Source organism: Oryctolagus cuniculus, chromosome X (genome assembly GCF_964237555.1).
Source record: "Oryctolagus cuniculus chromosome X, mOryCun1.1, whole genome shotgun sequence".
NCBI classification, from domain to species: domain Eukaryota; kingdom Metazoa; phylum Chordata; class Mammalia; order Lagomorpha; family Leporidae; genus Oryctolagus; species Oryctolagus cuniculus.
The window spans coordinates 76,915,734-77,059,912 of NC_091453.1; the positions used below are offsets into that span (position 1 = coordinate 76,915,734).

At 39.0% G+C, this 144,179-nt stretch overlaps 1 long non-coding RNA gene across 1 annotated transcript; it reads right to left on the minus strand.

Moving 5' to 3' along the window:
- Window positions 1-11,717: 11,717 nt before the first annotated feature.
- LOC138847514 (uncharacterized) lies at window positions 11,718-88,976 on the minus strand. The gene is made up of 3 exons (XR_011385361.1): window positions 88,582-88,976; window positions 27,879-28,066; window positions 11,718-11,862 (listed from the first exon to the last, which is right to left on the minus strand). It is a non-coding gene; the product is annotated as an uncharacterized lncRNA (long non-coding RNA).
- Between the last annotated feature and the right edge of the window lie 55,203 nt (window positions 88,977-144,179).

Below are 144,179 nucleotides of genomic sequence, written 5' to 3' on the forward strand. Positions count from 1 at the left end.
AAGAAAAAATACTATGCACAGATTTTAAATTCTTTTTGCACCAGAATAAACTTACATTTAGTTCCATTTTTCCACTAACTTTTGGAAGTACCCTTGTACAAGTGATAATGATATTTTTGTTAGAATTTAGCTATCAAATTTTTAATCAGCTACATATGTGTATTTTAATTTGCTTGGGAAAGGGGTTAGAAGTGTTCCTTGGATTTGCCAAATTATGTTTTTACTAATTGTAGACTAATTTGCTCGTTTGGGTCACTGTTTTCATTTTGTTTTTCCTTCCAGCTGAGTGTTTGGCCACATTTCTGGTCCATATTGCATCAATAATGTGTTTCATTCTGAAGTTATTAAGCAAAGAACATATTTCCATTACAAGCAAGTAATAGTATAAATTTCCATTCTATGTTCTGAAACGCGTCAAAAAGGGTCTTATTCTACTTTAATTAAACATGGAAATAGATCTTTAGTGGGGACAGGCCTCTTCCCAGTAATGAAATCTTCTTGGCCAGCATTTGAACTCTCTTTGGTGAGAAGAGAAGGAAGAAACAGGACAATTAGGCAAGGTCCATCCTGACTACATTTCTGTTTTTAATTACACCTCTAATGGACTATACAAGAGGAAAAGCATACAATGAGTACAGTAGTTTTTAAACCTTACAGCATTGACACTGAAGACTCAGGACCTGAATCCAATTCTACCATGGAATGACTCTGGGAAACTTATGTAACCTCTCTGAGCCTGTTTCCCTAAGATGGGGATAATAAAAGCACCTGTTTAAAAAAAGTTTATTTATTTATTTGAAAGGCAGAGCTTACAGAGAGATGGGAAGACATAGATAGATATTCCATCTCCTGGTTCACTTCCCAAATGGCCACAACGAATGGGGCTGGGCCAGGCCAAAGCCAGGAGCCAGGAGAATCCTCTGGGTCTCCCATGTGGGTGTTGGGGCTCAAGGAACTTGGGGCATCTTCCATTGCTTTCCCAGGAGTATTAGCAGGGAGCTGGATCAGACGTGGAGCAGCCGGGACACTCTCTCTCTCTCTCTCTCTCTCTCTCTCTCTCTCTATCACTCTGCCTTTCAAGTAGATAAAAATAAAAATTTTGTAATTAATAATTAACAGTGTTTAATTATTTGACTTTCAGACATGTATCCAGTTATGGAACTTGAGTAACTTAAAATTTGTCTGTCTATACATGACTACTATATAGCCACTGACCCATTTATGTCAGTATGATGTTTGGGTATATTACTTCTAAGAGGACAAGAATTTTTCTGTTGCTTTTGATTTATCCAGCCAATCAAAGGCAGGTATCAAGTAATGCTGGCAACGCTTCCCAGCGCAGTCAGGACGGCTGGTTATAAATAAGATTGTTCCTTTCTCACAGTGGGGGTCAGAGGCTACAGTTTAAAAGATAGCTGTAGCATTCTAGTGCTTGTAAGATGTTTGGGGTAAGATTTTCTTATCCCCAAGCCAGCAGCACACAGATTTGCCAAGTTCATTAAGATGTTTTTCACCACCTTAGCTGGTTACATGGGTCAGAACAAGACCGAAGCAAATTGACCCCAAGCTGCAACACACAGACTCCTGCAGACACCAAGAGACAAGAGGAAACCTAATAGGCTTGGTCTATCTTTTAGAGGTAAGATAACTAGATCTCAGTCACCGAAAAGGTCTTCATACACACGAAACACTTTTCTATAAATTAGATCGCTCTATGGCATAAAGGGATTTCTTGCTTGAATAATCACCACCTGTCAGGGCAACTCAAACACACTGGCATAACATCTTCACATTTAAAGGACTGACAGCACGTGCAAGTGCATACCAATGTGAACATTTTCAAGTTGAATTCATCCCATTACTAGCAATAGTTAAAACGCAGACTCCCATTGTGAGGTGGCCCATTTTGCCACATTCTACACTGGCTTGTGTTAAACTCTGTGCTATTAACAGCATGTTACCTCCTACTTGCTTTCAATTCCTCTGTTGGTCTTAGTGCCCCCATTCTAAACTCAGCTTGGAATACATCAGTGAGTATTCTGAGCCTCCAGCTAGCGAAGCTAACTCATAGGGTCTCCATTTTGCAACAGTGATTGAGAAGGCCCAAGTGTGACTTCAATGTGAGGAGACAGATTTTTTTCATGTGGCTTATGGGAGCATTCCCTTTGATTTTTATGGACCCAGCATGCCAATTTCCTTTCTTTCCTAAGTATTTTTGGACTCACACCAAAGAGACTTACCTGTTGCTCATGTAGCTCTAATGGAATGTGGGCCTTTAAAAACAAACCCCTCCTCAAAATTTATGGTTTATTTAGAGTCCATCTTGAATGCAACTTGATTTCTAGTCAAATTTGCCCTTGTTAATGATGAAGATGAAGATTTTTTCCTTTTATCATTTGAAAGCCTTTCACCCAAAAAAGTATTTGCAAGCAATCATCACCTTCAATAGTTGTTAGGGAGAACTCTGTATGAGTACCTAACATGTGCCACTAATGTCCCTCACCACCCATATACTACCCCAGTAGAGAACAAAAACTAGTCTCTATGACTCACTGTCCTCCTCAAGCTACAAATGCTAACTCAATTTCACAAACCTATAATGTAGACACACATATTGTCTATACCTGATGCTTATTAAGTAAAAACACAAGTGGTTAGTGCTTGGTGCATTGAAAAAGCTTCCCTTATTCTTATTCTCTCTGTGTTCCTCCCTCATTCCATGTTGAATTATAATGAACATCGTTATATATAAAAGTGGATAAATTCCACAAATCTGTGTAATTAGAACATTTAACATCATTGGCACTGTTAAATTATAAATAATATATGTACATCAGCATACAAATTTTATAAAGAATTTCATATTTCCAGTAATTCACATGCAAAATCTCCTCATTTGATTCCTTGGTATAAACTCAGAATTGTCTCTGAGGTAATCATGATTGGATAAATATAATTGTGGCTGAAAAATAGAAGAGTTATTGCAAAGTGGAGAGGAAAAAAGGGATGATATAATTTTTATCCATGGTCATGAATTTAGAAGGTCTGGTGGCAATTTTATTTGTGACAGCAGGCACTGACATTGCAAGTGACTCCAGACAGTTGAGTTGATACAGAATACAGACAAGTATTAATGTCATCATGAAAAAAATGGGTCTGCTATGCTGTGCTGATACTTCCGAGAGAAAAAAAAGAAGGCAAGAAAGAAGGGAAGGAGGAAATTGCATATCACGCATTCAGCATTTATTTGCCATTGACTAGCTTTAGTAAATTAACTTTCTCTTTTTTACCTGGAGAACTCTATTCCTTTCTTATTATAATACATTTACATGTATACACTGTATTTACAAAGTATATAGCATGTTTTTGTTTGAAGCACTAATATTAATGCTACATTTTATTTTTTTATGATGAAAACTTTATTGTCTTAAATATCAAATGTTTTACACACCACTTTTTCTTCAGAAAGTTCCTATTAAAAAAAGAAAAATAAAATAAAGTGTTTTGATTATTTAGGCTGACTTACATTTCAGTATGTGACAAAAATTCAAACCCAAATACAACTAGCTCACTCAGCTGCAGACAGGTCCTATATCCAGCCCCTCAACCAATGGCACAACGCAACCAACTATGGGATTCCTGAGTTTGGTTCCCTTAAGTTCTCAGAGTTTTCCCAACTCTTAGAACCAAAGCAAATGGTAGTGACTGCGCCACTGGCAAGCCTACTATGCCTATCAGCTTTGTTCTTCTCCCAAGATGCAGTAGTATCAAAGCTTAAAGAAAAGCCAGAAAATCTTGCAATACATGAGCCACTGCAAGAACGAGGAGGGAAGGGAAGAAAGGAGGAGCTTCTATTTGCTAAGATCTGCCAGATATATGGCTATCAAACTGGTAAACAAACCTTCCTTGAGTGCAAAGGTCATTAGCCCAACTTGCCATGAAAATGAGACTTGGAATAGAAATGAACAAATCAATGTCATTTTAAGTGCACAGTGGAGAAAAGCAAATTCAATCAGTATGTTGAATTGCTCTCGGTATTTTACCAAAATGATTTCAAAACAATGATCACGGGAGTAGAGAATGGAAATCTACCCGACCAGAAGGTAAGGTTTCACACGGGTGGCAGAAAACCAGAGAGCCAAGGGGCCTCCGCGGCAGGGAAGAGCAGGCCCTAGCATCATCTCATCCAAGCAGGACGACTCTGGGAACACACGCATCTGCCTCTGGTAATGCTACATTTTATATCATTCTGTACCTTGCTTTTCTCACCAAAATTAATGACAAAAATCTAGTCCCTTTTTAAAACATTGATTGATTGATTGATTGATTGATTTGAAAGGCAGAGCACCAGGGAAGAGGAGAGAGGGATGGAGGGAGGGAGAGAGGGGGAGTCAAGGGGAGAGAGAGAGAGAGAGAGAGAGAGAGAGAGAGAGAGACATCTTCTATCCACTGGTTCACAGCCCAAATAACCAAGTGGCCAGGGCTGGGCCAGGCCAAAGTCAATAGCCTGGAAATCTGTCCAGGTCTCCCACATGACCGGCAGTGGCGCAAGCACTTAGGTCATCTTCCATGGCCCTCCAAGAGCCTTAACAGGGAACTGGATCAGAAGCAGAACATCTGGGACACAAATTAGTGCTCCAATATGAGATGCTTGCATTACAGGATGTGGCTTAATCCACCGCACCATAATGTCAGCCCTAAAAATCTAGTTCTATGATGTCTTAGCTTTTTTGTGATACTATATTATTTGAAGAAACATTTCTTTCATACTGATGATCATTTAGGTAATTTCAATGTGCCAGCATTACAAAAAGTGCTTCACTCTATTTGAATGTAAATTCCATATGAATTAGGATTTTTGACTGCATTGTTCAATGATGTAATCTCAGGATCTAGAACAATGTCAAGCATATAGCAGGCATTTAATAAATATGTTTGAATTATTATACATTCTAACATTACTATACATGCCATTTAGAGCTCATGAGTGAGTAATTCTTTCAGAAGTATACTTAGATATTCATATAATACAATAAATACTTATGCTTGCTCAGGGTAGATTATATGTGATTTGAATGTCATTGGTTGCTACTTACCTAATTACTCTCCAAAGTGCCTAGACCAACTTACATTCCCAACCATATTTCCTGTACCAGCTTTTGGCATTATCAGATAATTGCTTTAAATTTTTACAATTCTGATGAAGTACAAATAACATCTTATTGAAGTTTTAATTTTCATTAATTTGATAAGCACTTGGTAGAGCATATTTTCACATATTTACTGGGTACTTGAATTTTGTACTCTGTTTTTTTTTTCTTTTTTTTTATTATTTTTTTTTGACAGGCAGAGTGGACAGTGAGAGAGAGAGACAGAGAGAAAGGTCTTCCTTTGCCATTGGTTCACCCTCCAATGGCCACCGCGGCCGGCGCGCTGCGGCCGGCGCACTGCGCTGATCAGATGGCAGGAGCCAGGTGCTTCTCCTGGTCTCCCATGCAGGTGCAGGGCCCAAGCACTTGGGCCATCCTCCACTGCACTCCCTGGCCACAGCAGAGAGCTGGCCTGGAAGAGGGGCAACCAGGACAGAATCCGGCGCCCCAACCAGGACTAGAACCCGGTGTGCCGGCGCCGCTAGGCGGAGGATTAGCCTAGTGAGCCGCGGCGCCGGCCTTTGTACTCTGTTTTCATGACTACCAATTACTAAGGTCCTAAGCAGTAGACACCCACTTTTCATGCACTACAGCATTTTTTCTTTTTTTGAAGATTTATTTTATTTATTTGTAAGACAGAGTTACAAAGAGACTAAGAGACAGAGAGAGAGGTCTTCCATCTGCTGGTTCACTCCCCAAACAACCACAATGGCCAGAGCTGAGCTGATCGAAGCCAGAAGCCAGGAACCTCTTCCAGGTCTCCCACACGGGTGCAGGGGCCCAAGGACTTGGGCCATCTTCCACTGCTTTCTCAGGCCATAGCAGAGAACTGGATGAGAAGTGGAGCAGCTGGGACTTGAACTGGCGCCCATATGGGATGCCGGTGCTACAGGCCAGGGTTTTAACCCACAGCACGGGCCACTTTATAGCATCTTTCAAGCCTATTTGTTGTTAAGTAAGGTGACACAGCATCTCCTTTTTTAAACTTTTATTTAATAAATATAAATTTCCAAAGTACAGCTTTTGGATTACAGTGGTTTCCCCCACCCCATAACCTCCCTCCCACCTGCAACCCTCCCATCTCCCACTCCCTCTCCCAGCATCCCCCTCTTTACACTACTTATCTATTTGGAATAACTAGATCTCTCTTTATTTTCATGATAAAGTCAGCATCTAGGATCAACTTGTAAATAAAGTAGGAGTCCAAGCTTTCAACTAAGGGAATTATTGCAAGAATTCTGAATATAGTCATCACAATGAAATTGTAAAATTCTCTTACAAGCTCTGAATGAAGTAGATCCAAAATAGTTTAGAAGAAAACAATAAAAGTTAGATGCAAATGGCTGGAGTTCTCCTATACTGTGATCAACCTGGGAGGTGAAGGTAATACCAAGGCCAATAAGCCTAAAATTGTGCTCATCAGGCTTGAAGAGCTACCACAGACCTTAGATTATCTCAACTGGGCCAGCCTTTAGAAAAATTGTGATGCAGGCAACCCTGTCTTTTAGTGATATACATCTATTTTTAGGGCCCTTTTCCCCTTCAGCATTTCATGTCCTTATGTTTTTCCAAATATGTCCTAATGGAGAAAGAAGTGTTGTGATTAACTCATACTGATACAGATACACTGATCCATTCATTCTTTGGATAGAACAACTTTGGCGGCACAGAAAGAATTTACATTTGTGATCCTTTGCAACCCACAATATCAGTGGCATCAGTAACAACAGAATAGAATTTCAGTACTAGTAGTGTGAAGTTAATGTAAACAGGGAGAAAAGGGTGACTTGAGGTCACTGGACATATTAAAACTAGATCTGGGGAACACTTTTGTAACTGAAACAAGGTGATTTTACAATGAATACAGTGAAGTAGTTATTTACCTAATAGGAGGTCTGCATATAGAACTTACTATTGCAAAAAAGATTAACAAAGAGAAAACAGAGATTTGTGAGTGACAGGTTCAGGAGAGAGAGCTAGTTTCTGAAGAAAACATAAAGGAGACAATGATTGTATTTTCCATCAAAATCCATGGCGTGATGAAGTAGATACAGAGCTGGAAGAATGGGCTATAAACAAACCTGGACAAAAATGAGAGGTAAGAGGGTCAGGAAGCAGATGAGGAGTAAAGACTATTGCCAACCAAGATCAGAGATCAAGAAATTGTCAGTTAATGAATTAGTGCCAAAAGGAGCAAGAGGAAACAGTGAACTTTTTTTTCTATAAGTTCTTCTAATCAGAAGCAGAATAGTAAGTTAGAGCACGTGGGTGGACTTACAGTGGTAATTGCCATGACCGAACACTCTAAATCAGTGGGTGCCACACTCACTTCTAGAGTACACAACAGATAAGCAATATTATCTCACATGCAATACCCAGTTCTCTAACTGTAACTGCACCCCTTTCTCATCTATTCAAGAAACTTTTTCAAAATGCAAGTGAGTAAGTTACATCAAAGGAAGCAATCAATAGAGTGAAAATGTAATCTAACACCAACATCCCATCAGAGCGGCAGTTTGAGTCCTGGCCACTCTGCTTCCAATTCAGCTTCCTGCTAATGCACCTGGAAAGGCAGCAGAAGGTGGTCCAAGTGCTTGGGGCCCTGCCACCCTCATGGGAGACCCAGATGGAGTTCTTTGTTACTGGCTTCCACTTGCCATGGCCCTGGCCATTGCAGCCATTTGGGGAGTGAACCAGTGGGTGGAAGATATCTCTACTTCCTCCCTCTCCCTCCCACCTCCCCCTCCTCCTCCTCCTCCTCCTCCCCCTCCCCCTCTCCCTCTCCCTCTCCCTCTCCACTTCCCTTTCTCTCTCTCTCTCTCTCTCTCTCTCTCTCTCTCTCTTTCTCTGTGTGTGTGTGTGTGTGTGTCTCAACTGGCTTTCAGATAAAAATTAATAAATCTTCTTTTAAAGTGTGATGCTACCTGTGGTGTTTTTGTACCCTGCCTTTACCAGATTAAGTAATTTCTCTTCTAACTCATATTTTGTTGAATGTGCCATGAAAGAATTTGGATTTTGTCATTTGAGTCTATTGAGATGATTATGTGTTTTTTCCTTTTATTCAATTAATACAGGGTATTAATGAGCAATTGTATGTCAGGACCATAATAGAATGTAATAATGTATATCATCCCATTTGATTCTTACAACAATATATGGGGTAAGTAATACTATTGTCAGCATTTGAGAGGGAAGAAAAAAAGGATCAGAGTAATTGAGTTGCCTAAGGTTAACCAGTTATAAGTGAAGAGTTAGGATTTGAGTCTTGGTTTTTCTGACTTCAAAACCCATACCATTTGATATTATGTATAGTTAGTTTTCCTTTGATTCACAGATTACAAACACTCTCCAAGATGAGCTGTTTTTCTTGCAAAACATGTATCAGCAGCCATATCAGGACCTGAAGGTGGGTGGCCTAGAGTAAATCCATCACCACTCAAGGGGAAAAACACAACAATTAAGGCTAAATCCTGATGATGGGCTTTCTTGAAAGGCACATGTCTTTCTGGCTGCAAAAATTTCACAATATAATGCCAATGCCAAATTTCTATTTAGATCTGCTTACTTGGTAGTTTGGAATAGCTACCAACCAGCATTTATCAAAAACTCAGTGAAGAAAAAGATATTTATGGAAATTGAATTTTTTGGTAAAGACTTGTTTTATTTGGTTTTTCTTTTTAACATTACAAAATGCCCTTTTTAAGAGGAGGTTAACCAGCTATTTTTCCCTTCTCTTACTATTAGCAACAGTGATATTTCTCCAGGGAACATTAGATTCTGTTCAATTATTTTGTTTTATTGCAAGTGAATGGTGCTGGAGCACTGTGAATCAGTTCCTCAGTGGCTTTGTGACACTGACTACACAGCAGCATTACATGAGGGAGATTTTTAAAAATACTAATACTGAGCCCAATCCCTAAAGTCTTTGATACATTCTGCCTAATCTGGGCATGGAAAATCAACACTGTAGGTCTCACCATGTGATTCTAATGCACAGACAGAATTGAGAACCACTGATGCAGCTGATCAAGTTTTCTTTATTTGAGAAAATACTTAGAAAGCTTAGAGTCTAAATTGTGGTCCATCCATCGCCAGTGTTTTAGGACTCTGAATTACTATTCTTATTAACCTCATTCCTAGGGGCTGGCATTGTGGTGTAGAAAGTAAACTCTGTGATGCTAGCATCCCGTATGGGTGCCAGTTCAAGTCCTGGCTATTGCACTTCCAATCCAGCTCCCTACTAATCGCCTGGGAAAGCAAAAATAGCCCAAATGCCATCCACATGGAAGACCCAGATGGAATTCTAGGCTCTCGACTTCAGCCTGGTCTAGCCCTGGTCTTTGTGGTCATCTGGGTAGTAACCAGTGGATGGAAGATCTCTCTGTCTCTCCCTCTTTTTGGTAAATCTGACTTTCAAATAAATAAATCTTTAACCTCATTCCTAGTTCAATTTTATGTGCCTGACTCTTATTTTTTCCTTTTTAGTTTATCAATTACTCTAGAATTTGTTTTGTGTCTATATTTTATGTTTCAATATAAACTACAATATTGGAACATGTTAATGCATACCATCCATTTATTTTACTGAAAAAAATTACAATGTTAAGAAGTTATAAAGCATAGTTTAAGGAAGCTACTTCACTCATGTGTACAGTCAGTTTTTGCAACATTTTAAAGATGTAAAGTTTTACTGTTCTCCTTTGCATGATTTTTGTCCCAGGTAACGAAAATCTAAATAAATCTGAGTATCACTGGCTCAGTTCACTATTGATTCATTTTTGTTTGTTTTCCAGTAGCACAAAGAGAGCAATGTAGATTGTTCAAATACATCATGGTGTATTAGACTAAACATTGGATTCAAGACATGAAATTTTGGCTCTCTGCTAACTGAACTGCCTCAGCCAACTATGTAGTCCTGTGATCTTTGGCAAGTCAATTAGCGTCTCTGGTTCTCAAGCTTTTTCATCTTAAAAAAAAAAAAAAACTAGAAAACTAGAAAACAGAAACAATAGGATTAAATTGTTTTCTCTTGACTACCTCTGGAATCAATGGGTATCGGCTCTGATTTTACCATTTTGGATTTTTAACCTTTCTATTTCCTTTTTTAAATATGTATTTATTGATTTATTTATTTGAAAGGAGAGTTACAAAGAGAGAAAGAGAGAGAGAGTCAGTCTTCCATGTGCTGGTTCACTCCCAAATGGCCATGGAGGCCAGGGCTGAGCCAGGCTGAAGCCAGCAGCCTGGAACTCCATCCAGGTCTCTCCCATGGGTCAGGGGCCCAAGCACTTCGGCCATCCTCTGCTGCTTTCCCAGGAACATTAGCAGGAAGCTGTATCAGAAGTAGAACAGCCAGGACTCCAACTGGTGCCAATCTGGATTGCCAGCACTGGAGGTGGCAGCTTAACCCTCTACATCATAGAGCCGGCACCTAGACTTTTCTATTAAATTATTAGTGGGATCAGAGCATCTATAATAAGTTTACAGCTACTAGTCTTATAACACAACATGCATGGTTACCTTTTTAAGCATGTTAACTGTCAGAATGAATGCTTATTGTATAGAATCCACAAAGCAGAATCCATTCACAAGAGAATTTAGTAAACAAAGATGTATCAGAGATGCAACAAATCCATCTCACTCTCCTCCTCCATTGCTACCATGAAAATCCAAGTCATAATCATTTTTAAATGGAACTAAAAGAATAGCTTCCTATTTAACATCACTTTTGCCCACAATAAAATCATTCTCTCTCCATGATTCATAACCATGTATTTCTAAAGTGAAGAACGAGATCATGCTACTTTGCTGCCTGAGACTCTTGAATGTCTTCTCCCTGCACTTGGAAAGCAAAATTTAAACTGTTTCCTATGGCCTGGAAGGGCCTGCGTGACCCTGCTTGTGCCTCTCCCATGTAAGGTAACAGCATGTTCTTTCTTGATCACTGCATTCCAACCATACTGACCTTTTCTTCAGTTCCCCAGATCTGCAGGGATTCATTCTGTTACAGGGGCTTTGTGCATGCTGTCCTGCTTTATGGAATGATTCCCTTTCTTTCTTTTATCTAATTAGCACTAAGCTTTAAGATCTTAAATGCAAGGTAAGTTCCTTGGGGAAGCGTCTCAGATAACCTAAGGACCCCCTCTTACATTCTCTGAGGACACCAAAGCACTTGTTACTCATGATATGTGCCACTGTCTTCAAGAGGACACTTGTTGGACTAAATCTGTCTCTTCATTAGACTGGAACATCCTTGAGGGCTGAACCTTTATCCATCTTGTTCACAATTACACATCCGGCAGAAAGCACAGAGCAGGCAACACACACCTATTTGTAAATGAGTAAGTTAAGGTATGGCTTTAAGGAAAAGGGCTGGCTGAGTTTTATCATTCCCCAGTGCCTAGCACAGTGTCTGGACACTTCATAGGCACTCAATAAATGTTAGAACATTAATGGGCCTTGAAACAACAGGTGACTAGAAGATTTTCCTAGTTATCCAACTGACACCATAAATGTGTTGTCTTGAAGCCTCTTCATTGGTTTTATTAGAGTAAATGCTCACCAAAGCAAGTCTTCCATGCAGGTCTTGAAGTCCAGGAATTGAGCAGGAAATTCTAGTTTCTAAAATCCCACTCCATCATTCAGCTTCCCCAAGCCATAATCAGATTTGTCTGTGTGTCTGTATCCAATGGCGCAAATGAAAATAGCTATACTACAAAGCAAAAAGAAAATAAAATGTGATGATGTATTATTACAGTAAGAATCATGAAGATTATTTGCTGCTTTCCTATTACTTCTTATATAATTTATCATTTCTCTTTTCATATAAAAGTCAAAAGGTTGATTTATGAGTTTTCATCTGTTTGCTAGTGATACCACACCATTGAATACTCATACATTTGTCAGTATTCCCTCTGTCCAAGATCCCTTGCAATACTTTGTGCAGACGATTGTGTAATACCAGGGTTGGTGATCTGCAGAGATATCTTTATATGTATACACAGTTACCTTTGGATACTAAAGGTGATCACAATAAAATTAATTCACACTAGTGATAATACTCACCTTTAATTGAATGCTTACTCTATCCTGGGAAGTGAGTTAAATGTTTTGCATTTGTCACCTCTCACCCTTGTAATAGTCTTTTGGGGGTAGGTATGTCTATTTAGCTTTATTTTTACACATAAGAAGACTGAAACTTAGAGATGCTAAGGCACTTTCTGAGAGTCATAATTTGAACTGGTTCTCAAGTTGCAAACACATATAGTGTTACTGCTAGCTGGTTTACTGGGCATGTGTTGATGTCCTTTTTTAGGAATGTGACTCCTGTCCTACCATTCTTCCCTCAATTATCCCCATACATAAGACAATACTTATTTTTGCCTCTTTCCTTGTTATTGTTTTGGGAAACAACTTCTGAGATCAATAAGTACATCAAAGAATTATTCTGAACCACTCAGAGACATGATGTCATCTTGAATGGGTTTTAATTTCATGTTTTCACCCTAGGAAAGGAGAGGATTACATGTAATATTCGTGTCTCCTTCCCAGTAAACATTTTAGAAAAGATAGAATAATGTGGCTAAAAGGGAAAAGAGCATGTCTGGGATACTAGTTCCTAGTTGTCCACAAACTATCTCTGTTATCATAAGAAACCACTTAACCTCTCAGCTCCTCAATTTCAGACTTAAACAAGTTGAATCACTTCTAACTCTAAATAGTTCTGGCCATGTGATTTTTGCTGTAACTGAAGCCCACATTTAAAATTCAAAGAAATATATATGAAATAAAATCATTGTCATCATATTCTGTGAGCTTAGTAAAAAAAAAAAAAAAGGAAAAACTAGCGATCCTTTTTCCATGGCCATCTACACAGCTTATCAACGGATGAGAATTCATAATAACCTCTTTTTTTCAGATGCCCCTTTAACTATAATTCTCTCATTTTTGCTCAATTTTATTTCTTAAATATTCATTTATTATTAATTTGAAAGGATGAGTTAGAGGGAGACATAAACACACACAGAGAGAGTGTGTGTGTGTATGTGTGTGTGTGTGTTAGAGAGAGAGAGAGAGAGAGAGAGAGATCTTCCACCTACTGGTTCACTCCCCAAATGGCTGCAGCAGCTGGAGCTGGGCCAGTCTGAAGCCAGGAGTCAGGAGCTTCTTCTGGGTCTCTCAGGTGGGTGCAGGGGCCCAAGCACTTTGAACCATCTGCTGCCTTCCCAAGTGCATTAGCAAGGAGATGGATCAGATGTGGAACATTGCAAGTGGCAGCTTAACCCACTTTTCCACAGTGCCAGGCCCTTAATTTCTGAAAGTTCTAATTCAGTAAGTAACAAATTCAAATTCAGTAAGTAACATTATGGCTACAAATATGGTGATGCAGTGATGCAGGTATCTCTTTGATACACTGATACCACATTTTCTTTATCCAGTCATCAGTTGATGGATATCTAGGCTGATTCCACAGCTTAGCTATTGTGAATTCAGCTGCTATAAACAGGCAACACTTTCATAGGTTGATTTCATTTCCGTTGGTTATATTCCCAGGAATGGGATGACTGGGTCATGTGGTAGATCTATTTTTAGTTTTCTGAGGAATTTCCACACTGTCTTTAGTTTTTGTTCATCTATCTAAAAGGCAGGAAAATAGAGAGAGAGATGCTACATTCATTGGTTCACTCACCAAATGCCTGTAACAGGAAGAGATTTTGAGTCAGGACCCGATTTGGGTCTCCCCTATGGGTGGCAACTACCTGAGCCATCACCTCTTGCCTTACTGGTTATGCATTAGGAAGAAGCTGAAATCGAGAGTGGTGCCAGAAATGAAACCCAAGCATTCCAATATGGGATGTGGGCATCCCTAGCAGAATCTTCACTAAACACTGCAGTCTGAAGTGATATTTTCAAAACTAAAAATATTATGGAATGAATGGCATTATTTCACATATTTGCAACCTGATTTGGCATTCAATCAACTGTTTGGCTTAAGTATGTGAAAAAACCCAACCTCATATGGATATATAGGTGGACAAGGAAGGATATTACAGATCCTCTGAAAGGTTTCAATAAACACCCCTCAGGCCTTCAGAGACTTTGAGAACTGTTGTTTTAATCCTGTGATGTGGCAAATGGAAGAAAAAGCCAATAAGTGATGCTGAGTATAATTGTATCTTGACTACAATAATGATTCTTAACAAGGAGTCTATCATTTCCCATGTAGATCCTTACTTCTTACTCCATTGTTCAGTACAACACTAATAATGGCATGCCTCATTTGTTAGCATTATTTCAAGGGTTTTTACCCTTGGTACAATTGGCCCTCTGAGATATCTGATAGAAAGCCAGAGAGGATAAATCCCCAAAACAGCACTCCAGCCATGTAGTCAGTTGTCAGGGTTTTTGATCCAACACATGAGAAGGAAAAAAAAAAAAAGAACTATATAGTTAGCAAGAAGTCAGAAAATTCTAGGGGCAAGGGGAGGGGAAGTAAAGAACAAATCAAGATTTATTATAAGCTCTCTGTGACCTCCTCCATAAGTGTGAGTTTATAAGAACCACAAGAGAGGGGTATGTTATCCTAACTTTTCAGAGTAAGGAATGGATACTCACAGTGGCTACATGCCTTGCCCAAAGTTACACAGTGTTTAATGCCAGAGCATGTTTTCTTTCCTTTATATCACACTGGCTCGGTATTCAGTAAATGTTTGAAGAACAGAAAAGCCATGTCTTAGAAGTTAGGAAGTTTAGTAACATTTAGATTTTCATATGGTTTGAGAGGAGTGGTCTTCTAACTGCTGGGTAACTGACATCAAAGGACATGGCTTAATTAGGTCAAGATAGAAGCATTCACAACATGAATCCTAACCTGTACAATGCGGACACTGGATCAGATGATTACTCAGGCTCTTCAGCATTTCTAATATGGTAGGTCATAAACCTGATGCATACATAAAGTGTCTGACCAAGGAATTCTTACATAGGATCCACTAACATAGGAGCCAATCTTCAGACCTGAGTCCACATCTATAAATTGTTACATGAATATAGCTGCTTAGAGCATTATAGAAAACTATGAGTTAATAAACAATACTATAGAGGGCTGCATTGTGGTTCAATGGGTTAAACTGTCACCTGTGATGCCAGCATCCCATGAGCACTGGTTGGAGTCCCAGCTGTTCATCTGCAGGGGCAGATGGCCAAAGTACTTTGGCTCCTGCCACTCACATGGGAGAACCAGATTGAATTCACGGCTCCTAGCTTCTGCCTGACCCAGCCCCAGAAGTTGTGGCCATATGGTGAGTGACCTAGTAGAGGGAAGAGCTTGCTCGCTCTATCTCACTCTCACTCTGTGTGTGTGTGTGTCTGTGTCTGCCTCTCCCACTCTCTCTGTGACTCTGCCTTCAAAATAAATAAATAAATCTTTTAAAAATAAAACAAACAACACTATAAGTGACTATCAATTTACTTGAGTAGATGACAGGTGCTTACTTAACTCACAATAAAGCTATATTAGTATTTTATGGAATTATGCATTACAAGAAGTAGAGGACCATGCAGATTTTATTAAGAAATACTGACAAAGGGGGAAATAATGGTCTATTCCCAGCCTATTAAGACGCTGCCCAATCTCTTTATAGAAATCCTGCATCTTGTTTTCCTAAAGTTCACCCTCCAGCACTGGGCAAAAATTAACCACTTTTATTTATTCTAATAAAACAGAGCAGATGATCTTAATCAGTGTGCTGGTTTTAAAAAAGAGTGAATAATTTTCCAAGAGATAGATTCATTTTTAAAATATATGTTATCAATCCCTAATTCAGGCAGTAGTGAAAATAGCAAGGCCGTAGGAAGAAGGAGTCAAATTGAAGGTAGGGGACCAATTGCAGGTAGACTGGGCATCCTGGGAATCTGGCCAAGAGTCTGCTCTCCTATGCTATGCCTGAAATGCATGGCTCTTTCTTACCCAATTTAACCGGAATAATTTTTTAAATATTTTATTTGAAAGGCAGAATTACAAAAAGAGGGGGGGGGGGGGACTGGAGCTGGGCCAGCCTGAAGCCAGGAGTCAGGAGCTTGTTTTGGGTCTCTTACATGGGTGTAGGACCCAAGAACTTGGACCATCTGCTGCCTTCCCATGCCCAGCCAGGAAGCAGCAGGGAGCTGGATCAGATGTGGAGACTGCAAGTGGCAGATTATTATTTTTGTTTATGTGATCCCTTTGGTTCTTAGTCCTATCATTATGATCAATTGTGAACAGAAATTGATCACTGGGACTAGTGAGATGGCATTGGTATATGCCACCTTGATGGGATTGAATTGGAATCTCCTGGTATGTTTCTAACTCTACCATTTGAGGTAAGTCAGTTTGAGCATGTCCCGAATTGCACATCTCTTCCCTCTCTTATCCCACTCTTATATTTAACAGCGATCACTTTTCAGTTAAGTTTCAGCACTTAGGAATAATTGTGTATTGATTACAGTATTCAACCAAAAGTATTAACTAGAACAAACAAACAAAAATACTAAGAGGGATAACATATTAAGTTGTTCTAAAAGTTCTAAGATCCTTTACAATGGTTCAAAATCAGTAAATAACATCAAGCTCCAGCAAAGGAGTAGAAGGTTAAGACTTGGAATCCTCTTTTATTAGTTATTTGAAAGCTTGGGTTCACCAGAATATGTGCAAAGAGATACTGCATTCATGTTAAGGATTCTCCTTTATTTTTCTATTTCATTGAACATCTTTGGCTCCATAAACGTTCTGATTTTTTACTTCCCAGATTTCTGTGGACCATGGTAATGAACAAAGGGAAAATGTTACTAAAGCTAAAACAAACAATAAACATCAACATTGTATGCAATGCAGGCAAACTAGCTCAACAAATTCCCTTCTTATCTGGGTTGCAATGAGAATAGAAAAAAATGGAATGATGATGTTTTGCTAAAAGTAGCATTTCACTTTTTGGAAAGGGCACCAGGGGTTCAAGGAAGGCTAAAGCCACACTTCCTTTCTGTCAGGCAACTTGTGACTATATTTCTGATATCCTAGCCTTTTTACTCTTGCTGTTTCTCGTGAACATGTGGGCCCCACTCAGTGACCGCTATGGAAAAGATGGAGAGATCAGGACACTGAAGACAACACACCATTAATCAAAAGCCATTTTGGCTGAAAAAGGAGGAGGCTGCCAAATCTCTGAGAAGCACATACTAATATAAGTTCAATAACTCACTTATTTTTAAAAATCACTTTGTATTTCTCTAAAATATCATTTATCTTGTTCTGTATATCTTCAAGATCCCCTGTATTACTAAACATGTAACTTCATTTGTATTCCAATTTAGCTGGGTCCTAATCAATGAAACTCTTTTCTTCACTTGTTTCCTGCAATAATAAAATAAAACCTGGGGAGACAGGGGGATCTCTACCTTGGGGAGCCATTTTTTTAAAAAGAAAACTTGCTCAAGAAGGGGTACTAATATTATTTCTAGTAGAAAATAATAACATAGTAAAAGAAAATCCTACTGCCCAAGATTAATAAACTCAGGTTGACAGAAAGTTTCCAATAATCTCTGACAAACCCAAATTCAGCATATTAGGACCTTCAAGTATTGTAGCTACATTTCAAAATATAAAATAGGGGTGAGTGTTTGGCACAGCTCTTAAGATGCTGCTTGGTATGCCTCTATCTCAAACTGGAGTACCTGGCTTCGAGTCCTTGCTCCCCTTCTGAACCCAGTTTCGACCTAATGAACAACCTTGGAGGTAGCATGTGATTGCTCAAGTACTAGAGTCTGCTTAACCTGGGGGAGTCCCAGTTTGAGTTCCATGCTCCTGGCTTCATCCTGGCCTAGCCCTGGCAGTGCCATATAGCAATGCCATAACAGAACAGGTTTTTCTTGAAAAGTGTTGTATTGTATTAGGGGAGTGAAGACTCATTCATTCATTATCTCCCCATTCTAGCCTTCCAAATAAGTACAAATTTCAAAAATACATAAAATAATTATTTGTCAAAATTTATCAAATTGATAAAACCCTGTAGTAATAACCCAGAATATCTCTATGAAAGATTCTCTCTGTCTCTCTGTCTCTCTGCCCCTCTCTCTCTCTCTCTCCCTCTTCTTTCTCTCTCTCTCCCCTTCTCTCCCTATACATACAAATACATGCTCACAGAGTGTGATTTTAAACATCCATGTTCAGGGGCTAGTGTTGTGGCATAGTGAGTTAAGCTGCCATCTGTGATGCCAGCATCACAAATGGGCACTACTTCAAGCCCTAGGTGCTACACTTCCCATTAGCTCCATGCTAATGGCTTAGAAAGCAGCAGAAGATGGCCCAACTACTTGGGCTCCTGCATCCTCATGGGAGCCCTGGAAAAAGCTTCTGACTCCTGTTTTCAGCCTGGCCCAGCAACAGCTGTTGTGGCCATCTGGAGAGTGAACCAGCAGATGGAACTCCCTCTCTCTCTCTCTCTCTCTTTATTTTCAAATAAATAAATCTTAAAAAAAAAATTCATGTCCAAAGTGACATGTTATTTCCTCCTGACTTTAGAAAATTTCACATCAAGTTGCTTACAACAAAAGTAGATTCAGACCACAGTACATTTGGGGCATTCTCTGCTATTTATGAAGTTAAACATGGATATCTAACTTTTCCAATTATATTCCTCAAGTATTATTCCTTTTTGTCCATAAACTTTCTTGAGTACAAGTAGCATATTTCATTGGAGCATTTCTTTTTTCTCCCCAAAACCATCTTTTGGCTAATTCTAAAACTGAATTGCTATATATAGGAGTCAGATAAACAGACATCTTGATGTAAGAGTTATTTCCAGACAGCAGGGCAAAAATGGATTTAACCACTGCATCAATTATCTCAGAGATGTAAAAGCTGACATGGAATTCAGCTGAGAAAACTCCTAGTTGACTATGAATTATTTCAAAATCTGCTGTGTCATATAGCAATACCATAACCAGACAGGTTTTTCTTGAAAACAGTGTTGTATTGTTTGTCATCAGTTTCAATGCCCAAGAACAAGAAACACTGACCTGATATACTCATCATAATGAGAAAAAGTCATTCACAATAAAGCAAACATTTTTTCTTTATGATAAGCTATACTGTCATTCAGAGATAAATCCTGTTTGTTTTAGCTGTGGATCGGATTTAATAGTAGGCAGCAATCTCATCATAATAGACCTTAATAATAGACCTTACTAATGGTTGAAGCAGGATGGTTGATTTGCCTGCTGGATCATCAAGACAAAACTCAGAGCTACTAGAGCTCTGGGTCCCCAAGACCATAATATTTATTTTATCTTCTTTGCCTTTGGAGCTGTATTTCTCAAAGTGATGCTGAGTGCTATTATGATCAAGGGATATTCCTGATAACAGTGTATTCTCTTGTCCCTTGTGATTCCCATTTTCTACATGAAGTATTTCAAAAACATGGAAAAAAATGAATTAAATGTAAGTTTATTTTGATGCAAAAATTTTGAAATCTATGCATCACTTTTCATTAAAAAGTTCATAGAAATGAATGTTATGAAAAACTATGCATGGATTTAAAACTTTTCTTGCACCAAAATAGATTTATGTTTTAATTCCAGCTTTGCATAAATTTTGAAAGCACCCTGATATTCTATGCAACCAAAGAAATGTACCATGCAAAGAGGCATATTTCAATTTCTGAAAATTATTCTAGTAAAGAAACCTGTTTGGCACAGAACTTGCCAAACGTATTAACCACAAAATTCATTTTTTGAAACATCAACTACCATTTCATAGAATAGTTATTTCAAGATAGATAGTCATCTGTGGAAGTTGTGATGTACTGCCCACGCTTCCCTTAAGGATTGATGTGTTCATTCCCTCAGCTTCTGGAATACTTCTGGCTCATGGGACTCAGCAGCCAGCTCTCTCCAAAAATTACCATGAGCTGGAGCAAACTGCTCATCCCAAATTCAAAACGCCTCCCCAGGAACATTCGCATGCAAGGACTGGCTAAGATGAGAGTTTAAAGCCTGACCACTCAAAACAAGGTAGGACATTTCTGAAGAGATATCCCAGGTTCAGAGCTCACCATTGGGTTGGCTAAGCCTGCCTCAAGGCTATTCCACAGCTTAACTTCTCTGCCTGTTCCTGTCTTCTTCCCTTCTTTTTTATTTTCTTGCCTTCTCTTTTATTTCCTTGAATAGTTGCTGATCTTGAGTACTGCCAAATAAATTTCCTGAATACTTGTCTCTATCTCAGATTGTACTTTTGAAACAACCCGACCTACAAAACATTTTAGGACACTAAGGGGTTATAAAGACTACCAAAGAAAGGGGATGCACACAAAATCATGAAAGAAAACATGTGAGATTTTGGAAGAAGCTTAATAGAAAACATGGAGTGAATAGTGAACCTCTATTTATTTTCTTTTAATAAGCAGAGTTGGAGTCCCAGCTGAGGAGTAATAGGCTATATGAGGAAGCTATAAAGATATCTTGGTCTGCAGGAGCAAAAAAAAAATCTAACCAGGTTCAACAGATAAAAGCTAGAAGTGCCTATGAGAAATTACAAGTCTCCATTATTATCATCTGAATTACAGGAGTCTTAACTGGATTTCTTTCCTCCATTCCTGCATTCTTTCAGTAAATTCTCCCCCTCTCAGCCAGACTGATGTTTTCAAAATGTAAATTATGAACATGCTACATTCCTGATTGAAATCCTTCAATTGCATTCATTACTCTCAACTTTCTTAACTTGCCTTATAAGACCTTTTATGATTTAACCTCTCCAGGAACACAGGACTAATTCCCAGTACTCCAATTTAACTTTTTATTATATATTCTGTTGTAGATATTATTTATCTATCCATTTACCTATTATCTATCTGTTTCAAATACAAGTTATTAAACATGATGCATGTATCAATTATAATTACAGCCTTTAGAAGCCATGTAATTTTGCTGAGAAAATTAGAGAATATAGAGTATTAAGTTTGTTGGTTTAAATGAACAGTTTCTGAAATGTGTGTTGTGTTCAGCTGTGACCTGTGTCACAAATAATTTAGTATGAATAAAAGAATATCAACATCTGAAAATTATATTCATAAATAAGTACATTGTAAGGTAATTGCTTTAATATAGATCACTCTGCAACCTACTATGGTTTCTTGAGTGGAAGAAAAAGAGGAAGTTCTTGCTGGGTCATTGGGAATTGTTCATAACGCTGGGTAAGTTCATGGAAATTTGCCTTATAAGTGAGTTCATCAATCACTGTGATACATGGAGAATATCTCTGTTTTATATTGTTGATGCAGTAAACTTTCAAAGGCCAAGGAGACCACTTTTGACATATAGGAAGGCTGCAGATGATAGTTGTACCACTGAGAATCCAGCAAGCCAGAAGATTGACCACAGCAATACATTTAACATGTATAGCTTACACAAGTCTAGACATGTAGCAATGATTTGCTAACATTTTAGCACAGATTTGTTCTATAGGTAACAAGATATTTACTGAGACTTTTCATATTACCATGGAATTGGCAATGTAGCTTCAAAGGTAGAGAAAAGAATCTCTAAACATTTATACATATGTATTACTAGGAGAGTCAACAACAATTAAGTCCAGAACCTTTTATAAAGGCTTCTAAAAAGTGGAAGAACTAGGGAGGGGATTTTGCCTAGCAGTTAAGACACCAGTTAACATGCCTGTGGGCCACATGACAGTGTCTATGTTTACTGTCTGTCTCTGGCTCCTGATTCTAGCTTCCTGCTAATGCAGTGATGATGGCTCAAGTAAGTGATTAACTGCCACTCACATGGGAGACCTAGATTGAGTTCCTGTCTCTCAGCTTCAGCACAAACCAGTCCCAGCCATTGCAGCATTGCAGGCATTTGGTTGGAAGAGAACCAGGAAATGGGGGCTGTCAGTCTCTCTCCTGCTCTCCCTCTCCCCTTCATTGCCTCCCTCCATTCTTCTCTGTTTCTCTCTGGTGTGGGTGTCTCTCTGAATCTCAAATAAAATAAACATTTTCATTTAAAAAAAAAAGTGAGAGGGCCAGTGCTGTGGCACAGTGGGTAAAGTTGCCACCTGCAGTGCCAGCATCTCATACTGGCACCGGTTCAAGACTCGGCTGCTCTACATCTGATCCAGCTCTCTGCTATGGCCTGAGAAAGCAGGAGAAGATGGCCCAAGTCCTTGGGCCTCTGCACTCACAGTGGGGACCTAGAAGACGTTCCTAACTTCTGGCTTCGGATTGGTGCAGCTCCAGCCATTGCCACCATTTGGTGAGTGAACCAGTGGATGGAAAACCCCTCCTTCCCTTCCTCTCTCTTTCTCCCTCTCCCTCTCCCCTTCCCTGTCTGTCTCTCTCTCTTTCTCTCTGCCTCTGCCTCTGCCTCTCTGTAACTCTGACTTTCAACTAAGTACATAAATCTTTAAAAAAATAAAAAGTGAGAGAGAACTGACCAAAAAAGCACAAGCAACTGTCCCAAGTCAATACCCATGGTGAGTTAGGGTAGAAGATAGGGGAGGGGGAGAGATGGGGAAATTATTACAATTTTCAAAACACTCAATTTATGATTAAAACGTTTTTCTCTTTTGTCCCTATGTGGGAAAAGCTGAGAGTGACTCCCTTTCAAAGTCAAGAGGACTGAAGAGCCAAGAGAATAGGGGTTCCCTTCAAGAAAGTAAAGCCATTTTCTCATTTCTTAACTCTTGCAATTTGCAAAGCTATGAACTACAGGCCCATCTCTGTGTATTCATAAAATTGAGGTGGTCCTTGGGGAGGGAATTCTTGAGAAAGCTTTTTGTGTTTCTCTATGAATTAAAATATACTTAAACATTTAAGTGTTGTCTACTAATAATTTGGTAATTTCTCAAGGTGACAGGTTTTCATGAGAAGTTGGTAGCAAATAAACAACTAAATATCATAGTACAGGCTGACAAGGAGGAGGCTGGCCCCCTTAATCCTTGGGGACATTGAAGAAGACTTCAGCAGCTCTCATGGCCCATCATGAAAATAAAACAGATCATTAAAGACAACAGAGAGCTAAGAGATGTGATAACCATGGCCAGAGAAGAGGTTAAGAGTGTGCACCATAATCAAGACTTTTTCCAAGTGGCTCCTCATCAATGAAGGAAGCTAAGTCAGAACACTATCCCCAAGAAAATGACACTGACCACCTATGTGAATTATTATATCAGTGAATACCACTGATGGAATGGAACCATAGTAAACCAGAGCATATCCAGGGAGGCCTCCTTACTAACAAAAGATCACCAGTTGTGTAAGAAGACACAAAAAATGCAAAAATGCATGTTCCTGGGTTGGAAGAACTAATATCATCAAAATGTCCACACTACTGAAAGCGATTTACAAATTTAAAGTGATCACAATCAAAATACCAACAACATTCTTCTCAGATTGAGAAAAATGATGCTAAAATTCAGATGGAAACAAGAGACCCCCAAATAGCCAAAGCAATCTTATACAACAAAAACAAAGCAAGAGGCATCACAATATCAGATTTCAAGACATACTACAAGGCAGTTATCATCAAAACAGCCTGATATTGGCACAATAATAGACATGTAGACCAATAGAACAGAATAGAAACTCCAGAAATCAGTCCACGTATCTACAACCAACTAATCTTGGACAAAGGAGCTAAAAATCAATACCTGGAGAAAGAACAGTGTTTTCAACAACTGGTATGGGAAAAATAGGATCTCTGTATGTAGAATATGAAACAAGACCACTACTTTACACCTTATACAAAACTCAACTAAAAAATGGATCAAGGATCTAAATCTACACACTGATCCTATCAAATTACTAGAGGAGAAAATTGGGGAAACTCTGCAAGACATTGGCATAGGCAAAGACTTCTTGGAGAAGACCCCAGAAGCACAGGCAATCAATCCAAAAATAGACAAATGGGATTACATCAAGCAAAGAAACGTCTGCACTGTATAGGAAGCACTCAATAAAGGGAAGAGGAAATTGAGAGAATGGGAGAAAATATTTGCAAACTATGCAACTGATAAAGGATTAATATCCAGAAACTATATAAAAAGCTAAAGAAACTCAACAACAACAAACAAGCAATCCAGATAAGAAATGGGCAAAGGACTCGAACAGACATTTTTCAAAAGAGGAAATTCAAATGGCCAACAAACACATGAAAAAATGCTCAGGATCACTAGCTATCAGGAACATGAAAATAAAAAGTACAATTAAGTTTCACCTTACCCCATTTAGAGTTGCTTTCATACAAGAGTTACCAAATAAATTCTGGCAAGGATATGGGTAGAAAAGATATCCTAATCCACTGTTGGTGGGAATGTAAACTAGTACAGCCATTGTGGAAGACAATATGGAGACTCCTCAAAGATCTAAAAATAGATCTACCATATGACCCAGCCATGTCACTCCTGGGAATTTACCAAATGAAATGAAATCAGCATATAAAAGAGATATCTGTACTCCCTGTGTTTATTGCAGATCAATTCACAATAGCTAAGATATGGAATCAACCCAGTTGTCCATCAACTGATGACTGGATAAACAAAATGTGGTATATATACTCTATGGAATACTAGTCAGCCATAAAAAGGAATAAAATCTTGTCTATTGCAACAAAATGGATGCAAATGAAAATCATTACACTTAGTGAAATAAGTCCCAAAAGGACAAAAATCATATTTCCCCTGATCTGTGGTAACTAATAAGGACAAAAATATAATGTAAACGTGCAAAATTGGCATTTTGAGATTGGATTATAGTTTACAGCCCTTGTCTCTATTGTTGAGGAACAGGTTTTTTTTTATTTTTACTATTTGTTTAATTCTTTACTTAATGAAAGGTTAAGTGTATGATTATAAAATATGTTGAAAGTATGTCATTGTATAAATTAAAAAGAAAGGATAAGGAAAGAAGAAAGAGGGAGGGTAGGAGTGTGGGATAGAGGGTAGGATGGAAAGTATCACTATGCTTATAAGTCTGTATATGTGAAATACATGAACTTTGTTCAGTTTACATAAATAAAAAATTATTTTAAAAATTACCTGGAAAAAATGAAGAAACTCATAACCTCTCCTGTTTCCCCTCCTACATCCAGTACAAGAATAATTTTTGCCTTGAAAAGTAAAGAAATCCCAACCCAACTCTACCTGTCCTTCCACCTACATCATGTTACCTTTCCCTCTCTAAGTCTCCCAAGCATCAGACTAATCAGAAATGAAAGGAGAATGGTATTATGCCAGACATGAGATAGGAGGGTTAAACTGAATTGGGCTGGGTTGTTAATAAACAAAAGTGCCTATACATTTATATAAAATACCTAAAAATTTTTTAAAAGAAAGGAAACTTCCACAAAAGCCCATGTAATCACTGACATGAAAGCAACGAAATGTTCCACAGTTCTACTACATTATATGGAGACTGCTAAAACAACTTACATTTATCTTTCATGGTGATTAGCATAGTACAAGACATGTAACAAATGTTCAACACATATGAGTGCATTGATAAAGAAGAGGATGCTTAGCTGGCAGCAGGGCCCAGGACAGAATGTAGTAGGAAGAAGCTATAATCCCTTAGAAGATACTGTGTTTCAGTAGAAAAAAAAAGGAGGAAGGTGGAATGGGAAGTAGGTAAGGGAAAAAGAAAATGAAAAGAAGGAAACAATTAAACTACAATGTAAATTGTGAAAACACAATAGCACGTGTTAAGGAAGATGCTAAAAAGGGGAAGCATTAATGAGGAGAATGAAAAGCAGAAGAAAGTTAAACAAAAGAGAACAGACAAAAAGAGTGCATACCTGCAGGATGTGTATGATTGATATTTTACACTCCAATAAAAGTATATATGAGCATGCTATGAGTTGGATGTTGAATGGCCCCCCAAAGGCCCGTTTACAAAGCCTTGGTAGTGCTATTGGAAAGTGATGAAATCTTTAGAAGATGGCCTAATGGGAGGTCACCAGGGGCATAAGGCATTTCTCATGTAACTCCTTGGTAGCCCTCAAAGTGAACTTTTGCGTTCTTGCAAGAAGGTTGTTATGAAAGCCTGACTTTGGGCCCACCCACTCTCTCTGCTTCCTAGCGCAGAATGTGATTGCTCATGCACCGCACATGTGATCTGCCATTCACCACGGGGCCTTCACTAAAGCTTGCACCGTGCTATTTGCACTTTCAGCCTCCACAACTGAGAGCTAAATCAGCCTCTCTTTCCTTCGTAAGTGCCTCATCTCTGGTATTCCATCATAGTAACAAAAGCTGAGTGATACAGAGTATATGTAAAATGAAAGTAAATCAAATGCTTGAATAGATAACTTTTAAAAAGTATAAGAAAATGAAGAAAAATCTTTATGCAAGCTCCACAGAACACTATTCATGAGAATTTTGGGGTTTACACATTTAGAAATAAAATATGTCTGCTTACCTTGGCAAGAAAAAATAATTTTCCTATAAGTTACATATACAATATGGTCCAGAAATTTCACTTTGTACTGAATCAATCCTACAGATGGACTCACTTACAGACTGAAAGTTATAGGATATAGCATACAATATGAAGAAAGAACATGAGAGTGTTATCTAGCATATGATTTTGTACAGAAAAAAAAAAACACAGACCATAGGCCAATGATAATGGATGAAAGCAGGGGAGATATCATATGGAAACCTGATTTTAGTAATATAGCTTATAATTTTGAGTTCCATTCCCCTTACTTTTGGGTTCTATGCTGCAGAGTTTTACACATAGACAAAAGTGTGAATGCAAGATTCTATTTATGAGTCTATTATCCTGACTTAATCATTATTCTAAACAATTAGCTAACCATGAATTTCAGAGAAAACAGATTGTTGTCACTTTATCATCTTTTCACTCTCCTATGTAGTAAAATTTCTTTTAGAATAGATGTTTGAGCAAGTGAACTGCAATCTCACAGAAGATTCTTACTAAAGTCCTCAATCATATAAACATATCCTGGGCCTCTGGCTGTGTCTACGACTGCCAAATCTCAATAGTTGAAAACACCCAAACATTCAACTATTTTCCAATCCTTCTTCAAATGGCACAGAACACATACTTGTACTGAGTACCTCCAGATCCACATATTGCATTACACCAGGAATACAAACAAAAGAGAAAATGTGATACTTAAGAAACCAAAAAGGTACCTCAGTGAACTGGAGTCAATGCTGGGCTTCCTGTCCCTATAGAACTTCCCTCTCTGTAAGCAGCAACATCTCACATCTGCACTTCTTTGACATGAGATAATGCCTGTAAACATAGCCTAGAACATGTCAAGTGGCCATTAGCCTAGCTTATCTTTCTAACCTTAAACACATTACTTGACCACCAAGGTCTACATGGAGTGTAAACCTCAGGTTATTTAGCGCTAGCTCTCTGCTATCTAACGTGTGGTTTGTGAAGCATGTAGCAAAGGCATTGCTGATGTGGTTTCAAGCAATGCAAAACCTTAGACTCTACCCTAACCCTACTGAATGAGAATCTGCATTTTGTTATCATTTTATTATTTAAAATTTAACACATAATACCTGTACATTTTTATGGGATGCAGTACGTTATTTTAATGCATATTCACAGCATAAACTGATCAAGACAGGCAACAAGCTTTTCTGTGTCCTTGTCTTATATCTGTGCTTGGAGAGCCTGCATTTTAACAAGATTTGAAGTGATTCACACACACACAACTGACCTTGTCAAACCTCACAACGTTAAAATCACCTTGGATGTTCAGTCTTGCTTGGTCGGGGGAGCCCAGACCTTTTTTTCCACAAAATATTTGCAAAAACTTTTCAGATGATTCTAGGTTGCATCAAAGCTTGAGAATCATGGCAGGTTCCTGCTCAGGCCACTCTATGTTCTGCATTTTGGATGACAACTCTATATTTTAAGAAAGAAAACATTCTTTACTCAGAAAGAAATCGAATGTGCCTTTACTACCTCATTCATTCACTTAAAAAATATTAAGTGATCATTCTCTTCAAGGCACCATGACAGCTACTGAGAATACCACTGTAAACATGAAGACAATTGCATTCGTAGAGTTTGCATTCTAGTGGGAAAGAATGGAAAAATACATAGGCAATTAAATATAGATTAAGGATGAGTCTTTTAGTAGAAAAACTACAGGATGATTGGAAAGCAGACACAGAGGGTGCTTAACAATAATAAGGCCAATATTTTCCAACAAATATGTGAAACAAAAACATCCAGATTAGCACATACTATATTGTACCTGATTCTCACGACTGAAATTAAGATTGTTGTCCTCCAAGCTCAGGCTGACTTGCCCCAAATGGTACAGTTAGAAACATACCAGGGGACTCCAATTCAATCCCATCAAGGTGGCATGTACCAATGCCATCTCACTAGTCCAAGTGATCAATTTCAGTTCACAATTGATCATAATGAAAGGACTAAGAGTCAAAGGGAGCACATAAACAAGTCTGGTACCTGCTAATACTAACCGATAGAATAAATAAAGGGGAGAGTGATCCAACATGGGAAGCGAGATACTCAGCAGACTCATAGAATGGCAGATGTCCTAAACAGCACTCTGGCCTCAGAATCAGCCCTAAAGGCATTCGGATCTGGCTGAAAAGCCCATGAGAGTATTTCAGGCATGGAAAGCCAAGACACTCTGGCAAAAAAAAAAAAAAACCCTAAATGAAAGATCTCTGTGAGTGAGATCCCAGTGGAAAGAACAGGTCTTCAAAGAAGGAGGTACCTTTCTCTGAAGGGAGGCGAGAACCTCCACTTTGACTATGACCTTGTCTAAACAAGATAAGAGTCGGAGAACTCAAGGTGCTTCCATAGCCTTGGAAACTCATGACTGGAGCATGGGGAGATTACTGAGGCCATAAACAAGAGTGTCAATTTGTAAAGTCAACAACAGGAGTCACTGTGCACTTACTCTTCATGTAGGATCTCTGTCCTTAGCGTGCTGTACATTGAGACTTAATGCTATAACGAGTACTCAAACAGTATATTTCACTTTGTGTTTCTATGGAGGTGCAAACTGTTGAAAGCTTTACTTAATGTATACTAAACTGATCTTCTGTAAAAAAAAAAAAAAGAAGAAGAAGAAGAAGAAGAAATTATCAATTCCCAACTTGACTCTCACTGGGATTAAACATGACAATAGGTCTGATCTGATTTCATCATCATTTAAAAAATCATCTATTATTTTTCACTTTATGTTTCTGTGTGGGAGCAAACTGTTGAAATCTTTACTTAATGTATGCTAAACTGATCTTCTGTAGATAAAGAGAATCGAAAAAGAATCTTGATGTGAATGGAAGGGGAGAGGGAGTGGGAGAGGGGAGGGTTGCGGGTGGGAGGGATGTTATGGGGGAGAAGCCATTGTAATCCATAAGCTGTACTTTGGAAATTTATATTCATTAAATAAAAGTTAAAAAAAAAAGATTGTTGACCTCAAATAGAAAGGTTCTGTAGTCTTGGAATTATCTGTATTGGTACCCCAAGTACAATTCATTTTCCAACCCAAATGGTGTGAAAAGTATGTTATGCAAGAAAGAAACAACAATTTGGCCTCATAAAAGGCCAGTCAGGGCAGTATTCTTGCCACTCAAAAGTTATTGAAAAATTACAGTAAAACATCTGTGAAGTCTGCAGAATGTTTTTATCATATAAATTACCAGATTGGCCACTGCAGTTGAACCCTATGTCCCAGCATGTAGCCTATCACTTGAATTAACAGTGGATTTATTTGACTTCATGTCATATAAAGGAGTATGGATAAAAATAGTAAAATGCCATTTATAAATACCTTTTATGCCACGCACAATACAACTAAACAATGAAGTAGTCATTAAAATTTTTACAGGGAAGAAAATGTAAAGATAGGTGTCAATCAGGGCTTTGCAGATGAACAGCTCTGAGGTCCTGAGCTCCTTGTGCTTTAGTTTCTCTCTCTAAGTAGGAAGTACTTAGAGGTACTAAGAGGCTTAAAAGACATAATTTATGTAAAATTGATAGCCCTACCTACAACAAAGGAACATTCAGTATTAACCATGATAGTAGTCATCACAAGTTCTCTGAATATATGAGTTCTAGCCATTATTTAGAGTCACAAGTTGAAGATGGTAGTGTCATATTTTTCCTATTAGAGTCTCATTATTTTACTAAAAATATTTCTGTCTATAATGCGACATGTGAAACATTTCACCAGCATCATTAGACAAACCACTGGGAGAAAAGCTATGTTTGAAACAAAGATTTATAAGAGATTGATATACTGCTGACCCAGCACAAATCAGCTTAAATTATTTTTTATATGGCTCAGTGATCAATGGTCATGTCACAAAAGAGTCCTGCTGAGAAGGAAAAGTTCCTGGGTCTCAGGAGGTTATTAGTACCACATTTGTAGTCTTTATTTAAGTCATTATTCATTTCCCATGATGTATAGACTTCAATTTAAGTGCATTTGGATACCAAAGCTCTCTAATTAAATTAGTGAAGGATTGATTTAAAATACTAATAAAAGTAAATGGTATCTTAATAAGTATCACAGGAATTGTATAACAGCCTAAGTCCTATATCCATGAGACTCAGGACAAGCTGATTGTGATCACAAGTGAACAGATATTAGTCATAGGTCAGACTTCCTTTCCTTTTGTTTTGTTTTTTTGGTCCTTTGACCAGAATAGTTTCATATAAACAAAATAATTCTTCTTCCTTATCTTCCTGTTCCTTTTGCCATATTAATTTAGACTTAACATACCCTCATATATACTGTTTGTGGCAAAATGAGATGAGTGAACTGAATCAGATCAAATAGCTGACTTTTCACCCAAAATCCATGCCAAAGGCAAACTGAACTTTTAAGAGTTTGGAGATGTAAGTTTATTTTCACATTATTCTTTTTTTTCGATTGGAAGTGTCTTTGTATATTTTAGTTTTATGCATTTTTGTAGTGGTTAGAAATTTAAGAGATTTGGAAAATTTATTTAAGTTACTACAGTAAAAAGTTGATGCAGCCTATCCTGTTTCTTTCTTTTTTTTTTTTTTAATTTTTTTTTTTTGACAGGCAGAGTGGACAGTGAGAGAGAGAGACAGAGAGAAAGGTCTTCCTTTGCCATTGGTTCACCCTCCAATGGCCACCGCGGCCAGCGCACTGAGGCCAGCGCATCGTGCTGATCCGATGGCAGGAGCCAGGTGCAGGGCCCTGGAGCAGGTGCATGGGGTGCAGGGCCCAAGCACTTGGGCCATCCTCCACTGCACTCCCGGGCCACAGCAGAGAGCTGTCCTGGAAGAGGGGCAACCGGGACAGAATCCGGCGCCCCGACCGGGACTAGAACCCTGTGTGCCGGCGCCGCAAGGCAGATGATTAGCCTAGTGAGCTGCGGTGCCGGCCGCAGCCTATCCTGTTTCTAAACATAACACAAGGGAATATCCATGTAAACGTGATAAAATCTAAAAATATTTTACAGCCTTGATGATTTTTAAAACACTTTGCAAATAAATATATAAAATTATAATTTGTCAGTTTACAAATTTTAAAAACTGCAATGTTGACTGTAGCTCACTACAAAATTTTCAAGTACAGATAAAGAAAAAGATCAAAAACAGGAACAAAAATAGGACTATAGGCCATTAAAGCTAATCCTAACTATAAATTAAATGATTTAGAAAAAATGGGAGCCAATTTTTGGTCCTAACTCACCATTGTTTTCCCACAGATAAGTAAACATTTCAAAATAGATAAGTGGCTGGAATTACATAATGTTAAGAGTTTTGTTTCCTGTGTTATTTATGTATACTTGAGTGTCTAGACGCAAATATCTTAAAACTTAATGCAGGTAGGGAGATTACTGATGCCATAGACAGGAGTGTCAATTGGTAAAGTCAACAACAGGAGTCACTGTGCACTTACTCCTCATGTAGGATCTCTGTCCTTAATGTGCTGTACATTGAGATTTAATGCTATAACGAGTACTCAAACAGTATATTTCACTTTGTGTTTCTATGGGGGTGCAAACTGTTGAAATCTTTACTTAATGCATACTAAACTGATCTTCTGTAAAAAAAAAAAAAAAAAAAAAAAGAAATTATCAATTCCCAACTTGACTCTCACTGGGATTAAACATGACAATAGGTCTGATCTGATTTCATCATCATTTAAAAAAAATCATCTATTATTTTTCACTTTATGTTTCTGTGTGGGAGCAAACTGTTGAAATCCTTACTTAATGTATACTAAGCTGATCTTCTGTATATTAAGATAATTGAAAATGAATCTTGATGTGAATGGAAGGGGAGAGGGAGTGGGAAAGGGGAGGGTTGTGGGTGGGAGGGACGTTATGGGGGCGAAGGCATTGTAATCCATAAGTCATACTTTGGAAATTTATATTCATTAAATAAAAGTTAAAAAAAAAAACTTAATGCAGGGGCTGACACTGTGTCACACCGGGTTAATCCACTGACTGTGACGTCAACATCCCATATGAGCACCAGTTCAAGTCTCAGCTGCTCCACTTCCAATCAAGCTCCCTTCTAAAGATGCCTGGGAATTAAGTGCAAGATGGCGAAGGTACTTGGGTTCCTGCCCCTCTTGTGGGAAACCCAAATGTAGTTCCTCTCTCCTGACTTCCATTTGGCCAAGTCCCGACCTTTGCAGCCATTTAGTGTGTGAACCAGCAGATGGAAAATCTCTCTCTCTCCCTCTCTCCCTCTTATTCCCTCCTTCCCTCCCTCCCTCTTTCTCTCCCACTCTGCCACTCTCCCACTCTGCCACTCTCCCAATCTCCCACACTCCCACTCTGTAACTCTACCTTTCAGATAAACAACTCTTAAAAACAAAAACAGTGCAAATAATCCATGAACTCCGTCTTCAACAGAGTTATCATCAAAGGTTAGCTCAGATAGTTAAAAGAATTACCATAGCTTGTGAAATAATGCCAAGCCAGCTTGTTCTCTTGTTCTTTATTTTGGAGTAGAGAATTAAAATATGCTGTATGGTTAACCTTGGCCAGAGAAAAATCGTATAATTTGTGTGAGTCTCCTACAAACTACAACACAAATAAGTCTTCATCATTAAAAATGTTATGATCTTTGTTATTTTCACAGAATTTCAACATTATTCACATTTCAAAAGAACTTTTGTGCCTTAATAACAAATTATCTCTTGTTTGCTTCATAGTGGTATTCATAAAACAGTACTCCTCAATGTTGCTGAATTTTTTATTCCCAAATCCAACGAGTTCTACATCCTTGTAATATGACATTAAATATAAATTATTGCCATGGAAAACACCGTGTTAAAACTAAACTAACAAGCAAATAACTAATTGGCTATTAAAGGAGATAGTCTTTCATCTGGGATCTTGTATTTTTAATGTAACCGCATAAGGCTTTCCTTAAGGGACATTTTGACTCAATAATGCATGTCATAATAATTTTGTTGTGAAATAAATGAAGAAATTGACGCTTGAGACATAAGTCTGCTTAGCAAGAATGAAACAGTATCTCACATGAATATATGAGAAATTAGGCAACAAAGAGTGACAAAGGCAATATTGTGTATAACAAAGCGCATGGCACACAGAACAAACTCTTTGTTTACCTTGTTTCCAACTCTTCAATATTTATTGCACTTGTCAATCTGTTTATACTGGTAATCTACCAGATTAGAGTTACTGTATCTTTGTTTCCAAGAAATCATGTGGGAAATTTAATTTACCTAAGTTTGTTTTCAAAATTTGCAATGCTGTTGAGGGAAATAACATGAGAAAGAAAGACTGTATGGACATACAAAATATGAAATCTAATTTGTTTTGCAGAACCTTATCTGCAGAGCTGAGATCCTGTAAATTTGTCAAACTGTATAGTCCCAAATCATAGCTCAAACAGAACTTTGCACCTCTAGCAATGGATAGAAACAATTAGAAACTTTGTTCTCTGACCATCTCTGCATGTTGGACTTTGAATTCTACCCAGCTACTATTACTGAACCTGGTATTATTCAGCCTTTTATTCCATATCCTATCATCCATGTGCTCATCTGAGCTCCTGAGCTCCTTCCTACTTCATGGATTAACATAAACTTTTGGTTTTATTCCTGGGTTCAAGTTCTTGACTATTGTATCTTTTCTCGTCTTTTGTTTTCATTTCAGCATGGACCATGGACACCATTTGACAATGCTAGTTTTCTCAGCTTGAAGATCAGCAGTGTTCAACCATGGCTTCACATTATAATAATTTAGAAAAATTTAAATACATTACAGTGCCAGGATCCCACCCCTAAGTACTGTGATTTAAGTGGTATAAGATGGGGCTAGTCTTTGGTAGTTTTCAGGGCTCCCCAGGTGACTATAATCTGCCGCCAGGATTAACAAGTATCATTCCAGCTACTTCTTTGTATCCTAAATAACTATGGGTTTTATGTGGGGAACTGTTCTATTTCCCTCTCCAGTTAACATTGCCATCAGTTGTCCCATGGACTGCAGTAAAGTCAAGTGCCAACAAAACTCAATTATATCAAAGATAGTAATCTATTTACTCAATAAACATGTAATAAGTATTTACTCTTTTCTATATAGTCAAAGAATATAGACCATTTCCTCCAGAGCATACATGGTAGTGGAGGAGGCAGTGAGAAAACAAATAATTACAGCAATTTGGTAAGTGCTTTAATAGAGGTATGACGGAAATACTATAGGAACACAAAAGAGGAAGCATTTATTTGTCTTTAAAGCTCTTGGAAGCCTTCCAGAAGCACGTCTGAATATTAAATAATAAACAGAAGTTCATTTAGAAGGACAGAGAGGATAACGAGATTCCAAGCAGAAGGGGCACCTAAGCAAACATAAAGAAAAGAAATTCCATAGAAAGAGACAAAGATGTCTTAAATTTTTCATTTATAAACAGCATGGATTTTAATAAAATTCTAACACTTTGAGAATATTTTAAATGTTTTTTAAAGAAAATATGAAAACAATTTAAATAAATCTCCAAGGTCACAGAACATGTTTTTATAAAAAGATTTATTTATTTGAAAGGCAGGGTTATGGAAAGAGATGGCGAGACAGAGATCTTCCATCTCCTGGCTCACTCCCCAGATGACCACAACAGCCAATGCTGGGCCCTGCCAAAGCCAAGAGCTCCTTCTGGGTCTCCCATATGGGTGCAAGGGGCCCAAGCACTTGGGCCATCCTCTGCTACTTTTCAAGGTACATCCACAGGGAGCTGGATCAGAAGTTTAGCATCCGGGACTCCCAACCAGTGCCCATATTGGATGCCACTGTTTCAGGCAGTGGCTTAATCTGCTGCATCATAATGCTGGCCCTCACAGTACACTTTAAATTCTGTCAAACAATTCTGATCTAGAATTTGTAATACAATTGGGTGACATCCCATAACTCTTCATATGATCATCAACCTGTTTTCCTTATCAAAAACAAGATGGTAGAATTAAGAATTACAGTTTTGGTTGGGCATTGTGATACCTTGTGTCCTGCTTTAGACACCCGCATTCCATTTCAGACTGCCTGAGATCATATCTCATGTCCACTTTCAATTCCAGCTTCCAGCTAATGTGTATTCTGGGAGGCAGCAGGTGATGGCTTAAGTACTTAGGTTCCTGCCACCCGAGTAAGACACCCAGATGGAGTTCCTGGTTCCTGGCTTCAGTTTGATCCAGTCCCATTTGTTGCCAGCATCTGTTGATCTGTTGAGTGGATCAGCAGGTACAAGGTGTCTCTCTCTCTCTCTCTCTCTCTCCCTCTTGCTCTCTCCATCCCCTCCTTCCATTGCTCAGCATTAGAAATAATTTAAAAAAAAAAAGAATTGTAGTTTTCTCTTCCTAACATTTAATGATTTGTTTTAAAAAATAAGGGAATATAAAATTACAATCTCGCCAGGCCCAGATTTATTTACATTGACTTTATTAAAACTACCAAAGACTTTCAACACTGCGGAAGGTGTAGACAAGTACATTTCCTATTACCAATAAAATAACCATGAAAGAAGTTGCTTTACATGACTTTTTATAACTTTCATAAAGTTATAGTAAATATTTTATCTTCTTACCAACATGTGACAAGCTTGTAAGTTAGACAAGGACAGTATGTTTGCCCATTTTATAGAAGTAACTGAAATCCAGCACCATTCAATGTCTTCCTAGTCCTGAGATTCTATTGTTGTTTGGTCTTTTAAAACCATAAGTCCAGAGGAAATCTTGGAGAATATTTAATTCAATAATCTACATACAGTTTTTGGTATATTGCTTGATATATAGTATGTATGTGATAAAAAGCTGTTATTGATTACATATACCACATATACCATTTAATACTAAATTGACAAACTTGTAACTAGTATTCAAAATCTGGGGCTTCAGAACAAGTTTCAGAAAAGTAAAAAAGCTTAATTAAGGAGCTTACAAACAACAGCCAACACCTTGGTGGAAAAGTGAATGATTTAATCAAGTGTGCTCAAACCCCATAAGAACATACAGCAAAATTTTATGTTCCAATCATGTCATGGAGGCAGATTTTCTTCAATGGTGGCTATGTGTTTATGACTCTAACTCATGAGGAAATAATGTCATATCTACAAGAAAATTTTTTTACACATAATACTCAGTAAAATTTTCATCGGACTTGCCCAAATGGCGGAGTTAGAATTATGCCAGGGGATCCCAATACAATCCCATCAAGATTGCATGTACCAATGCCATCTCACTAGTCCAAGTGATCAATTTCAGTTCACAATTGATCACACTGATTTGTTTAAGAGTCAAAGGGATCACACAAACAAGTCTAGTGTCTGCTAATACTAGCTGATAGAATCAAAAGGAGAGAACAATCCATCATGGGAAGCGGGATACACAGTAAACTCACAGAATGGCAGATGTCCAAACTAGCACTCTGGCCTCAGAATCAGCCCTTAAAGCATTCGGATATGGCTGAAGAGCCCATGAGAGTATTTTAGGTATGGAAAGCCAAGACACTCTGGAAAAAAAAAAAAAAAAGAAGAAGACCTAAATGAAAGATCTCTGCAAGTGAGATCCCAGTGGAAAGAACAGGGCCATCAAAGAAGCAGGTACCTTTCTCTGAAGGGAGGAGAGAACTTCCACTTTGACTATGACCCTGTCGGAATAAGATCGAAGTCGGCGAACTCAAAAGGCTTCCATAGCCTTGGCAACTCATGACGAGAGCCTAGGGAGATTACTGACGCCATAAACAAGAGTGTCAAATTGTTAAGTCAACAACAGGAGTCACTGTGTACTTACTTCTCATGTAGGATCTGTCTTTAGTGTGTTGTCCAATGTGAAGTAATGCTATAACTAGTACTGAAACAGTATTTTACACTTTGTGTTTCTGTGTGGGTGCAAACTGATGAAATCTTTACTTAATATATACTGAATTGATCTTCTGTATATAAAGATAATTGAAAATGAATCTTGATGTGAATGGAATGGGAGAGGGAGCGGGAGATGGGAGGGGTGTGAGTAGGAGGGAAATTATGGGGGGGGGGAAGCCATTGTAATCCATAAGCTGTACTTTGAAAATTTATATTTACTAAATAAAAAATTAAAAATTTTTCATGAAAGTGAACTATTCAGAAAAAGCTAAATACATAAAACAAATAGAGAAATAGGCCATTGTTCGGTCATGAGAAATGTCATTAAAAAGGAATATACAACATGGTTAAATTGTCACTGCATTATAATCTTCAAAAAACTATATAAAATTATACTCCCAGAATAATCACATTTTGGCATAAGATATATAAAAAAGGACATATGCCAAAATGGTAATTGAAGCTTTTACTGAGGTTCACAATATGAGAAACTTTCACTATTTATGATTTTACATTTTATAATTTTCCCCAAAGTACAGAACAAAAGTAAATGTTATTTCTTAAATAAGTGAATAATGCTAATGGTCATGTTTCCTGTTACAAATGTGACTTGGCATGCTCTGTCTCCATGATACCGACACCGACATCAGTGATTCTCCTAGTTCTGCAATGCTGGCACTATATTTGCTAGTGTGTGTTGACTTAACAAGCTCTGTTGGATTCACTGAGGAACAAAGTCGCCACCTGCGACACTGGCATCTCATATGGGCACCAGTTCATATTCCAGCTGCTCTACTTATGATCCAGCTCCCTGCTAATGTGTCTGGGAAAAGCAGCAGCAGATGGCCCAAGTCCCTGGATATGGGCTCCTTCCTGGCCATTGTGGCCACGTGGGAAGTGAATCAGTGGATGTAAGATTGTCTCTTTCTGGCTCTCCCTCTCATTGCAACTCTTTCAAATAAATAAACAAGGCTCCAACATGAGGACTGCAAGGGGTGATACACGGAGTATTCAAAGACTTAACTAAGATTGTCTAAGTGTTTTAAACAGTTCAGGTCTGCATTCACCATCTGAATGTGGGGGCTGTTGTGCTAAGCACACAGATGTTCTCTCAGTTGTCTGCCTTTCTGATTACTGCAAATCAAAATCTGCTTCCACTAAGCCAAAAGCAAAGCTGGTTAAATTTGTTTACCCCATCAGGATAAGAGGAAGAAGCTGTGAAGCTCTCCTATGCACACTAGTCCTCTTCAAGTTAGTGCTATCTGACTCCAGAGGAACTAAATTGAATGGAACCAAACAGAGCCATTGAAGGAAATTGCCTTTGGCTGATATTTTATAGTGCTCTGTCTTGACTTCAAGGTCTGTGAATAAGGTTAATTCAAATCTTAAGGCCAAGTTTAGAAAGGTGCCAGCTCATTGAAAGGCTGCTAAAGAAACCTAGGCAGACACAAACTAGCACAGTTCAATCTGTCTTACTATCTAGCTGCACAAAGCACCTCTTCCGTATTGGGCTCTTTAATGCAGGAGAAAGAAATCTCCCCTTTCCTGTATCCTGCTGAATGTTCTGCAGAAAAATAAGTATCAGCTCTGAAGAATCAATTTAAAGAATATAGCTGCACTTGTTAATGTGTAGAAGTAGTGAGGCAGAAAGAAAATTGGGTGCTTAGATTAAGCAGGTACAGTTCAACAAAAGATGAAAAGAAATTCTTGAAACCCAAACTAAAGGAAGAATGGATAATGAGTAAAGAGAAATGGAACAGAAAATAGGGCAAAAATAGTACGCTAGAGTGGCTTAGCAATAGTTAGCAGTGCAGCTTGAAGAGTCATGTACCTGAAATATGCTGCTGCTAAGGGCCTGAGGATTCTCAGCCATTCTAATTTACTCAGTCCAGTGCTGCTGAAAGTGGAAGAGTCCTGGTTCAAGCTGCAGATGGAGGGCAGATAAAAAGGTAAGGCAAGGGTAGAAAATCAAGCTTACTACTCATGAAGCAGAGAAGAACAATGGCTGCAAATAAATTGGAATTAGGTAATTCCCATTACATGAAAAATTTTTCTGAGGACAGGTAAGGGTTAACTGCAGTTAGTTGCTTATTTCATCTGCCACCATAAAACTGACACCTCAAGGGGCCTTACTTTTCTTATAGCAAAATAGTTTTTGTTGGACTCAGCCCAACTGGCCAGAAAATGATATTGTTCATGACAAAGTACTGAGGAAAGAAGTCAGTCCTTGAGAAAATCTCCTGGTGGCTACAAGTATGAGTGAATAAGACACAGGCTGGAAGCAGGGACCCTTGGCCTTGTCAGGGGCTAGGAGATACAGAACTTTGCATCTCATTCTGTGCTAAATATTCACCATGTCTTTTCATCTGAAATAGCTCCTTTCTTTCAGTGAGCACACCTAATTTTAGAAGCCATCAGTATTTTCTGCTATTCCTCCCCACCAAAGTGTGACGCCATAGTGTGGAACTCCTATGCTAACTGCATTCTCACCATACTGAGGAGAGTAAAGTCTGAACAAGTATTCACAGAAATTAGATACAGGAAATCTAAGCCTAGGTTTCTACTTTTTCCAGAATTAGGGTCATCTATTTTGGGAAACATCTTCTACTTCAATTTTAATGAGCAAAATTATCTTGGATGCAAAACCTTCACTTTCTAAGTCCCCCATCTATAAAATGAGCAGACATGAATAACGTGATGTCATTGTATAATTATATCACTGGGTATATAAATGTGAAATAGGAAAAATGCATTTTGATTCTTCTCTTATGAAGATAAGTAAGAAAACTAAATAAAACAGTTTTCGGTCCATCTGGCACTTTCTTTCATGTATATAACCTGTAGAAGGACATTGTCATCAATGATCTTGTCCTTGACTGCATCTCCAGCTCAATCTCAGGCCACTTCCAAATATGGACTCTGTGTTCAGCCATATACATTTAACTATAGCACATTGGATTCAGTGTATTCATAAACCCTAAAACTTAAGACCTGAGGAACACCTGAGATCCCTATGGCTCACTACAAAGAAAAAAAAGAATTCCACATATGCCCAGTTTGTCCTGAACAGATTGGGGTCAAATTGAATCCTGGCCTTGGATCTTCTGTTGAAAGTCAAGGGATATGGGTTTTCAGAAACATAACTCCTACTGATCCACCTATCTCAACTTTTTGGTAAATATATGATCTTTTCTAGGTCTGATTGCTCTATTATTTTAAATTACAAATCCTTATGTGAAAAGAATTTTGCCAAGCCAGAAAGTAGGGAGAAAGGAAAAGAACATTTATATCATTAAGGCTTTTTTTCTTTGTCCCAGGGCCTGTGCTAAGCAGGGAGGCTACATTCCAATAGACTTGCCCTGGAGACAATTATTTGCATTAGCAACTTGGAGATAATGAAGGGAGTCTTATGACTACAAAACAGTTCAGATCTGAGTCAATTTTGAGTCCAGGCTTGAAACACTTTTTCTAGTTCATTGAGTGACTGTTTAATCAGCACCTTTCTGGAGAATGCATCTAGAATGCTGGTGACCCTGATTAGGCCTAGTCCCAAAAGGGACCTTAGGGATTATCTAATTCAACATTTTCAGTTGTCATAAAAGGTGTCTATCTTGTTAATCATTGTTTCTCTAGCACCACGAATAATGTTTGTCACATGCTAAATGCTTGATTTGTGTTGAGTTTGCAAGGAAGGAAACTGAATCTTGTCATGACTGCTTTCTAGTTAAGCAATTAAATTAAATATAAAACTCATCCTCAGCTTAAGATAAAGGAATATTGGAATTTTTAAACTGTCTTATCTGTTTTGTTTTTATCTGAATGATGGAGGGAGGGAGGAGAGAGAGAGAGAGAGAATGAGAATGAGTATCAATCTTCCATTCACTTGTTCACTCCTCAGATGGCTTAGCCAGGCCAAAGCCAGGAGCCTGGACCTGCATCCAGCTCTCCCATATGGGTGACAGGGATTCAAGTACTTGAGCCATCATCTGCTGCCTCCCAGGATGTGCATTCAAAGTAGAGTGGACTGGAAGAAGCATAATAGCCAGGACTCAAACCAGTCAGATGTGGGATGTGGATGACTATATCGCATGTCTTTCTCATTACTGAAACTCAAAAGGGGAAGGAAATTGAAAACTTCTTTTTTGGGTTTGATGTTCGATGCCAGAAATTTGTCTGGATGTTCATTTTGTATCAGACAATGATGTCCAAAACTGAGAGACACGGAAGTAGTTTTGGTAGGTGCTCAATACCAAAGTCAGGTGGATGAAAATTTAGCTTTCCTTTTTCTAGCTAGGATATAGGAAAAAAGGAGAAAAATTCTACAAGTTGAAGACATAATAACAGGTTTTAGAGTACATAAAACAATACGAGAAAAACTGATATTAAAATGAAGAGGGGCTAGCATCTGTTTACCCATCTGACTCTAATATCCAAATAGCTGGAAGCTAAGAGGAAGAAATCTCCAGTTAAGACAATCTCATCTTTTTTAAGACATATATTTATTTTAAAGGCAGAGTTATAGAGAGGCAGAGGCAGAGGCAGAGGCAGAGAGAGAGGTCTGGTTCACTCCCTAAATGGCTACAATGGCCAGAGCTGGGCCAATCTGAAGCCAGGAGCCAGGAGCTTCCTCCAGGTCTCCCACACAGGCAAAGAAGCACAAGGACTTGGGCCATCTCCTACTGCTTTCCCAGGTGCATTAGCAGGGAGCTGGATTGGAGGTGGAGCAGCTGGGACTCGAACTGTCACCCATATGGGATGCTGGCACCACAGGCTGTGGCTTCACCTGCTTTATCACAGCACTGGCCCCAACCTCATCTTTTTAATGACAGTGGCCACAGATCATTTTACTAGATTCTTAGAAACACTTTTAAATAATTTTAATAATAATAATAATAACTGTAGGTATTACAATTGAAACATAGGAAATAGGGTGGCTTCATTCCACTTAAGAAATCCCATAAGTACATGCAAATTTCAATGCCTAAATCCATTACCATGTCACCACTGTGTTGAGAAGGAATTACTTCCTGGAGGAGTTATGATTCACTTCTTACATTCTTGTAATTAGGACAAAGTTTCCTGCTGAGGCCCAGGCATTCTTCTCCGAACCAGAAATAGAAACATGTTAGAGTATCCGGACTAGGGAATGACTACACTTTAATGATATCATCATTGCCTTTTCAAAGATAAGGAGCAATTATGCCTGTGAGATGCTGTACCCTTTTCCTAGGCAGCTGTCCTAGGCTCTATTTTCCAAAAAGACTTAATCTAAGCAGTCCCAGAGGCATCTGAGTCTACTAGTAAGAATATCAAACAAACAGAGAGGCACACGGTTGAAGTCCTGATTCTTTTAGTAACTAGATATTTGACCTTAAGCAGATTTTTTTTATCATTCTGCCTCACTATCCTCAACATGGAAGAGTTGTTATGGGTAATTAAAGGTCTCCTCTTGTTTATATAAAGTCTGATTCCTACTAAACCATTTGTAGCTACATTTATGGATATTTGAACTTTTAAAAAGGATATTAAGATAATGAAATTTTCAGATTCCCTTGTTAGATTGTGGGGGAAGGTATTTGGCTGTCAAATCTCTATATCTAGAAAGCAAATAGTGAGGCAACACAGTGTACTGGAAAACACATGGGATTTAGAATTAGAGGGTCTGGGCTTGGATCTTGACTCATTCATTTGTCATCTCTTACTTTGTAAAATGATCAATAATGATAATACTTGAAAAACAAATTTACTAAAGCATAAGAAAACAGGAAGACTTCTACTTTGGGTCATGATGGAGGAACTAGTAACAAACATGTTCACCCACTATTTTACAAACTATAACACTAGATGGCAGCGCTGTGGGCTAAGCCTCCACCCGTGGCACCAGCACCCCATTTGGGCACCCGTTCAAGTCCTGGCTGCTCTTTTTCTGATCCAGCTCTCTGCTATGGCCTGGAAAAGTGGTAGAAGATGGACCAAGTACTTGGGCCCCTGCAGCCACATGGGAGACCAGGAAAAAGCTCCTGGCTCTTGGCTTTGGATCAACCCAGCTCCGGCAATTGCAGCCATTTGGGGAGTAAACCAGCAAATGGAAGACCTTTCTCTCTGTCTCTCCCTCTCTCTTTAAAAAATAAATAAATAAAATCTTTTTAAAAAAACTATAAAACTAGAAATAATAAAAAAGCAGCTGTTTTTAAATATTAGACAATAGCAGTGCATGACTTTGATCACTAAGAATAAAGAAAACATACAAAGTGAGTCCCATATTCATGTCAGTTGTCTGCTTTGGGAGAATTTCCATAGTGAGATTTAGGGAAGCAAAACCCAAGATTACCATGATAGTGCTGCTGATCTGAGCAGCTAGATATTGAAGTTCAGGGATGGATAGCAGAAAGAAAGGAACTGTACAGCAGGATTCACAAATACATCTGTTGGAGTTTTCCATAGTTCATTGGCCAAGCGTTGGGATATACATGTGCATGGTATGATTGTATGAGCACTAGCAGCAAGAGGCTATTGTGAGATTGATAATAGAACAGAGATTCTAAAGGTTGCACAGTACTTCAAAAATATTGGACTAAGAGAGACCTCAATAAAATTCCCAGCATTGAACTTAGGCAACAGAATAGCCAGGCATTAGGAAAAGGACCATGCTATATTGCTACAGCAGCACTAAATTCACCCCAACACTATGCCCAAGCCTCTACATAAGCAAGAACTGCCAATAAAGGACCTGACTGCCAAAATGAAATGCAACATTATTAAAGAAAGACGATATATGAATTGATTTTAATACAGTATTCAAAATATCAACATTCAAAAATTGATAACATACAAAGCACAAAATATGACCCTAAGTCCAAGAAAACCAATCAATATGAAAATTCTCCTAGATACTCAGATTTTAGAATTAACAAAGATGTATAATCCTTATTAAAATATTTTAAAATTTCAATTAAGGTAAACAAGCTTCATGCATTTAATATAAACATATTTAGGAGCATAGTGATACTTCCCACCCTACCCTCCCTCCCGCCCATACTCCAACTCTTCTTCCTCCTCATACTCTTAATTTTTACAAAGAGCTATTTTCAGTTTACTTAATGATCATATAGTTAACCCTACACTAAGTAAAGGGTTCAACAAATATTATGAAGAAAAAAAAACACTATTCCTCAACAGAAGAGACAAGGGCTGTAAACAATCATCAAATCTCAAAATGTCCATAAAATTAATATACTTTTAATAAGATGACAGGTAAACTCAGCAGAAAAATGAAAATAATATCTAAAAAAGAAACTGAAAAAAAATATCTAAATTTAAAGAAGGATGTCTGAAATGAAAAGATTCATTGGATGAACTTAACTGCAAACTCGGGCTGGCATTGTGGTGTAGTATGTTAAGCCACCACCTGTGATGCCACCATTCCATATTCGCACCTATTCATTTCCCAACTGCTCCACTTCTGATCCAGCTCCCTGCTAATGTGCCTGGGAAAGCAGTTGAAGATGGCCCAAGTGCTTGAGACCCTGCCACTCATGTGAGAGACTTGGAAGAAGCTCCTGGCTTTGGCCTGGCCCAGCACTGGCTTTTGTGGCCATCTGGGGTGTGAGCCAGTGGATGAAAGATCTCTCACTGTCTCTCCTCATCTCTCTGTAACTTTGACTTTCAAGGAAATCAATAAATGTTTTTAAAAAACACACAGCAAACTGATGTTAGTGGAGAAAAAGATCAGTGACTTTGAAGATATATTCATAGAAATTACCCAATCTGAAAACCAGAGAAAAAATATTGAAAAACAATTAAGCTTCAGTGACCTAGCAGGCAATGCAAAGCTCTGAAGCACACATGTAGCTGCACTCCTAGAGGCAAGAGGAGACAGAGAATGAAACGGAAATGGGTTTTTTGAAAAAATAATATTCAAATTTATTTAGTTTGGCACAAACAAGGATCTATATACCCAGGAGCTCAATAGCTTCAGCAAGCTAATTATAACCACATTCAGGCACAGTATATTTCAATTGCTAAAATCCAAACATAGAAATTCTTTCAAAAGAAAGGCAGGTGAGGAATAACATTAGATTGTACACCATGATGTAAGATCAATTAGTGCAAGAAGTAATTATGTTTCTATATTTAAAAAGATTTTTAAACAAAAGAAAATAATAAATGGGAAATTACTTTGTATAATTCCATTTAAAGTGCATAAAATACTTAGGAATAAATTATCTAAAATATGTTCTATAGCTGTATACTGGAAATAATGAAATATTCCTGAAAAAAAATACAGAAGACCTAAATAAATGAAGAGATATGCCATACTCAAGACTGGAAGATATAATTTTGTAAAGATGTCAGTTCTACCCAAAAAAATCTATAAATTAAAAGAAATGTCACTCAAAACTTCAGCAGAATTATTTCTACCAATTGACAAGGAGATTTTAACACTGATATGAAAATTAACCTAAAAAAAGGCAAAGTAACCTTACAAAGGAAAAGCAAAGTTGGAAGACTTATATTACTTCATATTATGATTACTATTAGGCTACAGTAACCAAGACAGTATAAGACTGGTGAGAAGATTTTGAAGAAAATCAACAGAATAGAATACAGGGATATATATAAATTCATGTATGTTCAACTGAGTCTTAATGAAAGTATGAAAGGAATTCAATGTGTATCTGATATTGCTTTCAATGAATAGGACTGGATATCCAAATGGGAAGCAAATGAACCCTTATCTCATAACATATATATGAATTAAATTAAAATGGATTATATACCTAAATATAAAGTTAAAGTTACAAAACATCTGGAAATACATAAAATAAGGAAGGCATTTGTACAGTGGTTAAGACCCTACTTAGGATGTAAGCATCCCATATTGGAGTGCCTCTGTTCAAATCTCTCAGCTCCACTTCTGATTCCAGCTTACTGCTAATACACATAGTGAGTGATGCCTCAAGTACTTGTATCCTTGCCACCCATGTGGAAGACTTGGATTGAGCTGTGGGTTTGGCCTGGCCCAACTCCAGCTATTGCAGTCATCTGGGCAGTGAACAAATAAATAAATAAATTGAAAGTAAATAAATGATTAAAAGAAAACATGTAGGATCTTAATTTCTTAGAACAGGAAACACTCATCATAATAAAAAAAGATGGTGAGTTATACTTTATGAAAATAAAAATTCAGATCTTCAAAATATACAAAGAAAATAAAAATACAAGTCTTAGGGTCGAAGAAAATATTCAAAATGCATATATCTGACCATGTACTGACATCCAGGAAATACAAAGCACTTTCACAACTCAATATTAAAACAAGCAATCTAATAAGGTAAGAGTGTAAAAGACTTTTGAACACTGTGAAAGAAGATATATGGATGGTTACTGAGCACACGCAATATCTGCAATCTTCAAATTAAAAACCAAATAAGATAAAAACGTATGCTCACAAGAATGGCTGAAATTAAAGAGAATGAGACTCTGAAATGCTGGTGAGGATAAGAAGCAATTGGACTCCGCATAGCTTACAGATAGAACTGTTCAATGGTACAATCTCTTTGGGAATCGTTTTTCAAGATTCTCATCACATTAAATATACATCCACCCCATTCCCCCAGCAATTCTATAAATAGGTATTTTGTGAATGACGACGGCTTTGGTTTAATGTTTTCTCTCCTGGCAAAATTCACTTTGAAATTTGACTACTACTGTGGTAGAATAGGGAGGTGGAACTTTTAAGAGGTGATTAGGTCTTGAGGAACAATGGTTTTTCTACATACTACTTGTGGAATTCTTCATTTAGTGGAGGACTAAGCTTGTGATTGTAAAGTAAATTGAAAATATGTCATTGTAAAAATTAAAAGAAAAATAAGAAAAGAAGGAAAGGGTGGGAGTGAGGGAGGACAGGGAAGGAATTATCATTATGCTCTTAAAACTGTATAAATGAAATATATGAAATTTGTTCCTTTTTATAAATTTATTTACAATTTTTTATTATTTAGTAAATATAAATTTTCAAAGTACAGTTTATGGATTACAATGGATTTCCCGCCCCATAATTTCCCTCCCACTCGCACCCCTCCCATCTCCTGCTCCCTCTCCCATTCCATTCACATCAAGATTCATTTTCAATTATCTTTATATACAGAAGATCAATTCACTATATATTAAGTAAAGATTTCATCAGTTTGCACCCACACAGAAACACAAAGTGTAAAATACTGTTTCAGTACTAGTTATAGCATTACTTCACATTGGACAACACACTAAGGACAGATCCCAGTAAGTACACAGTGACTCCTGTTGTTGACTTAACAATTTGACACTCTTGTTTATGGCGTCAGAAAACTCTCTAGGCTCTAGTCATGAGTTGCCAAGGCTATGGAAGCCTTTTGAGTTCGCCGACTTCGATCTTATTCTGACAGGGTCATAGTCAAAGTGGAAGTTCTCTCCTCCCTTCAGAGAAAGGTACCTCCTTCTTTGATGGCCAGTTCTTTCCAATGGGATCTCACTTGCAGAGATCTTTCATTTAGGTCTTCTTTTTTTTTTTTTTTTCCAGAGTGTCTTGGCTTTCCATGCCTAAAATACTCTCATGGGCCCTTCAGCCATATCCGAATGCCTTAAGGGCTGATTCTGAGGCCAGAGTGCTAGTTTGGACATCTGCCATTCTATGAGTCTGCTGTGTATCCCGCTTCCCATGTTGGATCATTCTCTCCCTTTTTGATTCTATCAACTAGTATTAGCAGACACTAGACTTGTTTGTGTGATCCCTTTGACTCTTAAACAAATCAGTGTGATCAATTGTGAACTGAAATTGATCACTTGGACTAGTGAGATGGCATTGGTACATGCAATCTTGATGGGATTGTATTGGAATCCCCTGGCACATTTCTAACTCCACCATTTGGGGCAAGTCCAATTGAGCATGTCCCAAGTTGTACATCTCCTCCCTCTCTTATTCCCACTCTTATATTTAACAGGGATCACTTTTCAGTTAAATTTCAACACCTAAGAATAATTGTGTGTTAATTACAGAGTTCAACCAATAGTATTAACTAGAACAAAAAAAAATACTAGAAGGGATAAAGTATTACATTGTACATCAATAGTCAGGACAAGCGCTGTTCAAGTCACTGTTTCTCATAGTGTCCATTTCACTTCAAAAGGTTTCCCCTTTGGTGCTCAGTTAGTTGTTGCCGACCAGGGAGAACATATGATATTTGTCCCTTTGGGACTGGCTTAATTCACTCAGTATTATGTTTTCCAGATTCCTCCATCTTCTTGCAAATGACCGGGTTTCATTTTTTTGACTGCTGTATAGTATTCTATAGAGTACATGTCCCATAATTTCTTTATCCAGTCTGCTGTTGATGGGCATTTGGGTTGATTCCAGGTCTTGGCTATTGTGAATTTTACTGCAATAAACATTAAGGTGCAGACAGCTTTTTTGTTTGCCAATTTAATTTCCTTTGGGTAAATTCCAAGGAGTGGGATGGCTGGGTTGTATGGCAGGGTTATATTCAGGTTTCCGAGGAATCTCCAGACTGACTTCCATAGTGGCTTAACCAGTTTGCATTCCCACCAACAGTGGGTTAGTGTCCCTTTTCCCCCACATCCTCTCCAGCATCTGTTGTTGGTAGATTTCTGAATGTGAGCCATTCTAACTGGGGTGAGGTGGAACCTCATTGTGGTTTTGATTTGCATTTCCCTGATTGCTAGTGATCTTGAACATTTTCTCATGTGTCTGTTGGCCATTTGGATTTCCTCTTTTGAAAACTGTCTATTGAGGTCCTTGGCCCGGTTTAAAAAAAGGAGTCTGAATGAATTTGTAGTGGGAGTGGATTAGCTATAACAAGCACAAGTTGTTATAAACTGAGGATACCTCTCACTTGCCTCTTGTGCACATGTTCAGTTTCCTTACACTTTTTCTGCCATGTCATGTTGAAGCATAAAAGCCCTAACCAAAAGCTGCTGCCATGTTCTTATACTTGTGTCAAATCAACGTTTCTCCTTTATAAGTCAACCTGTCTCAGCTATTCTGTTACAGGAACCGAAAGCACACAAAGGCAACAACAAAAAGACTTTTATTCATAGCAAATTTATTCATAACAATTAAAATCTAAAAAAGAACCCAAATGTCCATCAACATAGGATAAATTGTGATATATTCTATAAAGAAATAGATAAGAAGGCTATAAAATAATTGAAAATGAACAAAACTTAAAGATAAACACAATTGATATGTACAATAGCATGGATGAATCTCCAGACCCTGGATTAAACAAAATAAATATTGTATGACTGCATAAAGGAAGTTATAGAATAGGACAACCTATTTTGTAATGAAACAGGTTAGTGGCTGCTAAAGATAGGGGTTACAAGCAGGGTTTGACCTGAAAGAAGTAGGAGGGTATATTTTGGGGAAGGTATTCTGCTTTAGATCTTGATTAGCAGCAAGTTACTCCAGTGTATATATTTGTCAAGACTAATTGATCTGTACACTTTAAAGGGATGTACTTTTCCTTTATGTAAATTCTACCTCAATAAAGTTGATTTACAAAAGAAAGCAGAGCACCATAGGTTTGAGAAACGTGTACTCTCCTCGCTCCTCCTTGGAGCAGCATGAGTTCATTTTCAGGCTAAAAAAGTGATGACATTATTTGTAAACAAATGGCAGCTTTTACCTTGATGCCAAAAAGGAAGCAGTATGCCATAAAGTTACTTGATGGGCAAGAAAAACATGTGTCACTCAGCAAAGGGGCAAAGAATATTAAGGAAGGAAGCGGGTGGGGAATAATAAGAAAACAACAGTGTGGAGGGCAACAATTTGGAGAGGGAATGCATGCATTCCGGGCAAGATTACACAGCTAGAAAGGGGAGTGTCTGTGTGACCCATTAAGACCATAATCTGAGGATGTGGATAGACAACAAAAGATGAGAAGGAAGAATTTTGCTCTAAATGGGAGACTCTGCTATAAAGTGCCTTGGATATTTGGCTGGATTCATCTTACCAAGTGTGTGCCCAATAATTGGCACCTGGGGTGGGCACTGTGGCACAATGGATCAAGCCACTGCTTGGGATGCCTGAATCCCATATTGGAAGGCCTGAGATTGAGTTCTACCTGCACTTCTGACACACCTTCCTGTTAATGTGCATCTTGGGAGGCAGCAGATTATGGCTCAAGCACTTGAGTCCTTGCTATCCACATTGTATACCAGGATAGAGTTCCCAGTTTCTGGCTTCAGCATGACCCAGCCCAGGCTGTTGCGGCCATCTGGGGTTTGATGCACTGTGTGTGTGTGTGTGTGTGTGTATGCACATGCATGTGTGTGTGTTGTTCTGCCTTTCAAATAAATAATATTTTAAAAATAGCTGACCCTGAGGTGGGTTGAATTTACATAAACCTTTTAAATAGGTTCTTGAGATACAAGAAACCCTTGTCAATTCTTGTGTATCTTTTCACGAGGAAAATGATGACACACGTACTAACTTGGAGATCGAGTTTGAAACTGAACTCCTATAATGTGAAAGCAGAACCCAGTCTCCTGTCTGTCCCATTTAGTCCAAGGAGTCCTTGCCTGTCCTTTATCAAAAGGAGTTCACTGACATGAGAGAATGATCCAACTGACTTTATAAGGTTCAGATCACTGAACTTGAGGAATCATTTGCTTTTCTGATAGATAAATTTGATGGCCACTATTGTCTGGAAAGATTCATCTAGGAGAATTCCAGGTCCAGGCAGAATGTAACTGCCAACTTCATGTAATCGACAGACCAACTGGAGCCCACCTAGCCACCATAAATTCCCTAAAGAGCATGGCATCACTGACCAACCAAAGGAAAGTCACGAACTTCACAGACCAACCAGGAACTTGGACGCGAGCAGATCAAGCACTCTCACTCCCAATTCCAATCTATAAGAACCTTCACCCCTAGCTCTTCATGGAGCCTGGCAATTACTCAATAGCTGCATGGCTCCTTGCTCTGCACCTTGCAATAAACACCTATGTTCTTTCACCACCCTGATGGCAATGACTGGCTTTCTGTGTGTCAGGTGAGCAGACCCAGTTCGGGGGTTCTACAATAATGCTTCCAACAACTTTGGGTGTTTCTTGGCAACAATGTGAATCCCGCTATCCTGGTGAAAAGATAAGGTTGATGTCTGACTGTAACATTGCAAAACACAAAATGCGGAAACCTTTCCCCACTTCACCATTGGCTTCTAAACCATCTGATTGGAGCATCCCCCAACTAAATAAAGAAGCAGTCACCTTCTAATTATTTCAGCTGATTTATGCTATCTTGTAAATGGCCTTCTTCCTACCCAGATCCCTGTGTTGCTGGCTGGCTAGTTTCTTGTTCCCAATACCTGCATGAAATGAAAAGACACACCTCAAAATCCTATTGACCACTCATTAGCTCTTTCTTTATAGTGTCTCCAGGAATCTGGGGAGAGATATTTAATGTGATGGGGAGAGAAACAGAAACATTTGGTTCAAGTGAGATTTTGGGGTTTTCTGGCTTTCTACTACACTCAGAGTCCCTGGCCATATTTCTATGTACAATTAGCAATTTCACTAAATGAGTTCTTTTATTTCTTCTGCAACCATTAGGAATGGTGTTTTACAGTATAGCAATGTACTGAGGAAGTGTAAGCCACAGGAAGAAACATCAGCTGGAGCCAGGTTGACTAGTGTTCAAATTCCAACTCTGCCACTCTACTATCTATACCAGCTGTTTGATGCAAAATAAGTCACTATCTCTGAACCTTAGTTTTGCCATTGATAATATGGAGATAATAATATTTGCTCAAAGCATTGTTATGCCTATTAAATAAGGTAACACTTGATAGTTATGTGAGACAGTGCCTGAATCAAGGTAAGCACTTGGCATTGTAAGATGTTATTTATTATAAGTTCTCACCCTTCTTGACTTCTTGGAAGCATTTCATTCTATAATAGTATTTTGTCCTATCATATTCAGTCTCTTCCTGAAACTAATGACTCTCCTCCCTTATCTAAATCATTTATCATAGTATTTTGCAATAATGTCTTCAACAAATTATTGTTATGGTTATTAAACTGAATTTCTGAACGTATACAAAATAGACATTAGGATTCCAGGGCTCCAAAACACCTACCTTGACCCTTTTTTTAAAAAGTGTAATTATTTTAAGGATTTATTTAATTATCTGAAAGGCAGAGAGAAAAAAAGGAGAGAGAGAGAAAAGGAGAGAGAGAATCTTTCATCCACTGGTTCACTCTCCAAATGGCAACAGTGGCCTGGGCCAGGCCTAAGCCAGGAGCTTCATCTGGGTCTCCCATGTGGTTGCAGTGGCGCAAGCATTTGAGCCATCTTCTGCTGCTCTCTCAGGAGCATTAGCATAGAGTGGGATCAGAAGTGGAGCAACTGGGACACAAACTGCTGCTCATATGGGATACCAGCATCACAGGCAGTGGCTTAACCTGCTGCACCACAACACCAGCCCCAAATACGTTTTTTTAATGAGAATTTGAAAATCTCACATATTTCTTTGAAGACAGAAACACCCAGAGTCTTAACCCAGAATCTAGGACTGACTGTAGACTTTCTCTGGGCTTAGACTGCATAATTCTGAGCTCTGGTGAATTGGAGGCAAGAGAAGGGGTCTGTCCTTGCTTTTTATTACAGAGAAAACCTGCACGCTAGTCTTTGTTTATCTCTCTTGTTGTGACTCATATTATCTCTGCTGACATAGGACTCTTTACCTACCCATTCGTGTCTGGACCTGCTCTTTCACTCTCAAGGGTACCTTTCCACGCCTCATTCCTGGCATCTGTCTAATTCCTCAGCAATAGAAACAACTCAGTCTACATCAAACCATGTTGTTCATCCCTTCTAAATTGATTTCAACATATTTCTTGTCCAAATACTGCCATGGCCTATGCAAGTTTCCTGTAATTTCTGAATCACGCTGGATGCGGGAGAAATTGTGGAGCATGAAATGTCTAAGAGTGTCTACAAAAAACTTACTATTTTTTAGGAAAGTGGGACAAACATGAAAAATGGATTTCATAGATAAGAAAATTATTCAGCATCTTCTGTACACAGGACACTTTCCTGGGCCTCGGGAGATACAGAGTGCTGTAGGAGCTCCAGTTGCCTGCTATCCTCGTGGAGAGACAGAATGGTCATAGGAACAAAATCAAAGCTACATCACTTATAATGTGTCAACTACAAAGAAATATTAAAACGGATCAAACTGCGAGAGCAATCACTGAAGGTGACTGATCAGGAAATATTTCTTGGAGGAAGAGGAACCTATTCTGAACTTGAAGTAAACTCTGGTTTAGGGAAATGGCAAGGAGGAAGAGGGTGTGTAGGACATTCCAGAATGGGGAGCAGTGTGATCAAAGGTGTGGTGTCAGGAATGTTTGTAGGCTGTTTGGAAACAATGAGTACACTGTTAAGCAGCAACTGAGAGGTAAGATTCCACAAGGCCTTGAATGCAAATCTAAGAAACTTGTATTTGATCCTGTGACTGTGTTTCACAGAGCCCTAAATCTCCTTGGTACCCGTAAGGACTGGAGAGGGTAAGAATGGGGAAGTTGAGCAGGCAGGGATCTGGGCCTTTCATTTCCATTTCAGTCAAACTGATCCCACCTTTTCTGTTTCATATGTTGAATGATCATGTGAGATTTTAATTTTAAGAAGTTTTCTGCCCCTTAAAAACACTGAAACTCACCCATAAAGATAATAAAAGTCATTAATGACATTTAAGCATGGAATATTAGAATTAGCACCCTGGAAAGCTGTTCTTATCCAGTATGTCACCAAAGCAGGAAACCTATTTAAACATCTCTAACCCTGTTTCTTTAAAAACTATTCCCGGCCGGCGCCGCGGCTCACTAGGCTAATCCTCCGCCTAGCGGCACCGGCACACCGAGTTCTAGTCCCGGTCGGGGCGCCAGATTCTGTCCCGGTTGCCCCTCTTCCAGGCCAGCCCTCTGCTGTGGCCAGGGAGTGCAGTGGAGGATGGCCCAAGTGCTTGGGCCCTGCACCCCATGGGAGACCAGGAAAAGCACCTGGCTCCTGGCTCCTGCCATCGGATCAGCGCGGTGCACCGGCCACGGCGGCCATTGGAGGGTGAACCAACGGCAAAGGAAGACCTTTCTCTCTGTCTCTCTCTCTCACTGTCCACTCTGCCTGTCAAAAAAAAAAATAATTAAAAAAAAACTATTCCCATTATAGAAAAACCACTGCTTTATACGATAATATGTTCCATTATTCGATGCCTCTAACGGATCTGAACGTGGAATCCCTATGGATCCCTTAGAGGTACCATGAACTTTAATGAGTAAAGTACTTTATCTTTATTTTTCCTACCATAACTGAAATTTATCATTTCTTATATTGTGAATTTAGGTAATAAACCTTGTTTTTACTACCAATACCCAAAAACTATAGATATTTCATACCACTTTAAAATGGTTGAAGGTATCTTTAACTTTTTAGATTTTAATAATTACATTTCAATAAAACTCATTTCCTGTGTGATCTTAATGCATTTCATTTTATGCATTTAAAAACAGTATTCTCAGGTTAGTGCTGTGGAATATCAGTAAAGCTGCCACCTGCAACACTTGCATCTTATGTGTGCATGGGTTCATGTCCCAGCTGCTCCACTTCTGACCCAGTTCTCTGTTAATGGTCTGGGAAAAGCAGCAGCAGATGGTCCAAGTGCTACTGTCCCTGCCACCCATGTGGGAGACCCAGATGAAGATCCTGGCTTTGGCCTGGTCACTGCGGTTATGGCCACCTGGGGAGTGAATCAGCAGTAGGAAGATCTCTGTGTGTTGTGTGTGTGTGTCTTTGTGTCTTTGTGTGTCCCTCTAACTCTGACTTTCAAAGTAGATAAATAAATCTTTAACAGCAAACAAAGAGAGGCTGGTACGCAGTGGCGCAGTGGGTTGCACCTCTGCCTGCAGCAATGGCATTCCATATGGTCACTGGTTCAAGTCCCAGCTGCTCCATTTCCAATTCAGCTCCCTGCTGATGGCCTAGGAAAGCAGTAGAAGATGGTCCAAGTGCTTGGGCCCTTGCACCCACATGGGAGACCTGGAAGAAGCTCCTGGCTCCTGGCCTCAAATCAGTTAAACTCTGACCATTATGGCCATTCAGGGAATGAACCAGCAAATGGAAGACCTCTCTCTCTCTGTATCTCCCTTCTCTGTCTATAACTCTACCTCTAAAATAAATAAATAAATCTTTTCTAAAAACAGTATTCCAAGAAGATTCATAGGCCTTGTCACATATCCAAAATGATCCAGGGCACAAAACAATGTTATGAAACTCTGTGTTCTATTTATGAAGTTGCTTTCTAATGATACAAATTTATTTTCTTCTACAATTACACAGAAGAAGTCTAATGCTACTTAAATATGACAGTCTATCATCTACTTGAAGAGAGCTATCATTTGTCTATCACTTTTCTTCTCAGACTAATCATCCCACATTTCTTCACCTGTCCCTCAAAGGAGATGCCTCATCATTCTGAACAGCTTATACAACACGTTATACTTGATCATATTCTTCACATGTTCCCATTAAAGCATGGTGGCTGTACCTGAGCAAATATCTAAAAAGGGGAGTTTTAAAGCCAGGAATCGGAGTCTTCTCGACAGTCAGCAATTCCTGTTCCACAGAGTATAATCATTTGTGTCCATGGACTGAGATATAACCAATGTGGTCATTTACTATTCCTACTTATGAACAACCTGGAACTCAGAAGAGCTGAGTCTAAGGCAGTATACTAAAGCAGTTAAATGGGGCTAAATTAGTTTGAGTTTCTATCCTATTTTGGGTGTATAGTAACTTGATAACATTGAGAAGATCACTTGGTCTCAGTTTTCTCTTGTATAAAATGGATATAATAATGGTACCCAGTTTTTAAATTTTGCATTGATAAAATGAGGTGGCACATATAAAGTGCTTATCACAGTGTCTGATATATGCTTGCTAATATAAACTGAAATAAGAATCTCCCTTCTCATTATAGTATTTGAGTGCTAGATATCTCTTCCTAATCATTCCATTATGGTTTCGCTTCCTCTTTCTGCATCCAACATTTGAGTGTATTTCCACCAAATTTCACTATTCTGATTGCATGGTTTGGCAAAGACCAACTTTCTCCACAGAGGCTAAGTCTCCTTTAAATCCCTGAAGGAAATTTAAAGAAACACACGACTAAAATGGAAAATTATTTCTAAGGTTTCTGTTCCCAGTGATTACCAGTCTTAAGAAGTTGGACTATATCCCAAATAATTAAGTCCCTCTTATTTTGTCAGTATAAAGTTTCACTTTCAAATCAACTTATAAATTTCTTCCCCTCCCCTACATAAAGAGGTACTAAGCAAGATACCAGAAGGTGAATAGAGAAAGGAGTAGAAGGGAAAAGGCTCTTAGAAATATAAAACAGAGCAGGAAAGATAAGTTTTATACGGATATTTTCAGCCTGTGTAACTTCAAGGTAACAAGAGTTTCCCATGTTCAAATTCCACCATTCAAAGTTAACAGATCCTTTTATTTGCTTTAAAGCTTCCTTCAAACATAATCAGATGTTTCCATATGATAGTGTCCCAAGATTGGTGTGGAAATGCTGCATTCCTTGGGTGTGATCTCTGATTGTCATACAGGACTTGAGTTATTTCAACATACAAATTTTTCCAAACAGAACAGTCACAATCATTTAATTCTCTCCTCATCTAGCATATCTCCCAGTATTAAGAGCATCCTCATGGTTAATAAAACTTATAATAGCCCATATAATCAATCAGCCAAGAATTGAATGTCACTTTTGGGTTAAGGCTTGCTTAGGCATTCAGGTGAGGGTGGGGTGGAAATGGCATGATCAGAAAATGGTAAATCTAGGAAAGTCCCTAACTTCCAAGATGCTTAGTTTCATGACAGAAAGAAGGCAAACATTAAAAATAAATATTACATATATTATAAGAAATCATCTATACAATTTCGGTTATCTTTCTGTGTATCTTCTTTTGTTCTAAATACAAATAAAATTATAATTAAAATAAGTATCCATCTATCCCTTTCAACTCAGACACCTAAATCTATCATCCACAGGTTTTCCTGTCTCTGCTTCTTCTCTTAACCTCAACCTTTAACTCACCCAAACATGAAGTTACTGTGATACATCTTTAAATGAAAAGCTATGATGCATATATTCCCAAATTGTTCTCGCCTTTATAATCCCTATTAAAATACACATCCTCCTTCATGTATAAATTTTAGTGACCTAGTAGAAAGGAAGAATATTTTGGAACTTAAAATTTAACTATCATGTATTTTAGGAGTAATTTTTACTTTTTAAAAACATTTTTAAATGTTTGATTAACATGTAATATTTGCATATTTTTACGGGGTATGGTGCAATATTTCAACACAAATCTGCAGATTAAGTAAACCAAACTAGGTAACTAGCCTTTTTGTTTCCTTATCTTTTCTTTGTTTTTAGAGTCTAGCAGCTCTTATTTTCTCATTCTTTATAGAATATATAATAAATTATCATGAACTAAAGTCACCCCACTGTGCTGTAGAACACTAGAACTTGCTACTTCTATCTGAGAGTGTTTGGTACCCATTATCTGACCTCCATAGCTTTATCACTCAAACAAATGAAACTTATACCATTGGAGGAGACTTCCTGGAGCCTTTGAAATCCAATCATCAAGGAACTTCATCCTGTTATAAAATATTCCAATTTCCGCTTCTTGGTTATGTCTTAAGGATCATTAGCCAGAGCTACCTTTAGTCTACCAAATAGGGTTGAATCATCAGGCACACTGTAAGAGAATACCAACCTAGACATTTTTTCCATAAAACTTTGGACCCATTAGATAACAAATAAAGGGTTGTTGAAAGTAGAATAACGACGTGAGCTATTATGTACAAACACAATGAGCCTTTGCAAGCACAAATAACAGCACACATAAGCAGAAGGCTGAATGAAGAAGCGTCTTAAAAGTTATTATGTTACCTAGTTAGGCTCAGGAGGCCTTTGGAATGTCTTTTTTAGGCACCCAGGGAGGGCTTCCTGAAGAAGCTAGGCCTATGAGGGGATGTACACTTAAAGACAGAAAAGTCCTGGGAACATTACAAGCATGTGGTATGGCTTGTAAGGGAGACTCAGGGGTGAAAGCAACATATTTGATTTTGAAAAAAAAAAGAATCATTTTGCCAAACATGTTTTTCCCCTCAGTGTTCAAAGTAAAAAAGGAAATGTAATCCATATGGTTTGGATTCATTTATGTTCAATTATGAAGAGCTTCAAGACATTTTCTAACCTCTCAAGTTTTTAAGCCCTTTTTCTCCCTGAAGAACAGGAAGTCTTAATTTTCCTAGCTTAAGGCAACTTGAAAACTAAATGATTTATGTTGGATTTAAACATGAGAGTTCATGAGTTTAAAGTCAGACAGACTTGGTATAATCCAATGTCCAAACTGTTGCCAGTAATGTGTTTCTCTACCCTCAGTGTGATATCTTTCAGAGAAACTCTGATGTGAGTTTTGTCTTTAAATGAAGGAGAACATATTTCGAAATAGGAAAATACAGGAGGTTCAGAATTTATAGCTGGGTTACCGATGGCTCAAGCCCAGTCATACATCTGAACAAATGACCTCCATATGCTAGCATAGCCCTGTTTGTCTTTCATTTCTTTCTGCTGCAGGGGAAAAACATCTCCAAGTACATTAGTAAACAAGTACGCATTTTGATTTTAAACCCTTATATAATCACTTTGATCCAAAAGAACTCTTCCACTCTTTTCACCGACTTCCCTCTAACATGACTCAACTTTATAATTTTTATTTTATTAACCACTAAGAATTACTATGTACATCAAAATACACAACTATTTCTGCTGAATGTTGTATTAAGTGTACTATGTTAAGAAAGTAATTAATAGGGAAAGGTTAATCAATGTGGAGACTTAAACGGTAAGAGTTTGAGACACTTTAATTTGTTTTGTTGTAGATGCATAGACCAACGGAACAGAACAGAAACACCAGAAATCAACCCAAACATCTACAACCAACTTATATTTGATCAAGGATCTAAAACCAATTCCTGGAGCAAGGACAGTCTAGTCAACAAATTCTGCTGGGAAAATTGGATCTCCATATGCAGAAGCATGAAGCAGGACCCCTACCTTACACCTTACACAAAAATCCACTCAACATGGATTAAAGATCTAACTCTATGACCCGACACCATCAAAGTATTACAGAACATGAGAGAAACCCTGCAAGATATAGACGCAGGCAAAGACTTCTTGGAAAAGACCATGGAGGCACAGGCAGTCAAAGACAAAATTAACAATTGGGATTGCATCAAATTGAGAAGTTTCTGTACAGCAAAAGAAACAGTCAGGAAAGTGAAGATGCAACCGACAGAATGGGAAAAAATATTTGCAAACTATGTAATAGATAAAGGATTAAGAGCTAGAATCTACAAAGAGATCAAGAAACTCCACAACAACAAAACAAACAACCCACTTAAGAGATGGGCCAAGGACCTCAATAGACATTTTTCAAAAGATGAAATCCAAATGGCCAACAGACACATGAAAAAACATTCAGGATCACTAGCAATCAGGGAAATGCAAATCAAAACCACAATGAGGTTTCACCTCACCCTGGTTAGAATGGCTCACATTCAGAAATCTACCAACAATAGATTCTGGCAAGGATGTAGGGAAAAAGGGACACTAATCCACTGTTGGTGGGAATACAAATTGTTAAAGCCACTATAGAAGTCAGTCTGGAGATTCCTCAGAAACCTGAATATAACCCTACCATACAACACAGCCATCCCACTCCTTTGTCCTTAATGTGTTGTACTATGTGAATTAATGGTATAACTAGTACTCAAACAGTACTTTATACTTTGTGTTTCTGTGTTTGTGCAAACTGTTGAAATCTTTTCTTAGTATATACTAAATTGATCTTCTGTATATAAAGAATAATTGAAAATAAATCTTGATGTGAATGGGATGGGAGAGGGAGTGGGAGATGGGATGGTTGTGGGTAGGAGGGAGGTTATGGGGGAAAAAAGCTGCTATAATCCAAAAGTTGTACTTTGGAAATTTATATTTATTAAATAAAAGTTAAAAAAATGTTTGTTTTGCCACAACAGTTAAATGTAGATGTTCCACAAATCCACTGTTACTAGGAATGCAAACTGATAAACCACTATGGCAGACAGTTTGGAGATTCCTCAGAAACCTGAATATAGATAGCCCTACCACACCACCCAGCCATCCCACTCTCAGAATTTACCCAAGGGAAATTAAGTTGGCAAATAAAAGAGCTATCTGAACCTCAATGTTTATTGCAGCTCAATTCAGAATAGCTAAGACTTGCAATCAACCTAAATGCCCATCAACAGAAGACTAGATAAAGAAATTATGGGATATGTACTCTAGAGAATACTACACAGCGGTAAAAATGGTACTTCCTTCTTTGATGGCCCGTTCTTTTCACTGGGAACTCACTCACAGAGATTTTTCATTTAGGTCATTTTTTTGCACAGTGTCTTGGCTTTTCATGCCTGAGAAACTCTCATGGGCTTTTTAGCCAGATCCGAATGCCTTAAGGGCTCATTCTGAGGCCAGAGTGCTATTTATGTCATTTGTCATTCTACGAGTCTGCTGTGTATCCTGCTTCCCATGTTGGATGGTTCTCTCCTTTTTAATTCTATCAATTATTATTAGCAGTCACTGCTCTTATTTATGTGATCCCTTTGAAACTTAATCCTATCTTTTTTATCAATTATGAACTTAAACTGATCACTTTAACTAATAAGATGGCATTGGTACATGCTTACTTAATGGGATTTGGAGTCCCATGGCATGTTTCTAGCTCTACCATTAAGGGTAAGTCTCAGTGAGCATGTGCTGAACTGTATATCTCCTCCCTCTCTTATTCCCACTCTTATTTTTAACAGGGATCAATTTTCAGTTAAATTTAAATACCTAATTTAAATACCTAAATTAAATACCTAATAATTGTGTGTTAATTAAGGAGTTCAAGCAATGGTATTAAGTAGAACAAGAAAATACTAAAAAGAATAAAATAGTAAGCTGTTCCTCGACACTCAGTACAAGGGCTGATTGAATCATTGTTTCTCATAGTGTCAATTTCACTTCTACAGGTTTCCATTTAGATGCTCAGTTAGTTGTCACAGATCAGGGAGAACATACAATATTTGTCCCTTTGGGACTGGCCTGGCTTATTTCACTCAGCATGATGTTTTCCAGATTCCTCCATTTTGTTGCAAATGACGAAATTTCATTTTTTACCACTGTGTAGTATTCCATAGAGTACATAGTCCTCATGCTGTATGCTAGATCTCTAGAGTCACCCCTTTGTGCTGCAAAACTCCACAGACTTTTTGAAGTACCATCATACCTGTACTGGGTCATCCCATTATACCCCATAGATTTGTACAATTCTTACATCAACTAAAACTAGTGTTTTAAATTTTTAATTAAAAATATATTCAACATTCTAATTTATGTCTGTATTTCTTCAATTTCTATTACACTATGATTCTTCCCACTGTGGAATCTACAATCAGCAACAGGCTAACCAACCTTGGGCAATGGTGACCATGGGAAATATGGTGATCTATTCCTTTCATGTGAAAAACACCATTGTCAAAACTATATTCTCACATTCTTCGCAGGCTTCGCAGTCATTCTCATATTCAAATAAGAAACTCAAGTTTCAAGCCCCTGTGTGGTCCTATTGTCCCAAAACAGACAATCTTTTTTCTCCCTGTCTCACTGGAGCAGCTGGGTCCAATTGCTCTGTCTGGTATCATTCCACCTGTCTAGAAGACAACAGTTAGGGATGCTCAGATTTAGGTCTCTTGGCACCCAGATATTCTCTATCATAATTAGGACTACTGCGATAGTTCGTTGTTGGCTGCTTACATTGGCTGAAGGAACTGTTTTCCTAAAACAGTCATAGTGCTATTATTTCACAGAGGCTGGCAGCAGGGCAGGGCGGGTGGGAGTCCAGTTGTGATCAGAAGGAAAACGACCAAGATTAGAAGAAGGGCAACTAGATTTGTGGTTTTGTACTAGACCAAAGTGATCTGTAATGCTATTTGATGTGAGCAGAAGGCATGGTTAAAACAAGATTTAAGTCATATACTCCTACAGACAACTCTTTGAAGTACCTCTCATTTTATCTCCAATTTAATAGCAAGATAATGGAAGCTGAGTGGTTCCTGCTCTGAGGTTGCATCCTTAGTAAGGAATGGATATGAGAATGGAGCACATGCTTTTGACTCCAAGCCCAGTGTTCTTTGTTTTATTCTACAACATGCCTGTGATGTCAATTTGCTACCAGAAATTTGAGGGATGACAGTGAATAAACACGGTTTCATTCCCTTTTCAACTGTTTTTCTTCAGGACATGGTTCTCTTTGTGCAAGGTGTAATGTTTTTCATTCTTTAGTAAAATAGTTCAAATTTTTAGGCCTTTCACATTTTTGAAACAAATGCTTTCCAAGAGTTGTATATTTGTCTCTCTCCCCACTCAGCTATGAAGAGAATTTAACCTTAAAAAATTATGTTACCTAAAAGGAAAGTAAATAAGTAGCTGCATGTTCTGAATATCACTATTGACTATGTCACTTTACAAGTCATTATAGGCTATCCAAAAGAAAGATCATTGTAGAAATAGAAATGCACAAGAGAACATTGGTAACCTCAAATGTTTTTTGCTTCAGATCCCAGATCTGCAAAACAACACACTCGAATTAGGTTCCAATAGAGAACTTGAGGAAAGGAGAAGGAAGGAAAGACCTTTAGACAAGAATCTCAGGGACTTCAACAATTTTTTAAATAGATGAAAGAGTACAGTGCAATGCTAAAAGATAGGCTCCATTTGTCTATCATACCTGAATAAAGCTAGGAAAAACTATTTTTTAAAAGCAAATTGATTGATTGATTGATTTGAAAGGCAGAGTTACAGAAAGAGAAAGAGAGACAGAAAGAGAGAGATCTTCCATCTGCTGACTCACTCCCCAGATGGCTGCAACAGCCAGGGCTGGGCCAGGCTGAAGCCAGGAGTTTCTTCTAGGATTCCCACATGGGTGCAGAAGCCCAAGATTAGCAGGGAGCTGGATCAAAAGTGAAGTAGCCAGGACTCAAACCAGTGCTCATATATGTGATGCCAGCCAGTGTCACAGGCAATGGCCTAACCTGCTGCACCACAATGCTGGCTCTGGGACTGGCGTTGTGGTGTAGCTAGTTAAGCCACTGCCTGCAATGCTAGCATCTCATATGGGTGCTGGTTGGAGTCCTGGCTGCTTCACTTCTGATCCAGCTCCCCACTAATGCACCTGAGAAAGTAGTGGAAGGTGGCCCAAACACTTGGACTCCTGGCACCCACGTGGGAGACCCAGATGAAGATTCTGGCTTCTACATGGCCCAGGCCTAGCCCTTGTGGTCAAAGCAAATGGATCATCTCTCTCTCTCTGTCTGTCTGTCTCTCTCTCTCTCTCTTTCTCCCTCCCTCCCTGCTTCCCTGCCTCCCTGCCTCCCTGCCTCCCTACCTCCCTCTTTCCCTCCCTCCCTCCTTCCACCCAACTCTGCCTTTCAAATAAATAAATCTTTTCTTTAAAAAAAAAAGGAGGCTCTGGATTTTAAACTGAAAAAACACTTCCCAAATATATAGTCTTCAACAAGTTACCTAATCTCTACATGCTATGATTTTTCTCATCTATTAAATAAGAATAACAATAGTAACTATTTCATGAGGTATTTGTAAGTACTAAAAATATATGTGTGTCTATACATTATTATATGTGATAAAGAAAAGTGGTCCCTATTGAGCTTACATACACATGGGGGTCAAAAACCTCAGGACTATCCTGCTATATGTTATTAGTATGGAAGAAGCCTAGAGGATATATTTAGGGAAAAAATAGGGAAGCATACAGCAAAGCAAAGGACCTTTCTGTGTTTCTGCATTGTTATGGGTATTATTTCAATCTTCTGCTTGTTTAAAAAACCTTGCATTAAGAAAGAAATCTGGCACAACATTTAAATTTAAATTTATCCATTCTCGAGAAAGGATCACACACCTCTTAGACCTAGTGCTTTTATTTATTTATTTATTTATTTGAAAGGCAGAGTTACAGAGAGAGGAGGAGAGACAGACAGAGAGATCTTCCATTTGCTGGTTCAATCCCTAAAGGGCCACAATGGCCAGGGCTGGGCCAGGCTGAAGCCAGAAGCCTGGAGCTTCTTCCAGGTGTCCCAAGTGGATACAGGGTACCAAGCACTTGAGCCATCTTCCGCTACTTTCCCAGGCACATTAGCAGGGAGATGGATGGGAAGTGGAGCAGTTGGGACATGAACTGGCACCCATGTGGGATGCCAGCTCTGCAAGCGGAGGCTTAACCTGCTATGCCGCCATGCCGGCCCCAGACCTAATGTTCATCAAGATTCAGGGATACAGAATTTTAAAAAAAAAATGTCAATACTACTCATGTACATCAACAACAACCTGTAAGAGAATAATTTTTAAAGATTTATTTTATTTGAAAGGAGAGTGACAGAAAGAGAGGGAACGAAATAGAAAGATCTTCCATCCGCTGGTTCACTCCCAAAATGGCCACAACAGTGGGGCTGGGCCAGGCCAAAGCCAGGAGCCAGGAATTCCATCTTGGTCTCCCATGTGGGTAGAAGAAACCTAAGTACAACAGCCATCTTCTGCAGTCTTCTTGGGTATATTAGCAGGGAACTAATCCTGAGTAGAGCAGCCAGGACTCAAACTTGCACTGCAGGCAGAAGCTTAACCTCCTGCATCACAATGCTAGACCCTGAGAATATATTTTTTTAAGATTGCTTTCATAATTGCAACAAAAGCAATGAAGAACCTTGGAATAAACCTAGTAAAAATGTGCAAAACCTTTATGAAGAAAATTGTAAAATTTTATTAAAGGACATAAAAGAAGATATAAAAGAAGATGTTACAAATGTTTACGGATAAAAGACTCAGTATCATAAAGATACCAATTCTCCTATTACTCTGAATACTCAGTAGAGTGCCATTGACATTACATTATTACCCAGTTCATAAAGAAGAGCAGGAAAAAAAATCAGTCTAGATCATAAAGGAGAAAAAAGTGAAAAAGCTGCCTTATGGAAACACTCACATTAAATCAATAACAGCAAAACTGTGTCGTACTAGCCTGAGGGTGGCTCTAATTATTTGGTGAAGCATTAATCCCTTTACTGTAACATAAATTAAAAATATATTATCTCAAAAACAAAAAGAAAGGAGAGAAGAGGAGAGCAGCAGAGAGAGAGAGAGAGAGAGGGAGAGGGAAGGAGGGAGACAGGGAAAAGGAGGGAGAGAGGAAGAGAATATCATTATATTCTTAGAGTTGTATCTAGGAAGTATATTGAATCTGTTAAAAACTAAAAGAAAGAAAAAAAATCCCAGAAAGATGCCTACAAATAATATATATTATATAGTAAATATTATATTATATATATCCTTGTGTGTGACTGACATAAACACTGAGAAAAGGGTGACACAGTAAGAGGTTCTGAGAAACCCCCCAAAAAAGCAGGAGGGAGCAGGTGTAAGGAGGAGAAAGAGAAAGAAGAGAAGGAAGAAGAGGATAGAGAAGGACAAGGAGTGGAGAAGGAGGAGGGGAAGGCTGATGAAATGGTGGAGGAAGAAGAGAAAAGAAGAAAGAGGGAGAAGAGGAAGAAGGGAAGGAAAGGACTGTACCTAACCTAGGCTATAAGCCTGAGCATAATTGAACAATGGAATATTTAGCTGCAACTCCAAGGTCAGTGTAGTTCAGATGAGCATTTTAAAAATATATTTTTTTAAAGAATTATTTTATTTATTTGAAAGGCAGAGTGACAGAAGGGATGGGCAGAGAAAGAGAGAGAGATCTTCCATCTGCTGGTTCACTCCCCTAATGGCTGCAACGGCCAGGCCTAGGCCAGCCAGAAGACAGGAGTGGCAAGGGGCATCATCTGCTACTTTCCCAGGCATATTACCAGGAAGCTGCATAGGAAGTGGAGCAGCTGGGACTCCAACTGGCACTCCAACATGGGATGCCAGTATCACAGGCAGCGGCTTAACCTGTTGAACCACAAGGCCAGCCCTTGTAATAATTGTATTGAAACAGTATTTCTGATCATCTACTTTGTATGCAGTGTTGAAGAATAAAGTAGACGTAGGAGTAATCATAATTCCAGTGTTCAAGATAGCCACATACATGTTGGAGAGATAGCTACATAAACAGATGCTTATAATGTAATGTGGAAAGTGCTACAATGCAGTACATGCAAAGAAAGGAACCAAATAGCAGTGGAAGAATTCACTGAAAAGGTAAGGTTTGAGTTCAGTCTTACAGGATGGAGAACGTTTCTCCAGCTGTGGGTTGGGCCAAAAGAAGGTAGGCAGAACAAACATGTATAAAGGCACAGTGAAGTGAGCAAAAATAACGTAGAGCATACTTGTGGATCTTCAAGTCTTTTGGGTGCTAGGAAATGAAGTCAAAGATCTAAGCAGGAGGCTAATCATGACGGTTTTAAGGCATATAAAGTGGTAAGATATTATCCTAAGTTCTTAGCAAGCCATTGAAGAGTTTTAAACAGGGGTGTGGCATAACCAGTTTTGCATTTTAGATCAATTGCTGTGGTTGTCCTGTAGAGAATGGATTGCAAACAATAAAATACTGAGACAGGGAAACCAGTCTGGAGAATGTTGCAATAATGTATGGTAAGATAGTGGTGATTTAAACTGAGTGGACGTGTGCACAAGCATAAAGCATGGCCAGGGTGCAAAGGCTTCTCATCTTATCAGAAAGACAGTGCTTAGGGAAGTAGTTTTCAGGAAGGGCACAGGAAAAATCTCAAGGCCCTGATGGTAAATGTGAATATAAATCACATCTCTTTTCTAGACTTCCCTGACTATATAGAACAGGAAGGTTACTGAGGCCCCAGACTTTCTGGTTTATTGGACACAAGTAGATAGTGCACTGCTTCCCTAAAGTACACACTCCAGGTTATGGAACTGAAAAATAAAAAAAGGACAGGTTTAAAGGGGCATTGGTGCGTACGATGCAAGGCACTGTGTTCAGCTCCTCACCTTCTAAAATGACTTAAATGGCAGAGTTAACAGAGAAGAGACTTTTACATTTTTCCCTTGGGAAGCTCCCTTCATTCATGTGCTATTGATGATGTCAAGAACGAAGGATGCAAGATGAATCAAACCACAAGTATTTCCTGAATGCCTTTTAGGTGCCCAGCCCTGCATTAGTGCTGGCAGAAGTTAAGAGGTTGATGAGGGTGTAAGGGGAGGTTATAGAAGCATAAGATGAACTCCATACCTCCAGGAAACTCACCCACTTACTTGGGAAGATATACTCAGTTAGCAACCAGTATCTCCACAACAAGACAGCGGTAAGCTATGACATAAACTCGAAGTGTCCTAGTTGCCTAGGGAAGCTTGAGCTCTGTGTGGGCTGACAAATGCAGACTTCCTGGAGGAAACAAGACATACAGGCATTTGAGGGGTGGATGAGATTAGAACTGGCAGAGAAGAGAGAGAGTTTCTACCAGACAAGAGTGGTGATGGGAGTGGCTATGGGGACATGCATCTGTGGGGGGTAGTGCAAACAGTGACAGAATAACAAAGAGAGTTGATTTCTTTTCTTGCTTAGGGCAAGAAAAGGTCACCTGTCATCTGTTTTGTAGCTTTAAGACAGACAGAACAAGCTTGGGAGGGAAGAAGTGGAAAGAATGCCACGTGAAATTTTTCCCAAGTGGATTCTGTGGCACCTCTCTTCTGGCATGGGTACAAAACAGGGATCAATTTGAATGGAATAAGAAGTAAACAGTGAGAGAATATGAATAAGCATTTACGGACCATCTCTGTATTCCATGTCTTATTTCACTTAGTTCCCTCACCTACACTTAGAGATACAGAATCTTGTCCCACCCAGAATAAAGATGAACACAAGGTATGGACATGGCAAGAAACTTCCTTAAGATCACATAGCTAGTTGGTGGCACAACTGGAATGTGAAACTAAGGCTGGGTGCCCCTGTTGGACATAGATGCTTCTGCTGCACTGTTTTCTTTTCCCTTATGCAAACTTTTGACAGTTTTTAATAATGCATTTATTAATGTGATTATTTGAATGTCAGTTTCTCCCACCAGACTGAAATCACATGAGAAAAGGAGTCAAGCCTCCCCTTGGGTTTTTTTTTTTTTTTTTTGCTCTTTTTTATTTCCACCATGTGATACACAGTATCTAGCAAATACAGTCATCTACCTGGAACGCAGGGTATTGATTCCAGATAGCTCCCTCCCCCCAGAGTTCATGGATACTCAAGTCCTTTACATAAAATGGCATAGTATTTGCATATAACCTATACACATCCACCTGTGTGCTTTAAATCATCTCCAGATTAATCATAATACCTTATCCAATGTAAATCCCTGTGATACTAAATTGTTCAAGGAATAAGGACAATTTTAGAAGTGTGTACACAGTCACCAGACACATTTTTTTCTGGTATTTCCAATGCACAGTCGGTTGAATCTATAGAGAGCCAACTATAGTAATAATTTAATAAATACATGTTGAATCATCTTACATATATACCAAGAAATGTCTATGTGTTGACAAAGTAGGAAATTCTAAAGGAATTTCAATGTACCAAAGAAGATAAACCACATATCAAAATGATTATAGAGCAGGGATAGCACTTGGCTCAAACATCAGTTCTTCCATCAAGTGGGACATTTATCCTACCTAGTGTAAAACACTCCTTACCCTTGATTTTCATTGAATACTTTTCATACTGATATTCTAGCACTATCTTCGGTTTACAATGTATTAGTTTAGTTCTCCAATCTTCCTGTCCATTCTGTATATTTCTCCTCTATTTAAATTAAGCCAGTATTAGTTTATGTTGCTTACAACTGAGAATTCAAATACATGCTATAATTTCCCCACACATTGAGCCCTTTGGCTCAGAATCATTTCAAAATTTTTCTCTGTAATAGTCTGACATCAAATCAATAAGAAGAAAATATTGACATAAAGTTTGTAATGTGATCAAATGGATTTTTTTGCTTTTACCTATTCATTGAAGTCATTTCAAAGGATACATGCACACCCATGTCTGTTGCAGCACTATCCACAACAGCTAGAATATAAGATCAACCAAGATATCCATCCAATAGATGAGTGGATTAAAAAATGTGACAGTGGCCAGAGCTGTGGCATAGTGGGTAAAGCTGCCACATGCCGTGGTACCAGTTCAAGTCCCAGCTGCTTCTCTTCCAATCCAGCTCTCTGCTATGGCCTAGGAAAGCAGTAGAAATTGGCCCAGGTCCTTGGACCCCTGCACCAGTAGGAAGCTCTTGGCTGCTCTTGGCTTTAGATCAGCGCAGCTCTGGCCATTGTGGCTAACTGGGGAGAACCAGCAGATGGAAGACCTCTGTCTCTCTGTCCCTGCTTCTCTCTGTGTGTAACTCTGACATTCAAATAAATAAATAAATATTTTTTAAATGTGACAAATACACACACAATGGAATATTGTTGAGCTTTAAAAATAATGAAACCCTGTCATCTGTGGCAACATGGATGGAACTGGTGGATAGTATGATTAATTAAATAAGCCAGGCACAGAAAGACAAATACCACATGTTCTCATTCATTTCTAAGAGCTTAAAAACAGTTCATGATTGGGTGGGCAAAGTGGTTAAGCAGCTACTTGGGATGTCCACATCACATACTGGAGTGATAGTTCTACCCTACTTCTGATTTTAAAAAGTCCATGCTAATGTGCTGGGAAAGGGTAGATGATGGCTCAAGTGCTAGAGTTCCTGTACCCATATGGAAGATCCAGATGAAATTCCTGACTCCTGGCTAAAGCCTGGCCCAGTCTGGCTGTTGCAGCCATTTAGGAAGTAAATCAATGGATGAAAGCGCACGCTCTCTCTCTCTCCCCCTCTGCCTCTCCCTCTCTGTCATATATATATATATATATATACACACATATACATATATATATATCTCCCTTCCTCCCTCCTCCTCTCCCCCTCCCACTCTCCTTCTCTCCCTCCTCCCTCCCTCCCTCTCTCTCTCCCTCTCTCCTCTTCAAATACTTTTTTTAAAAAATTATCATATGGGGCCAGCGTTGTAGCACAGCAGGTGAAGCTGCTGCCCAGGACCCTGATCCCATTATCAGAGCACCAGTTTGAGTACTCACTGCTGTCCTTGTGATCTAGCTCCCTCCTAATGCACCTAGAAAGCAGTGGAGGATGTTCCAAGTACTTGAGGGACCATGCCACCTACTTGTGAGACCTGGATGGACTTCCAGCCTCCTGGCTCAGTCTGGCCCAGCCCTGCCTACTGCAGCCATTTGGGGAGTGAACTAGTGGATAGATCTCTGTATCTCTCTGTCACTCAGCTTTGCAAATAAATAGAAAAAATTTTTATTTGATCACATAGAAGTAGGGAGTAGAATAAGGACCACTCAAGGCTAGAAAGAGGTGGGGGATAGTGAGACAGTAGACAATAAGTACCAAAGCACAGTTGAAGTGGGAATAGTTCTAATGTGATAACACAATAGTCTACAACTGTTAATTATATAGTTCAAAATATTTAGAGTGTAAATGTTCTGAATGCCTAGATATGCTAATTTCTGAGATGGAAACAGTAATTATCCTGATTTGATCATTATACATTGCATACATGTATCAAATTAAAACAGAGTACTCCATAAATAACTACAAAAATTATATCATTACAGAAAATAATAAAGATAAAACTAAAAAAAGAAATAGAACACTAGGCCCAAAAGCATAAGAGCAGCTATGCTTTTATGTTCAAGTGACTCATGACTTCCCTTAAGGTCACAAATTTTAGCATTCTTTGAGGGAACTGGGTACGCAATGAAGAAGCTGCTAGCAAATTTGAAAAGGTTTATCAAAACTCTTGGCATCAAGGAAAGGTATATCCATGCTTCAAAGGAATATTTTAGGATGTATTTGGAAGCATTGAGCTGAAAATTGAAGTTTGAAACATTAGGCTGGGAGATCTGATTATGACATGGCATTTAGCTCCTCCTGTCTTTGTGGAATCAAGACAGGATTTTCATTGCCAACCATTTGCACAAAGTTTTGGAGTACAATTTTCTGAGTTTCACAATGGAATTTAGTCTGATATGATCTAGCGCAGGGCACAGAACACTCTATCAGTTGCATCCGTATTTTCACCAGCATTGCCAGAAAATATTACATAACGTATAACAAGCTAGAAATATAGCTGATAAAGCTAAGACTTTCAAATTCCATCTAAACTATATAAAAATGGTTTCCCCTTCCACATTTATTTTCTTAACCTGATAAAGAGCAAGAACTTTCAAGTCAGACCCACATGGATTCAAATTCTAGTTCCACCATTTAGTAGTGACCTTCAGGCAAGCCATTTGCTCTCTTTAATTCTTAGCTTCTTTTTTAAGATTTATTTTTATTTGAAAGACAGAGTTACGGAGATAGAGGGAAAGACAGAGAAAGAGATCTTTTTTCCACTGGTTCATTCCCTAAATAGCCTCAACAGTAGGGGCTGGGCCAGGCCAAAGCTAGGAGCGTTAAACTCCAACCAGGTCTCCCACGTGGATGGCAAGGATGCAAGTACATGGGCCATCTTTCATTGCATTCCCAGTCACATTAGCAGAGAGCTGAATCAGAAACAGAGCATCTGGGACTAGAACCGGCAATCTGATATTGGATCCAGCCTTGCAGGCAGCGATTTAACCCATTGTGCCACAATGCTAGACCATTTCTCGGCTTCTTTATGAACCAAATGGTCATCATGACACCTCCTTCACACAACTTATGTGAGGATTAAGTAAACAACTTATGGGAAAAAAAAAAAACAGGAATACAATGTCTAGTTCACATAAAACACTCTTTGATTATTTTTTTAAAGACTTATTTATTTATTTGAAAAGCAGAGTTACAGAGAGACAGAGACACAGAGAGAAGTCTTCCATCTGCTGGTTCACTCCCCAGTTGGCCGCAACAGCTGGAGCTGCGTCAATCCAACACCAGGAGCCAGGAGCTTCTTTGGGGTCTCCCATGCAGGTGCAGGGGCCCAAGGACTTTGGCCATCTTCTACTGATTTCCCAGGCTAGAGCTGAGAGCCAGATCGGAAATGGAGCAGCCGGGACTCGAACCACACCCGTACAGGACACTGGCACTGCAGGCGGCGGCGGCCTTACCCTCAATGCCACACTGCTGGCCCTTACACTTTTATTATTATTTCTCTTTCCTTCTTTTGAAAAAAAAAGGGGATGTTGATTTTAAAGCTTTATTCTTCATTTTCTTTCATGAAGAAACTAATTTCATTTTGGGAAAAATTTATTTTGCTATGAAATGAACAATCTTTTGGGAAATATTCATATTTCATGTAATAGCATCTAATACATATGACTTTGCATTCTAGAAAATCACAAAATGAGGACTTTTATATTTATAATAACAACAGACTATAGGCAAGACCAAGATTCAGGAGGATATATGATAAGATCAACTTGCATCACTTCTGAAAATAGCATAGGAACATACTTGAAGTGCAGACGAGTAACATGGTCCAGAGAGTTATATGGTAAGGAGGTTATGCTTGTCTGGCAAAGAATAGAGAGTTGGATTTAAAAAAAAAAAGTAGAAGAAGTTTTGAGAGAAACCTAAGCTGTAATATTTTACTTAAAATTTTCTAAGCATTCTACATTGCATGGAATAGTAAATGCTCTGAAGATGTTTACAGTTGGTTTTTAATATATTTCACATTTCAAATCCTGAAGCTGGTGGAAAAAAATGATCAGGTCTGAGAGATTTTTAATAGAATTTAATTTTTCACTTCTTTCCTTAATTTTGTAGTTCAGGGTTTTATAAACATTTTAAAAATTCAAGAATAGTGTCATGACAATAGGTCTGATCTGATTTCATCATCATTTAAAAAAAATCATCTATTATTTTTCACTTTATGTTTCTGTGTGGGAGCAAACTGTTGAAATCCTTACTTAAGGTATACTAAGCTGATCTTCTGTATATTAAGATAATCGAAAATGAATCTTGATGTTAATGGAAGGGGAGAGGGAGTGGGAAAGGGGAGGGTTGTGGGTGGGAGGGACGGTATGTGGGGGGGAAGCCATTGTAACCCATGAGTCGTACTTTGGAAATTTATATTCACTAAATAAAAGATAAAAAAAAAAAGAATAGTGTCATGACTGATAATTTAAAAATATCAATCTACTTAGAGATTGATTCTGCCTTACATTTTTATTTAGCAATTAAGAAGAAAGAAGGAAACCGGGGGCCGGCGCCGCGGCTCACTAGGCTAATCCTCCACCTTGCGGCACCGGCACACCGGGTTCTAGTCCCGGTCGGGGCGCCGGATTCTGTCCCGGTTACCCCTCTTCCAGGCCAGCTCTCTGCTGTGGCCAGGGAGTGCAGTGGAGGATGGCCCAAGTACTTGGGCCCTGCACCCGCATGGGAGACCAGGAGAAGTACCTGGCTCCTGCCATCGGATCAGTGCGGTGCGCCGGCCACAGTGCGCCAGCTGCAGCGGCCATTGGAGGGTGAACCAACGGCAAAAGGAAGACCTTTCTCTCTGTCTCTCTCACTGTCCACTCTGCATGTCAAAAAATAAAAAAAAAAAAGAGAAAGAAATAGGTATTCAATGAGAAAAACTATATTAGTTAGTAAAACTTAATCACCTTCGATGTTCACTCTTTTGGCAAAATGAGCCCTCGTAAGTCTACTGGGGATATATTTCTGCAATCTTTGCTCAGTCTGTCCAAAGAGATTTGGAAGGACACAGCTTATTGCAGAATTTGGGGAGAATAACTAGGCATAGTTTAGTTCTGACTTTTTTCTTCTTGGAAGCAAGCCTGTGTGAAGACAAGAGGAGTTCGCCTCTATTCCTCCATCCCTTGTGTTATAGATGTGCTATACATGCAGCAGAGGCCTACCACAGACCGGTCTAAGACTGGGTGAGTAAAATTTGCCTGATTTGAAGGATCAGTTGGCAGGACCACTGGGATAACGATCTAAAGCCAAATCCTCAAATCAGACCTTGCCACTAATAAAGTTGACATCCACATTGGCAGTCATATTATTATCTTTGTTTTTGAAAATATTTATAATCTATAGTAGAAGAGAGGTGGCACTGGAAGGCACAATATGTAAGAAAAATATAATTGGCAACAACATATTTATGAAGACGTAGAAAAGAGGTGCTTGGAGACTCCAAACATAATGTACTGATAAGGAAACAGAAAGACTAATTACCCTAACTGCATCAGTGTTGAAATAGCACACTGTTGGGGCCAGCACTGTGATATAGTAGGCAAAGCCATGGCTTGTAGTGGTGGCATCCTATATGGACACCGATTTGAATCCCAGGTGCTCCACTTCTGATCCAGTGCCCTACTAATGTGCCTGGGAATGCAGCAGAGGGTGGCCCAAGTGCTTGGGCCCCTGTACCCACATGGGAAACCCATATGAAATGCCTGGCTTCAGCCTGTCCCACCCCTTGCAGCCATTTGGGAAGTAAACTAGCATATGGAAAATCTCCCTCTCTCTCTCTCTCTCTCTGCCCCCTTTTTTCTAACTCTGCCTTTCAAATAAAAAAGAAAATAAATATCACATTGTACCTCATAAATACATAAAATTATTTATTATTTCATATTAGTTATTTCATAATTATTAATCAAAATCAAATTGGAAAACTAAATTTTAAAAATAATTTATTTTAATCTTTCTTAGTTTTCTACTCAGTGTGATTTGTAGATATAATTCTAAGAACACAATGATATTTCCTTACTCCCTAAAAACAATTTTTCTAAACAGTAATTTGAAACCTAAACCAAAAGTGGTATAGATCTCAAGTAACATGTTACATTTTTAATATTGGCTTTATAACACGTGTTGCAACATATAATAGTCTTCTCCATACTTATTGGTAACAAATTGGTACTTGAAACTTGAAAGTTCCTCACAAACAACTAATGCCAACTCTTTTCTTAATGGATTATGGGAAGTACGCCAAATTAAGGAAACAGTCTAGGAAAGATCAGTATACAAGAAAAATTAACGCTCACAATTTTTAAATGGTCTGGAATGGCATATGATATTTGGCATCCAAAAACAAGTCTCCTTTTTGTGATTAAAGGAACATTTTTGAACCAGAACCAAACACAAATGCAGCATTAAATAGAATTCAGATGGTCACCTTTAACCTTAAAGGGAGTGCAAAGCAGTACTTTATTTTTTTAATTACTGATAAAATAAAGACAATCAATGTGGTGAAAGGGTTTAAAAATGTTTCGTGAGTTCTTCAGTATTAGGCATGAAACTATATTAAACAGTAACTACTCAGTATTTATAAAGGTCTAAGTCTAATATAAGCTCCTAAACTATTAGATTCTGATATTGCCACCAGGACTACACTTTTTAAAATGTGGTTTGCAGACTATGGGTAGAACTTAATAGGAATAACTATATAGTAATATGCCTGTCTCTGATAAACATGTCAGAAAAAATGATCACATTAAAGTTGTTTCTGCAAAGTTGTACCTCATGTGTTTATTTCAGTGATAAGTCCATTTGACAAAGAGTGCTCTTCCTCTTTGCAACTGACTTTTTTGTAGAAATTGATGAATAGCAACACAGAGTATACAATATTAGCTTTAAAGGTCAAGGCATTTTTATGTATGTGTACACCAATGTAACAACCATGCAGATCAAGACTTAAGGCATTTCTAGAACCTGAGAGAGTTTGTTTATACTCACCACTAGTTTTTAGCCTTCTCAAAAGGAAAACATTCTTCTAAACAATATCAATACAGATTTGTAGTGAGTTTTTGAACTTTATATAAATGGAATCATACATTATACAATCTTGGGTATCTGACTTCTTTTTCTCAGCATTGTGTTTTTAAAAGTAATACATGTTCTTGTATGTTTATGTATGTTCTATGTATCTGTTTATTGCTATGTAATGTTATATTATGTAAACATACCATACTTTACATATATTCTACTAGTGAAGGACGATAGGTTTGTCTCCAATTTGGGGCTATTGTGACTAGTGCCACTATGAATTTTCTTATGAATATAAGCACTCCATATCCAAAAGTAGAATTTTTAGGTATAAAGTCATATATATCTTTTTAAAAGTTACTACCAACCCAATAGAACTGAAAGCAGAATCTTTTTTTTTTTTTTTTGGTTTTTTTTTTTTTTTATCTTTTATTTAATGAATATAAATTTCCAAAGTACGACTCATGTGTTACAATGGCTTCCCCCCCCATACCGACCCTCCCACCCACAACCCTCCCCTTTCCCACTCCCTCTCCCCTTCCATTCACATCAAGATTCATTTTCGATTATCTTAATATACAGAAGATCAGCTTAGTATACCTTAAGTAAGGATTTCAACAGTTTGCTCCCACACAGAAACATAAAGTGAAAAATAATAGATGATTTTTTTTAAATGATGATGAAATCAGATCAGACCTATTGTCATGTTTAATCCCAGTGAGAGTCAAGTTGGGAATTGATAATTTCTTTCTTTTTTTTTTTTTTTTTACTGAAGATCAGTTTAGTGTACATTAAGTAAAGATTTCAGTCGTTTGCACCCCCATAGAAACACAAAGTGAAATATACTGTTTGAGTACTCGTTATAGCATTAAGCCTCAGTGTACAGCACGTTAAGGACAGAGATCCTACATGAGGAGTAAGTGCACAGTGACTCCTGTTGTTGACTTTACCAATTGACACTCCTGTTTATGGCATCAGTAATCTCCCTATGCACCAGTCATGAGTTTCCAAGGCTATGGAAGCCCCTTGAGTTCTCCGACTCTTATCTTGTTTAGACACGGTCATACTCAAAGTGGAGGTTCTCTCCTCCCTTCAGAGAAAGGCACCTCCCTCTTTGAAGACCTGTTCTGAAAGCAGAATCTTGAAGAGATATTTGTACACACATGCTCATGGTAACACAATTCACAAAAACCAAAATGTGGGAGCAACTCAAGGGTCTTCTATAATGTGTATATACAACAGGATAGCATTCATTCATAAAAAAGGGAATTCTGATACCTGTTATAACATAAATGACCCTTAAGGACACTAAGCTAAGTGAAATAGTTCAGTCAAAAAACGACAAACACTGTATGCTTCCACTGATACATGGTATCTAGGATAATCAGATTTATAGAGAAAGAAAGTAGAATAGGGGTTGCTGGGAGCCAGAAGAAGGAGGGAGTAAGTAGTTAGTGTCTAATGGGCATGAATTTCAATTCTGGAAGATGGATAGAGTTCTGCACGTGGATGATAGAGATTGTTGCAGAACTATGTGAAGATACTTAATACCACTGAATTGTACACTTAAAATTGTAAGCAGTGGTTATAGTGTTAAATTGTATTTTATGTGTATTTTATCACAATTGAATTTTTGTAAATACTACCAAGCACTTTACAAAAGTGATTTCAATCGTTCCACTTTCTCATTAGCACTTGGTAATGTTCATCTATTTAATTTTAGCCATAATAGTGAGTGTGCATTATGCTTCTATTCTGTGTTTGTCTAAAGACAAATGAGTTGAGCACTAAGAAGTTTATTGCATATTTGTATATATTCTTTTGAAAAGTGCCTGTTCAACTCTTTTACCCATTTGTTTCTATTGACTTATTTTCCCCCGTAGGAGGTATTCATATATTCCAGATATCAGATCTATATTGTAGCTTGTCTTTTTACTCTTTCAATAATATCACTTGATAAATAATAGTTCTTATGTGATATTCTTTTGAATTTCCTAAATAGCAAGCTATTACGATTGGAAGAGGTGTTGATTCCTAGAAAACAAATTTTAAATCTTAAAAGCTAAGATAAGAAGGATAAGAATGTTAATAATAATCATGATACAACTCTCCAAGTCACCACACATACAATCTCAGTAGTATACTTAGAAATTTCCCGGGCAGGAACTAACCTAGCATATGTAACTTGTTTTGTATATCTTGGAACATGATTTAGAATTAGAGTGACACTTAAAGGGATATAACTAGGTGAAACAATAAATTCGATCAAGAATATTAATATAGTAATTAATAAAGCAATATACTATCATTTGGATTTCAAATTAGGCAAGATTGGGGCCAGCATTGAGGTGCAGCAGGTTAAGCCGCACACCAGTTGAAGTCCTGGCTGCTCTGCTTCCAATCTAACTCCCTGCTAATGCACCTGGGAAAGCAGTGGAAGATAGCCCAAGTCCTTTGGCCTCTGCCACCTACGTGGGGGACCCAGATAGAGTTCCCACTCCTGGCTTATGCCTTGGCCAGCCCTGGCTGTTACAGCCATTTGGGGAGTGAATCAATGGGTGGAAGATCTCTCTCTCTCTCTCTACCTACCTCTCTCTCTCTCTCTACCTCTACCTCTCCCTCTCTCTTCTCTCTCTTTCTTTCTCCCCTTCTATCATTCTTTCAAATAAATAAATAAATCTATTTTAAAAATAAAATTAGGCAAGATCATGAAATAACACCTATGTGTATGTGCTTGAAAACAATACAAGAGGACAAGTTCTAAAAATTATTTGAGTGATGGCAAAATTAACAAAATATGTATACAATTTCCAAGGAGACAGCCTTTGTTGGATGTATGTCTCAAAGGTACGTAGTTGCAGGTACAGTCAGGCAAATAACCAGTAGACCCCATGGACACGGATGAATGGACGAGTATGGCCACATGACAATAGTACATTACCTTTTTTAAAAAAAAAATTTATTTATTTGAGAGGTAGAGTTACAGAGAGAGAGAGAAGAGCGAGGTCTTCCTTCCATTAGTTCACTCCCCAAATGGCCGCAACAGCCAGAGCTGTGCGCATCCGAAGCCAGGAGCCAGGAGCTTCTTCCAGGTCTCCCACGTGGGTGCAGATGGCCAAGGACTTGGGCCATCTTCTACTGCTTTCCCATGCCATTGCAGAGAGCTGGATTGGAAGAGGAGCTGGATTGGAAGAGGGCGAGACTAGAACCAGTGCCCATATGGGATACCGGCACCCATATGGGATGCCGGCGCCACAGGTGGAGGATTAACCTACTGCGCCATGGCGCCAGCCCCAGTACATTACCTCTTATCCATCTCAACCACTGATATGGCATTCCAAGCTTCAAACCATAAACTAAGTGAAAGAGCTTCCTGATCATAAAAAAGGAGCGTAAGCAAAGTTTTAACTGAAATGCCACAGTTATTGTTAAAAATTCTAAAGAGTGAACATACTATAAACTTGTAGGTTGATTCAAGTTCAGACTTAAACTAATGAGAAGAACTGTATTCCTTTTTTCTTTTATTCATTTAATGGAATTCATAAAAAAGGAATAAAACATATTCTAATGCTATTTTTTGTATAGGGAAATGGACCTGTTTAAACCAAACACAAGAATGAGCCCTAATGAAAAACCAAGGAATCCTAGTGAGAAAGTGCAAGCCTACTATGCATTGTGAATATGAGGAAACAAAGCATCACTTTGAAAACTTACTGTTTCCAAGCACTGGGGTGAATTATTTATGTGAATTATCTCATGCCATTCTCATTACAACATGAGTTGGACACAATGATTGTTATGGTTTGAACGTGGTTTTTACCCTCCCAAACTCATGTTGAATTTTTTTAATTAAAAAGTTGATAGATAAAAATTGTACCTACTTGTGGAGAACTATATGATGTTTCAGTACACATATACATTGTGTATTCTCCAATAAGAGCAAATATGTTTACCTCTTCAAACATTTAACATTTCTTTATAGTGAAAACACTGAAAATCCTATCTTCTAGGTATTTTATAGATAAATACATAGTATATTAACATTATCTATAGTCACCTTACTGTGCCATAGAACTTTAGATGATCAGGATGAGTAAGTGGGTTAGCTATCACCAGGAGATGTTTATACAAAACAAGTCAGCTCCTCATACTTTCACATGCATTCATGTCTCTCCATTTTTCTGTCCTATTATGCTACTGCATGAGACTCTCACCAGATGAGACTCTCCAATTTTGTATTTCCAGTCCCTAGAACTATAATGTAAATAAACTTCTTTCCTTTATAAATTACCCAGCCTCGGGTATCCTGTTATACAGCAACAGAAAGTCTAAGACAATTATCATCTGCAACCTACAGTTGAAAGAACTGAAATATATGGTAGTTAAGTAACTTACCTGGATAAGTAACACGGATAACTTACCTGGATAAGTAACACATGGTAAAACCAGAACTAACATGATTTGTCTGACCTCAGAGCTTTTGTGCTCCACTGCCCCTCCCACTGAAACCTACCTGACCCAAGTACTTGATAAGGTTTAAATGTCAACTAGGTGTTACTCTGGATAAATGTGCTAGTGAGAGAAGGCGGGTTCCATGTATATTGATCAGAGTTCTTAGGTATAGATAACCAAATCTACTCTGGCAAGTTTACAGAGAGATTTGGTGAAATAGTTCAGTTACTTCACAGGATTTGTAGGAGTGCCAGGAACAACACCTGGATTCCAACTAGCCAAGAGCAATGATGCAGCAAAAAGAAATGTCCAGCTGTAACTCAGGACAGCTAGGTAGAAAGACTCCAGATGTTGTCTCCTGCTTCATACCTTTAATTTGAACCTGGAACCATAAGTTCTGCCATTGTTGTTCCAGGAGGACCAGATGCCTCTGCTACTCTGACAGGACATTCATTTCCATAAATGCAGTTTCTGCCCTATACTTCTCACTTATGCTTCCCTGTCTCATGCATAGCATGTACCTGGCAGGGGACACTAAAAAAAAGAAATTTTAGCTTTTTAGCCTCAAAATACAGAAAGGAAAGCTGGCACGGAGATAACATAGATGTTGAATTACCTAAGCTAGGGTATCATTGATACTATGTGACAGAGATTTCACTTTGGCATTCTTCTAGCAAACAGTGAGTATACTGGGTATTTCAAATTAGGGAGGTTTTTGTCTAAAATAGATTGGAGTTGGCAAACTCAAAAGGCTTCCATAGCCTTGGCAACTCATGACAAGAGCCTAGAGTGATTACTGATGCCATAAACAAGAGTGTCAATTTATTAAGTCAACAACAGGAGTCACTGTGCACTTACTCCTCATGTAGGATCTCTGTCCTTAATGTGTTGTACTATGTGAATTAATGCTATAACTAGTACTCAAACAGTACTTTATACTTTGTGATTCTGTGTGTGTGCACACTGTTAAAATCTTTACTTCATATATATTAAATTGATCTTCTGTATATAAAGAAATTGAAAATGAATCTTGATGTGAATGGAAGGGGACAGGGAGCGGGAGATGCGAGGGTTGTGGGTGGGAGGGAAGTTATGAGGGGGAGAAAGCCATTGTAATCCATAAGCTGTACTTTGAAAATTTATATTTACTAAATAAAAGTTAAAAATAAAAAAGAAAGTAAGTCAGCAGATGGAAAAAAAATTAGGAAGATTGAATAACAATTTTAAAGAGAAAATATGACTTCCATCAAAATAGCCCATGTAGAAAAGTACCTAGACTGACTAAATATTGAATATTTAGTATGAGCCATCGAAGCAAACTTGGAAGCCATCCTTGATTTATTGTTCCTCTTCCCTTTAACTTGAGTATCAAGACCTGTGATTCCTACCTCTGAAATCTTTCTGAAAACTATTGTTCATAATTACTACTTCTGCATTGGAGTCCCCTTAAAAATTACATAATCACACATGCATAATTTACACAATCTCGTCGACCACAGTCTTTCTCTGTGGCTGGAATACTGTTAATTCCCCAGGCCAACATGAAAATTCACCCTTCAAACTCCAGTGTAGGAGTCACCTTCCTTACTAAGGTTTCAAAGTTCTCTAAGTACACTTCTAGAATAACTTTAATATCACTCTAATTTGTTGTTATTATTCATGAGTCTGTCTTTCCCCACTAGGTTCCATATTCTTAGCAAAAGTCATCATATTATTTCTGTCCATATCCATGGCACCCAACCCTAAAATGTCCACTGAATAGATCTAAGTGGAATTCCAAATAGGGGTATGACTTATCCATACTCCAATTTTGATTGGTCATTCTGAAACAAGTTTTTGTAAGTATTATTCCTTCATTGTCATTACTATTATTGTCATATTCCAACTTATTTTTAAATTTCACTCGTGTTTCTCATCATAGCCACTTTAATTGCATAGTTCAATAATGCTAATACATTCACATTGTCATGCAAACATCAACACCATTGTCACCAGAACTTTCCAACTTGCAAAACTGAAACTATAACCATTAAACAACAATTCCCATTATTTCCTTTCCCTAACTCCTGGAAAACCCCATTCTATTTTCTATCGATGAATTTGACTACTCTAGGTACCTCATATAGTAGAATCACACAGGACTTCTTTGTGACCCTATAAGTTTCTTTTTTAACTGCAAAAATGCTACACTACAAATGAATATCAGAATAGTGACAGTATTCATATTCATATTATAACTATTTCTTCATTCACAGAGGGGTTTATCATATCAAGAAATCTACACGTTTATCAGGATTCTCTCCCTCGAATAAACTCTCCACTTTCTGGAACTGAGGAACTAATATGCATTTTCTTACTCTACAATTTTCCAGATTCCCAGAGAAAAGACAACATAACAGTTGGCATTGCCTAACAGAAAAAATTCCAGATAAGATCTGTAAGCTCTTCAGTTTGTGCGATACTGTGAGAAAAAAACAAACAAGTATCAGAAAAGACAGTAAGCAAATTAAAGAAATAACCAGAAAGAGGATTGTAGTCACTCAAGGAAAAAAATGGTATCTGCTTCATTCACTCTCAGCAAATGATTTGACTAAAAAGTTAAACTTACAGTTTATATAGAGTTTTCCTTGGAGAGAAAAGAATAAAAAGCATTATTGATGCTGAAATTCTCAGGACCTAGTACCATAAGTATCTAAACACACTATCAAAATAGCATATTAAGATAACTTGACACCATCATCAAAATGTTGACTGTTTTTGATATTGTTGAAGTTTCTTCTTGCTAACAATAAAATCCAAAGTCCTCCTGATGGAATCTAAGACTTTATCACCTGACCTCTATGAACCAGCTGACTTTATTTCCTGTCATTCACTTCTTCATTCACTGTTCAAACTTTGCCAGGCACAGCAATCTTAAAGTTGTTTCTCAAACACTTAAAACCCCTGGAAGCACAGGCAGTCAAAGCCAAAATTAACATTTGGGATTGCATCAAATTGAGAAGTTTCTGTACTGCAAAACAAACAGTCAGGAAAGTGAAGAGACAACCGACAGAATGGGAAAAAATATTTGCAACCTATGCAACAGATAAAGGGTTAATAACCAGAATCTACAAAGATCAAGAAACTCCACAAAAACAAAACAAACAACTCACTTAAGACATGGGCCAAGGCCCTCAATAGACATTTTTCAAAAGAGGAAATCCAAATGGCCAACAGACACATGAAAAAATGTTCAAGATCACTAGCAATCAGGGAAATGCAAATCAAAACCACAATGAGGTTCCACCTCACCCCGGTTAGAATGGCTCACATTCAGAAATCTACCAACAACAGATGCTGGAGAGGATGTAGGGAAAAAGGGACACTAACCCACTGTTGGTGGGAATGCAAACTGGTAAAGCCACTATGGAAGTCAGTCTGGAGATTCCTCAGAAACCAGAATATAACCCTACCATACAACCTGGCCATCCCACTCCTTTGAATTTACTCAAAGGAAATTAAATTGGCAAACAAAAAAGCTCTATGCAACTTAATGTTTATTGCAGCTCAATTCACAATAGCTAAGACCTGGAATCAACCTAAATGCCCATCAACAGTAGACTGGATAAAGAAATTATGGGACATGTACTCTATAGAATACTATACAGCAGTCAAAAAAATGAAATCCGGTCATTTGCAAGAAGATGGAGGAATCTGGAAAACAGCATGCTGAGTGAATTAAGCCAGTCCCAAAGGGACAAATATCATATGTTCTCCCTGGTCGGCGACAACTAACTGAGCACCAAAGGGGAAACCTGTTGAAGTGAAATGGACACTATGAGAAACAGTGACTTGATCAGCTCTTGTCCTGACTGTTGATGTGCAATTTAATACTTTATCCCTTTTAGTATTTTTTTGTTCTAGTTAATACTATTGGTTGAACTCTGTAATTAACACACAATTATTCTTAGGTGTTGAAATTTAACTGAAAAGTGATCCCTGTTAAATATAAGAGTGGGAATAAGAGAGGGAGATGTACAACTTGGGACATGCTCAATCGGACTTGCCCCAAATAGTGGAGTTAGAAATGTGCCAGGGGATTCCAATACAATCCCATCAAGATTGCATGTACCAATGCCATCTCTCTAGTCCATGTGATCAATTTCAGTTCACAATTGATCACACTGATAGGTCTAAGAGTCAAAGGGATCACACAAACAAGACTAGTGTCTGTGAATACTAACTGATAGAATCAAAAAGGGAGAGAATGATCCAACATGGGAAGTGGGATACACAGCAGACTCATAGAATGGCACATGTCCTAAATAGCACTCTGGCCTAAGAATCAGCCCTTAAGGCATTCGGATATGGCTGAAGAGCCCATGAGAGTATTTTAGGCATGGAAAGCCAAGACACTCTGAAAAAAAAAAAAAAGAAAAAGAAAAAAGGAAGACCTAAATGAAAGATCTCTGCAAGTGAGATCCCAATAGAAAGAACAGTCCATCAAAGAAGCAGGTACCTTTCTCTGAAGGGAGGAGAGAACTTCCACTTTGACTATGACCTTTTCTAAATAAGATCAAAATCGGCCAACTTAAAAGGCTTCCATAGCCTTGGAAACTCATGACTTGAGCCTAGGGTGATTACTGACCCATAAACCAGAGTGTCAAATTGTTAAATCAACAACAGGAGTCACTGTGTACTTACTCCTTATGTGGGATCTCTGTCCTTAATGTGTAGTTCAATGTGAATTAATGCTATAACTAGTACTGAAACAGTATTTTACACTTTGTGTTTCTGTGTGGGTGCAAACTGTTGAAATCTTTACTTAATATATACTAGATTGATCTTCTATATATAAAGATGATTGAAAGTGAATCTTGATGTGAATGGAATGGGAGAGGGAGTGGGAGATGGGAGGGGTGCTAGTGGGAGGGAAGCTATTGGGGGGGAAGCCATTGTAATCCTTAAACTGTACTTTGGAAATTTATATTTACTAATAAAAGTTAAAAAATAAATGAATAAAGATACAGACTGGAAAAAAAAAGAAAATCACCTTAAGTATAAAAGAATGACAGGATGATCTTGGAGGTCCTTTTTTGGGATTATTGAGTCCGTCTGGAAAGAAATGAAACCCAGGTAAAAGGAGTTAAAAGAATTTATGAAAAGAACACAGCAGAATCAGGTACATAGTAGATGCTCAATGAATGTGTATGGCTAGGCTGGTGCCATGGCTCATTTGGCTAATCCTCTGCCTGCAGTGCCAGCATCCCATATGGGCACCAGGTTCTAGTCCCAGCTGCCTCTCTTCCAGTCCATCTCTCTGCTGTGGCCCAGGAAGGCAGTGGAGGATGGCCCAGGTGCTTGGGCCCCTACACCAGCATGGGAGACCAGAAGGAGGCACCTGGCTCCTGGCTTCGGATCAGCACAGATCTGGCTGTGGCGGCCATTTTGGGGGTGAACCAATGGAAGGAAGACCTGTGTGTCTATCTCTCTATCACTGTCTGTAATTCTGTCAAATAAATAAATAAAAATTTTAAAAAATAAAAGAAAGTGTATGGTTCCATTGCAATCCCTTATTAAGCATTTTTAAAAGATTTATTTATTTGTTTGTTTTATATAATTTTTTTAAACTTTTATTTAATGAATATAAATTTCCAAAGTACAGCTTATGGATTACAATGGCTTTCCCCCCATAACGTCCCTCCCACCCGCAACCCTCCCCTTTCCCTCTCCCTCTCCCCTTCCATTCACATCAAGATTCATTTTCGTTTCTCTTTATCTACAGAAGATCAGTTTAGCATACATTAAGTAAAGATAAAGTCAGAGTTACACAGAGAGAGGAGAGGCAGAGAGAGAGGTCTTCCATCCGCTGGTTCTCTCCCTAATTGGCTGCAATGGCTTGAGCTGCATTGATCCGAAGCCAGGAGCCAGGAGTTTCTTCCGGGTCTCTCATGCGGGTGCAAGGGCTCTTGGGCCATCTTCTACTGTTAAGCATCATTTTTTAAAGTAATTAAATCTTTCCAGTGTCTTCCAAAGTTAAACATAATTTAACATTTACTGAAAACTTCAGTTTATCATTATCTCTATACTTTCAGAAGTACTATTTTGGTGCAAAGGAGAGAAAACACACACAAACACACACACATACATGCTGTGGGTGAATATAAAAAAAGATCCTGTCCTTTATCAGCTATAAAGACAAATTCTTTGTGGCCCTTCCTTATTTGAATTCAGAGGTTCTTCAAATGTATTCCCTGAACTCGCACCATCAGCATCACCTGGAAACTTGTTAGTAGTGCCTTCAGGAGTCAGAAATTTGGGGACTCAGGCCCAGCTGTGTTTGAATAAGCCCTTCAAGTGATGCCTAGAAAACATCAATCTAATCGAAATCTCAAGGTTAACTCTCTAAGAAAGGTATGCTAGAAGAAAATCTTGAAGACAAAAGGTGAAAATGAGTAAATGTGTAAAAATCTAAGTGTATATAACAGGCGAGAACAGAAAGGAGCTAGTGCCTTCCCTAGAGTTTCGTTTGTTATCTGATCCTTTTTTGCATGCCTTATTAGATCTGGGTCAATATATTTTGCCATGGATACCATTTTTTATGATCCTTACACCTGCTTCCTCACAATCAGCCTCTATCTATCAGTGAGGATGAATTTGAGCTTGCTTTTCAGAGATGTTGAAAATTTCTTGATTTTAATTGAACTTTACTTTCTTCAGAAATGCTAAAACACTTCAAGAATAGTTTATCTTTCATCCCTACATTATGGATAATGACAAGTGAGCTCACTTGTCACCATTTGCAAAATGGTGTGTTGCAAGCTGATAACTGTTGAGCATAAAGGCCAAGATTTCACTGGACAAAATTGGAAACAGAAAGGATAGGAATCTGCGTGGGAGTGCGTATTTCCCTCAACAATCATTCCATTAGGAAAAAGGGCCAACATTCTTGAAAACTCTCCCTTTAGTTTTGGCTTTTTTTCCAGATACTTGGAATGTATGAATAAAATAAGGTTTGGAAAAACTTAGAAAGTATAAAGTACTATACAAGTAATAATGATACAAGTAATAGGTCACATTGATTGGATATCTTCCTGTGAGAAAGAGAATGTTAGACCTTTTATAAACAGTATCACAGTCTCTCAGCAGTTCTTCATGGTAGGTAGTATTAGATTCACTAATAATGAATATGAATGAGGTTAAGCAACATGCCCAAGGCGATATAATTAATAACAGTAGAGGTGAAATGTGAACTAAGATCTGTCATATTTCAAGTCCCATGCTACTAAACACTACTCTTAATGACTCAGTGTCCTTTCTCCTCATCTATACCTACAAGTATTGACTTATACTTCAAATGTAGTACACTATCATTCTAGAAATTTAAACATGAAAGACGTACTTAAAACTAAGAGTGAAACCTCCCATCACCATCAACCAACCACAATGCTACCCTTCTTCATATCTGAAGCGAGCAAAATGCTGCATTTCAACAAGAGTATTTTCCTACTGAAAGACAGGCAAAACTATTTTGAAAACGTCTATTTTAATAGCCCCCATAGAAAAAGAAGTCTGTTGTAATTACAGCAAATGGAATACTTATTACATTTCTTAACATGATTCAGTGAAGTGCAGTTCTATTCTTAAAGCAAACATTGGCGCTATTAATATAGTACCAACTAAACTTGTTACTTACAAAACAAAGGCTTCAGTTAGTTGGGCTGTCGGTATAGACACAATCCAATCTGTCTGTCTTCTGTCTTCCCATATATCCATGATTCCTCCCCTGTCAGCTCTCTGCTGTGATAAATTAGTCAGAAGCATGGCAATCCATCCAGATTTGCCTCATTCTCCAGCAAGACAAGTGTATTTATTTAGCAACTCTTTAGCAGTGGCACGGATTTTTTTTTAACCTGCTGAAAAAAGACAGTTTGGTTCTACATTTATTTTCAATGAACTCTGACTTAATCCTAAATTAGAGGAGTCTCACTGTATCTTCAAGTACGATATGTCAATTTATTTCTATACCAGTATGCTGATATAGCACACTAAGACTACAGGAACACAGCAGAGAATTAATTGTGTGAAACACTGTCTTCTATCTTTTCCACTCTTGTGGGCAATTCTTGCTCAACAAGTTCCAAACTGGTTCAGTGATATTTAATTGTTCTTTGATGCTTTTCTCTGCCAACTAGATGAGAAAGGTAGCTTGCTGCCTCCATCAACATTTTACTGCAGCCAACAAAGGGCACTGCAGTACATGCTTGTCTTGGTTCAAAGATACCCGCATGGGAGACCAGGAGGAAGCACCTGGCTCCTGGCTTCGGATCGGCACAGTGCCGGCAGTAGTGGCCATTAGGGGAGTGAACCAACAGAAGACCTTTCTCTCTGTCTCTCTCTCACACTAACTCTGCCTGGCAAACAAAACAAAACAAAACAAACAGGCACTGCTAGGGGTTCGAAGTCAGGATTGTTTTATATGATGGATACAAAAAAAAAAAAAAAAAAAAAAAGATGTTCAGAATGGATCCTTTGCTCTTTCCACTCAGCTGTAGTGCCCAGCTCCCCAAAAGTTGGCTCCAAAACCCAAAATGCCCTCAGTGAGTCATTTTGTTGCTATGCTATTCAGAACTTCTGCGTGATCCCAGTTTGATCCTTCTTTGTACAAAGGCAATAGGGCGCTAACTCCCAAGGGAACTGATATTCTGGCTAAGGATCTCCTGAGCAAATATTCACCTGTTTGTGCCACTTGTTATAGCTGCTTCAAGACTGCTCCTATCTTAAGGTGAACAGATGCAGTCCCAGAATCCTAGGTTAAAAACCTACCAGCCCGGGAATTAGTATGGGAACTGAAAACAGCACTTTCTTACAAAGAGTTTTACAGGTACTTAAAAAAGAATGGACTTCTTAGTAAAAACAGAAAAAGGGATGTATGTATATAATGCTTTCTATGTAGCCTATTAAGAATTATGCACAAAGGAATATAAAGCAATCTCCTAAGAAGGACAGAATTTTTTGGACTCTCAGTGTATAGATGGAAATCTGACAGAGACACATAATCCATGATGCTTTCTACTGACGCATCATCTCTTTAGTTTCTCCCCACACCCCCCCATCCCTCTCTGTGAGAGACACTCTTCCGTGTACACTGAAAAATTGCTATATCAATACGGAGGGAACTCTATCTAAATAGCAACTGAAATTAAACTAAGTCTACATATGTAATGTGCAGCAATGCACTGATTAGATGAAATAAAATAGAAGACAGAGGTATGTGAATAGAAGCTTTGCATCTGTAAAATATTCATATTTCTACAAGGTAAAACTGAAGACATTTCACATGGATGGATACAGGTTCTCAAAACATAAGAAGTGTCCGGCGCCACAGCTCACTAGGCTAATCCTCCACCTTGCGGCGCCGGCACACCAGGTTCTAGTCCCGGTCGGGGTGCCGGATTCTGTCCCGGTTGCCCCTCTTCCAGGCCAGCTCTCTGCTGTGGCCAGGGAAGTGCAGTGGAGGATGGCCCAAGTCCTTGGGCCCTGCACCCCATGGGAGACCAGGAGAAGCACCTGGCTCCTGCCATCGGATCAGCGCGGTGCGCTGGCCGCAGCGTGCGGGCCACGGCAGCCATTGGAGGGTGAACCAACGGCAAAAGGAGGACCTTTCTCTCTGCCTCTCTCTCTCACTGTCCACTCTGCCTGTCAAAAATAAAAAAAAAATAAAAACATAAGAAGAAAAACATCAAACCAAAACAAGGCTTTCCTAACCACTTTTGTGCAAGTTGAAGCAATGAAGGTTAATAGAGCACGAGCCAAGAAGTCCCAGGCAACCTGCCACTAAGGTTTAGAGAAAGATGCCATCTAGATTCAAGTTCTGGCTCACGTGTGAGCACTTGCTACAACTTCTGCTTTTATAGGACCCACATTGCCAGATCAGACTGATGTGATGAAAGTCCCAGTGTCAGTCATCAGGAAGTTAACAATGCATGGTGACCTTGAGATGGGTGAACTCTGTGTACTGCTATTCCTTGCACAATCAGATAGAGAAGGAGAAAGGAAGACAAATCTCTTGTTTCAGAAAAAAACTATCTACATCAAGGACAAGTCTAGGAAGATGTCTCACTAATACCATAAGCAAAAAGGACTGTGAGTACAAAGGGACTTCATTATTAGCCATTACCCCAGGCCTGGCTGTCTGCCAGTCTCAGCAAAGTGAATTATAGGTGTGGTTGGTAAAGTCAGGAAAAGACAGACAGAGCTAGGAGGAGGAGGAGGAAAGCAGTAGTGGCAGAAGAATGACCATTTGTTCCATTACAGATTTGGATGCAGATACTGAGCAGCCATGTTCTATTAGATGTGCGGCTTTGTTCAGTGTTTTGAGTCTTCTGAGCCTTCATTTATTATAAACAAAAGGAAGAGATCCACCTTTCCTATTCAGATAATACTGGTTATTTATGGTTCTCTGTAAAAAACACAACCTCTGCAAACATAAGATACCTTTGTTCCTTCTGGAATCCATGAAGTTCTATAGCCAACTATTTCCGTAACTGCAAAAGAAGGGAGCAGCTAAATTGATACAGGTCCTCTCTCCCTTCCTGCATTCCCCCCACCACATACATACAGGATCATGCCTAGGGTGGAAGTAGCTATTATATATACAAACCACAAGCTCTGCGGAGAAATAACATGTCCAGGCTTGGTTCTGGCACATTCTGCTCACTTGCTATCTTTTACTTTAACTCATGCTGTGTTCATACCATGACTGAGTGGAGTCTAAAGGTAACTGGGAAGCAATTGGAGGTTTGGGGCCCAATTAGCTGGAAAGTGTAGTTCTAAGAGAGGCCCAAGAAAGAAAATAATGAGAATGAGGACATATAAACCCTCAACGAAGAATATTTTCACAATGATAGAGTCAAGATTCCATCTAGAACCCTCCTTTTGCCCCAATACTCCATTTCTCCCATCTGAATGCCTTACACATTTTGACATCTACATAGGACTTGGAAAAGGGTCTAGAAAGGCAAACTGCTTGCTGTATAAGGAGGCAATGAATGCACTTTCATATGACTGACACATTTGCTTTATCCTCTCTCAAAAATTAAAGGATTGTCAAAGTAACAGAGGTAGTAGCATAAACAGAATTATGTTTTAAATGAATTACTTACACTTTCAGAAATATAAAAATTATTAGTACGAATTTGTAATGCATGTCATAAAGGCAGTGTGTTAGGATATAATTACTGAAAACTGGGATCAGCCTGTGAGCATTCTGTCTATACTACACATATTAACATGGTAACATAGGCTACATGTCTCTAATAAGAATGTGAAGTGCTTGAGGTCAATGCATCATCCATCTTTGTTTTCATCAGTGCCCAAAATGGTGTTGTATGCAAAGTAGGAGAGCCATTCTTGTTTATTTCCTCCCACTTCCATAGGTGAGTGGGTTGAGCAATGGAATCTGTGTCTGAAGACTTTGTCTTGTTAGAGTTTGCTTGTTTTTATTCTGCTTACCAATCTCTGGGGGCATAATAAGAATATTCACAACTGGAAAATAATGGTGAAAGTTTTAAAAATAAAATAATTTTCTTTGAAATAAATACTTTTTCTGTTAAGTTTTCTCCATTTGGTAAGTATGGGGCACATATCTCTGTAGAAATCAGGGCTACAGAACATTATAAACGTTGCTTCCAAGTTGTGTGGGTGGCTTTTATTATTCTACCCTGAAGAGCAGCTATTATGTTAACAGGTTTAAAATACAGTTTTGAGTTTTGTTAAAAGTAATATGACTGTAAATGCTGTACAAATTTAGCTAATTTTGTTTTTAGCAAAATTTAGCACAGCTCCCCAGATGAGCTTTTCTCTACATCCTCAGCAGGATGTCTACTGAAGATAAGGTCTATTGAAGATATTTTCTATCAAGGAAAGTATAAATTCATTCCATAATTACAGGTTTAAGGTCCTCCCTGGGGCAGATATAACTCTGGAAGTTAAAAAAAAAACCTGTATTTCTAAAAATGCTTTTCTTTTCCATTTTTGAAATGATTTTCTAACAGTAGACTTCATGTTTCAGATCAGAGGATATTTTAGAAGCATTCAGATAGATTTAAAGATGTAAACTTTTTCATTAATTGAATACAAATTGTCTACCATAGCAGATTAATGGGCAAAAACACATGAAGACTCTCTTCAAAATTTTCCTTCACATTTCACATTCTTTTTGAGACAATACGAGTAGAAGATGGTGAAAGAATGTAGATTTGAAACATCCACAGGAGAATTCTAATCAAAACAGTTTGCATATGGATTACTGTTGCATATAAACCCATTTCTATGAGACCAGACTCTCCAGAAGTGAAAACAAAAATTAATGCACTCAATTTGATTAATGTTCCTCAAATCCACAGTGGTAGAGCAATTTATCTGATATTGACCAAATAAATTTTCTGGATAACAACTGTTTCATTCTTTCTAGGGTAACTCATAGCAATTTGCAGAGATGATCTATCTCTTCTCCAAAAATTCTTTAGATAATGGACACCAATACCACATAACATGTAGTTAGTTGAATTAACTTATTCCCCAGACACTATTTGCTTCCTTTCAACAGTTGAGCACATATAGTAGGGAGGCACTGTGTTAAGTACCAAGGAGATAGCATGTATTAAGGAGAGTGATATTATATGAGGAAGAAATGACAAAAGGAAGAGAGGGAGGAACATATTACAGTGAATTCTAAACGTTAGGCTTGCCAGAAAAAAAATCAGGGTACTGATTTAAATTTGAATTTCAGATCAACAATGAATAATATTATGGTTTTAGTGTGCTCATTCGACATTTGGGACTTACATATTTTTGTTTGCTGATCCTAAAATTTATATATCAACATATGTAAAGAGCAGCATGAAAAATACAGTGCAAACACTGAAAAGCAAGCATCAAAATCTCAATGGGTGGACAAATGTGTTGTCCATTAGAAAAGATGTATCTGTTTTCTAACAAGTAGAAGGACTACAAAGATGGATGAAAGGCACTGAGTGGATTAAAGGTTAGCCCATATATAAAAACAGCCACTAGCCTACAGCGAGCTAAGCAAGAGCTCCAGAGAGAATACTATTCTTGTGGGAGGAGAGACCAGAAAACTACCTCTAAAAGTGAGAGATCAAGAAGAGAGGATACATAGGGGCCAGCGCTTTTGCATAGTGAGTAAAGCCACTGCCTGCAATGACAGCATCCAATAAGGGCACCAGTTGGAGTCCCGACTGCTCCATTTCCAATTCAGCTCTCTGCTATGGCGTGGGAAAGCAGTAGAAGATGGCCCAAGTCCTTGGCCATCTGCACCCACGTGGGAGACCTGGTGGAAGCTCCTGGCTCCTGGCTTCGGATTGGCACAGCTCTGACCGTTGCGGCCAATTGGGGAGTGAACCAATGGATAAAAGATATCTCTCTCTCTCTCTCTCTCTCTCTCTCTCTCTCTGCCTCTCCTTCTCTCTCTATGTAACTCTGACTTTCAAATAAATAAACAAATCTTTTTTAAAAAAAAAGAGGATACATAAGAACAGATAAAAATATCTGTCTCGTATATACATTTGTAGTAGTGAGAGTTGGGGTATTCATTACAGAGCAAACTGATAATATTGGACTAAAAGAGGCATTGGCTGAACTGGAAACATTGAGTAAGTATTATCAGAGGCAATTCCTTAACTGGTACATTGCTGGGATCATGGACTAGAAAAAGAAGGAAGCCCTGGTCTTTTCTATGCCGATAAATAAGGTATTTAAGAATTGTATGTGCCCTAGCTAAAGATCTGGATGAAAATCCTGGTAAGGCATTGTGGCTCAGAAGATTAAGCTGCCACTTGGGACAACCTCATCCCATATCAGAGTGCCAGTTCTAGTCCTGGCTACTCATCTACTGAACTAGCTTCCTGCTAATGTATCCTGGAAAATAGCAGATGATAGCTCAAGTGCTTAGGTCCCTGCCACCCACATGGGAGATCTGTGTGGAGTTCGTGGCTCCTGACTGGTCTGGCCAGGTCCAGACTGTTGTAGGCAGTTGGGGAATGAAGCATCAGATGGGAGATTTCTGTATCTCTAACTCTCTCTCCCCTCACCCCCAATCACTCTCCCATTCAAGTAAGTTAAAATAAACATTTAAAATATAATCTTCTGTATATAAAGATAATCAAAAATGAATCTTGATGAAGAACGGGATGCGGGAAAGCACTGGAGATGGGATGGTTGTGGGTGGGAGGGAGGTTATGGGGGGAAAAGCCGCTATAATCCAAAAGTTGTACTTTTGAAATTTATATTTATTAAATAAAAGTTTATATATATATATATATATATATAAACTCTTGGTTCCACCATCATACAATATCCAAGATTATTTAACAATAGTTATATGATCTTGACAAAGTTAATACACCATTTGAGTCTCTGATTCCATAGCTATAAAATTTGAGTAGTAATTGTGACAATTTCATGTGATATCATACAACAATAACTCAAAATTTTATAAAAATGAAATTAAAATATCAATTTAATGTAAAAATAATTGAAACCCATGGATTTAAAAAACACACACATTTTCTATATACATTTTGAAGGATCCTCACATGCAACATGTAACCCAAGGATTAACATAAAACAAATTTCAATGAATAGTAATCATCTTCCATTACACTACTCTCTCTCCACCCTCCACCACAATACATCGTGGCTGGGGCAAAACACTGTCCAAGAAACAATACTCAATCACCATTTCAGTAGAACTGATCATATCACAAGAAAACAGACCTCACCCTTGGAGAGAAAGGCTCTCCACACAACAGACAGTAGTGCTCCAATTTTATGAATCTTAGTATGGAAAAACTTCACTCCAGGAAGTAAGATGAGAAATAGCTGCTTATAAAACAGGCTGTGTTTCACATATGGTGAAACTATTCTTAAGGAAATATCACTCAGAAAAATTGTGGCCAGAGGACTTAACAGTAGAGAACCCTTGGGTTCCCAGTACCAAGGTAACTCACTCTACCAGAAGGCAGCCTAGGAGGTAACCTAGACCCCTCATGTTAGGGAACCTTCAACACATGAATCACTGATAGCAAAGACTAATAAGGCACCAGGTACCTTTTTAAATATCTAACTTATATTAACTATTAACCATTTGACAAAATTAAGGCTCAGAGAGGTAAAATAACTTACATAAGTCTAAAGTGAGATGGGATATAAATCCACACTCGTAACTACCATACGACACTGCCCCTGCTACTAGAAGGGTTGTGTAACTGAACACTGTGTTACCTGCATCACAAAATTGGCAAAAATATGAACTACAGCACTTATCATATGAACTGGTTTTTAAAACACATAAAAATATTGACTACAACATAGGTCCAGGCATAATTAAATCCCCAAGCAAGTGGTTGGAGCAGCAGATCTGGTAGGAATTCAGAGGAGACAAAGGATATCATGGAAGAGGTTGAGTGTACAGGATATTTGTTCTGTACTTGTATGAAATTTCTAAAGTGGCTTTCCTTTGATAGTTTGCCCCTCTTAATGACTGATGTAATTTCTACAACTATCTACTCAACTACCAGACTGAGCATCATTGCTGAAAACAATGAACTGTAATGAAGTCTGGTTCCCTCATCCAAACCAGTCATTTCCATTGTTCTTCAAGATATTCGGCATATATTTTTTTTCAATATATAAATTAATGTTTTTATTTTTTTTAACTTTTATTTAATGAATATAAATTTCCAAAGTACGACTTATGGATTACAATGGCTTCCCACCCATACCGTCCCTCCCACCCACAACCCTCCCCTTTCCCACTCCCTCTCCCCTTCCATTCACATCAAGATTCATTTTCGATTATCTTAATATAGAGAAGATCAGCTTAGTATACATTAAGTAAGGATTTCAACAGTTTGCTCCCACACAGAAACATAAAGTGAAAAATAATAGATGATTTTTTAAAAATGATGATGAAATCAGATCAGACCTATTGTCATGTTTAATCCCAGTGAGAGTCAAGTTGGGAGTTGATAATTTTTTTTTTTACAGAGGATCAGTTTAGTAAGCATTAAGTAAAGATTTCAACAGTTTGCACCCCAATAGAAACACAAAGTGAAATATATTGTTTGAGTACTCGTTATAGCATTAAATCTCAATGCACAGCACATTAAGGACAGAGATCCTACATGAGGAGTAAGTGCACAGTGACTCCTGTTGTTGACTTTACCAATTGACACTCCTGTCTATGGCATCAGTAGTCTCCCTTTGCTCCAGTCATGAGTTTCCAAGGCTATGGAAGCCCTCTGAGTTCTCCGACTCTTCTCTTGTTTAGACAAGGTCATAGTCAAAGTGGAGGTTCTCTCCTCCCTTCAGAGAAAGGTACCTCCTTCTTTGAAGACCTGTTCTTTCCACTGAGATATCACTCACAGAGATCTTTTGCCAGAGTGTCTTGGCTTTCCATGCCTGAAATACTCTCATGGGCTTTTCAGCCAGATCCGAATGCCTTTAGGGCTGATTCTGAGGCCAGAGTGCTATTTAGGACATCTGCCATTCTATGAGTCTGCTGAGTATCTCACTTCCCATGTTGGATCACTCTCCCCTTTATTTATTCCATCGGTTAGTGTTAGCAGGTACTAGACTTGTTTATGTGCTCCCTTTGACTCTTAGTCCTTTCATTATGATCAATTGTGAACTGAAATTGATCACTTGGAATAGTGAGATGGCATTGGTACATGCCACCTTGATGGGATTAAATTGGAGTCCCCTGGTATGTTTCTAACTCTACCATTTGGGGCAAGTCAGCTTGAGCATGTCCCAAATTATATATCTCTTCCCTCTCTTATTCCCACTCTTATGTTTAACAGGGATCACATTTCAGTTAAATTTCAACACTTAAGAATAACTGTGTATTAATTACAGAATTAAACCAGTCATATTAAGTAGAACAGACAAAAAAATACTAAGAGGGATAATGTATTAAGTTGTTCATTAACAGTCAGGGCTATGCTGATCAAGTCACCGTTTCCCATAGTGTCCATTCCACTTCAACAGGTTTCCTTTTTGGTGTTCAGTCAGTTGTCACCGATCAGGGAGAACATATGGTATTTGTCCCTTTGGGACTGGCTTACTTCACTCAGAATGATGTGTTCCAGATTCCTCCATTTTGTTGCAAATGACTGGATTTTGTTGTTTCTTACTGCGGTATAGTATCCTAAAGAGTACATATCCCATTATTTCTTTATCCAGTCTACCGTTGATGGGCATTTAGGTTGGTTCCAGGTCTTAGCTATTGTGAATTGTGCTGCAATAAACATTAGGCTGCAGACCGCTTTTTGTTTGCCAATTTAAATTCCTTTGGGTAAATTCCAAGGAGTGGGATGGCTGGGTCGAATGGTAGGGTTATCTTCAGGTATCTGAGGGATCTCCAGACTGACTTCCATAGTGGCTTGACCAGTTTGCATTCCCACCAACAGTGGGTTAGTGTCCCTTTTTCCCCACATCCTCGCCAGCATCTGTTGTTGGTAGATTTCTGTATGTGAGCCATTCTAACCGGGGTGAGGTGGAACCTCATTGTGGTTTTGATTTGCATTTCCCTGATTGCTAATGACCTTGAACATTTTTTCATGTGCCTGTTGGCCATTTGGATTTCCTCTTTTGAAAAATGTCTATTGAGGTCCTTGGCCCATCTCTTAAGTGGGTTGTTGGTTTTGTTTTTGTGGAGTTTCTTGATCTATTTGTAGATCCTGGTTATTAACCCTTTATCTGTTGCATAGTTTGCAAATATTTTTTCCCATTCTGTCGGTTGTCTCTTCACTCTCCTGACTGTTTCTTTTGCAGTACAGAAACTTCTCAATTTGATGCAATCCCAATAGTTAATTTTGGCTTTGACTGCCTGTGCCTCCCGGGTCTTTTCCAGAAACTCTTTGCCTGTGCCAATATCTTGAAGGGTTTCTCCAATGTTCTCTAGTAACTTGATGGTGTCAGGTCGTAGATTTAGGTCTTTAATCCATGTTGAGTGGATTTTTGTGTAAGGTGTAAGGTAGGGGTCTTGCTTCATGATTCTGCACGTGGAAATCCAGTTTTCCCAGCACCATTTATTGAAAAGACTGTCCTTGCTCCAGGAATTAGTTTTAGATCCTTGATCAAATATAAGTTGGCTGTAGATGTTTGGGTTGATTTCTGGTGTTTCAATTCTGTTCCATTGGTCTATCCATCTGTTTCTGTACCAGTACCATGCTGTTTTGATTACAACTGCCCTGTAGTATGTCCTGAAATCTGGTATTGTGATGCCTCCGGCTTTGTTTTTGTTGTACAAGATTGCTTTAGCTATTCGAGGTCTCTTGTGCCTCCATATGAATTTCAGCATCATTTTTTCTAGATCTGAGAAGAATGTCTTTGGTATCTTGATTGGGATTGCATTGAATCTATAAATTGCTTTTGGGAGAATGGACATTTTGATGATGTTGATTCTTCCAATCCATGAGCATGGAAGATTTTTCCATTTCTTGGTATCCTTTTCTATTTCTTTCTTTAAGGTTTTGTAATTTTCATCGTAGAGATCTTTAACGTCCTTGGTTAAGTTTATTCCAAGGTATTTGATTGTTTTTGTAGCTATTGTGAATGGGATTGATCTTAGAAGTTCTTCCTCAGCCATGGCATTGCTTGTGTATACAAAGGCTGTTGATTTTTGTGCATTGATTTTATACCCTGCTACTTTGCCAAACTCTTCTATGAGTTCCAATAGTCTCTTAGTAGAGTTCTTTGGGTCCCCTAAATAAAGAATCATGTCATCTGCAAAGAGGGATAGTTTGAGTTCTTCCTTCCCAATTTGTATCCTTTAATTTCTTTTTCTTGCCTAATAGCTCTGGCTAGAACCTCCAGAACTATATTGAATAGCAGTGGTGAGAGTGGACATCCCTGTCTGGTACCAGATCTCAGTGGAAATGCTTCCAACTTTTCCCCATTCAATAGGATGTTGGCTGTGGGTTTTTCATAGATTGCTTTGATTGTATTGAGGAATGTTCCTTCCAAACCCAGTTTGCTTAGAGTTTTCATCATGAACGGGTGTTGTATTTTATCAAATGCTTTCTCAGCATCTATTGAGATAATCATATGGTTTTTCTTCTGCAGTCTGTTAATGTGGTGAATCACATTGATTGTCTTGCGCACATTAAACCATCCCTGCATACCAGGGATAAATCCCACTTGGTCTGGGTGGATGATCTTTCTGATGTGTTGTTGCATTCTATTGGCCAGAATTTTATTGAGGATTTTTGCATCTATGTTCATCAGGGATATTGGTCTGTAATTCTCTTTCAGTGCTGCATCTTTTTCCGGCTTAGGAATTAAGGTGATGCTAGCTTCATAGAAAGAATTTGGGAGGATTCCCTCTTCTTCGATTGTTCTGAATAGTTTGAGAAGAATTGGAGTTAGTTCTTCTTTAAATGTCTGGTAGAATTCAGCAGCGAATCCATCTGGTCCTGGGATTTTCTTTGTTGGGAGGGCCTTTATTACTGTTTCAATTTCTGTCTCAGTTATGGGTCTGTTTAGGTTTTCGATGTCTTCCTGGTTCAATTTAGGTAGGTTGCATGTGTCCAGGAATCTATCCATTTCTGATAGGTTTCCCTGTTTGCTGGCATACAAGTCCTTGTAGTAATTTCTGATGATTCTTTTTATTTCTGTGGTGTCTCTTGTTACGTTTCCTTTTTCATCTCTGATTTTATTGATTTGGGTTTTTTCTCTTCTTTTTTTAGTTAGTTGGGCCAATGGGGTGTCAATTTTGTTTATTTTTTCAAAAAACCAGCTTCTCGCTTGGCTGATTTTTTGTAGTGTTTTTTTGGATTCAATCCTGTTAATTTCTTCTCTGGTTTTAATTATTTCTCTTCTCCTACTAGATTTGGGTCTGGTTTGCTGTAGGTTTTCTAGATCCTTGAGGGGAATTGAAAGCTCATCTATTTGGTGTCTTTCCAATTTCTTGATGTAGGCACCTATTGATATAAACTTTCCACTTTCCACTGCTTTTGCTGCGTCCCATAAGTTTTGGTATGTTGTGCTGTTACCCTATTTACTTCCAGAAAGTTTTTGATTTCTCTTTTGATTTCTTCTATGATCCATTGTTCATTCAGGAGCATATTGTTCAATCTCCATGTGTTTGCATATGCTCTAGGGATTCCTGAGTTGCTAATTTCCAACTTCATTCCTTTATGGTCTGAGAAGCTGCATGGTATGATTCTAATTCTTTTGAATTTGCTGAGACTTGCTTTATGGCCTAGTATGTGATCAATCCTAGAGAAGGTTCCATGTACTGCTGAGAAGAATGTAAAATCTTTAGCTGTAGGATTGAAAGTTCTGTATATATCTGTTAGATCCATTTGGGCTATAGTGTCATTTAAATCTACTGTATCCTTGTTGATCTTCTGTCCTATTGATCTGTCTATTTCTGAGAGTGGAGTATTGAAGTCCCCCAGTACTATTGTATTGGGGTCTAAGTCTCCCTTTAAGTCCGTTAACAAATCTTTTAGATAAACCGGTGCCCTGTAGTTAGGTGCATATACATTGATAATTGTTATATCTTCCTGTTGAATTGATCCCTTAATCATTATGTAGTGTCCCTCTTTGTCTCTCTTAACGGTTTTTGTGGTAAAGTTTATGGTGTCTGATATTAAGATGGCTACGCCTGCTCTTTTTTCATTTCTGTTGGCATGGTATATCTTTTTCCAGCCTTTCACTTTCAGTCTGTATGGATCTTTGTTGGAAAGATGTGTTTCTTGTAAGCAGCAAATAGATGGCTTTTGTTCCTTAACCCAATCAGCCAATCTGTGTCTTTTAACTGGACAGTTCAGGCCATTCACGTTCAATGTGACTAATGATAAGTGGTAACTTTGCCCTGCCATTTGCCAAAGATAAGATCTAATATATGCTTTGAATTCCCTGTGATCTTTTGCTGTGAGCTTTCCTTCCTTGGTTTCCTTCCTTTACCTTCTTTCATATTGATGACCGTGTTTCTTTGTTTCTGTGTGTAACACATCTTTAAGCATCTTTTGCAGGGCTGGACGAGTGGTGACAAATTCTTTCAATTTCTGTTTGTTATGAAAAGTCTTTATTTCACCTTCATTCACAAATGATAGCTTGGCAGGATATAATATTCTGGGCTGGCAGTTGTTCTCTCTTAGTACCTGGGCTATATCTCGCCATTCCCTCCTAGCTTGTAGAGTTTCTGATGAGAAGTCAGCTGTGAGTCTGATTGGAGATCCTCTGAGAGTAATCTGACGTTTCTCTCTTGCACATTTTAGGATCTTTTCTTTATGTTTCACTGTGGAGAGTTTAATTACAACGTGTCGTGGTGAGGATCTCTTTTGGTCGTGTTTATTAGGGGTTCTGTGAGCTTCCTGTACCAGGATTTCTCTGCCCTTCTCCAAACCTGGGAAATTTTCTGCTAATATCTCACTAAAAAGGCCTTCTAATCCTTTCTCCCTCTCCATGCCTTCAGGAACTCCTAGAACCCGAATGTTGGGTTTTTTAATAGTATCCTGAAGATTCCCAACAATATGTTTTAGATTTCTAATTTCCTCGTCTTTTCTTTGGTCTGACTGTATCCTTTCCTGTTCTCTGTCTTCTAAGTCCGATATTCTCTCTTCTGCTTCACCCATTCTGTTTGTAAGGCTCTCTATTGTGTTTTTCATTTGATCTATTGAATTCTTCACTTCAGTCACTATCCCAGTTTCCTGTTGTACTAGTTGTTTCGTTTCATTTTGATTCCTCCTTAATATTTCATTTTCACGAGAGAGATTTTCTATCTTGTCCATTAAGGATTTCTGTAGTTCAAGAATTTGTTTTTGAGAACTTCTTAATGTTCTTATCAATTTTTTGAGATCTGCTTCTTGCATTTCTTCTATGTCATCATCCTCATAATCTTGAATTGGGGTGTCTTTTTCAGTTGAGGGCTTCATGGTGACTTCCTTGTTTTTATTACCTTGGTTTTTGCGTTTGTTATTTGTCATATTGGAGATATTTGGTTTCTTCACTGTGGTGCTTATTCTTGTTATACTATGACTCTAGATTAAGTGGACTATCTGTTTTTGATGGAGCCTTAGGGCTTGAGATGGGTGTGGCCTGAGAGCTCTGTTTGGTGTGCCAAAGGTGACACTCCCAGGTTAGGCGTGGTAAACCTCTCTCTCTCTCTCTCTTTTTTTTTTTTTTTTGATTCAAAAGGGAAGTTATTCTGCACAGCTGAACGAAGTTGGAGGTAGTTAGCAGGCAAATGATATACCCACAGGAGCCAGAGATCGGAAGCTCTTTCCCAAGGACCACACAGGGAATCTGTTCGGCCCTCGGAGTGGGCTCAAATTCTCCTTCAGTCTCCCACTGGGTTGCCAAAGTTACGGAATTGTAGCGTCTCTGGAGAGTGCTCACGTGAATTCCGTGAGATCTCTCCCCCACCGTCTCTTTTTTCACAGTCTCAGTTCAGTAGCACCACAAATTTACTAGGTCCTAATCTCCTGTTAATTCGCCCCACCCAGAGTCAGGTTTTTCTGCTAGGCTCAGGGCCGGTGCAGACCTGAGGTCGCTCTGCTTATGACGTATGTCCAAGATGGCGCCTGCTCTTTGTCTTGCTCGCCCTTGAGAGGTGAGCGGAGAGAGAGAAACCCATGTCCGTACCAGTCACCTTTTTTTTTTCCTCTCTCTCTCTTCCAGTTAGCTTGGTGAAGTCCCCCCCCCCAGGGCGGTCGTTCCCTCTAGTCTCCTCTCTCCGCTTGCCTGCCGGTGTCTCGGGTTACTGAGGTTCGGCTCACCTCGCGTTCCAGCGCTGGTGTGTTGAGTCTGCCGCTGGTGTCCCGAACTGTGGGCTCCCACGCTCTCCACGCAGGTCCGCTCCCCTTCCAGCGCCAATGTGTGGACTCGGAGCCCTGGACGTCCCAAGTCTCTCCGCTGTTGTCTGTGTGGCACGCACTCCCCTTCGAGCACTTGCGCACAGACCCTGCAGCTTGCGCAGCTCGGTCCCGCGGCTCGGCTTCCGCGGCTCGGTCCCGCGGCTCGGTCCCACGGCTCGGCTTTCGCGCGGTGGGCGACCTTGTTCTCCCAGTAGGTCCTCCGATTCACGACCACTGGATCCAGAAGAGTTTCCTCTGCAATATTTTGCTGGTTGTTTTTTCTGAGGCTACTGTAACTCCCCTTTTATTAAACTAAATTTTCCCGGACTATCGGTGCGCGCCCTCACTATTCCGCCATCTTGGCTCCGCCCTGGGCATATATTTTTTAGATTTATTTATTTATTGTGAAAGAGTTACAGAGAGAGGAGAGAGATCATCTATCTGCTGGTTCACTCCCCTAGATGGCTAGAATAGCCAGTACTGGGCCAGGCTGAAGCCAGGAGCTTCAACTGGGTCTCCTGCATGGGTGGAAGGGGCCCAAACACTTGGGCCATCTTCCACTGCTTTTCCCAGGCCATTAGCAGGGAGCTGGATCAAAAGTGGAGCACCCAGGACACGAACTGATGCCAATATGGGTTGCTGGCATCACGGGTGGCAGCTTTACCCATTACACCACAATGCTGGCCCCTGGCATATATTATTTATATTACTTGTGATTTAATTATTTAATTCCACTTTAATAAGCTTTATTTAGTGTTTTTCCTGGCTAATAATTAACATCATCCTCTAAATAAACTGAAAGATCTGTAAACTCAGAAAAATATTGGCAATCTATATATTTGACGGCAAAGGCCTGTGTATCATGGTTTTATGAATTTGTACATTGTTAGCAAATCTTGAATTTCAACTGGCACATTAGTAAGCAGGAGATTTCGGAACAACATTGCCTACCTACCTTTGCCACACTAAAATGACAATTGCTTAGCTGCCATCTTGTGGCAAACAACACACACTGTATTCAACATTTTGTAATAAGAGTCAGATATCTTGCTTCATTTCTTCTTAATGGATGGTTCTCAATCCTTTCATCTGCCCTTAAGGTAGGAACATATTTATTTTTTCTGGTATGTGGTTTGTTGCATGGGAAAGTAATTTCCACATCTCTACTTCAGTAGTTCTTTTATAACACTGATTTTGGCTTTGTATGAAAACAATATGTTCTGCAGTTTAGATTAATGTTTATAAATGCACAAGAATTTAACATGACCCTATTTTTGAACAAAATGTGAAGAGGTGGTTTAATCTGTACCATCAAGTGGTTTTTAAAGTCTCAGTACTATGTGCTTCCTTCAGAAAGGCCAACAATTAGATACAGTAAGGTGAAATCTGCCTTCATATTTTTCCAGTGAACTCTTTTTTCACAATGTTCGTGAATTCCACTTTTGAACCTTATTTATCTGTGTTGAGACCACCTCTCACACCCTTTGGTATACCCTTGGTTATGCTTACTTATTCCAATTTTTAAGTTAGGGCTCACATATTCAGGCTTCAGGTATAACTTTTGGTTGGACAATGTATAAAGGAGAACTTGCTTCAAAATCAAGTTTGTTTTTCTACTTGTGTTATTATACAACTAATGTAGGCAGTGTGCATAGTGATTAAGTACACTGTATGTAAACTTAGGGACTACCTAGGTCTATATCCTGAATCCCGGCTTTCCCTTATACTAGCAGCTCGAACTCAACATTTTCATGCAACACTTTCCACAAATTTAAAATGGAGATCAGAACAGCATCTACCTCATAGCATTATTGAGAGGACTAAATGAGTTAATGCTGATAAAGCTCACTGAACAGGGCCAAACAGAGTACATATTCAAAAAATGTGAGCTAATAAGACTCACAATTTGTTGGTTATGCTTTTTTCCCCCTTAATGCCAAGTCAATCTGCTGATGTCTAACTCTCAATATTCAATCATCTTGCCCTTTTAAAATTGATTTAGCAAATGTTTATTAGGTCCTTAGTATGTGCCACACATAATCCTTATACTGAAGCTACAAGAGTGAAAAGGACAGGCAATGTCTTATATCTCATGCATGTCACAACTGAGAAAGCATTAGACAATAAACAGATACATTCATGAACAGCATAATTTCAGAAAGATTAAGGGAAACAGAACATCTAAAGGCCCCAAAACAGTAGCATTACTATTAAAGTTGGAAGAATAAAAAAAGAGATGTTAGGAAATGAAATTGAAGAGGTAGGTTGGGATCGTTGAGATTAGATAATATAGAGCTTTGTAGGGCTGTTAAAGACTTCAGATCTTATTCTAAATACAATAGAAATCCAGTGGAGAGTTTTAAAGCAGGGAGTTACATGATAAAATGTACATTTGCTTTGTGAAAGATTATATTTGCTGTTTCATCATCTAAAACGCTAAGAAAACCTGCCTTCAGAGAATGAAGTACATGTGTAAATAGAAATAAATGTAAGAGATGCCAAGAGTCCCTTTCTCTGGATAGGCTGCATTCATAACCTTAAGTTCCATGAGATACCTATCTCTAACAAATTCTCATTTTCGTCTTAAAATGTGTCTGATTATTTTCTTTTGATTTCCAACCAACAAAAATATTTCTACTTAATTCTTCTACCACTAAGCTTACAAAATTAGTTTTCTCTTTTTAAAAAAAAAGACTTATTTTTATTTTACTTGAAAAACAGTTACAGGAAGAGAGTGAGATCTTCCATCCAATAGTTCACTCCACAAATGGCCACAATGGCCAGGGCTAGGCCAGGTGGACTCCAGGAAACCAGAACTCCCCCAAGTCTCCCATATGGGTGCAGAGGTCCAAGTACTAGGGCCATCTTACGCTGCTTTCCCAGACACATCAGCAGGGAGCTGGACTGGAAGTGGAGCAGTAGGGACTCCAAATTGTGCTCACATGGGATGTTGCCATTGCAGGAGGCAGCTTAACCTGCTGCACCACAACACCAGCCTGCTCTATCTTTCTCTAATACTCATTTTCATCTTTATTTCCCTTGTAAACATATTAAAACTTCTATCCTACAAGTTCAAAGAATTTGGATGTACAAGATTTTTTAGATATTCCAGTGTGGTGTTTTTTTCCTGTGACAGAACTAGGTGCCAAATGATTAACAATAGTAGGATACATTGAAGTGCTGCAGATGCTGGGAAACTGATTGTCAACTAATGGGGGGGGGCGGCACCATGGCTCACTTGGTTAATAATCTGCCTGCGGCGCCGACATCCCATATCGGTGCTGGTTCTAGTCCCAGCTGCTCCTCTTCCAGTCCAGCTCTCTGCTGTGGCCCGGGAGTGCAGTGGAGGATGGCCCAAGTGCTTGGGCCCTGCACCCGCATGGGAGACCAGGAGGAAGCACCTGGCTCCTGGCTTCGGATCAGCACAGTGCCAGCCATAGCGGCCACTTGGGGGGCGAACCAACGGAAAGAAGACCTTTCTGTCTCTCTCTCCCATTGTCTATAACTCTGTCAAATAAATTTTTAAAAAGTGTCAACTAATGGGAATAAACCCTGCCAGGCAGCAAAAACACTTTCTCCAAGAAAATACAATGACAGCCATATGGGCAGAAAAGCTGTTGAAATAGTGATGGTGACGGTGAGGAGTTTCCCAACACAGCACAACCCCAAGAGTTAGGGGAAACAATATTCAGAGATCTAAGTTGACAGCACCAAGGAAAGTTAGGTAGCTGGTAAGTGAGCTTTGGTCATAGGAATGTAATTTGGGATCAGAACTGGCAGGAGCAAGGCAAGGTTGTCATCCGCTCAGAACTTGGTAGCTCATCAACACAGAATATTCAGATAAGGTAGAGATCAGATACCTAAACTAGGATTTAAAAGTTGGAGAAAAATTAGAATCAAGTTTGCCTTGATATTTAATGTCTTGTGTCTTGAGGTCCACATACTCATCATAAAGCAGGAGAAATGCATGAAGCTGCAGTTGGTAGGGGGCTGGGAGCAAGAATCTCAGATCTGGGACAAACTTACTACATTGCCATTATTTATGAACTGCATATTGAAGTACAGAATAGCTTAAAGCAGGTGGTACTTATCTCTCTCTTCAACTACCATTCTCCTTGGAAAAGGTCAGATTTTTGAGATGCAAGCCTATTCTCTAACAATTCAAGTGAGACCAAAAAATCACTTCTCAGAGGCACTAAACACTTCCCACTTGATAATGTTTTTGGTCTCGAGTAATAGAAACTAAGGCCTTTATAGAAAAGCAAGACAGAAGGCATGTGTGCACAGGGAATCAGGCAGGTCACTGAACATATTGCTGGCCAAAGAGCTAACTGCATATTAAAGCAGTTCAGAGTAACATCACTGAGAAATTGCATTTTTATATCCCTATTTTCTCCCATCTAAAGGGACTCTGGGTGAGGTGAAACCAGTACATGGCCTCAAACAAAAAGCAAAAGCTGCTGCTAGCTTGCAAGACCAAAATTAATGTTTATACTTACCACCTTTCAAAATATTGCTGCTTCATTTACACAAGAAAATTGTTATCTTAGTGGAGCTTTCCAGTTTAGGATTAGAAGACAAATGTATGTTTCAAATATATGAGTCACTGAGTTTGTGGACCTGAAAAATCTTTCTGAAATAAAGAAGAACATCTTCCCTGGATCCTTGACAAAGAGACTGAAATTTGTTATGAAATGCTAGTATTGGGGCCGGGGTTGTGTTGTAACAAGTTAAGACATTGCCTGCGATGCTGGCATCATACTGGTTAGGGTCCTGGATGCTCCACTTCCAATCTTACTCCCTGCAAATGTGCCTGGGAAAGCAGCGAAGGATGGCCCAAGTGCTTGGGCCCCTGTCCCCACATAGATGACCTAGAAGAGGATCCTGGCTCCTGGCTTTAGCTTGGCTTAGATCCAGCCATTGTGGCCATTTGAGGAGTGAACCAGTGGATACAAGATCTCCCTCTCCTGGCCATTTGAGGAGTGAACCAGTGGATGCAAGATCTCCCTCTCCCTCTCTCCCTCTCTCCCTCTCCCTCTCCTCTAACTCTGCCTTTCAATTAAATAAATAAATCTTTTTTAAATGCTGGTATTATTTTCAGCTGTGTGTAATGCAAAATCACTGACAGTGTTCAAATGAATAATCACAAAAGAGAACAGAAAATGCATCCTCTTACTTCCCTATATTTGCAGACTATCAGCACAGAAATGAATTCTCTAAAGCAAATCGCCTTGAAAAGTTAAATGTTATGCATTTACTACATGCATGCCACAGAAATCTGAGAACTTTCTTTGGACCCTAGGGTCAATGCTTTCAAAGAGTCATTGCTCAATGGCTCTTCCGTTAAAAAGCTTTATTAATCACATAAAGGCTGCTTCCTTGATTTCAGTACTGTATTTCTATCACATTTGTTCTCAAATCACCAGCAAGAGATAAACTTATGTTGAGTGCTTCCGGACGGGTGACACATAACAACGTAAATTGGTGCCTGTCCAAGTTCATGCACATTGGTAGGAGATCCTATTACATATTCCATCTCCTATTTCTGTAAAGCATTTCTCCAAAACCCTAACTTCCCTCTACAGAGCGCTTAGTCAGGGTAGCTACCGAATTTGCAGGGCCCAGTGTAAAATGAAAATGCAGGACCATTTGTTCAAGAATGAAGAAAAAAACATGTCTTTTCTTTTCCAAGTCTCTGTTACAACTTATCATTTTTTATTTTAATTAACAAAAGTTTATATATTTATGGTGTACAACATGATATTTTTAATGTATGTATACACCATACAGTGACTAAATCAAAATAATTAACATTTGTTACCTCACCTCTTTCTCATTTTTGTGTTAGGAACATGTAAAATTACAAGCTTAGCAATTTTGAAGTATACAATACATTTATTATTAACTAGAGTGACCATGTTGTGCAACAGATTTCCTGAACTTAGTCCTCCCATCAAATGAAACTTTGTATGCTCTGACCAACATCTCACCAATCTCCAGCCCACTCAACTCCAGGGAACCACCATTCTATTCTCAACTTCTATGAATTTGACTATTTTAGATTCCACATATAAATGAAATCATACATTATTCAATTTCTGTGCCCAGCTTATTTTACATAGCATAATGTCTTCCAGTTCCATTCATTTTTGCTGAAAATGTCAGTATTGCATTCTCTATTATGGCTAAATTTTATATATATATACAGTATTTTCCTTATCCATTCATTCCTTCATAGACACTTAGGATGATACTGTTTCTTGCCTATTGTGAATAATGCTTTAAAGAACAAGGGAGTGGGGCCAGCGCTGTGGCACAGTGGGTTAAAGTCCTGGCCTGCAGTGCCGGCATCCCATATGGGCGCTGGTTCGAGACCGGCTGTTCCACTTCTGATCCAGCTCTCTGCTATGGCCTGGGAAAGCAGTGGAGGATGGCCCAAGTCCTTGGGACCCTGCACCCACGTGGGAGACCCGAAAGAAGCTCCTGGCTCCTGGCTTCGGATTGGCGCAGCTCCAGCCGTTGCAGCCATCTGGAGAGTGAACCAGTGGATGGAAGACCTCTCACTCTGTCTCTCCCTCTCTCTGTAACTCTGTCTTTCAAATAAATAAAATAAATCTTTCAAAAAAAAAGAATAAGGGAGTGCAGAAACTCTTCAACACACAGATTTCCCTCCCCTTGGATATATATCCAGAAGTAGCTTTCTAGATATGGTAGTTCTATTATTAATTACTTGAGGAGCCTCCATACTGTTTTCTATAATGGCTATACAAATTAATTATTTTATTTATGAGAGAGAGAGAATTTCCCATCCATTAGTTCACTCTCCAAATGCTCATAACATCCATGACTGAGCCACACTGAAGTCAGGAGCTAATAACTCAATCCTGGTTTCCAGTGTAGGAAGCAGGTAGAGTTGAACCATCCGCTGCTGGCTCCCAGAGTGTACATTAGCAAGAAGCCACAATTGAAAGTGGAACTGAGACTCCAACCCAGACACTGGTATGGGATACAGATGTCTCAACCAGCATCATAACCACTAGACCAAACATCCATCCTATGTACTAATTTATATTCCCATCAATGGTATACAAGTTATTTTTTCTGCACATCCTTGTAAATAGTTGTTTTATGTTACTTTTTTAAGTAGTACCCATTTTTTAAAGTTTTTATTTAATGAATGTATTTTTTCAGAGGTACAACTTTAGGAATATAGTGGTTCTTTCCCCCATATCCATCCTCCCACCCCAACTCCCATCCCACCTCCCTCTCCCTCTCCCATCTCCTTCTTCATTATGGTTCAGTTTTAGTGTGATTTTATATACAGAGGACCAACTCCATGTTAAGCACAGATTTCAACAGTTTGCACCTACACACACACAACATGTTGAGTACAGTCCGAGAACAAGATTTGCAGTCAATTCTCACGGTACAACTCATTAAGGACAGAGGTCCTACAAGTGCACAGTGACTTCTCTGTTCCTTTCATAATTAACACTCTTATTTATGACGTCAGGCTCTAGCCATGGGCTGCCATTCTAACAAGTGTGGAGCAATATCTCATTGTGGTTTTGATTTGCATTTCCCTGACTAGTAATGTTGAGCATTTTTTCATATACTTCCTGATCATTTGTATGTCTTCTTTTAAGAAACAGCTTTTTGAGTACTTTGCATAGTTTCACTTGAGTTGCTTATATTGTCATTGAGTTAAATTCCTAATGTATTTTAAATATTAACTCTTTATCAAGGTGTATGATTTGCAAATATTTTCTTCCATTATGAAGGATGCCTCTTCACTCTGTTAATTGTTTGCTGTGCAGAAGCTTTTTAGTTTGACACAATTCCAATTTTCTACTTTAATTTTGATTTCCTGTAGTTTTGATCTAAAAACATAATACAGAAATTCTATAAATCAGAATAGCATGGCACAGGTGGAAAAACAGATATATAGGCCATGTAGACCAACAAAACAAGATAGCCCAAAAGTAATTCCATGCATTTTAAGTTACCTAATCTTCGACAAAGGTACAAAAAATATTTAATGTGAAAGGACAGTCTCTTCAATAAATTATGTTGGGAAGATTGAATATCTACAAGTACAGCAATGAAAGTAAGCCCTTATTTCACTGCATACAAAAATCAAATCAAAATGCATTCAAGACAAATGTTAAGAGCTGAAACTATAAAACTAGATAAAACATGGGGGAACCACTGTGGAGAAAGCCTCACCGGATATCCTACCTCCTCCGCGGCTGCTCCGCTGAGCGGCATGTACTTGGGGTGGTGGCAGCTCCCTGACCCTTGCCTGTACCAGCCAGACGCCTCTCAGAGCTTACCGAGTAATGCCAAGTTCTGGCCTGGTCGGGTTTGGGTTGGGCAAGCTTGTCGTGCAGCCGGGCTGTGGGGGTTGTAGTAACCCCGGAAGGTGTTTTCCCTGGTCTTGGGAGGGTGACTCAGCAATCCGAACCCCAAGCCCCACACAGGTGCTTCCGTTTAGAATCCGACAGCTTGGGCCGGAAGCTAGGTTGTTGTCCAGCCGCTCCGTGGTGGAACTCCCTCAATGTAATGAGTTGATCTGCACACAACTACAAGCTGAGGGTGGAAGCTCTTGAGTAGCTTGTATACTTCCTGGTTACTTCTCCGTTCAAGTCTCCTGCTAACGCAGGCCTACCCTACCCCCTCCCCATGCCACCTACCAAGGATCAAACATTTCCTTCCCGCCTCCTGGCTTGGGCCTTCCTTCTGCTCATTTGGGCCTTTGGGGGCAGGGCCAGCAGTGGGGTCTCTCAAAATAAAAAGTTTTAAAAAGAAGGAAAGAAGGAAGGAAGGGAGGGGAAGGAAGAAAAAGAAAGAGAGAGGAAGGAAGGAGGGAGGGAGGGAGGGAGGGAGGAAGGAAGGAAGGAAGGAAGGAAGGAAGGAAGGAAGGAAGGAAGGAAGGAAGAAAGGAAACATACATAAGCAAATCACTTCTTGACATTGATCTGGATAAAGATTTTTGATATGATGTCCTTTTAAATTCTATATAAGGCTATACTCCCCCTCAGGTGCGGTGATACTCATGAGAAAAATACAGACACTCACAAGTACTCAAGGCCCTGCCTTATGGGTTACATAAGGAGATGCACACACCTCACTCTAACCCTCAAGTCTGTGCACAGGCACCCACCATACTGTCAGGATGGCAGCAAGAGGGTAGGGAGACAGCAGAACTCATGTGAGCAAAGGCACACCTGACTCAGAACTGTAAGATCTCAGCACATGCTCCATTATATCACTGAACCTCAAAAACAATCTCAAAGGTAGAATTATTATGAACTTCAAGGCAGCAACCACATGGCATTAATTCTCAAATGCAGGAGTTTCTTTTGAGTGCGGGACCCTGTGTGACTCTATAGGTAACCCTCCCATAAAGATGGCTGCACTTCTAGTGCACCTTTGCCCCCACTCCAAAGAAACAAGAGATATTTAGGCATGGATTTTTCCTCACTTTCTTGATCTATCATCTACAAATATCATAGTATCTTACACTTATGTGGGATTTTTTTTTTTACCATCTCATACAGTGAAGTATACTTTCTTCAAAAGTTTATTCATTCATGAGGGTTCTGTGTCACATCCCATTATAACTTCCTCTGATACTTTCCTTCATCAAATGTATTTACCCTGTCCTGAACTTCCCTTTTATTGGCTCTTTACCTCCAGGCTATAAACACAAATATTTACCAAATCTTAACAATTATAGCCTGAATATTCCTTTTTTTTAATCTTGTTTCCCTAATTATCTGCAAGTCATGGCCCCAAATCTGGCCTATTTTAACCCTCTCCATTATTCCCCTAGTTCAAGTCTGAAACATTTCCCGCTGAAATTACTGCATTGCCTACTAAATACTCTATCTGCTTCCATTATTGTCCTTCTAGAATCCATGCTCCACAAGCAGGGAGAGTTTTTTTGTTTTTTTTTTAACACAAGTTGGGCTAGGGCAGAAACCATCTAGGAAGTACCTTTTATAGACAGATGGTTCCAATTTTTGTAAGGTTTTATTTATCAATATTTTACTTTATGATTTCTTCTATTAATTTATACTCAGAAAGTTCCATTCCAGCTACAGTTAAATAAATATTCACCTTTATTTTCTTGCAGGATTTTGCCTTTTTTCCTCACATTCAACTACTTAGTGAACCTGACATAGGAATATAATTAGGATGAAAATTTACTTTCCAAATATTTAATTAAATGTACCAGCACGATTTACTGAATAATCCTTCTAATATCCCCATTAATCTGTGAAGTCATTTTGTTCATATTCTAAATTCTTTACAAAGTCATGGGCTTTGTTGCTGGTGATGGAGATACTAGTGGTTATTTTTCTGCTGGACTATTTCCTTCCATTTACCCACCTGTTTACTCTTTTATGAGTTCCACATCTTTTGGGAAACTCCAAACTGTAGTTTGGAGTGAAACAGGGATGGGAGGGGGATAAAGTTAGAATATGTGATGTGACGAGGCCTCTAGCCTTTTCAGAATTTCCTTGGCAGGTCTCACTGTTTATTCCTCCACAGGATCCTTAGACTCTTTTCATAATATTCCAATATAAATTCTTCAAGGAGTTGGAATAAAAATTACATTAGACTCATAAATTATTCTGAAAATAATTTAATAATTTAAAACTATTCAGACTTGCTCTCCAGAATTATGAATTGCTTCTGCATTTGTTTGTATTCTTTTATAAGTCTCATTTTTTTGCTTTTCTTCTCATAAATCCTAAGTCTTATGGAGTAAGTTTATCTAATTTTGCTTTGTTTTTTCTTTTAACTTTGGGAAATCAAATTTTTGGTAAGATTTTCTAGTGAGATATCATAAATGAAATGCGAGCTGTTGATTATAAATATATATATATATATGTCCATCTCATTATTTTTTTCTTTTGAAAGGCAGAATTAGAGAGGCAAAGAGAAGTCATCCATCCATTGGCTCACTACCCAGATGGCTGCAATGGCCGGGACTAGGCCAGGCCAAAGTCAGGTGCCAGAAGTTTCCTCCGGGTCTCCCACTTCAGTGCAGGGACCCAGGCACTTAAGTTATCCTACACTGCTTTCCCAGAAGCATCAGCAAGGAGCTGAATAGGAAGTGGAGCAGCCAGGACTCAAACCGGCACCCATATGGATGCCAACACTGCAGATAGTGGCTTAATCACCTATACCACGGCGCTGGCCCCACATCCTTATTCTAACAATATTTTTTTTATTTTTTTAACTTTTATTTAATAATAAATGTAAATTTCCAAAGCACAACTTTTGGATTACAGTAGCTTTTTCCATCCCATAACCTCCCTCCCACCCGCAACCATCCCATCTCCCACTCCCTCTCCCATTCCGTTCTTCATCAAGATTCATTTTCAATTATCTTTATATACAGAAGATCAATTTAGTATATACTAAGTAAAGATTTCAACAGTTTTCACCCACACAGAAACACAAACTGTAAAGTACTGTTTGAGTACTAGTTATACCATTAATTCACATAGTACAACATATTAAGGACAGAGATCCTACATGGGGAGTAAGTGCACAGTGACTCCTGTTGTTGATTTAACAATTGACACTCTTATTTATGACGTCAGAAATCACCTGAGGCTCTTGTCATGAGCTGCCAAGGCTATAGAAGCCTCTTGAGTTCGCCAACTCTGATTTTTCAGGGAACAATCATGTAACCTGACTTCTTATTTTCTCCAGCTATCATTGTTATTTCTGCGTAATGGTGTACTATTCTTGACAGATCTTCCATACATAATAATGATAATAAAAAAGAATGATAATAATAATAACAAAGATAAGGGGCACTCTTTTATGGTATTTCTGACATTAATAACTAGTATCTTACCTTGACAATAATTGAAGAAAATACTCTAGCCTCATCTTTCAATATTTTCTAAAAAACAGATAGTCATCATAGTCAGACCATCTATTTACTAGCATTGTATTTTTCTCAGACAATAACATTTTATTGATATACACTTTACTATAAAATTTTTATTTTATCTCAGAGGTTTTTGATATATTCACAAAGTTTTACTATGATATACATTAAGTCTAGAAAGTTTTTATTACTCTTATAAAAATACCATATATATTAGCAGACACTTTGTACCCCAGCCTGGGAAACCACTAACCTGCTTTCTGTCTCTATAAATTTCTGTATTCTGGACATATCATATGAATGAAATAATTCAATATATGATAGGTTTTTACTTTTTCACTAAGCATAATGTTTACAAGGTTCATCCAAGTCATAGACTGTATCAATACAGTACTGTATTCCACTGTGTTGTTGTACCACATCTTAAATATTTATCCTTTTATGTATATTTGGAATTTTTTCACTTTGGGTGGTTATGTAAATAATGATGCTATCAATATTCATGTACAAGTGTTTGTGTGAAAATATGTTCTCTATTCTCTTGTGTGTATCCAGGAATGGAATGGTTGGGTCATGTTAATTCTGTGTTTAATTTTGTGGAATTGCCAAACTGTTTTCCAAAGGGGCTGTAAAAGTTTACATGTATGAGATTTCATCAATTTATGAGCAATTCATCTATGTGAGAACACATTATTGCCAACACCTGTTACTTTTTCCATTATAGTCATGCTATGGTTATGAATTGGTGTCTCATCATGTTTTTATTTGCTTTTCCCTAATGACTAATGATGTTAAGCATATTTTAATCATCTTAATGAACATTAAAGTACTTCTTGTACATCTTGTGCAAAACATCTATTCAAGTTCTTCCCTTACTTTTAAATTGAGTTGTATTTTTTGTTATTGAGTTTTAAATGTTCTTTTATTTCTTTTGTACATCTGAATACTTGATTTTTAGACACATGGTTTGGAAATACTTTCTCCTATTCTTTGGATTGTCTTTCCACTTTCTTCAGAATGTTCTATGAGTCACAAAGTATTCTTTTAAAAATATCGATGAAGTCAAATTTTTTTTCTTTTCCAACTTGTACTTATAGTGACATATCAAAAATTCATTGCCATATATAAAGTCATCACATATTATTCTAAGGATTCTTCTAAAAGTTTTACAGTGTCCTTTCATTAAGGTTTTTGATCAATTTTAAGGTAATTTCTGTATATGGTGTGAGGGGCCAACTTATTATTTTGGATATAGACAAACAGTTGTCTCAGCACCATTTGTTAAAGGAACTAGACTTTCCCCCATGGAATTGTCTTAGCACATTTGTAAAAAATCAGTATGAATGTGAGGGTTGTTTCTGTACTTGCAATACTATTCCAACATTAACTATGTCTATACTTATTCTAACAACACATAGCCTTGATTATGGATGATATATTTTAAACTTTGAAACTGAGGCCAGCGACGTGGCTCGCTAGGCTAATCCTCCACCTATGGCGCCGGCACCCGGGGTTCTAGTCCTGGACGGGGCACCGGATTCTGTCCCAGTTGCTCCTCTTCCAGTCCAGCTCTCTGCTGTGGCCTGAAAGGGCATTGGAGGATGGCCCAAGTGCTTGAGCCCTGCACCCGCATGGGAGACCAAGAGGAAGCACCTAGCTCCTGGTTTCACGGCCCTAGTAGCCATTTGGGGGTTGAATCAACGGAAGGAAGACCTTTCTCTCTGTCTCTCTCTCTCTCTCACTGTCTAACTCTGCCTGTCAAAAAAAAAAGAGGGGTGGGTATCTATAAAAATCCCAAAACTAATTGTAAAAGAATGGAAAGTTTAGTCCTATGATCAGGACTAAGACAAACAAGTTTACACTCCACACTTGTGTTTTACTGGTGATTTTAGCAAGGAAAATTAGGCAACAAAAAGAAACAAAAGTCATCCAGATTGTTAAGAAAGAAGTGAAACTATCTGTGCATACAGAGAACATGATCTTGCATGCATATATAAAATCTTGAAGAATTTACTAATTCTTTATAGAATAAATTAAAAGTTCAGCAAGAGTGTAGGATAGAAGATTAACATACAGGCTGGCGCCGTGGCTCACTTGGCTAATCCTCCGCCTGTGGCACTGGCATCCCAGGTTCTAGTCTCGGTTGGGGCGCCGGATTCTGTCCCAGTTGCTCCTCTTCCAATCCAGCTCTCTACTGTGGCCCGGGAGGGCGGTAGAGGATGGCCCACCTGCTTGGGTCCCTACACCCGTATGGGAGACCAGGAGGAGTTACCTGGCAACTAGCTTCGGATTGGTGCAACCGATACCCTTTTGAAGATCCATTTTATATAGAAAAATCTTAATTATTTATCTTCAGGAAGCTATCCTGTAGTTCAAATTTTTATTTTGAGATGATGCATGGTTTTTTTTAACTTTTATTTAATGAATATAAATTTACAAAGTACAGCTTATGGATTACAATGGCTTCCCCCCCATAACTTCACTCCCACCTGCAACCCTCCCCTTTCCCTCTCCCTCCCCCCTTCCATTCACATCAAGATTCATTTTCAATTCTCTTTATATACAGAAGATCAGTTTAGAATATATTAAGTAAAGATTTCAACAGTTTGCACCCACATAGAAACACAAAGTGAAAAATACTGCTTGAGTACTAGTTATAGCATTAAATCACAATGTACAGCACATTAAGGACAGAGATCCTACATGAGGAGTAAGTGCACAGTGACTCCTGTTGTTGACTTAACAATTTGACACTCTTGTTTATGGCATCAGTAATCACCCTAGGCTCTTGTCATGAGTTTCCAAGGCTATGGAAGCCTTTTGAGTTCACCAACTCTGATCATATGTAGACAAGGTCGTAGTCAAAGTGGAAGTTCTCTCCTCCCTTCAGAGAAAGGTACCTCCTTCTTTGATGACCTGTTCTTTTCACTGGGATCTCACTCACAGAGATCTTTCATTTAGGTTTTTTTTTTTTTTTTTTTGCCAGACTGTTTTGGCTTTCCATGCCTATAATACTCTCGTGGGCTTTTCAGCCAGATCCGCGTGCCTTAAGGGCTGATTCTGAGGCCAGAGCACTCCAACATGGGAAGCGAGATACACAGCAGACCCATAGAATGGCAGATGTCCTAAACAGCACTCTGGCCTCAGATGCATGGTTCTGTACAATGCTTTTTCTGGGTCTACTTAAAAGCTTATGAGATATTATGGACATTTGAGGAGTGACCCAGGAGATGTAAGATCTCTCTGTGTCTGTATCTGTATCTGTCTATCTTTCATGTGCATTAATTAAAATATTTTAGTGGATTTGATGACTTTCTATATACTCACATTAAATCATGTCAGATGAACAGGGATAGCTTTACCTCTTTTCCAATTGTTTACTTTTAATTACTTTTTCTTACTACTTTATTTACCTACAATTTCTACGACAATATTGAATAACAGTGGTGAATTGCAACCTTTTCTTCTACTGATTTAAAGGGAAAAGGTTTCAGATGTTCACCACTGAATATGTGTATGTTTGCCGTAAATGTCCATTATCATGTTTAAAAAAAATACCCTTCTATTCCGAGTTTAGGGAGTTTTTTTTTTTTTTATCATGAGAGTTCATTGGAGCTTTTTCAAATGATTTTTCTGCATCAATTGAGATAATCATATGTTGCTGTGGATTTGTTCTGAGAGGAAGAGCATGGTGGGAGAAAGAGGCACGGAGTCACCACACAGACCCCGGGATTCGGGTGAAAGCAGGCCTGAGGCTAGCAGCCTGCAAACTCGTTTATTTCAGTTGCTACAGCAGCTTATATAGCCAAGGCAGCCAATCAAGTCAAGGGTCAGTTTATGTCCGAACCAATCACACCCTGTTGCCAGGCAGTTTCCAAAACCATCTGATCACAACCTGTTGCCAGGCAGTTTCCATTGCCAGCGGCCATCTTGGCATGGCCTTCTCAATCCACCACATTTCCCCCTTTTCGTTTATTTTTGAGCAACGGGAAGCTTGATTCTTGCCCATACCATTGTTGACCCCGTTTCCATGTGGTCTCCGTGCATGGCTGTGCCTGTCTTAGGTTGTCCCCCAGGGGATGTTACCCATCATTGACTAACCAGCACTCAAATCGAGAGACCACAGGATTGCTTGCTCAGATTGGGGTAGGAACGAGGAATAATGGTTATCAGGAATGGCATGACTGCACACAGGCTGTGGGCCATTTGAGTGGCTGACCAGAGCTAGTGGGGTACAAAACAGTAACAGATATAGCTATGGGCAGTTCCTCAGGGTGGGATGATAGGACAAGTGCGTCTGCTAACAAGGTGGACTCTCAGTTTTGTTCAGCTGGTTCTGGTTGGCTGTCAGTTGCAGGCTTGATGTTTCTGGCTGGTACCCAAATGGGCTGTCCTGCATTCTCTGGAAAGACACAAGCATATCCTCCACCCTTGGTTAGCAGAGGGTGTGGTCCTTTCCATTCTCCTGTCAGGGGGTCTTTCCACCTAACCACAGGGGCTGGGGGCTGGGATGGAAAGGATCCCCAGTGTTTTTATAAGCTGGGCTGATCCCTTGGGAATCAAAAGTAAGAAAATTGATAGTGAAAAGGACCTCAGTCAAAGCAAGCTGTGGGTCTGAGGGCATATGATTGTTTTTCTGTCTTTCTAAGAGATCTTTCATTGTCCTATGAGTTCTTTCAGTGATGGCCTGTCCCTGTGGGTTGTATGGGAGACCTGTGGCAGACTGTATGTTCCAGGATTTCAGGAAGGAATTAAATTCCTGTGATGTATAAGCTGGCCCGTTATCAGTCTTTATGGTCCAGGGGACACCAAGGACCAGCATGGCTGATTTAACAGCCATTATCACATTACTAGCCTTTTCTCCGGATTGGGCTATTGCAAATACAGCCTTTGAATAAGTATCTACCACCACATGGACAAACTTAAGTTTACCAAAGGAGTTAATGTGGGTGACATCCACTTGCCATAGCTTATTAGGAACAAGGCCTCGCGGGTTCACTCCTGCTTGTTGCAGTGGGCCTAACGGAACGAGGGGTGCACAATTCTTGCAAGAGTGCACTAGGTGTTTGCATTGGCTCATTGTTAGCTCTGGGAAAAGCAATTTTATGTTGCTTGCTGACATATGAAATTGTTGGTGTAGAATATGGGCTTGTTCTAGGTGTCTAATGGAAGCTGTGTTGCAGGAGATAAGTCGATCAACCTTTCTGTTGCCTTGGTTAATAAAGCCAGGTAACCCAGCATGTGATCTTACGTGTGAGATATACCATGGGTGCTTTCTATTCTCAGTTAGCTCTTTTTAAAAAGGGGTAAATGTGGTGGAATGAGAAGGCCATTCCAAGATGGCTGCTGGCAATGGAAACTGCCTGGCAACAGGCTGTGATTGGATGGTTTCAGAAACCACATGACAACGGAGCATGCCTTGCAACAGGCTGTGATTGGATGGCTTCAGAAACTGCCTGGCAACAGGGTGTGATTGGCTAGGGCATAGACCGCCCCTTGGCTGAATTGGCTACCTTGGCTATATAAGCTGCTGTAGCAATCATATATTTTCCGCTAAGTCTATTAATGTAGGGTGTTACGATTGGTTTTCATAGGACGAAGCATCCTTTCACTCCTGTATTGAACCACACACCATAATGCTGCATAATCATTTTAATATGCTGCTAGACTCTATTGATTAGTACTTAGTTGAGGATTTTCTATATTTTTATGCATAAGGGATACTGCTGTGTGGTTTCTTTTCACTTAATAACTTTATCTAGCTTTGACATCAGATTAATTCTGGCCTCATAGAATGAATTAGGGAGCACTTCTCATCAAAAGTTTTGGGATACTGTCTGAAGGAATGATGTTAACTCTAAAAGTTTGGTAGAATTCAGTAGTAAAGCCATCTGGTCCTGGGATACTCTTTTTCAGAAAACTTTGATTATGGATTCACACTCTTTAGTTGGTATTAGTCTATTCAAAAGTTCTTCTTCATCTTCAGTCAGTTTTAGTAATTCATGTACTTCTAGGAATTTTTTCATTTCATCTTGATTATCAAATTTGTTAATATGTAACTATTAATGGTATTCCCATATCTTTATTTCTTTAAGGTTGGAAATAATGTCCCCACTTTCTTTTTCTATTTTAATAACTTATATCTTCTTTTCCTTTCTCTAATCTAATTAAAACCATAAATTTTTACAATACAGAAATAATAGTTGCGGGCAGGCATTGAGGCACAGAGGGTTAAACCTCTACTTGGGATGCCTACATGCCATATCAGAGTATTTGGTTCAAGTCCCAGCTATTCCAGCTTCAGATCCAGCTTCCTGCCAAAGCTCCTGGGGGCAATAGGTGATGCTCAAATCCTGAGTCTCTGCTATCCATGTGGGAGAACCGGAGTTCTTGGCTCCTGGCTTCGGCCTGGAACACCTTGGCTTAGTCTTGGCTGTTGAAGACACTTGAGGACTCAAACACTGAATAAAAAATTTCTCTGAGTCACACAGCCATCCAAATAAATAAAAATGAACAAACAAAACATCAAAACATTTTTTTAAAGTTGGTTTTGGGTGCCGGCACTGTGGCATAGCAGGTAAAACTGTCGCCTGCAGTGCCAACTTCCCATATGGTTCATATCCTGGCTGCTCCTCTTTCAATATAGCTCTCTGCTATGGCCCAGGAAAGCAGTGAAAGATGGCCTGAGTGCTTGGGCCCCTACACCCACGTGGGAGAACTGGAAGAAGCTCCTGGCTCCTGGTTTTAGATAGGTGCAGCTCTGGTTGCTGCAGCCATTTGGAGGGTGAACCAACTGATACAAGACCTCTTTCTCTCTCTGCCTCTGACACATCTTTTTTTTTTTCAGAAAAAAGTTTGTATTGTTTATATTCTCTATTTTTCTAGTCATTATCTCCAATCTAATTTCAATTATTTTTTTCTTATGTGAGATTTGGGTTTATTTTTATTTTCTTTCTTCTTGGTAAAAGTAGAAAGTTATTAATTTGAAAAATTTTAATGAAGGTATTTAAAAGTAAAAGTTTGAGAACTACATTTTGTGTATACTCTATATTTTGGTATGTTGATTATTATTTATATTCATCTCTAAGGTTTTTCTTCTAATTTCCCTTGTTATTTCTTTCTCCACTAATTTTTTTTATTTTTTTTAACTTTTATTTAATGAATATAAATTTACAAAGTACAGCTTATGGATTATAATGGCTTCCCCCCCATAACGTCCCTCCCACCCGCAACCCTCCCCTTTCCCACTCTCTCTCCCCTTCCATTCACATCATGATTCATTTTCGATTCTCTTTATATACAGAAGATCAGTTTAGCATACATTAAGTAAAGATTTCAACAGTTTGCTCCCACACAGAAACATAAAGTGAAAAATACTATTTCAGTACTAGTTATAGCATTAAATCTCAATGTACAGCACACTAAGGACAAAGATCCTACATGAGGAGTAAGTGCACAGTGACTCCTGTTGTTGACTTAACAATTTGACACTCTTGTTTATGGCATCAGTAATCACCCTAGGCTCTTGTCATGAGTTTCCAAGGCTATGGAAGCCTTTTGAGTTCACCAACTCTGATCATATGTAGACAAGGTCGTAGTCAAAGTGGAAGTTCTCTCCTCCCTTCAGAGAAAGGTACCTCCTTCTTTGATGACCCGTTCTTTCCACTGGGATCTCACTCACAGAGATCTTTCATTTAGGTTTTTTTTTTTTTTTTTCCCAGAGTGTCTTGGCTTTCCATGCCTGAAATACACTCATGGGCTTTTCAGCCAGATCCACATGCCTTAAGGGCTGATTCTGAGGCCAGAGTGCTGTTTAGGACATCTGTCATTCTATGGGTCTGCTATGTATCTCACTTCCCATGTCTCCAATTGATTTTTTAGGAATGTGCTCTCTTAACTTACAAACACATATAAACTTCCAGGCTTCCTTCTGATATTAATTTCTTTTTTTTTTTACTTTTCTTTCTTTCTTTTTTTTTTTTTTTTTTTGACAGGCAGAGTGGATAGTGAGAGAGAGACAGAGAGAAAGGTCTTCCTTTTGCCGTTGGTTCACCCTCCAATGGCCGCCACAGCTGGCGCGCTGCAGCCGGCACACCGCACTAATCCGAAGGCAGGAGCCAGGTGCTTCTCCTGGTCTCCCATGGGGTGCAGGACCCAAGCACTTAGGCCATCCTCCACTGCCTTCCCGGGCCACAGCGGAGAGCTGGCCTGGAAGAGGGGCAACCGGGAAAGAATCCGGCGCCCTGACCGGGACTAGAACCCAGAGTGCCGGCGCCACTAGGTGGAGGATTAGCCTATTGAGCCGCGGCGCTGGCCCTGATATTAATTTCTAATTTCATTCTATTTTAGTTGGAGAATATTCTTTGCATGACTTTAATTTTTTTAGTTTACTGAGACCTGCTTTGTGTCCTAACATGTGGTCTGGCTGTATAATGTTCCACGTTCACTTGAAAAGAATATCTATTCTGATAATGCTATGGAAGTGTTCTCTGTATTAGATATAGATATAGATTTGTAGTATTTTTCAAATTCTCTATTTTCTTATTGATTTTCTGTCTTACTATATTCTTTAATGAAAATGGAATATTGAAGTCTCCCTTTATTACCATAGAAATATATATGTCTACTTTAATTTCGGTCACTTTTTCTTACTATATTTTGGGGCTCTTTTCTTTGATGCTTTTATAACTGTTACATTATTTGGATAGGTTGACTCTTATATCAATATGTAATTTCAACATTTGTCTTTTGTAAAAATTTCTGACATAGTCCATTTTTGTCTCAACTTTACATAGATACTATCAGTTTATCTTTGTAACTATTTGTATAGGATAACTTTTTCCATATATTCACATTACAGCTATTTGTGCCTTTGCATCTAATCTAATCTACTTGTGTATCTGGCTCTTAAAGACAGTACAGAGGCCAGCGCTGTGGCGCAGTGGGTTAAATCCCTGGCCTGAAGCACCAGCATCCTATATGGGCGCCAGTTCTAGTCCCTGCTGCTCCTCTTCCATCCAGCTTACTGCTGTGGCCTGGGAAAGCAGTAGAAGACGGCCCATGACCTTGGGCCCCTGGACTATAGTGGGAAACCCAAAAGAAGCTCCTGGTTCCTGAATTCGGATCAGCACATCTCCAGCCATTGTGGCCATTTGGGGAGTGAACCAGCAGATTGAAGGCCTCTCTCTGTCTCTACCTCTCTCTGTAACTCTGTCTTTCAAATAAATAAAACTAAATCTTTTAAAAAAAGACAGTACATAGTTGAATCATGTTATTATCTACTTTGTTAATCTCTTCCTTTTAATTTGAGACTTCGACTCATTTAATTGAGTTTTTAGTATATTGTTTCAATTCCTTCTTCACTCACTTTTTGTATTTGAAAGTCATTTTCTTAGTGAATACCCTAGAAATTACAATTAACAACCTGAACATATAACAGTTTAGTCTAAATGAGTACCAACTTCACTTCAACAGCATACAAGAACACTGAACACAAGAACACTGTTCAATCTGCCCCCTTTATGAAGCTATTACCACAATTACATTTCTGTACATAGAGAGCCATAAATATTAATTTATAATTATTTGTTCATTTGTATCTAAAATCAAATTGAAAAGAAATGGTTGATATGCACTACAAATACAATAATGCTGACTTTGATATTCACTTTTGTAGTTAGTAACCAGTTACCTTAAATAGTATTTTTTTTCCTTCTTATCTCTTTGAGTTTTTATCTAGTATCCTTTCATTTCATTCTGAAGGACTTTCCTAGCAATTCTTATAGTGCAGTTCTACTAGTGATATACTCTATCATCCTTTATTTAACTATAATTGTATTAATTTCTCCATCATTTTCAAAGATAATATTGCCAAATACAGAATTCTTTTTTTTTTATTTTTTGACAGGCAGAGTGGACAGTGAGAGAGAGAGAGAGAGAGAGAGAGAGAGAGAAAGGTCTTCCTTTGCTGTTGGTTCACCCTCCAATGGCCACCACGGCCAGCACGCTGCGGCCGGCGCACCACGCTGATCCGATGGCAGGAGCCAGGTGCTTATCCTGGTCACCCATGGGGTACAGGGCCCAAGCACTTGGGCCTTCCTCCACTGCACTCCCTGGCCACAGCAGAGAGCTGGCCTGGAAAAGGGGCAACCGGGACAGAATCCAGCGCCCCGACCAGAACTAGAACCCGGTGTGCTGGCACCACAAGGCGGAGGATTAGCCTAGTGAGCCACGGTGCCGGCCCAAATACAGAATTCATTAATGGCAATGTTTATGTTTTTTCCCCAGCAATTTAAATATGTCATCTCACTGCCTTCTGGCCTACAAGGTTACTAAGAGGAAATTAGCTGATACTCTTATTGAGGATCTCTTGGATATAAAGAGAAATCCATGCACCTGAAGAGTCCTCAAACTGTTCATAGAAATGCATATTATATGGGGCTGGCACTGTGGTGAAGCAGGTAAAGCCTCCACCTGCAGTGCCAGCATCCAATATGGGTGCCAATTCGAGTCTCAGCTGCTCCATTTCCAATCCAGCTCTGCTGGGCCTGGGAGAGCAGTGGAAGATGGTCCAAGTGCTTGGTCCCCTTTAAACACATGGGAGACCAAGAAGAAGCTCCTGGCTCCTGGCTCCTGGCTCCTGGCTCCTGGCTCCTGGCTCCTGGCTCCTAGCTTCGGATTGGCACAGCTCAGGATGTTGCAGCAACCTGGGGAGTGAACCAGCAGATGGAAGATCTCTCTCTCTTTCTCCCTCTGCCTCTGCCTCTCTGTAATTCTGCATTTCAAATAAATAAAAATGTTTAAAAATGCCTATTATGAAAAAACTATGCATGGATTTCAAATATTTTGCAACAAATAAACTTATCTCTTAAAACCATTTTTCTTTAACTTTTGAAGTTCTCTCAGATAACCCATTTTTAAGCAGTCAAAAGATCAAAATAGATATTTCTGAAAAGATACACAAATGGCTGAGAGGTATATAAAAATGCTGGTTATCAATAATCATCAGAGAAATATAAATTAAAATCACAATGAGATATCATCACACACACTTCTCAGATTAACCACTATCAAAATAACAAAAGAAAACAAATGTTAGCAAGGATGTGGAGAAAAGGAAACTCGGGCACACTGTTGATGGGAATATCAATTAGTAAAAAGAAAACAGTACAAACATTTCTCAAAAAGGTAAAAACAGAACTACCATATGACCCAGCAATCTCTAGGTATATATCCAAATGAAATAAATATGTTGCAGAGGTATTTTCACTTCTATGTTCAGTTCAGCATTATTCACAATAGACATGATAAAAAATAAATTTGAGGGGCCAGTGCTGTGATGTAGTAGGTTAAGGCTCCACCTGCAAGCAACAACATCCCATGTGGACGCCAGTTGAATCCCAGCTACTCCTCTTCCTATCTTGCTGCCTACTAATGGCCTGGGAAGGCAGTGGAGGATGCCCCAAAGTGCTTGGTTGCCTGAACAGTCATGGGAGACTTGTGAGAAGCTCCGGGATCCTGCATTTGGATAGGCCCAGCTCTGGATGCTTCAGCCTTTTGAGGAGTTAACCAGTGGATGGAAGATCTATTTGTCTCTCCTTCTCTCTGTCTGTAACTCTACCTCTCAAGTAAGTAAATAAATTTTTTTAAAAAATAAACTTTAATGCCAATTATAGGATGAATTTGGAAGGAAATAGTAGTGTATATAAACACAACAGATCATTATTGATCTGTGACAACTAACTGAGCACCTAAAAGGAAACCTATAGAAGTGAAACTAACACTATGAGAAACAATGACTTGATAAGTCTTTGTCCTGACAGTCGAGGAACAGCTTACTACTTTAATCTTTTTAGTATTTTCTTTTTTTACTTAATACCTTCAGAATAACTCTTTACTTAACACGGAATTATTCTTAGGTGTTTCAATCCAATTGAAAATTGATCTCTATTAAAATTAAGAGTGGGAATTAGAGAGGGAGGAAATGTACAGTTCAGCACACGTTCCCTCAGACTTACCCCTAAGGGTAAAGCTAAAAACTTGTCATGGGACTCCAAATCTCATTAAGTTGGCCGGTACCCATGACATCTTACTAGTTAAAGTGATCAGTTTAAGTTCATAACTGAACATAAACATAGCATTAAGTATCAAAGGGATCTCATAAATAAGACCAAATGTCTGCTAATAATAATAAATTAAAAAGGAGAGAACAATCCAACATGGGAAGCAGGATACACAGCAGACTCATAGAATGACAAATGCCTTAAACAACACCCTGGCCTCAGAATCAGCCCTTAAGGCATTCAGATCTGGCTAAAAAGCTCATGAGAGCATTTCAGACAAGGAAAGCCAAGACACTCTGGCAAAAAATGACCTAAATGAAAGATTTCTGTGAGTGAGATCCCAATGGAAAGAAGGTGTCATCAAAGAAGGAAGTACCTTTTTCTGAAGGGAGGAGAGAACTTCACTTTGATTATGTCCCTTTCTAAATAATGTTGGAGTTTGTGGACTCAAGAGGCTTCCATAGCCTCAAGACAAGAGCTTTGGGTGATCACTGACATCATAAATAACAGTCTCAATTGTTAAATCAACAACAGGAGTCACTGTGCACTTACTCCCCATGTAGGACCTCTGTCCTTAATGAGGTGTACTATGAGAATTAATGGTAAAACTAGTCTTCAAACAGAACTTTATACTTTGTGTGTCTGTGTGGGTGCAAACTGTTGAAATCTTTACTTAGTATATACTAAATTGATCTTCTGTATATAAAGATAATTAAAAATGAACCTTAATGAAGAACGGGATGGGAGAGGGAGTAGGAGGTGGGACAGTTTGGGGGTGGGAGGGCAGGTATGGGGGGAAGAACTGCTATAATCCAAAAGTTGTACTTATGAAATTTATATTTATTAAATAACAGCTTTCTATAAAAAAGCCTTAAAAACAAAGAAATTCTTTCATTAGTGACAACATGGATGGATCTAGACAAGTTTATACTAAAAATAATGTCAGATACATAAATACATATACTGTATGATCTCATATGTGGAATCTAAAAACTCATAGAAGCAGGGATGGGCATTTCACATGGCAGTTAAGATGCCACTTTGGATACCTACATCCCATTTGGATTGCCTGGGTTTGAGTCCCAGTGTCACTCCTGAATCCTGATTCCTAATAGTGCATGCCCTGGGAGGTGGCAGGTGCTAGCTCAATTGGTGGGTTCCTGATACCCATGTGGAATACCTAAACTGAGTTTCTGTTTCTAGGCTTTGGCCTGGCATAGCCCTGGCTGAATGACAAAAGGATAGAAAGTATATTTTAAGAGAAAAACAGAAAGTTTCTCAAATCTAGGGAAAGATAAAATTACTCAGGTACAGGGAGGTCAAAGTTCATCAATCAGATTGAACCCAAAGAAATCTACCCCAATTAGATTATATTCAAATTCTCCAAGGTTTAAGATAAAAACAGGATTCTCAAAACTACAATTTAAATGAAGCAAAAAATACAAAAAGAGGCACCAATTCACTTGACTGCAGACTTCTCAGCAAAAACCTTACAGGTCAGGAGGGAGTAGAGTGAGACTTTCACAGTACTGCAGGAAAACAAAAATGAGCCAAGAAAAGTGTACCCAGAAAAGTTATCCTTCAGCTATGAGAACGAGAGAAATGCATTCCCAAACAAAAGCATTGCTAGTCAGGCAAGACAGAAAACAGTCCCGTTTGTAGTAGCCCACCGAAAAGCCAGAACGCTAGATGTATGTTCCACCATTCTCTCAACTCCTCACTCCAAGGAAAGGCCATCAACTGAGTGAAGTTGTCCGGGCGGAGCAATTGTGCTAAAGTGAAAGGGTTCTTCCCTGTTTGAATGGAGTTGTTCTAAACTGTGTGCTCACCTGGGGTATTGAAATTTCCTTTTGGATTACACATGAAGGTTATTCTGTTCCACATATTGATGTTAGCGGCTGAGGCTTTCTATTCTGCCATCTTGCTAATGTCATGCTTATCGCATTGACATCTTCATTATATTATATTAAAAGTGTGATGGTTTCAGGGAGAAACTTTGTTATCTGAATGTGTTTTAACCAAGAGAATGGAATGCTTTACCACTTATTTCATTAGTCTTATCAGCATCATTAGCATTTTAAATTTTCTGTAAGTTAATACATATACTTGTTAAATGTATTCTGAGGTATTTAATCTTCAATGTCTTTGTTCTATTGCAAATAGAATTTGTTTTCTATGATATATTCTACCTGGTTGCTGTTTAATCTATAAAAAGTTTATTGATTTGTGCATATTAATTCAGTTAGCCACCTTCCCAAATTCTGCAATTATTAAGTCATTTGTTAAATTTCAGCAACTTCCAAATGCTCAAGGTTTTCTTTTTTCAAAGAAGTCGAAACTCCATTATGAGCATGGAATTCAAGTTTCTCTGAGGTTAGTAACTATTCCCATTAATATGCTTTTCTTCTATGTTATGTATAAATTGTTTTCTTAGCAAATGGTTTCTTAGTTTTGCTCAGGTTAGTTTAGTTCTTATTTTCCAAGCTATTTATTTTCTTGAAATCTTTAATTACTTCGTAATTTTCTGTTCATATTTGTAGCTGAGGCTCTAAATCAATGTAAAATAATTGCTATTATTTGGTTTAGCTAATTCAGAATTTTTGCCCTCTTATTCTTTTTTTTTTTTAGATATATTTTACTTCTTTGAAAGACAGAATTACAGAGAAGCAGAGACAGAGAGGTCTTCCATCTGCTGGTTCACTCCCCAGATGGCCGCAACGGCGAGAGCTGTGCTGATCCAAAGCCAGGAGACTCCTCCGGGTCTCCCACATGGGTTCAGGGGCCTAACGACTTGGGCCATCCTCCACCACTATCCCAGGCCACAGCAGAGAGCCATATTGGAAGTGGAGCAGCTGGGACTAGAACCAGCACCCAGATGGGATGCCGGCGCCTCAGGCCAGGGCTTCAACCCACTGCGCCACAGCGCCAACCCCTACCCTCTTATTCTACTGATTTCAATTACAGTAGCCAGTGCTCTAATAGTTGTGAAGTGAGGATGAGTGTATCGTTTTGAAAGACTTTGCTAAGGAGTCTAAAGTAGTTGTTTTCTATATAGGGGATTTCCATTCATGTGGAATTGGGACACTACATGGGGTAACCCTACTTCTCTGAAACCAACATTACCTGTGAGAATTTTTCATATCTTAATGTCCTTTGAAAAGGGTTGTACCAGTGGGATTAACCTGTAGGAAAATTCTTGAAACACTTCTTTGACCAGTATTGGCAGAGATAGTTAAACACTTGGCTTCTTACTTATTTTTTTTTATTATTTTCAAGAGTTATTTTTATTAATTCTTTTATTAATCCTTTTGTTTCTTTATTTTAACTTTTCTTTAATGAATATAAATTTCCAAAGTACGACTCATGGGTTACAACGGCTTCCCGCCCATACCGTCCCTCCCACCCAGAACCCTCCCCTTTCCCACTCCCTCTCCCCTTCCATTCACATCAAGATTCATTTTCGATTCTCAAAATATACAAAAGATCAATGATGATGAAATCAGATCAGAACTATTGTCATGTTTAATCCCAGTGAGAGTCAAGTTGGGAGTTGATAATTTCTTTTTTTCTTTTTTTTTTTTTAACAGAAGATCAGTTTAGTATGCATTAAGTAAAGATTTCAATCGTTTGCACCCCCATAGAAACACAAAGTGAAATATACTGTTTGAGTACTCGTTATAGCATTAAATCTCAATGTACAGCACATTAAGGACAGAGATCCTACATGAGGAGTAAGTGCACAGTGACTCCTGTTGTTGACTTTACCAATTGACACTCCTGTCTATGGCATCAGTGGTCTCCCTATGCTCCAGTCATGAGTTACCAAGGCTATGGAAGCCCTCTGAGTTCTCCGACTCTACTCTTGTTTAGACAAGGTCATAGTCAAAGTGGAGGTTCTCTCCTCCTTTGAGAGAAAGGTACCTCCTTCTTTGAAGACCCGTTCTTTCCACTGGGATCTCACTCACAGAGATCTTTTTGCCAGAGTGTCTTGGCTTTCCATGCCTGAAATACTCTCATGGGCTTTTCAGCCAGATCCGAATGCCTTTAGGGCTGAGTCTGAAGCCAGAGTGCTATTTAGGACATCTGCCATTCTATGAGTCTGCTGAGTATCTCGCTTCCCATGTTGGATCACTCTCCCCTTTATTTATTCCATCGGTTAGTGTTAGCAGGTACTAGACTTGTTTATGTGCTCCCTTTGACTCTTAGTCCTTTCATTATGATCAATTGTGAACTGAAATTGATCACTTGGACTAGTGAGATGGCATTGGTACATGCCACCTTGATGGGATTAAATTGGAGTCCCCTGGTATGTTTCTAACTCTACCATTTGGGGCAAGTCAGCTTGAGCATGTCCCAAATTGTACATCTCTTCCCTCTCTTATTCCCACTCTTATGTTTAACAGGGATCACATTTCAGTTAAATTTCAACACTTAAGAATAACTGTGTGATAATTACAGAATTAAACCAGTCATATTAAGTAGAACAGACAAAAAAAATACTAAGAGGGATAACGTATTAAGTTGTTCATTAACAGTCAGGGCTATGCTGATCAAGTCACCGTTTCTCATAGTGTCCATTTCACTTCAGGAGGTTTCCTTTTTGGTGTTCAGTCAGTTGTCACCGATCAGGGAGAACATATGGTATTTGTCCCTTTGGGACTGGCTTACTTCACTCAGCATGATGTGTTCCAGATTCCTCCATTTTGTTGCAAATGACTGGATTTCGTTGTTTCTTACTGCGGTATAGTATTCTAAAGAGTACATATCCCATAATTTCTTTATCCAGTCTACTGTTGATGGGCATTTAGGTTGGTTCCAGGTCTTAGCTATTGTGAATTGTGCTGCAATAAACATTAGGCTGCAGACCGCTTTTTGTTTGCCAATTTAAACTCCTTTGGGTAAATTCCAAGGAGTGGGATGGCAGGGTCGAATGGCAGGGTTATATTCAGGTTTCTGAGGAATCTCCAGACTGACTTCCATAGTGGCTTGACCAGTTTGCATTCCCACCAACAGTGGGTTAGTGTCCCTTTTTCCCCACATCCTCGCCAGCATCTGTTGGTAGATTTCTGTATGTGAGCCATTCTAACCGGGGTGAGGTGAAACCTCATTGTGGTTTTGATTTGCATTTCCCTGATTGCTAGTGACCTTGAACATTTTTTCATGTGCCTGCTGGCCATTTGGATTTCCTCTTTTGAAAAAATGTCTATTGAGGGCCTTGGCCCATCTCTTAAGTTGGTTGTTGGTTTTGTTTTTGTGGAGTTTCTTGATCTCTTTGTAAATTCTGGTTATTAACCCTTTATCTGTTGCATAGTTTGCAAATATTTTTTCCCATTCTGTCAGTTGTCTCTTCACTCCCCTGACTGTTTCTTTTGCAGTACAGAAACTTCTCAATTTGATGCAATCCCAATAGTTGATTTTGGCTTTGACTGCCTGTGCCTCCCGGGTCTTTTCCAGAAACTCTTTGCCTGTGCCAATATCTTGAAGGGTTTCTCCAATGTTTTCTAATAACTTGATGGTGTCAGGACGTAGATTTAGGTCTTTAATCCATGTTGAGTGGATTTTTGTGTAAGGTGTAAGGTAGGGGTCTTGCTTCATGATTCTGCACGTGGAAATCCAGTTTTCCCAGCACCATTTATTGAATAGACTGTCCTTGCTCCAGGAATTGGTTTTAGATCCTTGATCAAATATAAGTTGGCTGTAGATGTTTGGATTGATTTCTGGTGTTTCAATTCTGTTCCATTGGTCTATCCATCTGTTTCTGTACCAGTACCATGCTGTTTTGATTACAACTGCCCTGTAGTATGTCCTGAAATCTGGTATTGTGATGCCTCCGGCTTTGTTTTTGTTGTACAAGATTGCTTTAGCTATTCGAGGTCTCTTGTGCCTCCATATGAATTTCAGCATCATTTTTTCTAGATCTGCGAAGAATGTCTTTGGTATCTTGATTGGGATTGCATTGAATCTATAAATTGCTTTTGGGAGAATGGACATTTTGATGATGTTGATTCTTCCAATCCATGAGCATGGAAGATTTTTCCATTTCTTGGCATCCTTTTCTATTTCTTTCTTTAAGGTTTTGTAATTTTCATCGCAGAGATCTTCAACGTCCTTGGTTAAGTTTATTCCAAGGTATTTGATTGTTTTTGTAGCTATTGTGAATGGGATTGATCTTAGCAGTTCTTTCTCAGTCATGGCATTGCTTGTGTATACAAAGGCTGTTGATTTTTGTGCATTGATTTTATACCCTGCCACTTTGCCAAACTCCTCTATGAGTTCCAATAGTCTCTTAGTAGAGTTCTTTGGATCCCCTAAGTAAAGAATCATATCATCTGCAAAGAGGGATAGTTTGAGTTCTTCCTTCTCAATTTGTATTCCTTTGATTTCTTTTTCTTGTCTGATGGCTCTGGCTAAAACTTCCAGAACTATGTTAAATAGCAGTGGTGAGAGTGGACATCCCTGCCTGGTGCCAGATCTCAGTGGAAATGCTTCCAACTTTTCCCCATTCAATAGGATGCTGGCTGTGGGTTTTTTATAAATTGCTTTGATTATATTGAGGAATGTTCCTTCCAAACCCAGTTTGCTTAGAGTTTTCATCATGAAAGCATGTTGAATTTTATCGAATGCTTTCTCTGCATCAATTGAGATACTCATATGGTTTTTCTACTGCAGTCTGTTAATGTGGTGAATCACATTGATTGATTTGCGAATGTTGAACCATCCCTGCATACCAGGGATGAATCCCACTTGGTCTGGGTGGATGATTTTCCTGATGTGTTGTTGTACTCTATTGGCCTGAATTTTATTGAGGATTTTTGCATCTATGTTCATCAGGGATATTGGTCTCTAATTTTCTTTCAGTACTGCATCTTTCTCTGGCTTAGGGATTAAGGTGATGCTGCCTTCATAGAAAGAATTTGGGAGGATTCCCTCTTTTTCGATTGTTCTGAATAGTTTGAGAAGAAATGGGATTAGTACTTCTTTAAATGTCTGGTAGAATTCAGCAGTGAATCCATCTGGTCCTGGGCTTTTCTTTGTTGGGAGGGTCTTTATTACTGTTTCAATTTCTGTTTCAGTTATGGGTCTATTTAGGTTTTCTATGTCTTCATGGTTCAATTTTGATAGATTGCATGTGTCCAGGAATCTATCCATTTCTGATAGGTTTTCCTGTTTGCTGGCATACAGGTCCTTGTAGTAATTTCTGATGATTCTTTTATTTCTGTGGTGTCTGTTGTTACGTTTCCTTTTTCATCTCTGATTTTATTGATTTGGGTCTTTTCTCTTCTTTTTTTAGTTAGTTGGGCCAATGGGGTGTCAATTTTGTTTATTTTTTCAAAAAACCAGCTCCTCGTTTGGCTGATTTTTTGTAGTGTTTTTTTGGATTCAATCCTGTTAATTTCTTCTCTGGTTTTAATTATTTCTCTTCTCCTACTAGATTTGGGTTTGGTTTGCTGCAGTTTTTCTAGGTCCTTGAGGTGCGCTGAAAGCTCATTTATTTGGTACCTTTCCAATTTCTTGACATAGGCACCTATTGCTATAAATTTGCCTCTCAATACTGCTTTTGCTGTATCCCATAAGTTTTGATATGTTGTGTTGTTGTCTTCATTTACTTCCAGAAAGTTTTTGATTTCTCTTTTGATTTCTTGAATGACCCAGTGTTCATTCAGGAGCATGTTGTTCAGTCTCCATGTGTTTGCATACTTTCTGGGGTTTCCTGAGTTGCTAATTTCCAGCTTCATCCCGCTGTGGTCTGAGAAGCTGCATGGTATGATTCTAATTCTTTTAAATTTGCTGAGACTTGCTTTATGGCCTAGTATGTGATCAATCCTAGAGAAGGTTCCATGCACTGCTGAGAAGAATGTGAAGTCTGTAGATGTAGGGTTGAAAGTTCTGTATATATCTGTTAGATCCATTTGGGCAATAGTGCCAATTAAATCTGCTGTTTCCTTGTTGATCTTCTGTCTGGATGATCTGTCTATTTCTGAGAGTGGAGTATTGAAGTCCCCCAGTACTATTGTATTGGAATCTAAATCTCCCTTTAAGTCCCTTAATATATATTTTAAATAGACCGGTGCCCTGTAATTAGGTGCATATACATTTATAATAGTTACATCTTCCTGTTGAATTGAACCCTTAATCATCATATAGTGTCCCTCTTTGTCTCTCTTAACAGTTTTTGTATTAAAGTTTATTTTGTCTGATATTAATATGGCTACACCTGCTTTTTTTTGGTTTCTGTTGGCATGGAATATCTTTTTCCAACCTTTCACTTTCAGTCTGCATGCCTCTTTGTTAGAGAGATGCGTTTCTTGTAGGCAACAAATAGTTGGGTTGTGTTCTTTGAGCCAATCAGCCAAACGGTGTCTTTTAACTGAAGAATTCAGACCATTAATGTTTAATGTGACTATTGATACGTAGTGACTTTGCCCTGCCATTTTCCCGGAAATATTTTCTAGTATATGCTTTGAGCTTCCCATGCTCTTTTACTGGTAGGTGTTCTTCCTTTCCCATATTTCATATTGATGGCCGTGTTTCTGTGTTTCTGAGTGTAGCACATCTTTAAGTATCTTTTGCAGGGCCGGATGAGTGGCCACAAAGTCTTTCAATTTCTGTTTGCTATGAAAGGTCTTTATTTCACCTTCATTCACAAATGAGAGCTTGGCAGGATATAATATTCTGGGCTGGCAATTTTTCTCTCTTAGTACCTGTGCTATATCTCACCATTCCCTCCTAGCCTGTAGTGTTCCTGATGAGAAATCTGCTGTGAGTCTGATTGGAGATCCTCTGAGAGTAATCTGACGTTTCTCTCTTGCACATTTTAGGATCTTTTCTTTATGTTTCACTGTGGTAAGTTTAATTACCACGTGTCGTAGTGAGGATCTCTTTTGGTCGTGTTTATTGGGGGGTTCTATGAGCTTCCTGTACTAGGATGTCTCTGTCCTTCTCCAAACCTGGAAAGTTCTCTGCTAGTATCTCACTAAAAAGGCCTTCTAATCCTTTCTCTCTCTCCATGCCTTCAGGAACTCCTAGAACCCGAATGTTGGTTTTTTTAATAGTATCCTGTAGATTCCCAACAATATTTTTTAGATTTCTAATTTCCTCTTCTTTTCTTTGGTTTGACTGTATGTTTTCCTGTGCTCTATCTTCTTTTTTTTTTTTTTTACTTTTATTTAATGCATATAAATTTCCAAAGTACGACTTATGGATTACAATGGCTTTCCCCCCATACCGTCCCTCCCACCCACAACCCTCCCCTTTCCCACTCCCTCTCCCCTTCCATTCACATCAAGATTCATTTTCGATTATCTTAATATACAGAAGATCAGCTTAGTATACATTAAGTATGGATTTCAACAGTTTGCTCCCACACAGAAACATAAAGTGAAAAATAATAGATGATTTTTTAAAATGATGATGAAATCAGATTAGACCTATTGTCATGTTTAATCCCAGTGAGAGTCAAGTTGGGAATTGATAATTTCTTTCTTTTTTTTTTTTTTTTTTTACAGAGGATCAGTTTAGTATGCATTAAGTAAGGATTTCAACAGTTTGCACCCCCATAGAAACACAAAGTGAAATATATTGTTTGAGTACTCGTTATAGCATTAAATCCCAATGCACAGCACATTAAGGATAGAGATCCTACATGAGGAGTAAGTGCACAGTGACTCCTGTTGTTGACTTTACCAATTGACACTCCTGTCTATGGCATCAGCAATCCCCCTATGCTCCAGTCATGAGTTTCCAAGGCTATGGAAGCCCTCTGAGTTCTCCGACTCTTATCTTGTTTAGACAAGGTCATAGTCAAAGTGGAGGTTCTCTCCTCCCTTCAGAGAAGGGTACCTCCTTCTTTGATGGCCTGTTCTTTCCACTGGGATCTCACTCGCAGAGATCTTTTGCCAGAGTGTCTTGGCTTTCCATGCCTGAAATACTCTCATGGGCTTTTCAGCCAGCTCCGAATGCCTTTAGGGCTGATTCTGAGGCCAGAGTGCTATTTAGGACATCTGCCATTCTATGAGTCTGCTGAGTATTTCACTTCCCATGTTGGATCACTCTCCCCTTTATTTACTCCATCAGTTAGCGTTAGCAGGTACTAGACTTGTCTATGTGCTCCCTTTGACTCCCAGTCCCTTCACCATGACCAACTGTGAACTGAAACTAATCACCTGGAACAGTGAGATGGCATTGGTACATGCCACCTCGATGGGATTGAATTGGAATCCCTGGTATGCTTCCAACTCCACCACTTGGGGCAAGTCAGCCTGAGCATGTCCCAAATTATACATCTCTTCCCTCTCCCATTCCCACCACCATGTTCAACAGGGATCACATTTCAGTTAATTTTTCAACACTTAAGAATAACTGTGCATCAATTACAGATCTAAACCAGTCATATTAAGTAGAACAGATAAAAAAACTACTAAGAGGTATAATGTATTTAGTTGTTCATTAACAGTCAGGGCTATGCTGATCAAGCCACCATTTCCCATAGTGTCCACCTCACTCCAACAGGTTTCCCTCTTGGTGTTCAGTCAGTCATCACCGATCAGGGAGAACATATGGTATTTGTCCCTTTGGGACTGGCTTATTTCACTCAGCATGATGTGTTCCAGATTCCTCCATTTTGTTGCAAATGACTGGATTTTGTTGTTTCTTACTGCGGTATAGTATCCTAAAGAGTACATATCCCATAATTTCTTTATCCAGTCTCTGTGCTCTATCTTCTAAGTCCGATATTCTCTCTTCTGCTTCACCCATTCTGTTTTTAAGGCTTTCTAATGTGTTTGTCATTTGATCTATTGAGCTCTTCATTTCATTTTGATTTCGCTTAACTATCACATTTTCCTGTTCTACTAGTTTCTGCGTTTCATTTTGATTCTTCCTTAAAATTTCATTTTCACGAGAGAGATTTTCAATCCTGTCCAATAAGTATTTCTGTAGTTCAAGGATTTGCTTTTGAAAACTTCTAAATGTTCTTATCATAAATTTTTTGAAATCCGTATCTTGCATTTCTTCTATCTCATCATCTTCATAATCTTGGTTTGGGGTGTTTTGTTTATTTGGAGGCATCATAGTGTCATTGTTGATCTTGTTCCCTCGATTTCTGTGTTTGTTGCTTGGCATAGTTAATTCTTCTTTCATCACTGTGCGTTTTTTATTTATTTTTTTTTATTTTATACTATGTCCGTGTTAAGTGGACTGCCTGCTGTTGGAGGAGCCTTGGGGGCTTGAGATGGGTGTGGCCTGAGAGCTCTGCTTGGTTCTTCCTGGTTACGGGTGTGCAAAGGTGACACCCTCAGGTTATGCATGGTAAATCTCTTTTTATTTATTTATTTATTTATTTCATTTATTCAGGGGGTAAGCAATACCGCAGGGCATGCCTGTGCAGAATTGATGGTATTTAGCTTCCAGTCTCTGGCTTCTACCCAAAGAGTCTGTGTAGGCTCCTCTGGACTCCCACTGGGTTGCCTAGGCTACTGAATTGTAGTGACTCAGTTCCTTAGCTCTCCCCTGTTGATATGTAAATCCAGAGAGGGGGCCTGCTCTTTGTCTCTTTCGAATTCTTCAAGCCTTGCAGCCTTGCAACCTTTGCAAGGTTGGGGGAAAGAGAAACCCCCAATCTTTTTTTTTCCTTCTTTCCGGTAGTGAGTCTGCTGCACTTTCTGGACCCCCTCTAGTTTCTGACCCCCGTTTCCCCGCCAATGTCTCGGGTTATTGAGCTCACCTCCCCTTCCAGCGCCGATGTGTGGACTCGGAGCCCTGGACGTCCCAATTCTCCCCACTGGTGTCTGTGTGACATGCACTCCCCTTCCTGCACTGGCGCGCAGACCCTGCGGCTCCCGCGGCACCCGCGGCTCCCGCGGCTCGGCTTCTGCACGGTGGGTGACCTTGTTCTCCCAGTAGGTCTTCCGATTCACAGCCACTTGATCCAGAAGAGTTTCCTCTGCAATATTTTCCTGGTTCTTTTTTCTGAGGCTACCGTAACTCCCCTTTTATTAAACTAAATTTTCCCGGACTATCGGTGCGCACCCTCACTATTCCGCCATCTTGGCTCCGCCGGCTTCTTACTTATGAACTGTTTCTACTGCCATATGATCCCTTTGGTTTTAAGTCTATTTGGAGTTCTGGGGACAAACATCTTTTAACATTTCACTTGTTCACTTATTGGGGATGATTATTTCTTAAGAATTTATTTACTTATTTATTTGAAAGGTGGAGTTACAGAAAGGCAGAGGCAGAGGCAGAGAGAGAGAGAGAGATCTTCCATCTGCTGGCTCAATCTCCAAATGGCTGAAATGCCCAGGGTTGGGCCAGACCAAAGCCAGGAGCCAGGAGCTTCATCTGAGTCTCCCACATGGGTGCAGGAGCCCAAGTACTTGGGCCATCTTCCAGTGCTTTCCCAGGCATAATGCAGGGAGCTGGATCAGAAGTGGAGCAGCCGGGACTCGAAACAGCAACCATATGGAATGCCAGCACTGCAGAAAGCAATTGAACCTGCTGCACTGTTGCAGTTGATTTCTCAACAATGTTGCAGTGGATTAGTTTCTAACAGGAGGAGTGTGGTGGGAGCAAGAGGCGCGGAGTCACCACACAGACCCCCGGAGTTGGGTGAAAGCGGGCCTGGGGCAAGCAGCCCGCAGACTCTTGTATTTCAGTTGGTACAACAGCTTATATAGTCAAGACCAGACAATCCAGTCAAAGGGTGGTGAATGCACCAACAAATCACAGCCTGTTGCCAGGCAGTTTCCAAAGCCATCCAAAAACAGCCTGTTGCCAGCCAGGCTCTTGTTGCCAGGCAGTTTCTGAAACCATCCAATCACAGCCTGCCATCAGTCAGCCTCTGTTGTCATGTGATTTCCGCAGCCATCCAATCATGGCCGGTTGCCAGGCAGTTTCTGTTGTCAGTGGCCATCATGGCATGAACTTTTCACCTCAGAGGCCATCTTGATATGACCTTTTCATCTCATTCCACAACATTTCCCCCTTTTCGTTTATTTTTGAGCAACGGGAGGCTTGATTCTTGCCCATACCATTGTTGACCCCGTTTCCATGTGGTCTCCGTGCAGAGGATCTTACCCGTCATTGACTAACCAGCACTCAAATCGAGAGACCACAGGATTGCTTGCTCAGATTGGGGTAGGAACGAGGAATAATGGTTATCAAATGGCATGACCGCACACAGGTTGTGGGCCATTTGAGTGGGTGACCAGAGCTAGTGGGGTACAAAACAGTAACAGATATGGCTATGGGCAGTTCCTCAGGGTGGGATGATAGGACAAGTGCGTCTGCTAACAAGGTGGACTCTCAGTCTTGTTCAGCTGGTTCTGGTTGGCTGTCAGTTGCAGGCTTGATGTTTCTGGCTGGTACCCAAATGGGCTGTCCCGCATTCTCTGGGAAGACACAAGCATATCCTTGACCCTTGGTTAGCAGAGGGTGTGGTCCTTTCCATTCTCCTGTCAGGGGGTCTTTCCACCTAACCACAGGGGCTGGGGGCTGGGATGGAAAGGATCCCCAGTGTTTATAAGCTGGGCTGATCCCTTGGGAATTAAAAGTAAGAAAATTGATAGTGAAAAGGACCTCAGTCAAAGCAAGCTGTGGGTCTGAGGGCATATGATTGTTTCTTTGTTTTTGTAAGAGATCTTTCATTGTCCTATGAGTTCTTTCAGTGATGGCCTGTCCCTGTGGGTTGTATGGGAGACCTGTGGCAGATTGTATGTTCCAGGATTTCAGGAAGGAATTAAATTCCTGTGATGTATAAGCTGGCCCGTTATCAGTCTTTATGGTCCAGGGGACACCAAGGACCAGCATGGCTGATTTAACAACCATTATCACATTACTAGCCTTTTCTCCGGATTGGGCTATTGCAAATACAGCCTTTGAATAAGTATCTACCACCACATGGACAAACTTAAGTTTACCAAAGGAGTTAATGTGGGTGACATCCACTTGCCATAGCTTATTAGGAACAAGGCCTCGCGGGTTCACTCCTGCTTGTTGCAGTGGGACTAATGGAACGAGGGGTGCACAATTCTTGCAAGAGTGCACTAGGTGTTTGCATTGGCTCATTGTTAGCTTTGGGAAAAGCAATTTTATGTTGCTTGCTGACATATGAAATTGTTGGTGTAGAATATGGGCTTGTTCTAGGTGTCTAATGGAAGCTGTGTTGCAGGAGATAAGTCGATCAATTTTTCTGTTGCCTTGGAAAATAAAGCCAGGTAACCCAGTATGTGATCTTACATGTGATATATACCATGGGTATTTTCTGTTCTCAGTTAGCTCTTTAAGTGTTGTGAACATCTGGTCAATTGGCTTATTGGTCGGGTTAAAGACTTCAAAAGGGATCTTCTTTGCTAACAGTACTGAGTATTTGCTGTCTGAAAATATATTTGCTGGTCTATCTTGGCTAAGGAGTAGAACCTTGACTATTGCTCTTATTTTTTCCAACTGTACTGATCCCCTGTGGGGTTCTACATGGAACTTATCTTTTTCTGTTAAAGATTTGATCACTATTCCAAAGAGTGACTTGTTGGCATCTGTAAACACACATGGTGCCATGGGTATAGGTTGATTAGCAAGGAAAGCATGTTTTGGATAGTCTATTTCTAAGGTTTGTGGTGTCTGGAGTAGCCTGTCCACTGGCAGGTGATTGTCAACCTGTCCTGGGAAATTTATCATTAAAGTTTGAAAGGGCGTGCTATTCTGCATCAATGTTGACAATTCTAATTGTGACAGGGGTAGGACCACTATGTCTGGCTCTGTGTTAAATATCTTATTGGTATAATATCTTAATTTAAGTCCCATCATAAGGATGGCATCTACTTTGTTTACTATTTTATGACAATCGCTCCACGCTATGTGCACCCAAATAAGTGGTCCATGTTGTTGTCAAATAACTCCTAAGGGGGCCTTGAGGGTAGATATGGTTATGGTAAATACAGGCTCCTAAGGGTCATATCTAAAGGTTTTTAAATTTGACAACTGGGTGTTAATCTTTTCTATAGTGGATTTGGCTGCTGGTGTCAATATGATTTTTGAAGAAGGGCTGTTTCCCTTAGTCAGTAAATCATATTGCAGTCTAAGTTCTGCAGGTGTTAGGGGAAGGAAGGGCTTCAGCCAATTGATTTGGCCACATAGTTGCTGAAGTTCATTAAGTGAGTATTTATGCTTGACTTTTAGGTTTGGGCCCATTGGAGATAAATGGGGGGAGATTTGATAACCCAAGAATTGAAAGGGAGGAAAATGTTGTACCTTTTCTGTGGCAATAGACAAAACCAGGAATTGTAAATTTCTTACTGTCTCACTTAGGCCTTCAGAGTTGCTGCATTCTTGTGATCAAGCAAGATATCATCCACATAATGTATGACCAAGCACTGATCTTTAAGTGTGCTGGTCGCATGAGAAACATATCTTTGGCAAATGGCAGTGCTATTTTTCATGCCTTGTACGAGTACTGTCCATTGAAGTCTTTTTGCAGGGAGCTGGAAATTGGGCTCCCATACTGTAAAGGCAAAGTAAGCCTTATCCAGCTCCGCAATGGGAATGGAAAAGAAGCAATCTTTGATATCAGTGGTAACTATGTGGTATCTGTTAGGAATGGCCCCTGGATGGGGAATGCCAGCCTGGAATGTTCCCATCTTTTTTATATTTTTGTTAATGGCTCTCAAATCCTGTAGAAGCCTATATTTTCCCTGTTTTTTTTTGGGGGGGGGGTATCACAAAAATGGGTGTGTTATGCGGGCTAGTGGAGGGTTCTATGTGTCCCTTTTCCAATTGTTCCTGTACCAATACTTTAAGGATGCTAAGTTTGGGTTGTATTATTGGCCACTGCTCTACTCAGATGTTTCCTGTTTTTCCCCATTCAATGGGGATTGGGCTTGGCTTTTGTATGAGGTGGGCAGTGGCCCCTAGAATTGGGGGTGAATCTTACTTGTAGGTTCTCCATTAAAGCTGCTGGCTTGTGGAGATTTGTGATCCGTAGTAAGGACCGCTTGCATTTGTGAGAGCACATCTCTCCCCCATAAGGTCATGGAAACCTCAGCAATTAGTGGAAAGATGGTTCCTGTATCTCCATTGTCATCTCACCAAGTTACAGGCGTCATGACCTGATCAGCCAATTTTAATCCTCCAACACCTTGGAGGTCAGATCCGGGTGCTGTCTTCCAATGTTGCATTTTTCTTGTGTCCCTAGCTTTTAAGACAGTAACATCTGCTCCCATATCAATTAAACCCACAAAGGCAATGTCATCTAAATATAGGGTCAATTTCGGCCTCAGATTGAAGATGGGCATCGACCAGTTAATGGTGGTGGGACTCCCTCTTACTCGCTGGGCTGAGGGCCGCCCCACTGGGAGTTTAAAGGTCTGGTCTTGCAATCTTTTGCCCAATGAAAGCCTTTTTTGCATCTGGGACACAGCGTTTTGGGCTTGCC